This window comes from Doryrhamphus excisus, linkage group LG3 (genome assembly GCF_037039965.1).
Source record: "Doryrhamphus excisus strain RoL-2023G ecotype Guam linkage group LG3, RoL_Dexc_Guam_v1.1, whole genome shotgun sequence".
Taxonomy (NCBI): domain Eukaryota; kingdom Metazoa; phylum Chordata; class Actinopteri; order Syngnathiformes; family Syngnathidae; genus Doryrhamphus; species Doryrhamphus excisus.
In genome coordinates, this window is record NC_136359.1 from 7,521,261 (window position 1) to 7,653,333 (window position 132,073).

Consider the following 132,073-nt stretch of genomic DNA (forward strand, 5'->3'; position numbering starts at 1 on the left):
CGCCAGCAAGGGCCGTGGGCTCATCTTTATTTCTTTCAGGACACCCACGGAGCTCATTATGCCGGGGGAGCTATTTCATTCCTCCCAGCTTCTTGGACGACCAGAGAGAGACGGCAGATGCTGGGCTGGAGGAAAAAAGACATCCCACAAGAGGGATGTCCTGAAGCGTCCTACGGCAGCGTCGCTCGCACCTGTATGTGACTGACAACACAGCTGCTACGCTCGCAGGAAACAAAGCCGCACAGAGTCCTCCTCAGCCGCCCAAAATAAGACCTTACGTAATGACGAGGACGAGAGAGGAGGTGACCCTGGCTCGCCCTCCAGCGGGTCGTATGCCCGCCCATCTGGTCTGTTTATGTGCAACCGTCACCACCGATGCCGCATGCTGGCCGCCATCCACTCATGGAGATGGCTAACTATTGTCTCCTCGCTGTCAGGTCAGTGCAAAATGTCCAAATATCACAAAATGTTCATATATCCAGAAGTTTGGACAAAAAACAATGCAATGTTCCCCATCCGAATTACGGTCAATTCCTCCTTTATGGCTTCATTGGTTCCACAAAGTAGGTTACAGTATTTTATGTTTGTTTCTTAAATACATAAAACCTGTGGACCATCTTTTTAACATTGTTAGAGCCCTCTAGAGATGAAGTAACACCGCTATAGTCACCTTGATACTTCTATTACCCAATATAGTAGACATAATAAACGATAAGACACAGGAAACATGTTTACCACCTTCTAAATACTGTACTCTTTTTAATATTATTAGAGCCCTCTAGACATGAAATAACACTCCCATAGTCCCATTGACACTCCTATTACCCAATATAGTAGCCATAAGAGAAAATAAGACATACAAAGCATCGTAAATCTGCTTACCATCGTCTTTGTAACATTATTAGAACCCTTTAGACCTGATATAGCACCCCTACAGTCACCTTGATACTTCTATTACCTAACATAGTAGACATAATCAGAGAAGATAAAACACATACAGGACATAGAACAGCTGTTTTCCTCATCATATTTTATTTGTGGTTTTGTTGTGTACCATGAAATAATATGTTGTTGTCCAAAAATCCATAACCTTTATTTGTGGCTTGTGAAAGGCTGGAAATAAGAAAAGAAAAGATACTTGATTGTTGAAATGGATGGCAAATGCTGGCCGGCCGGGCCTGTGTGTTTGCATGACGTCCCCACCTCTCTCCCTCTGCCAACTTCCAGGCTCCAACCAAGGCGCCCACGGGGCAAGATCGTCCTCAGCATCTCTTCAAGCTCCACCTGTGAGCTCCATCACCTCCACAGATCCACGCTAGGTTTAACAACACGTACAGTTAAACCCAAACAGATTCATATCTTGGCCCAAATTCAAGTTAAATAGATTTGAATCTTTTTATGAAATGGATCACAAGTTCTAGAAGTAGAATTCAAAGAAACATTAGTATAGTAACATTTTTAGCCATTTACGATAGCAGACACTTGGAGTTGTCATACTAGGTTTAGCATGCCAACATTAGCATAGTAACATTTTTAGCTATTTACAATAGCAGACACTTGGAGTTGTCATGCTACGTTTAGCATGCTAACGTTAGCATAGTAGCATTTTTAGCCATTATCATTCATGTTAATATTGGCTGTGTTTGAATTCGGGGTCTGCATCCTAAAACAGCATTTGTAAGCTGCACAACGTCATCGTGCTACGCGAAGGCTGTCTGAATTAGAAAGTCCAGGAAGGCTCCTCCAAATGTGTCCTCCTCCTCCAATGAGAAAAAGTCTGCATTCCAACCAACCTTTGTGACTCATCATATCCCAACATTCTTTGCACGCTTCCGTCCAGCACTTAAAAAAAGTCAACATTGGCAGACATTTAGCTCTATCGTGCTAGGTTTTGCATGCTAACATTAGCATAGTGGCATTTTTAGCTTTAGCCCGCATTATCATTGAAAAAATGGCAATTAAATCTTTTTAAAAGACCATCATTATATGATACACATTCGCATGCTGGAGCTTATCCCAGCATGTAATAAATATACTGGTCAGGAAATCAGGCTATTAAAACTTGAAGACAATAGTTCATTTCATTTCATGAATGAAGAGCCACTTTAATCAGGGATGGCATATCTGAAGTGAAGTTCATGATGAATCCTGCCAGGCTGACACGCTTACGCTCTCTCACTCCAATGCCTGACAGAGCCTTTAGCGTGAGGCTCCGCCCACACCAGCTGGAAACACAGATGCCTTTTCTATGCCTGAAGCCACGCCCCCCTTCCCAATGACGTATGCAATCATCTTCAAATCAGGGATGTCCTGACCAGAAAGAAAGGGCTTCTTGGCGGCGAACAGTGAGTGACGTTCCTCTTCCCTCAGAGTCTTATCCGGTGTTCTGTGCTGGAATATTTTCCAACAAGTCGAGTGTTTTCCTGTCAGGCCCCATGCAGGCAGACTGTCGCCAGTGTTCCCAGACAATGACCTTCCAGACGCCAGAAAGCCTTTCATGACGTTTGGAGACGGGAAAATAAAAAAATAATCGCAAATATTAGGGGAATGAAGTCATCATAATCACAAGAAGAAAGTAGAAATATTCGGAACAATTGTAATATTCCCAAAATAAAGTAAGAATATTATTGTTATAAAGAATAACCTTTTTTGGAGGATCTTTGTTTTTCCTCTTTGCATTTTAAGCTTGTAAACAGCAAGGCGCTCCTGTCATATTGAGGATCTTTGACTTGCTTTTCAGTAAGAGATGCTTAAAAACAGCAATGCACTCATGTCATTTGGGGGATCTGTGACTTGGCTTTTGCAGCAGTTGCTTAAAAACATTGGCTCTTTGACGAGTACCTTTGCCATTTGTTGTGCTTCTGTTGTATAGAAGATTTTTGGCTGGCGTATTTCAAATTAATTGAGGCCTGCTCACTAACGACTCATCCGCCGTGCAGCCTGTATTTAAAGTATATACTTAAAAACAGCAGAGCCCCCCAGCCCTATAGAAGATGGGGGTTTTCAGTCGGTCCTTAAAAACAGCAGAGTGGCTTAGAACAAGTGCTCCCACCACATGAAGGATCTTTGACCAGTTTAGTTCCAATTTCATATGATAGCTCTGAAAGAGAGGAATGGCGTCACACCAGCATTGGTTATGTAAATGTGTGGTGGTGATGTGTGTGTGTGGGTGTGGGGGCTGGGGGGGGGGGTCATTTGATGGCAAAGCACTGAAGCCCACACAAGTCAGAACTTTGCTTGTAACGAGCTCCTGCTGCTCTTTGGACAACGCAGGCCTGCCCCAGTCCCCCCCCCAGTGAGCGTGCGCGGCGTGGGCAGGCCGAGCCCGTTCAGCAATTTCACTAGCGTTCCTCTTAACCTTCCTACATACACTCGGCTAATAAGGGCTGGCCGAGATCAAACACGGGGACGGAGCTTCAATAAAACAAACACACACAATAAAAGGCCTGAAGGACGGCAGCCTGCAGCATTAGCGGCTGCCGCAGCTCGCCTGATGGTCTCTCACTGTTTGCAGTCATTTGTGGGACGCCGGGCCTCAGTGACATATGCAGATGAGCTTATGTTGGATGCCAAAATGCTCATTTGCCTCCTTACAGCGGCTTGAGGTTCCACAGACAGGAAAGACAGGTTCCTCTCCAATTTCAAACTCCTCCATGAGAATATTAAGTATCCTTAAAGGCCAGTGTGGATTTTCGCCACAAAATGGCGTATTGTTGCTTATTATTTTTCATGCGTTTATTGTTATTAAAATATTTTAATAGTTACTGTACAACTATACAGAAAATTGATATTGGATATATTCCTCTCCAGCATGCATTCTGTCTTCTATCTTCCACCTATCTTTTTTTTCTCCCATTTTTTTGTTTTACCGTGCAAAATATAATAACTTCAAAGGCATTTGTTTTCTCGTCCACGTTTGGCAAACCAGCTGTTATATGTGTCATGCTGCCCGATGAAGGAGAAAAAAACTAAAGAAATTAAAAATACATACAGTGAAGAAAATAAGTATTTGAACACCCTGCTATTTTGCTATTTCTCCCACTTAGAAATCATGGAGGGGTCTGAAATTTTCATCGTAGGTGCATGTCCACTGTGAGAGAGATAAACTAAAAAGAAAAATCCAGAAATCACAATGCATGATTTTTTAACAATTTATTTGTGTGATACAGCTGCTAATAAGTATTTGAACACCTGAGAAAATGAATGTTAATATTTGGTACAGTAGCCTTTGTTTGCTATTACAGAGGTCAAACGTTTCCTGTAGTTTTTCACCAGGTTTGCACACACTGCAGGAGGGATCTTGGCCCACTCCTCCACACAGATCTTCTCTAGATCAGTCAGGTTTCTGGGCTGTCGCTGAGAAACACGGAGTTTGAGCTCCCTCCAAAGATTTTCGATTGGGTTCAGGTCTGGAGACTGGCTGGGCCATGCTAGAACCTTGATATGCTTCTTACGGAGCCACTCCTTGGTTTTCCTGGCTGTGTGCTTCGGGTCGTTGTCGTGTTGGAAGACCCAGCCACGACCCATCTTCAATGCTCTGACAGAGGGAAGGAGGTTGTTCCCCAAAATCTCACAATACACGGCCCCAGTCATCCTCTCTTTAATGCAGTGCACTCGTCCTGTCCCATGTGCAGAAAAACACCCCCAAAGCATGATGCTACCACCCCCATGCTTCACAGTAGGGATGGTGTTCTTCGGATTGTACTCTTCATTCTTCTTCCTCCAAACACGCTTATTGGAATTATGACCAAAAAGTTCTATTTTGGTCTCATCTGACCATAAAACTTTCTCCCATGACTCCTCTGTATCATCCAAATGGTCATATGCAAACTTAAGACGGGCCTTGACATGTGCTGGTTTAAGCAGGGGAACCTTTCGTGCCATGCATGATTTCACATCATGACGTCTTAGTGTATTACCTACAGTAACCTTGGAAACGGTGGTCCCAGCTCTTTTCAGGTCATTGACCAAGTCCTGTCGTGTAGTTCTGGGCTGATTCCTCACCTTTCTTAGAATCATTGAGACCCCACGAGGTGATATCTTGCATGGGGCTCCACTCCGATTGAGATTGACCGTCATGTTTAGCTTCTTCCATTTTCTAATGATAGCTCCAACAGTGGACCTTTTTTCACCAAGCTGCTTGGTAATTGCTCCGTAGCCCTTTCCAGCCTTGTGGAGGTGTACAATTTTGTCTCTGGTGTCTTTGGACAGCTCTTTGGTCTTCGCCATGTTACAAGTTAAAGTCTTACTGATTGTATGGGGTGGACAGGTGTCTTTATGCAGCTAACGACCTCAAACAGGTGCATCTGATTCAGGATGATACATGGAGTGCAGGTGGACTTCTAATGGGCAGACTAACAGGTCTTTCAGGGTCAGAATTCTAGATGATACACAGGTGTTCAAATACTTATTTGCAGCTGTATCACACAAATAAATTGTTAAAAAATCATGCATTGTGATTTCTGGATTTTTCTTTTTAGTTTATCTCTCTCACAGTGGACATGCACCTACGATGAAAATTTCAGACCCCTCCATGATTTCTAAATGGGAGAAATAGCAAAATAGCAGGGTGTTCAAATACTTATTTTCTTCACTGTAAATGATGCAGTATGCAGTTATTATTGTGCTTTTCATTCACTTTACATGGCAGGACGAGTTTAAGAGCAGTACGACATGTGGAGGCGCACAGGGTTTTTTTTCAAAATATTACTTTAAACTCAGTTTTCTTGACTGCGCGATCACTTAAAAGACGTATTGTACCAAATTAAATATTGTATTTATCTTATACATACACTGAGGCAACTTCTGTACATCGGCACCCCCCTTCAATGAGCATGGAATAGTTCGGTCCACTCCTAGCCGGTGTAACGATGCTGTACACTCAGCTAGCAAAGTAAGGTTGCAAATCTCAGATATTTGCTCCCCCCTAAAATGAGGCAATACTTCATAATACAATTAAATGAAGGGATAGATGGAAGGAAGACATTATGTCACAAATTTGTTGTCAAACGAAGGTGGGTGTCATATGAGCGAGCTAAGTTAGCATATTAGCATAATGTCCACCATAGTAAATGTAAATGATGAATGATGTGGAAACACCTCAGCAACAACCAGTTATCCCTTACTTTCTAACAGCAGGAGCAGGACTGGTACTGGTGCCACTGCATCTCCCCATGGACCTCCACCTGATGAACCATCTCCAGTAGAAGTTGAGCTACATTGTGATGAATGTCAGCATGCTTGCATCACAGCGTTTTCAAGTCATTTTTGGCTTAGGTCCTTAAAAACAGCAATGCCTGTCTGTCATTAACTGTTAGAAGATCTTAGACTGACTCTTTTACAGCAGGACCTTGCAAAACAATTCTTCTGTCAGTTGGAGGATCTTTTACCTGGCTCTTTGCAATCAGTCCTCAAAAACAGCAGTTTTGTTGTCCTTTGGAGGTTCACTGACACGCCTTTTTGCAGCATCTGTCCTTTATTAGATCTCCGACTAGCGCTTTCACAGTAGGTCCTTAAAAGGCGGATTTTTGGCTTGCCTTTTACCAGTAGGTCCTTCTCCTGTCATTTGGAGGATCCTTGACTTGCCTTTTTTTTGCAGTAGGTCCTGAAAAGCATCTAATAGAAGATCTCTGACTATTTGCAGTAGGGCCTTAAAAAGAGGGATGACTTTTTGTCATAGGTCCTTGAAAACAGGATCTTTGACTTGCCTTTTTGCGCTAGGTCCTTGAAAAGAGCAGTTCTTCTGTCATTTGAAGGATCTTTGACATGACCTCTTCGAAGTAGGTCATTCAAAAGAGCAGTTCTTCTGCCATTTGGAGGATCTTTGACCCCTGTTTTTTCAGTAGGTCTTTAAAAACAGCAGCTCTTCTGTCATTTAGAGGATATTTGACTTTACCTTTTGGAAGTAGTAGGTCCTTGAAAACAGCAGTTCAGCCATTTGGAGGATCTTTGACCTGTTTTTTTTCAGTAGGTCTTAAAAACCACAGCTCTTCTGTCATTTAGAGGATCTTTGACTTTACCTTTTGGAAGTAGGTCCTTGAAAACAGCGGTTCTTCTGTCATTTGGAGGATCTTTGACTTTAACTTTTGGAAGTAGGTCCTTGAAAACAGCAGTTCTTCTGCCATTCGTAGGCTCTTTGACTTGCCTTTTTGCACAGACTTTGGTTGAACAGCCGTGCTGTAAGGTAGTGTGAGGTCATACTGTGGATGCCTTATTGGCTCCTTGAGGTTTTTACGTCAATGACTTTGCAGAGGCCTTTAAAATTGCGCCAGACAGCAACACTGAAGAACTAATGGCGCTTTTGACCTTTCGGGCGGTGTAAAAAGGGACGTGGTTGTCGCGTGGATGGGCATCATTGCGAAGGAAGGGGGAGACGTGCATGTCACAAATACACGATTACAAACAAGGCAACCTTTAACGTGAGCCATCAACCACCAGGCTGCTCCGGCGGGCTGTAATGAAGAAGGAAGTGCCGGATAATGACATTAGCCGGTTGAGATCTCAGGAATTATTTGCATTGTTGTTGTTGTCATTCCCCACAGAGAACATATTTATAGAACATTATCAACACATCCACCATTAACGAGTATTGCCACATAAAACAGACTTTCTGCCGGCATGTAATGTTGCTAAACTACTTTTTTTGTAAAGAAATTGCAGCCATCAACGGCACGGTTGACTGTGACTTCCGAGTCCCTTGGAAGCCATTACCGGGGAATTTGGGAACGCAATTTCAGCATCTAATCTGCTTGACCCCCCCAGCAGCCTCCCAGGGCCAGTAGTGTACAGTATGGGGCAGTGTTTTACCTTCAAAGTCTCAGGATGATCAGGATGATCATTTCAAAGACCTTTAAAAGCTCCCCGGCCAACATTTCCAACTTGTCAGACTTTAAAATGAAAATATGCTCATCCACCCTGAATCTCACACACACAGCCGCACTAGCATGCGCTGCTAAACTAAGCGTCAGAGGAGTTTCCATCAACTTTTGCAGGTGTTTTAGGTCGCCATTTTGACCTGTGTAGTTCTGGAGGGGGTTTTCTCCGGGTACTCCAGTTTCCTCCCACATTCCAAAAACATGCTAGGTTAATTGGCGACTCCAAATTGTCCATGAATGTGAGTGTGAATGGTTGTTTGTCTATATGTGCCCTGTGATTGGCTGGCGACCAGTCCAGGGTGTACCCCGCCTCTCGCCCGAAGACAACTGGGATAGGCTCCAGCACCCCCCGCGACCCTTGTGAGGAAAAAGCGGTAGAAAATGAATGAATGAGTTTTGGAGGGGGTGGGTTATTCTGCCACACCCAGGAAATACTTCACCACACGAACGTTCCTTCTCGTCATGACAGCATATCATTACCTCATGTCAATTTCTGCGAATTTTCACCTTTCACAGTCAGTTTTGTTTTCCGCGATTCTGTTCAGGATCGCAGGCCTCTGGGCACAGATAGCACAGTTAGCATTGTCGCCGTAGTCATTTAGTCTGGTGGAGGGTCGCCGGTGAGGGTTTAAGAAGGAGAAGTGATTAAGAAGGACGCAGGAGTGGAGAAGTGGTATGCAGCCACCAACAACAACCACCTAGAAATGTGAAGAAGTGTGACCTGCCACTCTGAAGCAATAACGTAAGATTATTATGTAAGATATTTTCATGTTGCCACCTTCTTGGCCCGCTGGATTGCATTTATTTGAATTTTGTATTGACAAAGAAAATAGATCTTGTGTTGGCACTCGAGTTGCAGGATTTGAATATTGCAGAAAGAATACACCTTCCGCTTTTCATGGTGCTACATGATATACGTACATTATACGGTTTTTGACTGACTTCTCTTTTCAATAAAAATATTTGGAAATAACACATTTTGGAGTGAAACCATGCAATTGTTGCCCAAGGTTACCGGAGGGTTGGAATCTCATCCCGGCCCATGTCTACCTGGAACACCTCACCTGTGAGGCATCAGCACCCCATGCTTGTGTGGAAGTGGTATGTTTTTGCCTCCATTTGAAACACTTTCTTGTGTTTTGTCCCTGCGGTGATCCTGTAGTCTGTGCAATGTGATGGAAACATAGAATACCAGAGTGTTGAAAGCCATATTTAGAGAGTCATAAACTTGTCACAGTCAGGTCTAGAACCAATTAAACGTGATAAACGAGGAACAACTGCAAAGACACTTTAATTCCAGGTAGCAGAGAGTGAAGGAATCATAAGTGGGGGCTCTGGATCAGGGGCTCCCCATGTGACTTCCCTCATGCCACCCACTGTTTGTGTGGATCTCACACATCACATCCTTGAGATTCTTTTCAAACGGAGCAAAAACCCAAAGCTTGCCTCGGATTTTTCCCTGATTGCCGTGATTCTGCAGAACCAGAGCATCGGTTTGACCATTTCAGTGGTGCTCGGCCCCCCCGGCTTCCAGTGCCAACAAGAGTGGGCGTTTTCCTCCTACAAGTTGAAGATCCAGCATGAAATTCTCCTGCGGTCTCTCCGCCTCGCATCGGTCGTCAGGTCTTTACACATTTCCTCTTTCACCCTGGAGAAAGATCCACAGGAAGACTGATGGGATGGTTGAGATGACATGAAAAGGAATGCTCCCCGCACACTCCGACCTGTGGCAAACAGATGGAATTCTTCAAGCCTTATCGCCTCCTTCCCTGCGCTGCCCACCTCGGTTCCAGTCCAGCAAAGCGAGGGGCACATCACTGACATGAGAATCATCGCTCATGCCGCTGTTCATCACCGTGTGGAGTAAAGCCAAAGCATTTCCACAGCAAAAGTCGTCTCTCATCTTGTTTCAGCTTAGGAGATAAGACAACAAGAAGAAGACAAAGAAATGGGGGCCGCAATGTTAACAGCAACAATGTCGCTGTAGTTCACGTGACAGAAAGGGCCTTGACAACGGGAAGAGGTGAATCCCATTCCGTGCATTCTTAGCTGCCTCCTGCTGGCGCTTTTTTCTCGTCTTTCTGTCTCACTTAAGGATTGTGTATGCTTTAAGGAAGGAAGTGTCTGTTCATACATTCAATCTCTTCTTGAGTGGGTGGGCACGTAATTAAAGTGTTGCCATGGCAACACATGGCTTGAAATGAATGCGAAGGGCGGTTAATGAATGAATAAATGGTGACAGCAGAAGAGACACACCTGGTTGCCACACGAGGAATGGCTGTCATCTCCAATATGTACGTCATGGGGACGACGCCCACATGGAGCACAGGTGGACTTATTCTTCTTCATTCCTGAATCGCTGCCAACAAAATGTACTTTAGGGCGGGGTGGCCGCACGTAGAGCACCATGAAAGTCTTAATGCGGCGGGGGCTAAGCGGGGGCTTTGCGACAGTGATCCGCATGTGTTGTGTGGCTTTATGAGAGGGCAGATGGCAGCACTCAGGCAGGAAGTGATTGACATAATGACATGGCCCACCACGGAATGCATCAGCGCGTGTGTGTCTGCACATGCTAACCATACGTCGTCTCCGCGTCTTATCAGAGTTTGCATGCAAAATTGACTTCAAATCTACAATCGGCTACAGGAAAAGCTAATCCATTCAAGTGATCACTGAATGTTCTGAACTCCTGTTGTGATGCTGTTCGACTTGGTGTGGACAGCCATATCCACACTGGAAAGCTCCGGGGTTCTTCCTTTTTTTGCCACTTTGATAAAACATCAGGGCCCTGCGGTGTGGGATCAGTAAATAGTCACGTCCACAAGGAAAAACCATGTAATACACCAGGCACACCTAAGTGGCGCTGGAAACACACAGACAGACCAAAACTGAGGCAGCAGCTTTATCTGCCTCTGCATGCGCTCCAAAGTAGAGTTGCAGGTTTACAGCAGCAGGAGCACACAGAGCATAGACCGTACAAGGTCAAGGTCATAGAAATCAACAATTATACACACCGTACAATGTCAAGGTCATAGAAATCAAGACTGAAATGCACCATTCCCAGCTCTACACGGTGGTCATTGCTGTATACGGCATGGCTATTGGACAGAACCTTTGGAGCAGTTTCCATGCAGGAAGGAAAGATGGCGTACTCGTTAAACACTCCTAATTAGATTTTTACATTTTTGCAGTGTTGGAAGTTAAGGAGAGCGTGAAAGTGCAAAAAGAAGAAATGGAAGTGAGACAAACAAAAAGACGTGCCTGAAAGTGAAAGCGGGTGTTGATTGGCTGATCACTTTGTGCAGACGAAAACGCGCTCGTGCGAGATACCGTGATTACCCAACAAGAGGGGAAACGAGAGTCTCGCCATCGTACCCGAGTCGCGGGGCCCATGGCGGGCGGTCGCCGCTCGAGCTCACTGGAATGGAGACCTGCTGGCTGGTCCGTGACCTGAATGTCTGTGCGTCATCTGAATAAGACCAAAACACAAGCGGGGAGTTCTCTGACTATCTATTATGGTCCTTACGATAAATGAAGGCAATTATTCTCTTCTATTCCGGCCTTAACCTTAGCAAGTGTTGGTGGCGATGCCTCACTCAGCAACCTCACGCACGAGAAGTGGCGGTGTGATGGCGTCTTCTGTCATTGTGCGTATGAAGAGCGAGACCCTGTCGTCATGATACCTGTAATGGATATTTGGAACACGACATGATGCACTGTGAGCAGTTTGCCACATAGAACCTCTGCTTTTCTGTTAGGAGAAGAAAAGGATGAAGAATGTGAAGAGAAAGTGAAGGAATAAGTAGACACAGCTACAGGGTATGTGGTAAACACTACTCCAATAATACAAGTACAGGAGTAATTAATACTACATATTCATCTGGCCATGAGCTGCGGCTTTGTTTATTGCCAATTAACTTGGAAATGGAGTCAGCCTGTAAGGAAATGAAGCCTGTTAATGGGAATAGGCTATTTATGCCAATTAAACAAAGACATTTTGTACAAATGTATGGCCGCCCCCAAATGGAATAGTCCACACGTCCACAAGTTGTGTTGAGGTTGGTAGGACATGCTCCTTGACAGGATTGATCAGCTTTGCTGAACATGTGCCAGATTGTTGGGAATGATGTTCTGGACTTGGTTTCGTGGCACCAGCCATGACCAGTGAGCTCTCACCGTGCAGCCTCATCTCCAGAAGAGCCATGGTGGGAGTGCTATCGCTCCGGCAAGCAAAGAGGAGGAGAAACAGAGAAGGTGACTCAAGTTGGACGTAACGTGGAGATGAAGATTGTTGGCCTTCAGAGCACAGAATGCTCAGTGGAAGTGACTCTGGAGTTGCTTATCCTTCAATTGTTCTTTAAACTCAATGAGCGTAAAGCGGTGGCCGCCCCCACAGTCAGCATAATATGGCTGTTTGTATATCATGTAGTTAGCATTTCTGCTATCATGGAGTAGTCCTTAGAAGACTTACTTTTTGATGTCGTACTTCTTGTCCTTTTTCCTTTTCCTTGCATCCTTTTTCTAGCCGAATACTTCTTGTCAAGGTCTTGTTAAGAACAGAACTCCAGGCGGGCGTCACCTGTCTCTCCTCTGCGCTTGCCTCGTTCATTGTTGTTTTAAACCTTCCTCTTTTGGAAAAGAAAACAACTGGGATGCTTTGAACATCCAGCAGCAACACAACATTTTGCCATGACTACTATTTGGATGAAAAATATGAGTCCAGCATCTACCCGGAGAAGCTTTAGTTTGCTTTGCTTGAGCTGAGAGGGGTCACCCCATGACGTCACTTCTGGAAACGAGACTATCATCCTGGTTGGTGCCGCCGCCCGTAAATGTCATCTCTGCCAATTTACTGTTCCCTTTTCAAAATGGACCAGCATAGAAGATCGTTCCACACCATGTGGAAGATAAGTTGATAAGTCATGTCAGGAAGCCTTGCATGAGAGAAGTGCCACTGCCTACTGCAGCCCCCCCTCCCCCCACTCTTTCAAGTCCTTGTGCAGCACAAAGCACAGCAGCACTTCACCACAGAACATTTCTTAGAAGCAACCCACAAGCTAACCAGAAATGTTTACGTGTGCTCAGCGCGACAGTCGGGACGCCGGTTAAGTAAGAGCGAGCGCTTCCAAATAGCTTGGGGCGCCTGCCAGGTGAAGATGAGTTTCACCTGCCAAGACAATAGATGAAAGCACATATCCCAACCATCTGAAGAATGGCGTCACGAGGTGTGGAGCAGCCCAACCAGTTCCCAGACCTGCACGGACCAGGTGAGCTGAGGGCGCCTTCCAGCTGCCTCCAAACATCCTCCAGATGTTTGGAGTTCAAACGAGGTTCAGCAGCACTGGAGGGTGGAGACCCCGGGGGGGGGGGTGCTCGGAGGACAAGGAGCTCCAAGCTCCAAGCTGAGCGATGACGAAAGGCGATGGAGATCCCCCCCTCCCTCGTCCTGCCCCTCCCCCGTGTGAGTGACGCGCACCTCTCTCCCGCTCACTTAAAAGGCGGATCCGGGTGCGCGCCGAGCCACAAGCGTGCCTCCAGAGAGGCAAAGCGCGCCGCACTCCGACTTGGACAGCTTCTTTCTTTTTCTTTTTGACACTTTCCTGGGGAGGGATGACCGACCATCGCCGCTAAGGAGCGCAGGAGTTTGACCGCCAAGTTTTGTTGAGTTTTTTTGTGCATTGCGCGTTTGGGCACGTCCGTCCACCATCCAGGCGGTGTTGTTGTTCTCCGGGGTGAGTTCTTGCCTCTTTTTCTCATTTCTGCGCCACATCGGATGCGCATCGCGCACACCCGAGACGCGCAAGGCGCCAAATTGCAGTTGTGCCCCCCCACTGTCTTTATCTTTAGCAGCCAAAAAGTCCACGGAGAACTTGTTGCTGCCTGAAATCATCCATTTGACAGGAAGCCGCGATTTTCTTACGCACTGTAGCGGGGCTTCCGTCATAGTCAACATAGTCGAATTGAGAATCTTCATTTTTGGAGAAAAAATACGTGCTTTTGAATGTGTCTTTTTATAGCAGGTGCCCACGCCCCCCCTCCAAAAAAAAGTAGTAGTTAAAGCAAGCTGCTGTTCGCTAAATATACAAAATGCAGATATGGAAATTGGCTGTGATGTAGCTTTTATTTTGGTCTGCTTGATTACTCAGCTCTCCTTCATATGATATGTGAATGTTTGTAAGTGCACATCAGCTGTGACATGAAGCCAACATCTGAAGTCGGCAACAAGTCAGTGGAGCCAATGAGCCTCATACGCACTGTGTGTACTGTGTGTGCTGTGTGTACTGTGTGTACATACTGTTACATGCTGTGTCTATAGGCATGGACAAAGCACTATGCAGTCTATTTCCATGGCGATGCTGGCGCTTCTCAGTCTGGCACCAAAAGGCACCGTTCCCCATCAACATTCACATCATTTATTGGTCATCTTGCACCTCAGTGGGGTGCATGCATCGAGAGCGGGTGGATTAAAGTTATTCCTGCGCCTCGGGACACTGGAGTCGATCACTAAAGGGAGCCGCTCGCTCTTTCTCCCCAAAGCTACAAACTCAAGCACTTTAAAGGTTTTGGTTTGGATATGCAAAGCGAGGTGGGTTCCAGGTGGGTGGGTGGTTGGGCGTGTTATCTTTAATAAAGATGAGCCAAAGCATCAAGGTCGCCGTTTCTGACAGGAGGTAAGAGTTCATGGTGGCAGAGTGCTGTCCTTGGTGCTGAATGCCTACCCGTAGCCGCCTCAGCTGTGTCTATTTTGGAGTTCTTCTTATTTCAGACGTGCATACTATGTTACATTAATGTATCTCACATATACACTTATACAATATCTATATATATACTTACATATTTATACACATACACACACACATATATATGAAGCATACATACACATATACATACATATACATACATACATATACATACATATATATATATACACACATACATATACATATATATATATATATACGTATATACATATATATATATACACACATATACATACATGCACAACACCTCATTACTACACATGTCTGAAAAGGAGCAGGAAGAAGCAAAGCTTATTAAATCCTACCCCAGTTACCAATTCAATAAGTGTTTTTTTCCACACATATAATCACAGAATCTTACATAAGACAAAACATCAAAAGAAGAGTGGGAACATCGGACAACCCAGCAAAACCCCAGGCCATTGCCGAAGCACATCACCAACCCCGCCAGCCAACCCACCTGGCCCCTGAGTGCACCCACCTGGTGCCCAGCACCCCAGCAGTCCTCGCACACCCCGCTGCCCTCCAATAAGAAGCCATTTTGGCTGGACCCACAAGTATAAGTGATCCCTGGGCGGGCCTACATTTGGATGGATTCTTTGTTCTGTCGTTTAACAGACCTCTTCATCGTGCCACCGACATGTCGCTAGCATGTGTTCAACGTGACACCCGATGTCCAACCATCACTGTACTTCATTGTTGCGAGGCTCCACACGGAATGCTCCCTGAAGAAGCACCCACCAACCCCGGGCGCCGTTTTTGAGGCGCTATACGTTCCATGTGATGCTACTCACACGGCCAGATGGAGCCTGTCCAGCAGGCTCCACGTCAGAGAGGGCCTCACTGAGGATGCGCGTTCCTCCTTCCTCCTTCCTCCTTCCTCCTTCCTCCTTCCTCCTTCCTCCTTCCTCCTTCCTCCTTCCTCCTTCCTCCTTCCTCCTTCCTCCTTCCTCCTTCCTCCTTCCTCCTTCCTCCTTCCTCCTTCCTCGTCCAAGCCTTCTCCTTTGTGCTGAGAGGCTAGCAAAACAGAAAACTTTGTTTAAGAGAATAAGTCAGAGGAAGGTGAGTGTGTCACAGTACACATCATCAAGGTTCCGTAGCTAGCTTGGTTTTGGTTTGTTTTGTGTACAGTCGGGGAACAAAATAATTTTCTTTCACTGATCAAGGTCAGGTCAGGGGGGCAGTAGCCAAAGAAGGGAATCCCAAACTTCTCTCTGCCTGGCTTCTTTGTCTAGGTGTTCCAGGCCATGAGAGACATAGTCTCCACAACGTGTCCTGGGTCTTCCTCGAGGCCTCCTGCCCGTCGGACCTGCATCCTGATCAGATGGCCGAGCCAACTCATCCAGCAGTGGTTTTACCGATGGCAGTGCTTCTCACGTTACCTCTAAGGTAGCCTCCCCCTTTTGGCCATCATCTCGTCCGTTTGAGCACCACCCAAAGCTCAGGACCATCGGTGAGGGTAGGAACCTAGGTGCACAGGGACATTGAGAGCTTTGCCTTTGGGATCAGCTCCTTTCCTATAACAGACCGATGCAGAGTCCGCATCGCTACAGACGGCGCATTGATCCGCCTGTCCGTCTGGCTTTCCATCCTTCGCTCACTGGTGAACAAGACCCTGAGGTACTTAGTGCAGGATCTCATCACTCCAGCCTCTTGTGTACGAGAAAAACGCAGATTTTGGACAAACAGCTTGCTGTCTTACTGTCATGATGTGAAAAGGGGAAGCATCATGGTTGTGTTTCCAGTTTTTAGTTTTCCACTACATCACCTCATGTCCCAATTCAGCAAACCAGAATATTATTCATCGGTCGTTAGTAAGTAACCGCACACAGCCCCCCTGAATGTGATGAGCACGGATGTGATGGGAATAGGATGCTTCGGCCCTCAATCGCTCCACTCAACATCTAATCTAATTTGACACCAGAGCAACGTGATGGCCGAGCGGAGCTTTCTCGTCGCCACAGTGGAGGGAATAACATCGGTAACCCCCCCGTGTAGCTGCTTCTTACCTCTCTGGAGGTGTGACCTAACTTGTATCCAGGACAAATGTTATCATAGTTACAGCAAAGAAAACCTGTTTATGACTTTTCAAATACGCCTTTTCTTTTTAGAGCCCTGTAGACCTGAAATAACACCCCTACACTCACTCCTGTTCACCAATATAGTAGTTACCACCTGTAAAATACACCTTTTAACATGATTAGAGCCCTGTAGATCTGAAATAACACCCCTATAGTTACCTTTCCACCTTTATTGCCCAATATAGCAGAGGCAATAAGAGAAAGAAGACATAAGACATAGGAAACCTTTTTACCACCTTTTAAAATACACTTTTTAACAGGATTAGAGCGCTGTAGACATGAAACAACACCCCTACAATCACCTTGACATTCCTTTACCCAATATAGTAGACATCATAAGTAAGCCATCCTAGACATAAATGAATAGGGTCACCTGTAAGCATCAAGATCATACTTCCTGCTGGCTATTGTGTAATCAGTGTAATGTTCCTGACACGGTGTGGAGAACGGTGTAGAGTAATAGTCTACACCTGTTTATGGGTAAGGAGAGATTCACGATGCAGTTCAATGGCATAATAAATAAGCAGAGAACACACACAGCGAACATTCACACAGGAGCTACTATCGGCCACTCTCTACACTTCCACCCTGCTGCTAGCTCTCAGCTAACAGTCAGCCCCATGAGCTGACGTCACACGTCACTTCCCAGGCACCGCGTCATAATGGCACACACAAGTCACAGATACTTTGGCTAGTAAGCAAACAATCAAGATGGCGGGTACAAGCGGCTGAAATGAGTTTTCTCATAGGGGGGCTGGGCTCTCTCTGAGAGATGAGGTAGAGAGAAGCACTGTCGTCGGGGAGAAACTCATAGTAGCAGTGAGAGGAGCCTGATGCGGTGGCGCTGGCATTGGGCCTGGGAAAGCCTCGGATCCGCTGGGAAGAGCTGGACAAAGTGTGAGGGAAGCGTTCCTGTTTAGGCTGCTGTCCCCGCAACGCAACCTGGGATAACCGGAACAAGATGGAGGGACATTGTCAACTGGTGTTCGATATCAAACCAGGCAGCAGGGGGCGAAAACCCACCTCCAGGGGAACTCACCCAGGTTTTCACAGCCTGGTTGTGCAGAGGCGGTCCCACCACATCCAGACCACGCACTACAGATTTATGCTGTGCGTGATGCCAGACCCTCTAAGTGGTTAATTGATTCCATAAAGAACCTGGAACATTGACTTGTTAGCGATCAGAGTGACCTGCTTAAGGTTTTGGTTGTATCGGAACAACCAACACAGGGACAGGCTCATCGGTAGGGACAGGCGGTATCATGTCCATGAGGAATGAGGTCACGAAAAGCCACAACTTCAAGTGTGTTCAACTTTTTCATTTTGATATGAAATGTTGGTCACCTGCTTGTCTTGCTTTGCAGGAACTCCCTGGGGCCACACAAACACATTAAGTGTCTCTCACAGACACACACACACACAAAGCGGCACCATGCAGGAGTCCGAGGCAACCGTGTGTCAGCTGCAGCCCAACATCATCTCGGTGCGTCTTTTCAAGAGGAAGGTGGGCGGCCTGGGCTTCCTAGTGAAGCAGAGGGTGTCCAAGCCGCCCGTCATTGTGTCGGACTTGATCCGTGGCGGTGCCGCCGAGGAGTGCGGCCTGGTGCAGGTGGGCGACATCGTGCTGGCCGTCAACAACAAGCCGCTCGTGGACCTGTCCTACGAACGCGCCCTGGAGACTCTGAAGAACGTCTCGCCCGACAGCCACGCCGTGCTCATCCTCCGTGGGCCCGAGGGCTTCACCACCCACCTGGAGACCACCCTGTCAGGAGACGGGCGCCAGCGCACCACGCGGGTCACGCGGCCAGCCTTTCCAGCCTCCAAGTCCTACGAGCACTGCTTCAGCTCTGCGCAGCAACAGGTCAACAAGGAGCCCCAGCTGAGGGCCATCGAGAACCTCACCATGCAGAGGGGCAGTGTCCAAGCCCAGGACCCCACGAGGGACAGCAGCCGAGGAGCCCTCTTGTGTAACGGGACGGAGGAGAACAACGACCTTCTGCAGGAGATAGAGCCGGTGCTGCGGCTCATCAGGAGCACCAAAAAGGAGCTCAACGGTGAGGGCCAGAGGAACGCCGGACAGGATGCCGAGATCCAGGTGGCCTGGTGAGTCGAGGCATTGGCATTGCTATTCTTTCACTTCTGGATGACGAGTTTTATGATGAGGTTCAACCAAACAAACAGGTTCTGCTGTAGCATGGTGCGCTTTTCCACATGCCTGAGAAGGACTTGACTTGATTTCTAGACACCTGCCGACCTCATTGTCCCCACCCTGACTTTTTACCAGTTTAAAAAAACATTTTCTCTAGTATTTCAACCCTGCCAATAATGTTATTGTTCCTCGTAGAATTGGAATGACAAAATTTTCTTGTTGGGTTTAATCTTTATTCATGTGAAATGACCACTGATGTTTGGCACGATGGCGTTCGCATAACAAAGCAACAAGGAACCAAACGCTGGCAAAAAGGAGCATGAAGAAGCAGATCTCATTTGGTTGCACACCTTCCCCGTGAGTCAGCAATTATTGGTTGCCTGCGGCAGACGTGGTTACGCCTCACAGAGTCAAGGTGGTATTTTGATGTGAAGAAAGAGAACAGCAGCGTAATTGGCCGTGGGATGTTGCACCATTCCACAATCCCAAGAACTCTAAGACCTGGTATACTTCCTCATTTGTCCTGGTCAACTAGCTCTCTGGAATCTTCCAGGTTAGGGTCATCCTTAGGGTCATCCTTAGGATCACTCTTAGGGTCATCCTTAGGGTCACCCCCAGGGTCATCCTTAGGGTCACCCCAGGGTCATCCTTAGGGCCATCCTTTGGGTCATCCTTAGGGCCATCCTTTGGGTCATCCTTAGGGCCATCCTTTGGGCCATCCTCAGGGCCATCCTTTGGGTCATCCTTATGAGCCATGCAAATAAGCAGACAAGATGAGATGGAAAGTGCAAGGAAGTCCCGCCCGAAAGAAGATGATTTAAACCGGGCGTGTCCAGCAAGGGTCACATGGTGACAAATGAAAGCATGCCACTTTTCCACTTTGATATTTCGCAAGGGGGCACACGTACACGCCCTGCGCTAACTAACAAGTTCCATATGCCATGTCTCATCTTAGCCTTGTCATGGAGGTGAAGAAGCATATTGTTACCATCAGCCTCACGCTTTAGTCTTCCATTGCCTTTGGCCATTTTTCAAATCTATTTGAACGGTATTTCCAACTTCTTCTCCAAACTAATTTGACAACTTTATTCTGTTTCTTTCGAAACATCCCAACTAATTTCCAACCTGTGCACTAAAATGACGTGATTTTTTTCCTTCTCATATTACAAGCATATTTATAAAAATGGCATTGCTCACCATAATGTTTGGACTTTTCCAAATATTAAACAAAATGCAACCTGTACATTTTTATAATCTCGAAGATGTTATTTCCGAAGGAATGGGGCTTTTTCCCAGACGGCGGGCTGGGAGTGACGGTGGGCTGGGAGTGACGGTGGGCTGGGAGTGACGGTGGGCTGGGAGTGATGGTGGGCTGGGAGTGACGGCGGGCTGGGAGTGACGGCCAGCAAGTCGTTGCCGTTTTATTGCAGGCTGACGTCATCTTTTAGCCAGTTGATGGAGTCTGTGATTTGAGTTTGGTCGCTGTGGGAAGTCTTTCCGGGGTTGGTGTTGGACGTCTTGTGTTTATTGGCGTCTCGGTTGGCGTCCGTTGTACTCCCGCAACCGATTGAAATCAGATTGAGGATGCCATCTCTTGGAATCAATATCTCATTCTTGAACCGTCCATGCACGGCTGCTCTTCTTCCATAAATACCCTTACGATGATTTATTGCTTTCTGCTGGAAGTGCAGCCGAAAGCAGTTGAGAGGCAGTCAGGTCCTGCTTAGCTAGCCTGCCTAATGGGGCCTCCCATGTGCGTGCGGATGCAGTTTGAAACGCATTTGAATCCCTGGATGATCTGGGAAACATGCTGACATTTGCTGAGTGCGCTAATGAGAGTCGTCAATGACATCTACAATGACGTCTACAATGACATCGCTCTCCTTTACGTCTGGGTGACCTCCTGGTTCCCAAGCCATGGACGCATCATGACGGCTTCCAAGAGGATGGATGGAAGATCTGCACTCTTGTAGTGCTGCCTGGTTTCCTGGAGTCATGCCATGGGGGCGAGGAAACAAACGCTTCTCGCCTACCCTCACCATGGTCATGAGCTTTGGATGGATGGATGTGTGGAATGTAGCGGATGTTAGAGGATAAAAAATCTATATCTGAGGCTCTGGAGCAGAAATGGTCACTGAAGGTGGAAGATCACGTCAGCGACGCAAAACGACGCCTTTGGGTTTTGTGTTAAGAAATACAGGACATTGTTGATGTTTGATGTTTGAAAGTGTATTTAACCACACAACATGAATGTTGGCCTGGTGTGTTTACTGTCAAGGCTTGGCTGCACCCATGCAGGATGTGGTGCACTAAGGTCCCTGGGTGGTACCAGGACCCAAAAGTCTCAGTTGTTTGAGGTTGCCAATAAAGGATGGCCGTCTGATGGAACCTACACGCACAAAATAGAAATACTCAAAAATACACTTGCACTGTTTTCCTGCTTGTTTATCATCCAACCGATGCCTCCCACATTCAGGCGGAATTTTAACATGTGTAGCAAAGCCTGACCCTTTCATTATTTATTATCATTATGATAGTGAAGGTCACAGGTCGTATGACACGACTCAAGGTGCTGTTCTGTCTTTCAACTCTCCTGGCAAAAATACTTTCCTCAGAGGTGAGGGTTCTTGGAGGTCACCCAGAGGGGGCGGAGGGTGGAATGAACTAGTTAAAAGATAGTAGCCTGTTTTGGGTTTTTCATGACTCCACAAAGGCCAGAGCTCACCACTTCCAAAGGAAGCTTTTGAACACCTCTTCTCTCAGAAATGCTCACGGAGAGCCTTTGGCAACACAAGTCATGAAAAGCAACCTATTCCAGTCCTGAGAGACAGAAAGGTGCATGGTGGGATTCTAACACGTACAACCATGTGACTTCCAGGGACCTCACCGTGGGAAACGGCACCTCACCCCAGCTGGCTTCCGATAACAGCAGGAGGCGAGAGAACATGCCGGTGGTGCTGCACAACATCCAGACCGAGCAGGTAAAAAAACACTTTGTCCCCGCCTCAAGGGTCTCTCCGCTCTTTCAATGATGAATGCGCGTCCACGCTTGTCCCTCCCCCTCCACCCCCGGTCCTGCTTGCGGCGTAATCCTCCCTTGTGCTTTTAGGAAGTGAGCACGCATATTTGTGTTGCCTCGTGGCTCATCCTAATAAAGCCCCCGCTCGCCGTCCAGTCACCTCGGCATTCGATCCTTCCGGCGACAAGCTGCTGCGGCATTAAAGCCAGATTACGCCTCGTGCACTGGAGGCTCCGGTCACAGGTCTGAGTGTCTGCGGCCCGGATCGCGTTCTAATCCGCACATGCTCCGTGTTTATCCACCCACTTGTCCTTGCTACCCCCCACCCTCGCTCTCTGTCACATGAAACAACCCCACATCGCAACTGCAATAAAGGGTTAGGGGGTTCAGGGTTAGTGGGCTAGGGGGTTCAGGGTTAGGGTGTTAGGGGTTCATGGTTCGGGGTTCAGGGGGATAGGAGGTCAGGGGTTCCAGAGATTAGGGGGTTCAGGGTTAGGGGTTCTGGGTTAGGGTGTTAGGGGGTGAGGGGATGAGGGGATAGGGTGTTAGGGTGTTAGGGGTTCAGGGGTTCAGGGGTTCAGGGGGTTAGGTTTTATGATCCATATGATCCAGGAGCCATATGGTGTTCTTGGTGGTGTGTGACCATGTGCTTGTGTGTGTGTGTGGTGTGTGTGTGTGTGCGAAGGTGTGTGTGTGTGTGTGTGTGTGAAGGTGTGCGTGTGCGTGTCCAGTTTGCAGGAAGCCTGACTCACGCAGCAGGAAGTTCCGTCACTTAGTGTTTAATTTGATCAAGTCAGACACTTGGTTCAGGAAACGTTATCTTATTCCAGGCTGCAATCTAGTTTCTCACACTCTGCTGAAGGATTAACCACGCTTCCACCCCCTCCCCAACACACCCACGCGCTCCGGCCCCCACCCCGGGTAAGCCTGCTGCATAATGTATCGTGTATTTAATAAGGCTGTTGCAGAGGAAAAGTGGCAGGATGTTCCATCGGATTCCAGAGGCGAGTTGATTATCCATTAATATTCGTCCGTGCCGTATACCCACCACGTCTGAGTCATCACTGAATAAGGCAGCAGCTCTCCAGCTGCGCGCCTGACATGTCATGCAAATCGTAGCGATCCATACAAATATTTCATCATGTTTGCCAGCCTGTCGTTCTCGCTCGGCCTCATCCTTGCCCGTTTCCCGTCAAAAGTTCTGAAAAAAGTTTGGTTTGTGCGTCAAGATAGCCCACAGGACTTCGCTGATGATCAGTTTGACATCCATCATCTTCTTCTACGCAGCTTTGATGTTGCGTTTTATTGCAACAACTTTATTGCTTTATTTTCTGGATTTTTTCATTGCAACAGGAGCTCAGCATGTTTGGAATTACAGCAATCCCTCCTTGAGGTCGCTCAGTTGCTTTCAGACCCGACAGTTACATTGGTATTAATATCATAGACAGAATAAGAGCAAATAAGCCATGTAAGTCATGAGTGAAACTCCTGCTTGAGCACAGTGCCACCGTTAATGTGTTGCCTGGTGAACCTTAGGGAGGAGTCTAGTTAATACTGACACCGAGTGGCCAATGTAGGGTACTACATTCACCATTAGAATGCTTCTTCTTAGTTAGCTCACTGAGGCTTTGCTATGCTTGAATCACCTGACACTGATCATCTTACATATGCACATATGACTACTACTACTACTACTACTACCAATGTACATAATAATACATGGTACTAATTAAGGATCGACCGATACATTGGGCGGCTGATATATTTTTTCCTTGTATCGATATCGGCCGATACGCGCGTGGGTTAGCCGATGTATTTTTCCACCGCATGATTTACAGTCAGGCATCCGCCGGGGCAGCTTTGTGTTGCCCAAAAACATCACATACCAACGCAACAGACGAATAAAAGCACTCTCACTAGTTGAGCAGAATAAGAATGAACAACTATGCAACTTTAAATGCGTGTCGTCTTATGTGTGTGCGCTCTCTCCGCGCACGCACACGCACACACAGAAGGAATTGGAGCAGCCGTGTCTGCTTATGAGAGGTCTTTATCGTGCACAACACGAACTTTAATGATGAGAGAAATATTTTATATATCGTACTAAATTGTGTCAGTGTATGTGTGTGTGGAGGTGGGGGGGGGTGCGCGTCACGCTGCGGATGAGCAGTCATCACATCGATGCTAGATAAATTTTAACTACTATAGAAATGTTTTGCACATGGTTGAATATTTATTCTTTTTAAAGTTGATAATGCCGTTTAAATGTGTGTTTAAGAAAGCTGAATCCTACTGTGTTCAGTGTTCACATTTCAATAAATATTTGTTTAAACATGAGACCTGTAATATTTGTTCATGGTAATTTTTTTCATGTAAATGCTTTTGAGGGATCAAAAGCAGTATCGGCCACAAATATCGGCCCAAGCAAAATCGGCCATCGGCTGAGGGTGATGGAAAAAAATCGGTATCGGCATCGGCCCCAAAAAAACCATATCGGTCAATCCCTAGTACTAATAATAGGCTGTATCCATCCTCAAACTGTCATAATTTATTCATTCACTTTGGTGGTTTGGCCAGAGAGCAATAATTTGGAGGGATGATTGAACATGTTTGAAATGAAATCATAAACAGCAAGAATAAAAAATAGCTACAAATGATTATTATTACTCATGTATTTTTGTAATAAAATCATCAATAGAAAATGTATTGTCATCATAAATTAAATAGAAATTGACAGTATATTTTCCATTTTTAAAAACTTCCCGTCTATTTGAATGAATACAAAATATATTTTATTCCATATTATTAATCATAACAATATTGTATTATAATTATTTTTACAATATTCAAATATGTTATTTAATGCTATAATATTATATCTACTTGTATTAATAACTTGTATTATTATAACGGCGGTCGAGTGGTTAGCGCGCAGACCTCAGCTCGGAGACCCGAGTTCAATCCCACCCTCAGCCATCTCTGTTTCGAGTTTGCATGTTCTCCCCATGCATGCGTGGGTTTTCTCCGGGTACTCCGGTTTCCTTACATACTAGGTTAATTGGCAACTCCAAATTGTCCATAGGTATGAATGTGAGTGTGAATGGTTGTTTGTCTATATGTGCCCTGGGATTGGCTGGCCACCAGTCCAGGGTTACCCCGCCTCTCGCCCGAAGACAGCTGGGATAGGCTCCAGCAGCCCACGCGACCCTCGTGAGGATAAGCGGTAAAAAATGAATGAATTAATGTATTATTATAATATTTATTGATAATAATGAACAATAGTGGCCGAGTGGTTAGCGCACAGGCCACACAGCTAGAATGAATGAATGAATGAATATATGATTGAATGAATGAATGAATTAATTAATGAAAATCAAACTCCGCCCGCCACCGCCCCCCCAGCCTGAGGTCGTCCGCTTTTTGTGAAGACAGGAAATGACAGCGAGGCCCCAGCGAGGAGATCCATGATTGCATGGCTGTGACTAACAATGTCTGATGAGTGCTCAAGGTGTGCAATTGATTACTGTGATGTTTGTCAGGACTGCAGGGTTAAATTGCAAGCCCCCCATCAGTCAATGGCCGCTGGAAAGGTTAGAAGCTGATTACATTCATCATGGACTCCAAATTAAAAGCCCAAGTCGATGGGGAGAGATTTGAGCTGAGCTGCAAACTGATCACACAAACAAAAAGCCAATCAATTTCACCCAAGTGCCGACTTCTTCTTCGCTGTCCTCCCCGCAGAGCCCCGCCACAGGAAGGACCTCGCCCACCAAGTCGCTGCAAAACGGAAGCCCCTCCAAGTGCCCTCGCTTCATCAAGATCAAGAACTGGGAGACCGGAACCATCTACAACGACACCCTCCACCACGGCTCGGCAAAGGTGAGGCAAAGAATGCGAGAACGAATGGGGGGGGGGGTCCAATCGATGGGAGTCCTTCCGACACGGGGGTCTCCAGTTAACGTCCGCAATAAACAAGCCTGCTATGTGGCCAAGCTGTTGCTAAGGAGGACGGCCATGCATGTGAGCTGAGAATGAAGATTTCTCCAACGTTCTGCTGAGTGGTGTGGATGTTTTCTTTTCCGGCAAACCAATAAACTCCCATCCAATACGAGGTGTCAACCGTGGCCTCCAAACGGGGGAGGGATGTGTCCAACTATTGACTGAGAGCAGTTACCAGGCAACCAGAAAGATGTCCAGGAAGTTCCTGCGGGCTGTCGGCAATGCTGTTGGTTAAACCCGCCGGTGTTGTTGCCTCGCTTTTCTGAATCAGCCTCAACTCGTGTGCGAGTGCAAAGTCGTCTCTCAGTAACACCGGGGTGTTTTATGTAAGCCTGGGCTGGAGATGGCTGCCTGAAAGAGCGCTCGGCAGCAGGATGAAAAATCTTGGATGTTTCAGATCGTCAGACAAATGTAAACATGACTCAACACTTTTTCAATGAGGCTTTTATTATGAAGGGAGCTCCATGGCCCTGTGGGACAAAGTGGGACAAAGTGATCGGCCCTAAAGCTAATAAGTGGGTGGGCCACCCTTAGCAGCAACAACTGCAATCAAGCGTGATAACTTGAAGTGAGTCTCATCCAGCGCTGTGCAGGAATTGTTGTAATCAGCGGTGATTCCGTTCTAGAATCTAGAAGGTGAAGACGTCTAAGAAGCTCGCTTCCCCTAAAATGTCCCAAATATTTGGTGCTGGGTGAAAATGTGCTACAGTGGCTACATCTTTTGAGGAGAATCAGCTCCTTTTCACAGGTCGCTGGCACCACTTCCTCCTCATTCGCCCCCGCAGCGTCACAGAGCATTGACACGGGTGGATGCTGAGCACTGACTTTTAGGGGGAAGTGTAGAGTGCGTGGTTCCCTTGTACCAAGCTGGTCGCTCATTGAATGAATGCTGGGCTTTGTCCCGCCCCTCGGACGCTCAGCGTCTCTGGGGGTCAGCCCACTGTCCCGGACACTCAGCTTTTGGATGATGATTGGATGACCCGTCTGAGGCACAATCCCTTTTTGATTGACGGGGAAATGAGCCAATCAGAGATCTTGAAGCATAAACCTCCCTGGAGCATTTCCAAGTGTTTCATTCTTTGGTTCTGAATAGAGATTTTTGCTAAAAAGTAGCATCGTGTTTGGTGACTCTCTTAGGTCACTCTGTGGTTTCTTTCCCCGACCAGCAGCAGCAGCTGCGGAGCTTCTTCTCCCGTCACTCACACTCACAGCTGGTCACACAGTCACTCGCGCAGCAACTCCAGCTGCTAGCAAGCTGCAGATGCTAGACTTTACATATCGATACAAAACCCAATATACACACACCCTCCTTGAATGACCGCTTGTCATTCAGCCACATTGGAGGCTTCTCCAACATGAAGCCTTTCGAAGGTCGTGCCACAGGATCTCCGTAGGATCCAGGTCAGGACCTGGACCTGCAGCCCAAAAGTCTACATTTGGTTTTTCTTCAGCCATTCGGAGGTGGACCTGCTGCTGTGTTTTGGATCGTGGTCCTGCTGCACAACCCAAGTGGCTTTCAGCTTGAGGTCTCCAACAGATGGCCGGACATTCTCCTTCAGCAGAATTCATGCTTCCATTGATCACAGCACGTCCTGTTCCTTTTCTGCCAGATGTAATGGGACACACACCTTCCAAGAAGGTCTACGTTTGTCTGGTCAGATCTCAGAGTATTTTCCCAAGGGTCTTGGATATCATCAAGAAGTTTCCTGGCCGAATGGAGACCCGCCTTCATGTTCTTTTTGTCCAGCAGTGGTTTTGGTCTTGGAATTCTTCCATGCAGGCCCATTCAAAGCTGCTTTTTGTTGTACTTTCCTTCCAATGGATGTCAAAGTCCCGTCTCCTGCTCTGGGACACAATCTGGTGCAGAGTCGGGTATGTCATGACACTCCCGGTAGTTCTACTGTAGAAGAAATAGGGCATCACGTGGGGGTGAATTCACATGACTGCTACCTTGGGGTGCTTCCACAATGAGACGCGTTCATGGCGATACGCAAAACCAGCTGGTGATGCCAGCAGAGGTGATGACATAAATAAACGGACAAAGCGCCCCCCTTTCGGTCGCCATGAATAAAGCGCAGCATTGTAACTCGGGACAGGCTGGATTCATTGTGTCACACGTGCCATCACATTTGAGGCGCATCCATCTTCCTCCGAAAGGAGCCAGCTGGCTGCCATGAATGCCCCCATCCAGCACCACTGCCGATTTCTCACTTCCCACCGGAGATTCCTCTCCTCTCCTTCTCGCTAATCTTTCCTCAGCATCCCTGTTTGACTTACATCCAATGATGTCGGCCATGTTTCCTGGCTCCTTTCCTGGCCTCGTGTTTTGACTGGCCGCGACGGCGTCTCCTTCAAGTTAATTTTGGACCCTGTTGCCGATGTTCAGAGGCGGCAGTGTGGGTTGTCCGTGTGACGAGCCAAGTTTAGACGCAGCAGGGGGTCACTGTCAGACTACCTCGCTGTTATTCCTGTCATCCGGCGCTCCGACTCCCTCCGTCGACGGCGTGTGTAACGAGGCTAAGCGACAGCTGACGTTAAAGCCACTGAAGCGGCCACCGTGAGACATGTTCCCTTTGCGTCTGCTCTCTTCTGGTCCAGGCGTCGTCCCGTCGAAGCGAATGCGGCGCGAGATGTGACTCACCACCTCGCTTGTATGTTGGCGATCTCAAGAAAGAGAGTGTCTAATGGCCGTGGTCGCCGCCAGGCCTGCGACCTTTCCTCAGTTGATCATGAACATCACCACGATTGTATACAGTTGCGATGTGATTCAACTGCAGAGGGTATTTGGCATCCAGGAGGAGTGAGGCAAGCAGTGGGGCTGAGTTGTACTTGAGGAAATATGTTCTTATAATACTGTAATATGCTTATAATAAATAATTCATGTAAATATGCATGTATGTACACACACATATATAATCAAAATAACTAGATATGCCTCGGCCAAGCGCCGTGGTTCCTTCCATAATGTGAAATATTAGCCCTACATTTATTTGATCTGCCTACGTCCATTCTTTCACCATGGAAATGTACCATGGAAGGGTGCTTATTTGGGAAAATGCTTATAAGTATAATTATGCTATAATTATGCTGTAAGTATAATTATGCTAACACCTAGCATGACGGGGCTGAGCGTCTGCTTAAGTGCATAGTCATGAAAGTCACACAAAATGCTAGTATGCTCATGTTAGCATGCTAACACCTAGAATAATAGTGTCTACCACAAAGTGGTGCATACACACCGAGAGCATTGCAAGCTAGCGTAGTCAAAGTTAGGAGAGAAAAGATGATGGCAAAGCCGAATGCCACAGTCGAATGCTGGTGTGGGATGATTCCAGCTTCAGCCCAAATGAGCAAGGTGGGTCCATCAAATTTGCTTGAAAGTCTGACAACAAAAAGGCACCGCGATGAACCGACGCCACCCAGTTTTTCAGTAAATCCCAACAGAACGCCACTGACGGACTGAATGACTGACGACTTGACTAAAGAACATGGCTCTTTAATACACTTGAAAAGACAGCATTTGGAGAAATGCTGCAAACGTGTGACAGACAGTACACAGGTGTCACAAACAGTGGAAGATGACAGATTGAAGGAATGATTATCATATAGAGTATATGTATATGTATATGTATATGTATATGTATATGTATATGTATATGTATATGTATATGTATATGTATATGTATATGTATATGTATATGTATATGTATATGTATATGTATATGTATATGTATATGTATATGTATATGTATATGTATATGAACAGCTTGCAACCAAAAGGCGCTAAATCCAATTTTCACTAAGTTGCATGTTTTTCATGAGTTTAATAGACCTCTGTCATGTGTATCCAAATCACATATTTTGGTCTTGAAATCATTTTAAAAAATATGAAAAAAAGTGATATGAAATTTATGCTTTCAACCAAAAGGCGCTATTTCCATTTCAGATTTCAACCAAAAGGAGCTAAATCCCTTTCTTTATTCTTTATTCTGATTGGCCCAAGTTTCTCATCTATAGATAATCTGACCAATCAGAGAGAAGAATACAATTGGCCCTGCACAAACAGAAAGCCAGTATCAGTGCGCATCCCGTTTTGTTTGTGTACATTTTGATCGAATACGAAGTCGCAAAAATACTGCAGTTTATACAATCCTAGTGCAGTTTTACCATGAATGAGCTAGCTGATATAACAAATAACCCAAGGAAAAGACAGAAGAATGAAGGAGAATGGAAGAAAATAGCGGTGAAGGTGAGTTGAAATTTTGTGTTTGATTCAGTCCCATATGTGCCATTTGGTGTTAGGGAATTGATGTGCGTGTGGCTCTTTACAATGTAAAGAGTTTGTAATGAGATGATTTTTGTCACTGTCACCTTCATGGTGCAGTCAAATATGAGCACTGCTTTTAATAAAATTTTTATTATTGTCTGCAAATTGTTATTTTTCATGTGTCGCTCTACTGCAGCCTACAGGTTGAATGCACCTGCAATGTATGACATGTCTTGTACCATTGTCTTGTATAATTGGGTATGTTGAGTTGTGTTAAAGCTGATCATCATGGAATGTGGATGATGTTAATGTGTGCTATAATATCTTAACAACATTTTATCAGTAACAGTGTACTAGTGGTAGGTTATAACATTTTGTTTCTGTAATGTGTGCAGGTGAACGAGTGCATGTGTGTGTGTGGGGGGTATATTGTATGTTGAGAATGGCTTCTGTGTTGTAATTATTTTAGTAGCATAGCACATTAAAGCACCTTACATTCTTTTACAACAATGCCATTGAAGAAGTTAAAGGTGACTTCAAATTTATTTCAGCCAAAAGGCGCTACATTGTGTGTGCAGGATTTTTATAGCATGCATTTTTATTATCTATATTGATAGCTCTTTCATTTGCAATATAGACTTGATGACCAAATAGATTGATATGTGCGTAATTAAAAATCATTGATTTTCTCGAAATCAGTCAAAATGGATTTAGCGCCTTTTGGTTGCAAGCTCTTCATATGTATATGTATATGTATTAGGGATCAACCGATATGTTTTTATTGGTGCCGATGCCGATACCGATTTTTTTCCATCAGCTGATGGCCGATTTTTCTTGGCCCGATATTTGTGGCCGATACTGCTTTTGATCCCTCAATTTACATGAAAAAATGATCATGATAAAAAATATTACAGGTCTCATGTTTAAACAAATATTTATTGAAATGTAAACACTGAACACAGTAGGATTCAGCTTTCTTAAACACACATTTAAACGACATTATCAACTTTAAAAGGAATAAGAATTTAACCATGTGCAAAACATTTCTGTCGCAGTTAAAATTTATCTAGCATCAATGTGATGACTGCTCCTACCGATACAAGGAAAAAACCGCAAATATCAGCCGGCCGATGTATCGGTCGATCCTTAATATGTATACTGTATATCTCCTGTCTAATGATCATTAGACGTTTGTGCTGAGTAATTGAAGAAATGCTGAACATGAAGCCAACAAGCAACATGGCGGTGGCCACATTCTGTTCTGGGACGTTTCTGCGACCCCCTGGGATGTTAGCTAGATCCAACACACCTGTGTTTTGCGGAGAGGAAACGGGGACGCTGTTGGCGGACTTTGGCGCCATAATCTGCCCTTGCGTTGTGCCTTCCTTGTCTTGGCAGCTGCCAAGCTGCAACGAGAACGTGTGCCTCGGCTCCATGATGATGCCCAACCTGCAAGCTCGCAAGCCAGACGAGGTTCGGAGGAAAGAGGAGCTCCTTCCTCTGGCCACCGACTTCATCGACCAGTACTACACCTCCATCAAAAGGCAAGGCACAGAACAAGGCACAGAACAAAAGATGATATTTTGTTACTGTTCATGTTACCTGTTACCGCCTTGCATGGTTGCCATCACCAACTTCCTGATGCATCCATACAATGAAGCTCTGATCCTCAGGCTTCTGATTGGCTGGGATTGCTGTACAGTCTGGAGTTCTCGCGCCACCTGGTGCTGGGCGATGTGGACTAATATGTGTGTCTGTGAATGGCAGGTACGGCTCCAAGGCCCACACGGACCGGCTGGAGGAGGTGACAAAAGAGATCGAGGCGTCGGGGGCATACCAGCTAAAGGACACGGAGCTGATATATGGAGCCAAGCACGCCTGGAGGAACGCCGCCCGCTGCGTGGGTAGAATCCAGTGGTCCAAACTGCAGGTATAATATCACCATGGGGGGCCTGTGATCTGGTTCCCAGAAAAAGACCAGCGTATTGTAACCGCCAACGTGGTGATTGCAGGTTTTTGATGCCAGGGATTGCACAACGGCGCATGGAATGTACAACTACATCTGCAACCACATCAAGTACGCCACCAACAAGGGCAACCTGAGGTAAACGAGCCGTCATCTTCCACACGTCCGCCCTCGCCTCTACCCGGGCTTGACCCGCTGCCCTCATCTGTCAGCGCTCGCTCGCCGACCGCTTAGCGCCACCTCCCTCTCCGGCCGACAGTTCGTCAGCGCTCGCCGGGCGAGGAGGCGAGAAGAGCCGGCTTTCTGTCTGCAGACTGCTAATCGGATGTGACACTTCATCTTGTTGCAGACTTGTTAGCGAGCGCCTCCTGACCTTCAGCAGGTCGGCTCCTTTTGATAAGCAGCAGCTGGTCTTCTCCAAGCAACAATCAAACAGGCCTTCGTCACCACATGGTTCACCTTCAGACAATCAGCTCCCCTTCTCATAAGATGACCAACGTCTGCTCGCCTGGAACGCTAGCTACTGTCTTAGCGGTCTTATTCATTCCTTCTAATTAATACAAAATATCTTATATTCCATTTCATTTCATATAATCATAAATGATCACATAATACATTCAATACAATGAAATGATATACAATATATTAGCGTAGCTTATTGTCTGACTTGCGTGACAAATAGTTTCAACCTGAACAATGGCAGCCCTCTGGTTTACGAATTTACAAACCGGCCACATTCACGACGGAAGCTCTGATTTGTCCTTGGCGCCGTCGCCAGCTGTTTCTTTACGGAGTAGACGCGGAACTGCTATAAAATATGATTATGGATATGGCTCCACCCGCCGGTCAAAGGTCATGTCATGGAACCAGTCTGGCTCATCATGAAGAACAATTCCAAATCCAGTGGCAGGCATCCTGTATTAATGGGAATAGATGACCTCTAATTACCTCTACCGTCTGGTTTCCACGTTTTGCTTCTCAGGTCAGCCATTACTATATTCCCTCAGAGGACGGATGGCAAACACGACTTCCGAGTGTGGAACAGTCAGCTGATCCGTTACGCCGGCTACAAGCAGCCCGATGGACGCATCCTGGGGGATCCCGCCAACGTGGAAGTCACTGAGGTGGGAGTGGGGTGGGAGTGGAGAAGAGGAAGCGACGTGTGCCGGGCTGACTTGTGGTTTGGTCTCGCCAGATCTGCATCCAGCTGGGATGGAAGGCTCCCAAGGGTCGCTTTGACGTTCTGCCGCTCCTGCTGCAAGCCAACGGCAATGACCCTGAACTCTTTGAGATCCCAGAGGACCTAATCCTGGAGGTGCCCATCACGCACCCAAAGTGAGTCACCGCTCCTGGCATGTTCCTCCTTTCCAGCATGCGGATCAGTCCCATAAAGTAGCTGAAAGTCCAAAGGAGATGCACATGATCGCGGCACCACTGATGCGTCTCCCTAGCCGCTCCCTCTCTCGTTGGGGGAGGACAGGCTTTGCTACACATCTTAAAACCATCAGGCAGTCAGCTCCTCCCTCCCTCATTTTGTTTTAAGCTAATAGCTGCCCTAGCATAATTTAGCACTTAAGCAGCAATGGAAAGATAAGATGAGATAAGAAATGGCCTTCCATGAGCCACATGTTTATTGCACAGGTTTATTGCACGGTTATTGTACGGGATTCTTGCAGCATTTTATATTTGTCGGACAGAAAGCATTCCAAACAATACAGGGTGTAACAATTTAAACAGAGTTGATGAATTATGTCAGGGACCCTTTAACCACGCTGCGTGTGAGGCTGCATGACTGTCAGACCCCTCCCACCATTTTCTCCCGACCCAATCGGACTTGTCAGCTAGCAGTCGGCCCTGGCTCAACGCACCAGACAGAATGAAATACGTAACCGGTCCCCCGGTGGGGCGTGAAAAGGCTGCTCAGGACGTCAGAAGGGGCTTCTTTGTGCTAATGCTTGTTTTGGCTGCGCTCCGGTGGTGTGTTTGCTGTGCCCAGGTATGAGTGGTTCAAGGACCTGGACCTGAAGTGGTACGGTCTGCCCGCCGTCTCCAACATGCTGCTGGAGATCGGCGGCCTGGAGTTCACCGGCTGCCCCTTCAGCGGATGGTACATGGGCACAGAGATCGGTGTCAGGGACTTCTGCGACAGCTCCCGCTACAACATTCTGGAGGTGAGGTGGATCTCCACAGCTAAAAGTGGAACGGGGAAGGAAACGCCTCAGGACATTTTTTGCTGGATTATTCTGCCCAAAATGGAGCTTGCAAATTGACTGAGAGCATTTTATTCTCGAAGCTTAACTGGTAACATCCCCGCATGATGATGATAATGATGATGTAACACTGGCGCTACACAAATCCGGTTGTAGACTGAAGGCCGTGCGTCCTGTTGTTTGGGCTTTCATGGCCTCGCATGAGACTGAGGCGTCTCATTCTTTCATTCTGGTGGCAGACTTCCCGGATGGGAAATGAAAAGTGAGATTAAAAAATGCAACAATTCGTCATTTTGTTTATTCCTGCAGGATGTGGCCAACAAGATGGCTTTAGACACCAGGAAGACCTCCTCCCTCTGGAAAGACCAAGCCCTGGTGGAGATCAACATCGCTGTTCTCCACAGTTTCCAGGTGGCTGCCCTTTAAACTCTACGTCTTCCATACACACGTTTACATTTACACTGTTTCCACCAAAATGTCTGCATGATGCTAGAAGCTCTGCAACGCACGGCGGTGGACCGCCAGGCCAGCACGGCCTTCTCTGCAGGCCTGAACACTGTCACTGACCAACCATCATGGACATCAACTACTGCAGCGCTAGTACAATGGTGCCTTGGTTGGCAATTAATCTGCTCCAGAAGGTCCGACTCAAACCAAAGCACATTTTCCATAGAAAATCCCGTCGAACCGATCCATCCCTTCCAGACACCCAACCATGTGAACACAAACACCTTCTGTCAACAATTCTAGTTTGACATGCAGAAATGACAAATGAACGGACTACTCAACTTTTAATGGCGCCGGCCATGACGAGCTAGCTCTCCTCGTTCAGCCTTGTTTCCGGAAGTGATGGAGGAAGTGATCGGAGTGCTATATAGCTATCGCTATTATAGCCCACATTTCAGCCGTGTGTCAGTAGTTTCACAGGAGGAAAGAAGGGAGAAAGATTTGGAAATGAAATGGAGAGATTGCACAACATGGACTTTAGACATGGAGATGAAGATTTGTGGTCTTCAAAACACACAATGGTACGTGAAATGTACCTCTAATGCCACCACCCTCACCCCCACAGTAAACATCCATATGTCTGTGAAGAGCTGTTTACATTGTGGAATAGTGATTGGAAGACATTATGTCGTCTGTCTCTCCTTCTCCGCACTTGATTGTCCATTGTTGTCTTAAACCTTCTTTTTTTGGAGAAGAGAACAAACTTACGGAATGGCTGGGATACTGTGAACATCCAGCAGCAACACGACATTTTGCCACGACTACTATTTGGATGAAAAACCTACATGAACCACGTCCACCATCTTCCCAGAGAAGCCTTTACTTTGCTTTAGTCACTCCCATGATGTCACCGCTCTGAGCTAGCTCGTCATGGCTGACTCTATCAACCTCAACCTTTTTGCAAAAGGAACAACTTAGAAGCTAATTACAAACAATATATAACGTATTTAAGATCATCCAGATGATGTTGTATTGTAGAAGCAGACCCTCACACCACTTAGTGAACCTTTTAGCCCTAAAATTGCCAGAATGCTGAGCGCTTGTGTCGCCCTTCTTCCAGATGTGCAAAGTGACCATCGTGGACCATCACTCGGCCACCGAGTCCTTCATGAAGCACATGGAAAACGAGTACCGTGTGCGAGGGGGCTGTCCCGGTGACTGGGTGTGGATCGTGCCCCCCATGTCGGGAAGCATCACGCCCGTCTTTCACCAGGAGATGCTGAACTACCGCCTCACGCCCTCCTTCGAGTACCAGGTGAGTCGTCTGCTCTGATTTCTCCTTTCCCGCTGGAAGGAAAGCCCAGCCGTCTGCCTTCCCGTCTGCTGTAGGCCGATCCCTGGAACACTCACGTGTGGAAAGGAGTCAACGGGACGCCCACCAAGAAAAGAGCCATCGGATTCAAGAAGCTTGCCAAGTGAGTGAGCGCCCACGGTGAGCGTTTGTCCCGCTTTATGGAAAACCAGGGCTGCACAGCACGTGATCATCCGAGGCGGGGAACAATCACTTTTATCAAGATGTGTGTACTCGACTGTGAAGTATATTCAATCAGCGCTTCGGGGGGGTAATCACACCTTTGTTGGGGGGGGTGCGCTTGTGCGTACATGGAGTAATTGCCACCAGGATATGACAACCAAGTCATCCCAATTGTCATCCATCGGCTCGCTGGCTGCCTGCTGAAGCCCAGATCAATTTCTCTCATCCTGTGTGTTCATGCTAACTGAAGCTAACTGCGCCTGCAGCAGCGGCGGTGTCCAAACTCCGGTGCAGGGGCCAGTTATTTCACGGAGCTGGTTTTTGGTTCAGCCCGGGCACTTCAGTTTGACTCTTGATGAAAAACTACACAAAACTATACAATAGCAAAGGAAACAAGAAACAACATGAAACTAAAGCAGTCTGGCGTCACATTTTGAAAAATGATATTCGGCTTGTCCAAAAAGTACAAAATATATTGTCCTGTATATTTCCTGGATATTTCAATTGTAGTTGCATAACCAGGAAATGTATTCCTTCAAGTGTTACGCCCAATTCATTCATTCCTTCCTAGCATGTTTTTGAAATGGGGGAGGAAACCGGAGTACCCAAAAAAACCCAATATGCAAACTCAACACAGAGATGGCCAAAGGTGGAATCGAACTCGGGTCTCCTAGCTGTGTAGGCTGCACGCAAACCAACTCATCTGCCATGCAGGCCACGCCCAATTCAGTGGCCTGAATTAGGACAAAACAACACCAAGCTTCTCACTCATGCTCTTAGAGTCCCAAGACCAGAAGCGATGCGGCTAATGCTAGCTAGCAAGCTAGCGGCCGCCAGTAACAGGTAAGCAAAACGTGTAAACAAACATGCAAGAAAGGCCAAACGGCAGTCAGTTTGATAAGGGCGGAGCCTGTATCAAGCTATCAAGATGAAGCTGTTGAGGTTGGCACGGCAGGCATGGTGGCTTTGGGGTCACCTGTTTTTATGCAAATTGTCAGATGTTGATGATGTTGAATCAATTTTGTCGTTTTTTGTGCTTTTTTATGGAGCAGGTGAACTTTCCTAGCAGGCACGGATATGTAAACACGTTAGGACGAAAGAACATCTGCTTTGTTGGTCACGTTCATCAAAAGTCACATTTGTCAGTGTGGGCGGGAACTAGCGAGGCAGAAAGGAATTATGATAGCTAGTACCCCGTTGCTCATTGCATACAAAAGTCTTTGGTCTAGAGACAGTGCCACTGAAGAAAAGACAGGAAGCAGAGCTGGAGGTAGCAGAGATGAGGATGCTGAGGTTCTCATTGGGAGTGACCAGGATGGATAGGATCAGAGGGGCATTACATGTGATGAGATGGACAGACTGAGATGGTTGGGACATGTTCAGAGGAGAGATAGTCACTATATTGGTAGAAGGATGCTGCCAGGTAGGAGGCGTAGAGAGGCGTACCAAAGAGGAGGTTTATGGATGTAGTGAAGGAGGACATGAGGGTAGTTGGTGTAGAAGGCAGGGTTTGTTGGAGGAGATTGGTTTGCTGTGGCGACCCCTGGAGGGAAAAGCCCAAAGAGAAAGAAGAAGTAACCCGTTGCTCATGCCGATGCGTGTCTTTGCAGGGCGGTGAAGTTCTCGGCCAAGCTGATGGGTCAGGCCATGGCGAAGAGAGTCAAGGCCACCATCCTGTTCGCCACCGAGACGGGCAAGTCTCACGATTACGCCAAAACCCTGTGTGAAATCTTCAAGCACGCCTTCGACGCAAAGGTAGGCTTGCCTCGGCCTTGCATCATCTCGTGAGGAGCGTTTCAAAAGAGCTTGTTACCGTGTGCCCTCCCTCCCCCCTCCCTTCTCGGCGGGGTGGACAAAAGGCGAGTCGAAGCGCCGTCTGAGCGGCCGAGACCAAAAGTGTGTGCCTTTTCTCACATCCTTGTCTCCTGTCATGCGGCAGGCTAAGCGCCTAGGGTCAACGGCGAGATTTAAGCAGCCGAGCTTGTTTAAGATGGCAAAGCACCGCCGGCTGTGTAAATCTGCACAACAAAAATAAATACATGGGGAAAAAAAACGTGCGGCGCTCAATCACACATTGTGTGCTTTTCCCCTGCGGGCCATGTTGTCTTGTTTTGCCCGTGTGATCAATCATACAGGAAGACAATCATGCACGCATGCTAGCGCGCCGGCGGGAGCGGGCGTGTGGGTGTGCACGGCCCCGCAGCGGCTGCTGACGCTTCCTCTTCACGCCTCGGCTCGCGTGAAGCCAGGTGACTCGGTGGCACAGTGTCCTGTTGGTTAGCATGTTGGCCACATGGGAGTAATAAAGTACTATTAGTAGGACAAAGAAGGGTGTACTGCTACCAGAAAGAGCAATATTTTCATCAGATAATACCACAATCTGAGAGAGTGCAGTCATTGTATGAGAAAATACTGCAGTTGTACTTGAAAAAAGACCTCAGAATATGAATACAGAAAATTAGGGCGATTTTATAAGACAATGGTAACATGGGGAAAAGTTGCTTCCAATAAAGACAAATGTGGTAATATGATGTCGTAGTAATATCCCCCAAAAGGGTGTACTGCTACCACATGATATGAGATATAGGACACACGTATCATGATATGAGATATAGGACATACATATTGTGATATGAGATATAGGACATACATATCATGATAGAAAAGAAAGTCTACTTCTGTGAGAAAAAACAATAATTTTAGGAAAAATACTTAATATATATGTTATTAATTATTAATAATGATTTATTAATAATAATGAATTAATTATATTTATATTATATAAATATTCTGGAACATTTTCCGTGGTCGTCATTCTAGAAGCAGTACTACTTACTTCCACTACAATAAAGATGTAGTATTACGAAGCATGGTGTACTTTTCATTTGCGGTGGAAGAGTGAGACCACGCTGCTGTTCTGTGTGGGTGTTGGCAGGTCATGTCCATGGACGAGTACGACGTGGTGGACCTGGAGCATGAGACGCTGGTGTTGGTGGTGAGCAGCACCTTCGGCAACGGGGACCCGCCTGAAAACGGAGAGGTAGAGATCCTCCTTTCATTTTTGCCGGCTCGGAGAAGGGGTCGGCTGGCTGAAATCCCGCCCCCGCTTTGTTGTAGAAATTTGGAGCGGCATTGATGGAGATGCGGCACCCGACGTCAAACACCGAAGACAGAAAGTGGGTTTGGCTTTTTGTCTGTGGCGTTCCCCAATCTTTGCCCGGCGTCCCGCAGATCATTGCTGTGTTTTCCAGGAGTTACAAGATTCGTTTCAACAGCGTCTCCTCCCACTCGGACACAAGGAAGTCCTCCAGCGACGAGTCTGAAGCAAAGGTCAACTTCGAGAGCACCGGACCGCTCGCCAACGTCAGGTATGGCGACATGGAAAGAGTCTTCTTCTTTTTCTCCTTCTTCTTCTTCTTCTTCTCCTTCTTCTTCTACTTGAAGAAGAAGGCAGCCTTTCCCAAACTCATCCAATCGCATGCCAACGTTGCAGTGAAGATGTCATCACGTCTTTGTTGATGCGTACGCCTCATGTGGTTTGTCTAACATCAGCTGACTCTTTCCTCCACTCGCTCACATTTTAGCACTGACTGAATATTCATCCGACAACACACAACTTTTTCTCGCATAAATGTAGAGTTTATTTTTGTCAATGCAACACTTTTTATCTTGGCAGTTTACCACTCCGTTATTGTAATATTCTGACTTTTTTCCCCAGAAATGTATAAAAAAATCAACAGCTTTTTTTTCTCATCGTTTTTTATGTTATTGTAAATGTATGACTTTATTCTCCTAATATTACTGCTAGTTTTCCACTTTATTGTCATACATGTACGACTTTTCTTCATTCCTCATTCGTTTGACTGGCAGCCAGTCCAGCTTCTTGCCATCTGGGATCGGCTCCAGCATATCTCTGTGACCCGAGTGAGAATAAGCGGCGTAGGAAATGGATGTATGACTTTTTGTCTTGTAAATTAGCATGTTATTATTCATTGCCTTATAAAAATACATCATTGGTCTTCCATGTTTTCAACCAAAGTGAATCATTCCGATTTGATCCTCTTCCGGCACGTGTGTCGACTGAGGACCGAAGCACTGCAGCTTTTCTTTCCAAGTAGACGAGCTCCTTCCCCCAAATCAAAAGAGGGTTAAACCAGCTGCTTTAGTGTCCTGCTGGAAAGAAAACCTGGAGTGTCTCGGCCCCCCATGGGGAGTTTGACACCCCTGTCTTAAGGAGTAACCTCCCTTAACATCACCCTTCAGTGGTTCTGGATGCAGCCTTGGGTTGTCCTGTAAAACGATGTGGGTTTGGGTCCCAGGAGAGGAGTCATCTTCCCAATTTGCGTCTGGAGCTGCAAAAAAGTTTGGGAAACCACTGCTTTAAAAAGTGGGAAAGAGTTGGTGGGATGATGATGGATGGATGGATGGATGGATGGACTTATGGATGGATGATGAATGAGTGGGATGGTGCCTGGATGGATGGTGATGATAGATGGATGAGTGGGATGATGCCTGGATGAATGGATGGGTGATTGATGGATGATGCATGGATGGATGGATGAATGGATGCATGTAAGGGTGGATGGATGGTTGGATGGAACGATGGATGGTTGCATGGAAGGAAGGATGGATGAATGGAAGCAATGCATGGAGAGGAGGGAAAGCTGAATGCCTGAAAGCCTGCAGGTAGGCTAGGAAAGATGATTGTGATGGATGGCAGGAAGGACGGTAACCAAGAAGGATGACTGGTGATAGTTCTTAAAGGTCCCTGACATGATTTGTCAACGTTGTTGAAATATGTTACATATTGTTTGTGATTATCTTTAACGTTGTTCAGTTTTTGAAAGTAAAGAATCAATTCACAAAAATGACATCTATCATTGATGGCCCCAGCCATGACGGGCTGGTTCAAAGTGACGCCATGGGGGTGTTGTCACTCAGGTAAACAAAGATGGCGGTGTAGAAGGCAGAGGATGTTTATTGGCAGTGTAGCCACGATGTCAATAGTTTGGGGGGGAGGGAGAAACATTTGGAGATGATAGCAGAACATGGACGCAAGCCTTAAGACACGGGGGCCTTCAAAACACAGAATGCAAAGTGTGGAGTTGCTGATTCTTCAATGATTCGTAGAAATCGGCTTCTTGGTGAGCGTCAAGGCTCTTTATATCCTGATTTATTGTACATTTACACCCCCACAGGAAACGATTGTTTGTATGGGATGTATCATGGTGTACTGCTTGTAGGTATCGTGGAATAGTGCTTAGAAGACATTATGTAAGGCAGACACAACTTTGTATTTTCTCCTGTGTACTGACGCCATCGCAGAAGCCAAACGCTTTTTTTAAAGAACAGAACCGGAGGTGGGCGTCCATCTGTCTCTGGTTGTCTTAAAGCTTCCTCTTTTGTGTCGTTGGGTACTCTGAACATCCAGGAGCAATACGATGGTCTACTTGGATGGAAAACATACTGTAGCAAGTCCAGCAGAAGACTTTGTTTCCTCTGCTTTAGCTGAGAGGTGACACCCCCATGACGTTGCGTCTGGAATTGAGACTGAGCTGTGGGATTTATGGAACTAGAATGTCATCATTGGCACATTTACACATGGAAGTAGGGGATGTTGACAAGGAATAAGGAATAAGATATTTAAGCACAGTTGATGAATCATGTCGGGGGCCTTTGGGTATGGATGGGTTGAAAAAGGAATGATGATGAAGATGATGGTGGTGGAGGATTCTCTTTTTGGTACCATGGGCTCTATGGTTGGAGGGTCTCGGTGCGCTAAGCCTTGGGAAGAAGTGATTTGCTGTGGATGTGCCAAGAGTCAACATGTCCTTGTGAAAGCAGTGGCAGTGGCGCCGATGTCTCCAAGATCAGCGGTCCAGAAGGAAATTGCTCAAATGGGAAGACGACGGGCTCAGACTCCCAGCAGGGAAAGCAGCGGGAACGAAAACGGCTAAAGTATTGGCCAACATGTTGGGGGACGGTTACCTATACTTCTTTGTGGGCCGGGAGGGGGCTTTTGTACTGCCTTAACACTGTCGCCACCCGATCTGTGGTCCAGGTTCTCGGTGTTTGGCCTGGGGTCCAGGGCCTACCCGCACTTCTGCGCCTTTGCCCACGCCATAGACACGCTCTTTGAGGAGCTCGGGGGGGAGCGCATCCTCCGCATGGGGGAGGGAGATGAGCTGTGCGGCCAGGAGGAGTCCTTCAGAACCTGGGCCAAGAAGGTCTTTAAGGTTGGTTGATTGTCCTGTGATTGCTTAACAAAGTCCAAAGCCAAGGACAGACTTCATTACTATTCAGACTCCAAATGTTTGGTAGGTCGCTGCTTCAGTAATGGCCTCCTCTCCCTCTTTCTTTACACACCCAGGCTGCCTGCGACGTGTTCTGTGTGGGCGACGACGTCAACATCGAGAAGGCCAACAACTCTTTGATCAGCAACGACCGCAGCTGGAAGAAAAGCAAGTTCCGCCTGACGTACCACGCAGAGGCGCCTGCTCTCACTGACGGTAACCCGCGGGGGTCCCCCTTCATGCACGGGGCCCCTGTCCTCTGCTGGTCCCACCCCGTGTCCTCTGCTGGTCCCGCCCCATGTCCTCTGCTGGTCCCGCTCCTCACCGGACTAATTACACACATAAATTCAAGCTTTAGAATTGAAAAGGTTCATGGTGGCCAACAAGGTGCAATATGCCATCCGAATACGCTTAAGACAAAAGTTGGGATTCTACGAGGCTGGGCCGTCCATCATCAGGACTGAAAACATTCCACATCCTCCACCGCCGTCACTGAGGCGTTGTGTTTTCTGCTCCACAGCTCTGCACAGCATCCACAAGAAGAGAGTTTATGGGGCCAAAATGCTGGAATCTCAAAACCTCCAAAGTTCCAAATCCAAGTAAGTTATGAGGAGTAGGCTGGTGCCTTGCTACCACCCTTGCTGCCAGGAATCGGCGTGTTCCAAAATAATCATCAATTCATAAATGATGGATGCTTTTGTAGTTAGTAAAAAAAGACATTGAAAGATAGATTGATACCTTTTTCATCTCCATGATACTCTGCTCATTAAAATGGCTACAAATGCTACTGTTCACATTAGCATGTTAACAATGCTAACATACGGCACCTAGTGTGGTAGTGCTAAGTGTCTGTGTATATTAATACTTGAGAATAGCAATAGCAATAGCAATACTTGAGAATATTGCTAGCAATAATTTTGCACTACTTCTATTCATATAAACAGCTAAAATGTTACTATGCTGATGTTAACATTTTAGCAATGCCAACATTAACATGCAAAACCGAGCATGATAGCACTGTCTCTCAATGTTAACATTTCAGAAAATGACAAAAAATGGTACTATGCTAATGTTAGCACGTTAGCAATGCTAACATTAACATTTTAGCATAAAGTGTTTCTATGAGTTCTACTTATAAAAATAGCAAAAAATGTTAATATTAACAATTAGCACGTTAGCAATGTTAACATTATCATGCAAGACCTAGCATGATAGCATTAAGTGCCTGCCAACATTAATAATAATAATAATATGCTAATGCTAATATGCACATTAGCTATGCTAATATTGGCACATTAGGAGTGCTAACATTATGCAAAACCTAGCATGATAGCACTAAGTGTCTGCCAATGTTCATATTCATGAAAATGACAAAAAAATGCTACTGTGTTAATGTTAGCACATTAGCGAGTTCAACTTATAAAAAATAACAGAAAATACGACTCTGCTAATGTTTTTACATTAGCAATGCTCACTGCTAGCATGCTGACAAGTAGCGCGATAGCGCACCGTACATGTCCTGGTTGAGTTGGGCTTCTAGACGAGCCGCAGGGTTCAAAGTTGAAGAAAGAAGTAGCAGCTTTTCCAGTGGAAATGAGGGTAAATAGCAGTTTTCTGTTTTCTGAGGTTAAGCGGCAGGTACGTGCCAAAGCGTGAGCCCAGGCAAGTATGTTTGACGTATGTCAACAGTGATGGACTTCCTTGTGTTCAACAATAATGTACCGTTCATTTATCGCTCTCTCTCTCTCGTGCTCTTTTTTGTCCTTTTCCCAGTCGCTCCACCATATTTGTGCGCCTCGACACAAACAACCACGAAATGCTGAGCTACCACCCCGGCGACCATCTGGGCATCTTTGCCGGCAACCATGAGGACCTGGTGACCGCACTCATAGACAAACTGGAGGACGCGCCACCTGTCAATCAGATAGTCAAAGTGGAGTTCCTGGAGGAGAGGAACACGGCCCTCGGTGTGTGTGTGTGTGTGCAGTATGGGGGAGAGAGACGACTTAAGATGTAACAATGTTCACAACACCTACACTTTGTTGGGCTGGCATGGCTGGGTTGCCATGGCAACGGGCTGACAGCAGAGCGAAAAAGTGAGCGTGTTTTCTCCAGCTATTGGATAGCATGTTTTGCTTTGAGCCTTTTTGCATTTTCTCGGGTGAAACAAGCAAATGAATGTTTAGCTCATTAGCGAATGTTTATTTAGTGGTTGTGCCGTAGCATCGCTGAAACGTGTTGTCACAAATGAAACAGCTACTGCACAGTCAAGCCCCCCCAGGCGGCTTTTCAAGGCAGGGAGTGGCGTCGTGTCCCATTACGTCGTTTTAACACAAGGATCTATGGGTGTGGGTGTTACATTAGTGATCTCTGGAACGTGGCTTGACCCCCCCGTCCCTCTCCCCCTCAGGAGTCATCAGTAACTGGACCAACGAGACCCGTATTCCCCCTTGCACCATCTCTCAAGCCTTCCAGTACTTCCTGGACATCACCACGCCCCCCAGCCCCGTGCTTCTGCAGCAGTTTGCCGCCCTGGCCACCAACAACAAACACAAAAAGAGGCTGGAGGTGCTCAGTAAGGTAACCTCTTTCGCTACCTCTTCCAAGGAAAGTTGCCAAGTGTGCCTCCACAGCAGCCTCATGAGCACCGGACGTGGAAAACGACCATCTCGCTCACTTTTGAGAAAACACACCTTTCCTGACATCATGAACACCTACCAATTTGTATCAGGCTTCGCTACACATCTTAAAACCAAGCTCTACTTCCAACTTCCGTTGGGATGCGGGTGTCTGGCGTCCTCGTTTGGTTTGCACCGTCTCCCCTCCTTTTCTCCCCAGAGCGTACGGAAGCGGCAACTTGTGGGTATCTTTAGCCCGGCTGAGGCCAAGCCGTCAGTCTCACCAGCGTGATGAGTGTCGCCAGAGCCAGAGGTAAAGAAGGAAAGAAGGCTTCTCAATTCGGGAAGCTAAGCCGCTGCGCCGCATCCATTTTTATTTTTGTGTGAACTACATGTGAACTGAAGCTGTCTTTCCTCTTGAATCCTTTTGTGCGTGTGACACAGATTCTCCTTCGTCTGCAGGCACGACCGTCAAGCCGTGTTTGTTTCTGAGAAAAGGAATTGCTAGAGAATCAGCGCTCGGCTTACATCAGACTATATCAGTCCATGACTGGGAAGCAGATTGTGAACAAAGCAAATGTTTGCAAGGCTACAAAGTTTGGCAGGCTAAAATAAGCGCGTCCAAATGTCACTGATGACACACGCAAACTGTTGGCAGAAGCTGCGTGTGCGCTGGCGTCCTGCTCCCGAGTCACAAGTGTTTACACGTCTGAAGAAGTCTGGTGAACCCGCGTCTTCCATTTTGGTCCACTTCCAGTTTGTTCCTGGTTGGACTTTGGAGCATAAAATACTGAAAGGATCCCTGACATGATTTATCAACTTTGCATCAAATATCTTCTATATTCTTTGTATTTATTGTCTACATTCTTCCGTTTCTTTTGCAAAAATGACATTTTAAGTTCTATAAATGTTCAGTCTCATTTCCAGGCTTGGGGGGGGGGCATGGGGATGACACCTCTCAGCTGAAGCGGAGGAAACAAAGGTCGATGCTGGACTTGCTTCAGTATTCAGTATATTTTCCATCCAAATGGTGGTCATGACAATATGTTGCATTGCTGCACAGTATCCCAGCTATACGGTAAGTTAGTTTTCTTTTTCAAAAGAGGAAGCTTCAAGGCAAAAATGGATGATCAAGTGCAGAGAAGGAGAAAGATGGAGGCCCACCTCCAGTTCTGTTCTTCGCAGTTTTCATTTCACTGATTTCACTGACTGCTATGAATGGATGGGATAGTGGATAGGGCTCCATTTTAAGATGTGTAGTGAAGCCTGCTGATTTACAAACTCTGTGTTTGAAGTTCAGTTAGATTTGATTTACTAGTCCATGCTGTTTTCCGTGTTCCAGGGCCTGCAAGAGTACGAGGAGTGGAAGTGGTACAACAACCCCACGCTGGTGGAGGTGCTGGAGGAGTTCCCGTCCATCCAGGTGTCCTCCACCCTGCTGCTCACCCAGCTGCCCCTGCTGCAGCCTCGCTACTACTCCATCAGCTCCTCACCGGACGTGCACCCTGGCGAGATTCACCTCACTGTGGCGGTGGTTTCCTTCCAGGCCAAAAGTCAGTGTGCCGATTCCTTCATGATGTCCCTCTACCAAACACCTTAGGAGAAAACGTTAGCATGCAGGTCAATGACCAGATACGATTGCTGCCAAGCACGTCTCAGGTCAAGACCTGAGACGTGCTTGGCAGCAATCGTGTGCAAAGTACGCTGGGATGCGCTTTAGAGTAGTCACTGTGCAGCTCGTACAGCAGTGCACATTGAGCCTTAATCCTCTTGGGCGTGGAATTGACCAGAGCTGAATGCTATTTTCGTCCTCCATGGTGACATCGCGGGTGGAGCTTGTCCACCCCATGCCAGCCCAACAAATGTAGGTGTGGTGAACATTGTTACATCTTCAGCAAGGCCCTTGATCATCTTGAAGGTGCACCGCAGTCTTGCACACTTCCACTACCATGCTCGTTCACCTCTACCGCTCATGCGAGCTGCACACTGACCACTTGTCCCAGAAAGTATGTTTCCCTCTATAATTGTCTGTCCACAAGATATTCTGTCAAAAAAGCTTGCTGAAGCGTGTGGGCTGCACAGTCTTTTCTCAGACCCGTCATATCTTGCTGTAACATCAACTGATAAGTCGGCCCCACCAGCGAAGAAGGCATTTTGTTGTTGTTGTCTTGTTTCAAAGCCGCAAAGTCAAGTGAGTGAGTCAGCGTCTGTGAAAAGCCTCCACTGGCTGCGAGGAAAATAGCTTGGAATGTTCTCCATCTTTAGCCTCCTTCACACACGCACACACGCACACATACACACAACACCCCCCTCCACCTTCAGGTCACCGCGGCCCCCAGATTGCGAGTGGCGTACGGCATTCAGCTATTCAGGTTTCTGTCTTGGTGTTAATCGCAGTGTGCGGCTGTCACAGCGTGATGATGCTGACGACGGCGATGATGGCGCGCTCCTCTTCTGACCTTCGCAATTAGCACGCGCTCTCCCCGCTCGTCAATTGGCCGCCAAGCGAGGGCGGATGTCGTGCCCCCGCCCGGCCGCTCGCACGTGACACTGCCGTGTAGAATTGTGTCTCTTTTCCCAGGCGAGGGTCTCGGGCCTGGAAAGCGAGTACATGTCGGGGGCCACTCGTCCTTCCCCCACTTAGATCGAGTAGGAGGCGGAGAGGATGCTAAAGTGGCAGCTTGCTAATCATGCTTTTCAGATGGAGAGGGGCCCATCCATCACGGCGTGTGCTCCTCGTGGCTCAACAGGATTGAGAAGGGCGACATGGTGCCGTGTTTTGTCCGAGGGTAAATGCCGCCCAGTATTTGCAAAGCATGAAGAGCATCCTCACTCCCTCTCCTCTGCCACCTTTTAGGGCGCCTTCCTTCCAGCTTCCCAAAGACCACCACGCTCCTTGCATCCTGGTGGGACCGGGCACGGGCATCGCCCCCTTCAGGAGCTTCTGGCAGCAGAGGCTGTTTGACCTTGAGCACAAAGGTGAGGAGTCACATTTTATGGAAGCAAAGGTCGATGTCAAAAGAGGAGAAACCCATTGCTGCCGTTTGGCTGTGACTACACGAGTACAACTCGCCGTGTGTGCTTTTCTACTTTTGGGTGCATAAGTAGGCTGGAGTTTGCCTTTTGGATCGTTTTGACTTTTTATGTTTCTTTTAAAAGTGCAGCAAGATGTTAATGCATCACCTCTTTTTGCCTCTCACGCAAAAAGACGTCTAAATACGCTGCTGGAATCATCTAAGTGGGCCGTCAAGGAGACCTATACCTATGATGCTCATGTTTCCACCCTTTGGATTGAGTGGTGGTCTCCTACAGAGTGGCAAACACAATAACCCCAACCGGAAACCTTCTAGGTCCTCCAGAATCTGAACCTATTCCAGCTGGATTTCCTCGGATTTGTGCTTCTTGCCAAAAAAAACATATAAGGAAGTCACCCCTCTGTGATGTTACAAAGGAACAGTTTAACCATGCCTTTTCAAAGCAAGCGTTCAGGGCCATCCCAAACATCAGGGCTCACTTCCAAATGTTCAAACCTCATATTGGAAACGTTGGCATGGTTTAACACCAGGATCCAACATTCTAACTACATTTATAGCTCAGAAAGGTGGGAAGAGCATCTTAGGTCCCCTTTATGCTATGTCTCAATTCACACACTTACGGTAGGACGTCAGGACGAAACCACAATCAGCACATAAAGGTTGCCGCTCCCTGTGTGTGGCCGTGCTGTAGAAGCGCCCGCCGCAACTTTTTGCATGCGTGCAGTCACTCCATATAAATAATACACAATAGACACAATAGGCGTTTAAAATGACCAATCAGAACCAGAAAGGACTCTATTCAGTTCCTAGCCTTGGAGTGCCATGGCATGGCTCCGATGAATGTGCAAGGCATTATTGGAAGCGTACATCAAGTGCTGAACACACACCTTGCACTCCAACCTCCCTTGGTGTTCACAGCATCAGTGAGTGACATGTGGATGTTTTTCCCCTGGGAATTAAGCAGCTGCTTGCCACTTGTTGATGTCCAAGTGGAATCTGTAGGAATTCTACATTTACAATTCTACATCAACTTTACTTTTTGTCAAATCAACCCACGCAGATCTTTGGACTTGTCTGCACCCTTCATCACAGCCGCTTCTATTGACGCTCATTGCAGCTCTCAAGCACCGGCGATCACCGCTTCCACTTTATAACACTCCTCATACATAGCCGAGATTCATGTTGACAATACAGCAACATTGCTGCCATCTTTAGCCAGTAAGAGTGCAATGCAGGACTGAAAGGTGTAACCCCCCCCACAATGCAGACCAGCCTTGACCACCAGAGCCAAGAAGGTAGAGTTTGGACACAACCCCTTATCGTCTTGCTGCATCACGCCTTCCTGGTAAAATGCACTTGGGTGTCCAAAGTGTGGCGCATTGCAGAAATAAACCCAGCAGAAGTGGAAACATGAAATAACACCCTTTACAGTCCTATTACCCACTATAGTCGTCTAAATATGACATATCAGGCATAAACAACAGTTTACCACCTTCTAAATATGTTTAAACATTATTAGAGCCCTCTAAAATCGAAATAACATACCTATAGTTACTTTTACTGTCCTAGTACCCACTATAGTTGAGTAAATATTACATATTAGACATAAACAACAGTTTACCACCTTCTAAATATGTTTTTCAACATTATTAGAGCCATCTAAAATTTAAATCAAATCCCTTTTGTCACCTTTACAGTCCTATTACCCACTATTGTAGCCATATCAAGCATAAATAACAGTTTACCATCTTCTAAATATGATTTTAAACATTATTAGAGCCCTCTAAAATCAAAATAACATCCCTATAGTTACCTTTACTGTCCTATTACCCACTATAGTTGAGTAAATATGACATATTAGACATAAACAACAGTTTACCACCTTCTAAATATGTTTTTCAACATTATTAGAGCCATCTAAAATTTAAATCCAATCCCTTTTGTCACCTTTACAGTCCTATTACCCACTATTGTAGCCATATCAAGCATAAATAACAGTTTACCACCTTCTAAATATGTTTTTAAACATTATTAGAGCCCTCTAAAATCAAAATAACATCCCTATAGTTACCTTTACTGTCCTATTACCCACTATAGTTGAGTAAATATGACATATTAGACATAAACAACAGTTTACCACCTTCTAAATATGTTTTTCAACATTATTAGAGCCATCTAAAATTTAAATTAAATCCCTTTTGTCACCTTTACAGTCCTATTACCCACTATAGTAGCCTAAATATGACATATCAGGCATAAACAACCTTCTAAATATTTTTTAGCAACATTAGAGCCCTCTAAAATTGAAATAACACCCCTATAGTCCGATTATAGTCCTATTAGCCACTATAGTAGACATAATCATAGATAACAAGACATGGCTTGCCTGTGCTCTCCAGGGATCGAGGCGTGCCCCATGATCCTGGTGTTTGGCTGTCGGCAGTCAGAGATGGATCACATCTACAAGGAGGAGACCATCCAGGCTAAGAACAAGGAGGTGTTCAAGGAGCTCTATGCGGCCTATTCCAGAGAGCCCGGCAAACCAAAGGTAGCAGAGCTCATAAAAGAGAGCTGAAGTGTCCGTGGTGCTTCTGTATGCATTGGAAAGATTGTACACCTGATGTTGCGTGCAGAAATACGTGCAGGATGTTCTACGTGAGCAGCTGTCGGAGAGAGTGTACCAGTGCCTGAGGGAGGAGGGAGGACACATCTACGTGTGCGGAGATGTCACCATGGCGGGCGACGTTCTCAAGACGGTGCAGCAAATCATCAAGCAGGAGGGCAACATGAGCCTGGAGGACGCCGGCTTCTTCATCAGCAGGCTGCGGGTACGAGGCGCAATCGTTCAAGACAAAAACAAATACGTACGTGTCCACCTCCGACCTGTCTTCCCCGCCTGCCATTCACAGGATGAGAACCGCTACCATGAGGACATCTTCGGGGTCACCCTGCGCACTTACGAGGTCACCAACCGACTGCGGTCCGAGTCCATCGCCTACATCGAGGAGAGCAAGAAAGATTCTGATGAGTAAGTGGAGCTTTTCCACTCTGAGAATGCTTGTGGGGCATGAAAAGTGGCAAAGTGACCTCATTCTCCTTTAAGAACACAGCCAGTACAACACAGCAGCGACAGAACCAATGTTGTCATTTCTAGACGACCTCATGTAACCACACCCACAGCTAGTTTTAAAGTGCATGCAGAGGTAAATCAAGGCGGTGGAATCTTGCGGAGTTGGAGGTTGCCCACAGCCACATGTTAGTTTTGGTGGCCCTGGCTGTGGAATCACTATCATAACAGGTGCCAGTTAGTATCTCCTACATCTGCATTATTAGCTATCGTACAAGCGGGGGCTAAATAATGCAAAATAATATGTCCTCACCAGAGATGAGGATGAACCCCAGGGGTGTTTTGCTTTCGTGTGCCAATACTTTAGCCTGCAACCATTTTGTAATAGTAACAGTAGAACCCGCTGAAACTGGTTCAATGTGTTCTTCAGTCGACCTTGATAAACAAGGTGGAGCATTTTTGTCAACATAAACTTTGCTATTTCTATTAGAGACACGGGAATAGTCAAATATCCTGACATGACGACGAGCACTTGACTACTACCAGAAGAAGCAGAGGATGAGAGGCCAGCAAGGTGCACTGTATTCGGGCATACGCTCTGAGCAGTTGGCGTGACGCCGCAGAGGTCTCTGGCTAACGCTTCACGTGGAGTCTTCCTCAGAAAGCCAGTGTTTCTTTCCAAGCGAGCTCAGGGGTAGTTAAAAATGAAAGGAGCGCTTGATTTGTTCACCTGCACAGTACGGGTACGCTCACCTCATTGGAACGTTTTTTTTTTTTTTTCATGTTGCCCCATGTTGCGGAATTGTTTCTGTCTAGTTCTGCAGCATTAAAATGTAGCTTCCTGTTCAGCACAAAGTAAGCTTCAAAGTAAGAGCATTGCAGCCTTGGTTTGGATTCTACCGAAGCAACAAAGGAAATACTCCCATTCCATTTCTTTTTCGATTACTTGCCACCGGAAAAAGATTTGTTGTCGTGGAGACGAACGATGAAAGGACCCCAGCAGCCTTGTTAGTGTAAAATACTGTATGCAAACACAAGAATGTAAATACAAATATAGATGTAGAGGAAGTCAACATGTTGACATACATGGGTGGACTTTCACTGGAATACGAATGATGATGATAATAAACGTTGGCGGCACAGATTTATGACGACTCGTACATCCCGTTATGGACAGGAAATGTACACACATACACACGTGTACGCACGTGTGTACACACGTGTACACACAGGTACACATGTGTACACACGTGTGCAGGCTTCCAGATTGATGATACTGTAGCTTTCTTTGTGTTTCCTTCATGAATGCGTGGGCTTTTGTACCGCGCATTTCCACTCCTCAAGGCACTCTGTCTCCATCTTCCATCGAAGCGCTGGAAACGCACACTGACTGTAAACATGTCACCACGTCAACACGCATGCAAACAAGTGTGTAACCATGGCAACACGTGGGGAACGCGGCAAAGCTGGGGCCCGTGTGCTGGTGGTGTGCTACGTCTCTCTTTCTGTGTGCATCCCCGCAGGGTCTTCTGCTCCTAGGCCCGCCACGTGATGGCGATGATGACGGCGGCAGAAGGGGCGCCAGGATGCAGCAGCTCTGTTTCGACAATACTGTGCCAATTTTTCTACTGTAAAAAAAGAAAGGAAGTAAGAAGATATATATAGATATAGATATATATATATACTGTATGTTGATGTGTTTCTTTTTTATACTGTCTGTTCCGCTGAGGCTCGTTATGCTGATGGGTCGTCTTTACCTGTAACCACCTGCCTTCATTGTGAATGCATGACCTGAGACTCAAGAATATAATCCAAGTCTGTGTGTGTCCGTGCTGCACCGCAGGCTTCCTGTTCCGTTTGTGGGGCGTGTAACTGCCACAAAAAAGAAAAAAAGCTTCATCGGCTGGGGCGGGGGTGGGGGGGTTGCGCCGCAATGCATGATGGGATGTGTGAGTGTCCCTTGTTTGCGTGTGTTGTCCAGGGACGTAGACAGAGGCCATGCTATAATCCAGCAAATACACACAGCCCACGGAAGCGTGATAGTTCAGTGAAGGACATCATACCACTACACTACCTGGTTGTTCCTTTCACTGTCAAATGAAAACGCAGGAAAACGTGTATGGTATCCTCACCTCGCCACCACTCCCTCTTGCATTCGCTAGCATTCTCCTCTGTGGCCAGCAGGAGGCGATGTTTTGGCCAAAAGAAATGCACTTCCATTGATGGCCCACAGGGGCGATGTTCTCCAGTCGGAACTCTGACCGCAGCGTCCATCTTGTTCCACCTTTGAATCAGTCACTTGTTTGCTGTAAATGGAAGTGCCATTCTAGAACCTTCTAAGTCACATTTTATTTGCATTTGCACCTTGCACATTCGTTTGCCTCGTCGTTCGCGTTCTGAAATCCTTTGCTTCTACGGAAAATGGCCCCGCTCACATTTGCAGTTCATTCATTGTCCATGGTCAGCAGGGGCGGTGCTTTGTGTTTCAGAAAATGATGGACAGGAGATTGATGGACAGGAGATTGAAAATCTTGTTCAGATTTTCAATCATTATTAGCCAAATGGAATACATCTCTTCCATATGTTGGACTTTTAAAAGATTTGGAATCAATGAATATTCTCCCCCAAATCCTTTGAAGCTGTATTTCAAAACAAAAAACAGATTTGTCAGGATTTTGTTCAGATTTTGAGTCAGTGTTTGATTTTCCTGAAATCTTTTGCTATTTTCAAAGATCTACATATAAAGTCGTTTTTACAGCGCCTTATTTTTACCTATTTTGGGGCGTTCATTCATAAATGACTATTTTGGAATAGGTTTAAGTTCTATTTTATGAAAACGAGTTATACTGACGTGTCTTGTGTCATTTTCAGCAAAGAGATTTTGTTCAGATTTTGAATACATTTGGATTTCCCTAAAATGTTGCTCCATTTTAGAACATTTACTTCCAAGGTTTATGACGTCAACCTTATTTTCCAAAGTCTCATTTTGACTTGTTTGAAGTCCTTTCAAGCAGATTTTTTTTCAGATTTTGAATCCGAGATTTCTTTTTGCCCCATCAGAGGAGATTTCATGTGATATTTGAAGTCATATTTCAAAGACGGTAACAGACGTATTCAGTCGGCTTTGCGGTTTTGCGTTGTCAACTTCTGGATTCATGGTTGTTTGGCTTCCACGTCATTTTCTCCCAGAAATGTCGGCCAAATCCAGAGCTGTCGCTGGGAAAACAATTCAAGTTGTGGGATTCGGTGAGATGTAGATGTTAGGAAAGACAGCGGCCTCGGCTCGGTTCTCCTCAGCCCAGACTGACGTTCCTCTGCGGGGAACGTGGTCTTCAAGAGAACACTCCCACGGATGAAGGTCTCCTCTCCCGGATGAAGGACAGGTGCTTTGTTTGTTTGTATGGGAAGGGGCGTGGTTACGTTGGCGGTGTAAAGTGTGTAACGGCCTGACTCTTACATGCAGTACCTGTACTCATAAGACAGTATAGAGTACACAGTACAGTATATAGCCTCTATAGAAATATAAACCACTTGGGTCTTTTCCCAGAATGTATTTTGAATATGTCAAAGGGTAAAAGAAGATCAAGACAAATGCATGGTGATGTTCTCGTGCTCGTGTATGACCAGCACCGTGTCGGCCCGTCTGTGTCGTGACTTTCTTTGTCCGGTGGGCTTTTGGGCGGCTTCCTGTCCTTCCCGCCTTCTCTGCTTTCTTTTGTTCTTTCTTTAGGGCTCTAATTTTGTAGACCAGGCACAGGGCGTGCCAACGGGGTGAGGCCAGCGCACTTTGCAAATTTAGTGAGCAGTGCAGTCTGGCGCAGCGCAACCACGCCTCCACGCCTCCATCCCTCCCACAAAAAGGCAAAAATGTCCATGCTGGTTCAGCCGCTGACATTCAGTAGTGGTTGCTGTCATTGGTTTTTACGCTGAAATGTGTGACACTCTTCGCTGTGCCTGGGCTTCGCCTGCGCCCCAAATAGACCAGGTCTAGCGTACTGTTTTGTCACAAAACTGTCAAAATGTGGACTCCTCCCCCGGTGCGCTGCGTCCATCTCAGCGCAGTCCAGTCTACTGAATGACCAAATTGGCTGCGCACAGTGGCGCCCTGGACCACGTCACCACTGCCTGGGCTGCGCCACAAAATTAGAGCCCTCAGTGTCTTTGCATTTTTGGCTGCTGCTCTAAAGAACACATGTGATCCCGTTGATTTTGATGGCCTCCATTGCCAGGACATTCCTACATCGAATGTGTCCACTGCAAGGACTTGGCTTTGACCAATAAACCACAACATTTACCAAATACTCTCTCGCCTTCCTCTCTTTCTTCACGTGTACTCCTACACCAGCACACTGCTCCTCTCATATAGAGGATCTTTGACTCGCCTTTTTTGCAGCAGATTCCCAAAAACAGCAGAGCGCTCCTGCCCTACACCACATTGGTGTCTCGAAATAGGTTCTAAAAAAAACGGCACACCCCTCTGTCATTGAAAGGATGTTTGACTCGTGTTTTGCACTCTTCTTAAATGGAGCACAGTGCTACTACTAGCATAGGGGATCTTCGGCTAGTGTTTTTTCAATAAGTCACACAGAGGATCTTTGATGAGCACACCTGTCAAGTAGAAGATCTTTGATTAATTAGGTCCTTAACAGAGTCTGTTCAAAGCAGGATCTTTGTCTACGTAGGTCCTGAAATACTTCTGCCTATAGACCATCTTTGTAAGTAAGATTTCTTCATTAAAAAAAAAAAGCAGAGCGCTCTTGTTATGTTGAGGATCTTTGCGTGCAGCAGAGTGTGCGGTGAGGGATCAAGGGTCGATAGTGCAGGTGGGCGTGGATGGGAGGCGTCCCCACGGCAGCCAGTCAACAAAGCCGCCTCCGTGCAGTGCAGGGATTGAACAGGAGGAAGACAACATGACTTCTCAAGTTGCCTCGTTGTGCGTACGTGAAGAAGACGTCCATGGTGGACCTTCAAGGGAGACCTTTACCTTGCTGAGGAAACGCCAACCTTGATGGGAGGTGGCATGCGTGGGGTGACGAGCCACTGCGCCGCCCCGATGTGGATGTTTCAGACAGAGGTGAGGAAGACGCTGGATCTGAAGGTGCTGTAGACTGGACAAAAGAATTTGAACACAGATGCTGTCCTCTGTTGTCTCATCCCGATTGTCTCATATCTCATGTTTGGCATCTGTCTCATGCCTCGTGTCTTCTCTCACAGCTCGTCTCAAGTCTCATCTCTGATGCTTCTCAGCTCATCTCATGTCTCACACCTCATCCTCAAACCTCCTGTTTGAAATTAGTGTTATGGACTTTAAAAGCTAAGCAGGCTGAATGAGAATGAGAAGATTGACGTGAGCGTCGAGCATTGCGGCGGAAAGGACTCATTAATTCCAAGTCAGGTCCCCCCCAGGAGGACGGAGCGTGTTAAGTCCTCTCATTCCAGCAGCTCATGTACGTACATAACCTCACACGCTAACGCCACCCCACCATCTGCACGCTTCAAGTTGACACACGCTGACTCCTCCTCCTTCCCTCTTAACTTCCTGTGCAGCTTCGACGTGTCTCATATTTCGTACCTACATCACCTTTCTTGCCTTATGTCTCCAGACTGAGGTTCTCATGCCTCATGTCTTATCCCTCCTGTTTGAAACATGTCTTTTGTCTCATGCTTGTTGGCATTGATTCACGTCTCTTGTCTCATCCCCCATGTCTCATACTTGATGCCTTACTGTTCTTGTGTCACATCTCATACCTCATGACTCATATCTGTCCTATGTCTTGTCTCATATCCTTGGTCTCGTTTCTTATGTTTCTTGTTCCACGCCACAAACCTCATGTTTCACATCTGTCTCATATCTCATACCTAATGTCTATCTCATATCTTATGTCTCATGTTTCATGTCTCACATCTCATGTCTTACATCTGCCTTATGTTTTATATCTCATGCCCAATGTCTTACATCTGTCTTATGTCTCTTACCTCATGTCTTACATCTGTCCTATGTCTTATATGTCATGCCCGATGTCTTACATCTGTCCTATGTCTCATATGTCATGATTCAACTCTGTCTTGTCTATGTCTTGTCCAGGGCCCACTGGTGCATGTTGTCTCCGTGGAGACAACGCTGTGGTGTTATGAAACGTGTTATTGGACGTGTGCAGCTGCCAGTCATGCTGCTGTGTTGGAATAAAGGAAAAGTCCTCCTTGGTCTTTCTGTCAAATGTCTTTTTCCTTGGATCTTCCTCACCCGGCTGGCTGGGTGTTCTATTACAAGGATGATGATGATGATGATGATGTTTGTAGGGGAGCAAAGTGCTGGCGGTCACCGTGGCAACCAACACTTCAATCCTCAGCCTCAACCTGCCACATAATGGCCTGGGGAGGTCAGGCGGAGCTGCCGTGGCCCACGTGCTGACGGAGAATCGTCACATGACAGGTGCTTGTCTCACATGCACACACACACATGCACACTCTTTGTTGTGTTAAATGTCAGTTGGCACATCCTATACAGATGGTGTTCATAAGTATTTGGACAGTGACACACGGGGAGAACCACCATTTTGCAGTAGGTCCTTAAAAGCCGTAGAGTGCTCCTGTCCCATAGAGGATCTTTGCCCAGTGTACCTCGCATTGACGTTAAATCGGAAATAAGAACCCCCACCCTGGGAGGCCCTAACCCCATTTGTGTGAATGTGGCGGATGTGCTTGGCCAGCTGGCTGATGAAGAGCAGCAGCGTGCAGCGGGTCTACACATGGCAAGGCGAGGATTTGGGGAGATGGAAGAGCGAGACGAGCGTCTGGATGGGGGGGCCGCCGGCAGACTGTGGCATTCAAAGGAGGGTTGGCCCTCATTAAGCGGCCTTGGGGTTGTCACGCTTATGAACTCCGTGGCGACACCGCCATCGCGTCGTGTTCGTTGGGGGGGGCACGGCAGCGTGGAGCTGCTTCTTCGGTGCACGTTGGAAATGCCATTTCCTGCTCTTTTATACTGAAAGGACTCAGACGCTGGCCTCCAACTTTATTGGAAAGTTGGTCTCAACAAACTTCATCAGCTTCTTTTCGGGAAGTTTGCCTATTATTATTATTCATTCATTCATTTTATTAATCTTATTATTATTAGTCTTATTACAACTTCTTGCCAAAACCAATTTGACCAAAAATTTAATTTTATTTGGGTTTTTCATAATATTGCAATTACTTGATGTTATTATTCCTCCTGATATTACCACTTTCATATCGTAAAATTGGGACTTTTTTTCCATTCGATTATGATATTGGATTTTAATTTCCAAAAATAAACAGCATTTTTTTTCCATTTTTGCTGTTTTTTTCATTTAATCACTCTTTGAAAGTCATCTTTGTGCATTTGAAAAAATATTATGACTTTATTGCCATCATGTTCCCAAAAATGACAACGTGATCTCGTTTTGTTGGTTTTTCATAATCTGACTTCATATTTGAACGTTCATCTCAGAAAATTACAGCAGTTTTTTTCCATTTTTTCTGTTGTTGTACTGTTGTTTCATTTAAAGTACTTTTACAGTACTTTTGGGGACAGATGCAGAAGACAGGTATGGATGGAGGTTGGACGGGGGTTGGATGGAGATTAGACATGGGTTGGATGGACGTTGGTTGGAGGTTGGACGGGGGTTGGATGGAGATTAGACATGGGTTGGATGGAGGTTGGATGGGGGTTGGATGAAGGTTGGACAGGGGTTGGATGGGAGTTGGACAGGGGTTGGACAGAGGTTGGACGGGGGTTGGATGGAGATTAGACGTGGATTGGACAAAGGTTGGACGGGGGTTGGATGGAGATTAGACGTGGATTGGACAGAGGTTGGATGGAGGTTGGATGGGGGTTGGGTGGAGGTTGGATAGGGGTTGGACAGAGGTAAGACGGGAGTTGGACGGGGTTGGACAGAGGTTGGACAGAGGTTGGACGGGGTCTGGATGGGGGTTGGATGGGTGTTGGACAGAGGTTGAATGGGGGTTGGATGGAGGTTGGATAGTGGTTGGAGGGGGGTTGGATGGAGGTTGGATGGGAGTTGAAAGGGGGCTGGATGGAGCTTGAATGGAGGTTGGATGGGGCACTGTCTGAGTAGTTCCTCCTTCAGGGTGAGCCAGGAGTTGGAAAACCTGTAGGAGGCGTAAGGGCCAGTGAAGGTTCATTGTCCTTTCTAGCTTCGCCCCTTCCCTTCATACGTTCTACATGAGTTATGAAACATGTATTAATCCAGCGATGATCTAATTGGGTGTTACGTAATGTCAGTGGGTAGAATAATAGCCTCCTCATTGTGTCAACACAAGAGAAAACGGCCGCTGCCACAAAAAGGCTTGAAGTGGCATCAAATAGGGAGCACAACCGGATGCCACTCACCCACAGCTCCCCCATTTTCATGGGGGGGGGGGGGCAGCTATTCTGCTAGAAACTTCTCTGCAACCTCTTTTTACAAAAAGACACCACCTGTCATCTCACCAAAACCCTGCCATTGGCTGGCCCTGCCTCTCCCCCAAGACTGCTGGGGTAGGCTACAGCGTTCCCCCACCCTGGTGAGGACAAGTGGCCTCGAAGATGGATGGATCTTATTTCCCGAACAGGGCAACTTTTGTCTCCAATATTTCTTTTTGGTTTGTTCCATGGGCCAATCATCAAACAGCTGCGGGCCGTGAGCGGCCCCCGAGCCACTCTTTGGGGAAACCAAACGTTGCCACTCCCTCCCACATTTTTGGGGTGAAAAGAAAAGCAGAGTTGAGATGACGTTTCAGCTCTGGGATGCATATAAGACATGTAGCGAAGCCTGGCCTGTGTCCTGGGCGGAGCCAAGGGATGAATCGGCGTGTTGCCACCCGATGTGTTTACCTCGTAATGACGTGCCGATGGTCTGAAAGCGAGTGGCTAAAAATAGTCCCCAATTAAAGCCTCACTGACCTTCAAAGTTTGTCGCCTCCAAAAGCGGCGCTTTGGCGAGTTGAAAGAAGCGAGTGACTTTGACAGGACTCCAGAGTACCTGCCCGCTTCTCCTAATCCGCGCTAATCCAGCAGCAAAGGCTGTGATGTCGACTTTGACATTGAGGAGGTCTTCCTGAGGATTTCTTGGTTTGCCACTTTGGAAGAAAAGAAACCCCCCCCACTCAAACAAGACTGCCACGCATCCCACCCTTCCTGGAGACCGCAGGAGCCGCTGTGGCATCTGTAAAGCTGACCTTTATCCAGTTTGTTTCTCAGCAGGACCTTCTTACCTAATGCCCTTCATCAGCTGGTCCTCGTGTATTATTCTGGGAATAAGATGAGAAGCGGTCACAAGTGTATGTGCGGACTCAGGAAGGGAGATGTCGGGGAGCCAAACTGTGGCCTGGGGGCCATTTGCAGCCCGCTGATCTCACTGTTCTCGCTGTTCTAGGAATGTCAGGTAACGAGAAACCTTGAACCAAACTGGAAACATCTCCACAAGAACAAAGTCTAGTTATTCCTGGGAAAAATATTTAAGAATTTATTTATTATGACAGAAAAACAAGAAAAAAATGAAATTAAAATATGAAGTCTTATATGAGGGAAGAATATCTTCCACAGCACATGCTTGGAAAAGCACAGAAAAAGACCCCACCAATTCATAACATGGACCAGAAGAACATCTTTAACAATGGAAGAAATATGAATAATATCTCATAATTTCAGGCTGCATGGCGGTCGAGTGCTTCATTGACCCCCCCAATTGCCCAGAGGTATGAATGTGAGTGTGAATGGTTGTTTGTCTATATGTGCCCTGTGATTGGCTGGCGACCAATCCAGGGTGGACCCCGCCTCTCTCCCCAAGACAGCTGGAATAGGCTCCAGCATACCCTTGTGAGGATAAGCGGTAGAAAATGAATTAATCTCACCATATCATCATCATCATATCATCATCATATCATCATCATATCATCATGTCATCATCATATCATCATCATATCATGTCATCATCATCTCATCATCATGTCATCATCATCATCATATCATCATCATGTCATCATCATCATGTCATCATCATGTCATCATGTCATCACTCGCCTTTATGACAAATGTTGACTAGAAATCAGAAGGAGGCGGTTTTCTGAGCGTGCCATACAGTCACAGCAGATTCTCATCCAAACCGGACCATCTGTCACGGTACGGCATGTCTGTGTTGCGGTGCGACCCCAGGATGCAGAGAGCAGGACCAATAGCAGGTAAATAATATTTATTTTTGCTATAATAGCAGCAGCAGAAAAAGGCAACTCAGGTAGCAGTAGGACAAACTAACAATGATCCAACAAAAGGAGAAGCACACACCTGAACTAAATAGACCGCACAAATTAGGGACAGGTGTGGGTGGCTATGGCAACAAAGGCAGAGGCGGCAAAACAGGAAGTCCAATACAAAACCAGAGTGTTCAAAAGGGAAACCATAGCCCAGACAGGGAACATAGACAAACTGTCACGCACGAACCCACACAGGGCGTGACACCATCAGCTAGCGTCACACTGGAGGGAAAATGCGGCGATATTTGGCTTTCGGCCCTTTCCAGGTTTGACGACCACATGGATGATCCCGTCCACATCCGTCACCGAACATCCGCACGGTCTTTTAACACACACAGCACAGCAGCACGGTGAGGTTCTACCTTCTACAGGCACTTGCATCGCCTCGCTCTGCCTTTGGTGGAACTTTCTTTCACACCATTCCGATCACGGCACCAAGAGGATGCTGGGAAAGATGCCCGCTACAAAGAACCAAAGTGCTTTAGGAATGGAACGTCCTCCTCTCCTATAGGGTGGCTGCACGTGACCGCCTCTTTTAGGAATGGAAACCTTCAGCGCTCCAGCGAGTCGCTGGCGTGTGCTGCTCTTAAACATCCACTCTGGGATCAACACGGGCTCGAATGTGCTCGGAGAAATCCGTCACCGTCGGCAGCTTCGGTGTTTTTTTGTTGGCGTTGAGAACTGAGCCAATCACTCGCGTGCGAGTCTCAATCCGAGTGTGAAATTGCTTCGTTGAAGAAGAATTGGATTGTTTCCGCTGATGTTAGACGGTTGCTGATTCCTTTTTTGTTTGTTTGGTTCCAGAGATTGAAACCCGAGCTCCCGGAAGCCGACGAATTTCCTTTTTATTGTCTTTCAAACGTTCCGACTCCCCTGGGAGCTCATTGGCTGCTTTTTCCTTGTGGTGGGAGAACATTCACGGGATTCATTAAGCTGGAAATGGAAGTCATAGCCGTAATGAGTGCAAAGCATTTGCACCCTTTCCTCCTGCGGGGGGGGACCCAATTTTCCAAAAATGATAACTTCATTGTTGTTTCTTTCTCATATAGTTAAAAAAATAACTTTTAAATATTTTAACTACTAAAATGACTGAACTCACATGTAAATTATTCTTTATTCATGAAATTATTCTTACATTTCATATTTAATTTGGATCATTTTAAGAATATAATTTGTTTTTTTAAGACATGACCTGAGCACACAAAAGGAGAGTCTTTCCCGCGCAGAGCCACACTGACATCTGCTGGTTTGTCTGCGCAGTCGAGATGCGCGAGTCCTGAACGAGTCCTTCGAAACTCGCGAGTCTTTCATTGAATTGGGACTCACGGATACTCGTCACTCACCCCTGCTACCGCTAGCTTCAATTTGTGCGCATGCGCTCTGTGGTGAGTAATTGGAGTGAGTTGAGTATCCGATTCACATAGATTCCTCCCTCCACCCATCCCCCATCCATCCCTCCCTCCATCATCCGTCCATCCATCCATCTATCTCCTACAGCGTTTGTCCCCATTAGAGTGACAGGAGTATGCTGGAGCCTACAGGCAGGTTTCAATGCATTGGCTCTTCTTCTTTGCCTTCGCTCATCTTGAGCCGCCTTCCTTTGTCGCCGCCAGGTGGCAGCAGTGTGTCGTAATCGATGCTTCAACAGTCGTAAAAAAACCTCGAAGAGGAAAAAGGCGGAAGTTGGCAGAGACACGTCAAAGGGACCCCAACCTCAGACAAAGCGCAAAGACGGCCGTCGAGTTGGGGGGGGAAAGGTTCAAAATGTTGAGAGTGTTGGTCAGGGAGCGACTAATCGCCGCAGCTGATGAAATAATTGGCCTTTTTGAAAGCACGATGGCGTCGTACGAGGAGGAACTTTGTCGAACAAAAGAGGAGAACCAGCGGCAGCGACAACAACTGGAAGCTGTTTATACGTGCCGACTGCACGTCAAGGGTGTGTGTCCATCTTGGCTGGCCTTCTGCTTCTTTATTTTTCACTTTCGCTATGGATCGCCAATAGTCACTGTTGTCTGGACAAATGTCCTGTGGGGACAAATAAGGCTAAGGCTAGTAAAGCCGCTCCGACCAAGTAGCCCCAATTTCCTTTCGGGGGACTTCTGGTGGCCCATGGTTACGTTTCCGTTTCCGTTTGTTGATGTCATACTTTGTCGGGATGAGCAGATAATAACGTGTGTGTGCGTGCGCGTGTGCCTGTAGCTTGCTATGCTATGCTAGCAGCCGTCTTTTGTCCCTGCGGAGATCCCATTGCCGGATCCGGATGATGTGAATGTAAAAAAAGAACCATCATGTCCACAGTATTGTTGATTTATAACATATTTGTTAGCTTATCTATCTGCTTATGAAATATTCCTATTTGAGGACAATATCATATCTAACATGTCTTTCTGTGTCCCTCAGATGACCAGCAGCCGATTGGTCGTCCAGAGGGAAGTCCCCCTCCTCCGCAGAAAGGGAGCTTGGCTTGGGAGCGAGAGGATCCCCAGAAGGTGAAAGAGGAAGAGGGGGAACACTGGACCACTCAAGGGGGCGAGGGCCTCGTCGGGCCGCAGGGGGCCGATCTGACCGTCGTCGCCGTGAAGACGGAAGATGACGAGGAAGATGAACCGCGATGCGACCTCTTAGCTCCCCTGTCAGACAGCGACGACACAACATTGTGGTCCCCCGAGGCCGAAGGCGGGAAGGACGCCCGAGAACCCATGAGCGGCGAGGCAAACCATGCGGGTGAAGCGAGGACTTACGCCGGCTGCAAACCATCGGAATTATCGGACAAGAAGGCAACTCTGGGCAGCAGCAACCAAACACAAGCCAGATGTCGAATGGCTAAAAAAGGCTTCGGTCGCTCTGTTTGGGGGAAACGATTCCCTCAGCATCCCACTTTGGTGTTGCACACGGCGCCACACGCGGAAGGGAAGGCTTACATTTGCTCTGTTTGTGGCGACTCCTTTTCTCGTAAGAGCAATTTCACCCTCCACATGAGAACGCACACCGGGGAAAAACCTTTTACTTGCTCAGTTTGCGGTAAGAGGTTCTCTCAAAAGTCCAACATGGTGTCACACATGAGGATCCACACGGGGGAGAAACCTTTTACCTGCTCGCTTTGCGGCAAAGGCTTCTGTCAGAAGACAAACATGCTGTCACACATGAGAACCCACACAGGAGAGAGACCTTTTATTTGCTCCATTTGCGGCGAAACCTTCGTCCAGAAGGTTTCTTTGATTGCTCACGAAAGAACACACACAGGAGAGAAAGCCTTCGATTGTCCCGTCTGTGGTAAAAGCTATTCCTATAAGAAAACTTTAGCAGCGCACATGCGGACGCATACTGGAGGGTAAACGCTTTTTCTCGCCCGCGCCGGACTGGGAGACGCCAAATTCCTTTTGGCGTTGTGTTCAAACGTCCATGGGAAGCTCTTCCTGGCCCGTTTGTGCTACAAGGTTGTCCGATCGGAGAAGTACACCCCCACATTTGACGACCCCCCAACAAAGTAGTGTTGATGATAAAGATGTTTGCTGTAACCATGATTATTGCTAATAAAGCTTCTACCAATCCGAAGGCCTCCATTTCGATGTTTGAGCAACCATTTTACTTTCCTTCTCCGTCCCAACACCGGAAACCTCAGACTGGTGCTTTCTTCGATGCTGCCGCAGGATGGCAGCAGCGTCTCGCCATGGACGTTTGATAGCAGCACCGCCTCCGCCGAAGAAGAAAGGCGGAAGTTTGCAAGAGCAGACGACGACAAAGCGCCCGGTGACCGTCATTTCATCGTGGAGATAAAAGAGAAATGTCGTTTATCAAAGAGTTTGTCAGAGAGCGCCTGATGGCGGTCGCTGATGAAATATTCCAGATGTTCGAAACGACGATTACGTCGTACGAGGAGGAACTTTCGCGAACGAGAGAGGAGAACAAGCTACAACGACAGCAATTGGAAGCTGTCGGCAAGACATACAACGCGATGCCACGCAAAGGTAGGATTGTTCCGGTGTTTTCGTCATGCTTCAACGCGGCTTCTATAGCAGATAGGCGGGGCCGGGGGAGGGGAGTAACATAAAGAGGTATAATTCAAATCGTTCCCACACGGCACAGTCCAATCCATAATCCAAGATGGCGGCCATTGTAGCCTATTGACGGGAGAAACCTTCCTTCCCTCTCGCCCATCGTACTGCTGTGTGTTGCTATTCTTATACGGTGCTATTCTCACTAAATCGGTCATTCGTCAACTGTTTGGTGCTTGAAAAAAACGATAAGAGAGCGGTGGTGTCCAAACTCTGGCGCCAATTAAGCGCCACTTTTATGCGATCAAACGCATCTCAGCTTTCAGACTAGTTATTAGAATCAACTTTGATCATTGCTCCCTCTCCCCCATTTTTTGCTATTTTGTGTCTAAATATTTTCTTCTTATAATTGTAATATCATTCTTATTTTTCTTTATTTTCCTATTTTGCTTTGTTTTATTTTGAAGTGATCGCGTTCATGGAAACTGAATTTATCTGTCTATCCCAGGGGTCAGCAACCTGCGGCTCCAGAGCCGCATGTGGCTCTTCAGACTCTTTATTGTGGCTCCCTTTGCGATGCTTGAATATTTTTAACACCCGAGTGGGGAAAATGCACGTCTTTTGTAATGAGTTTTAAAAAATCCAACTTTGTCTGAGACCATGAATGCATCCTGAGTGAGTTCTGACTGCTATCCAGTTCAGTACATGAAGAAAAACAAGTAATACTTACCTACAAATCTAAAAAATAAATTCGAGATAATTTAAAAACAGCGGCATGGGAACTTGTTTTTACGTTTACAGTAGTTTACACATACATTTATGTAAGTTTATCTCCAAAACTAGCAAGAGTACTCCAACTCGTCTTTTCTTATCTGAACTACTTTGATACCCCCAAATTCCCTCCAATGTTGTTTTAAACATACTATATGTTTTGCGGCTCCAGGCTATTTTTCTTCAGTGGGCATTGGGTAAAATGGCTCTTTTCATAGTAAAGGTTGCCGACCCCTGGTCTATCCTTTTAGCTGTTTTTATCAATACAAACTTATATAAACACTTTTAATGCTATTGTGATGCTAACGCCAGCATTTCACCATTGCTAACATGAGCATAGTATCATTTTTTTGCCATTTTCATCGCTGTTAACATCGACAGACACCTACTGCTATCGTGCTAGGTTTAGCATGCTAATGTTGACATTAACTATCACACTATAACACTATCATGATCACGTAAGGTGTTAGCATGTTAGTGCTATCATGCTCGCATGCATAGTAGCTCTCCCATGCATGCTACATGTTAGCATTGTTATGCTGACATTAGCATAGTAGCATTTTAGCTGTTTTTGTGAATAGAGACTTGTGTAAACACGCGATGCTACCATGCTAGGTAGCATTCATTCGTCCATGCTGTGAAGCATTCACTGTCTTCAGACAGACGAGTTCGGGAAGCCTAGCTGGATCTCCTGAGTTCCTTCCGTCCACCAAAGGAATCAAAGGCGACAACGCTACGAATGTTTGACTTCAAGTGTTGTTTGTGTCATCCAGATGATCAGCGGCTGATGGGTCGTTATGAAAAACACTCCCTTCGGCCGCAAGGAGGGGGCTCCACCTTGGAGCAGGAGGCTGCCCAGCCCCCCCATGTTAAAGAGGAAGAGGAGGAGCTCTGGATCACGCAGGAAGGAGATTGCCTTCGAGGGCCGGAGGAGGCCGATCTCACCAAGTTGCCGCTGACCGTCGTCTCTGTGAAGGCCGAAGACGACGAAGAAGAGCCAGAAGCGGACAACCTCCTGGCGCCGCTGTCAGATAGCGAGGCCGAAGACCGGACCGACGACCCCTTGAGCAGCGACGCAGACTGCGAAGGCGATGTGCCGGCTCGCGCTGACATTGAAGACTCTGAATGCTCGAAAACGCTGACAGGAGAAAAACCCTTTTGTTGCTCAGTTTGTGGGAAAAGATTTTCTTTCAAGGTGAACATGGTAACACACATGCGGACGCACACTGGGGAGAAACCTTTCAGCTGTTCAGTTTGTGGTAAACGCTTCTCTCAAAAGGTCACGCTAGTGTCCCACATGAGGACCCACACGGGTGAAATGCCCTTCATGTGCTCGGTATGTGGCGAAAGCTTTTCGTACAAGCGCAATCTGAGTCGACACATGCGTGCGCACACGGGAGAGAAGCCTTTCAGTTGCTCAGTTTGCGGGAAAAGCTTTTCTCAAAAGGTCACAATGGTATTGCACCTGAGAACGCACACTGGAGAAAAACCTTTCAGTTGCTCGGTGTGCGGGGAAAGCTTTTCTTGCAAGAGCAACTTGAGCGGACACATGCAGACGCACACGGGGGAAAAACCCTTCAGGTGTTCCGTTTGTGATAAAAGATTCTCCCGCAAAACAAGCATGGTATTGCACATGAGGACGCACACGGGAGAAAAACCTTACAGCTGTTCAGTTTGCGACAAACGATTCCCTCAAAAGATAACACTGGTGACGCACATGAGGACGCACACCGGAGAAAAACCTTTTAGTTGTTCAGTTTGTGACGAAAGCTTCTCTCACAAGTACAGCCTGAATCTACACATGCACAAACACGCCGGGGACGAACACGTCACTTCCTCGGACTGTGAGGGAAAGGTCTCCCCGAGGTCGCGGTTTACAGCGGCAGCAGAGAAACCCTTCTCCTGCTCGGTTTGCGACGAGAGCTTTTCTCACGGAAGCGCTCTGACGCGACACATGCGGACGCACAGCGGAGAAAAACCCTTTGGTTGCTCGGATTGTGGGTTAACCTTCTTCCGGAAGTCCAGCATGGTCTTACACATGCGGACGCACACGGGGGAGAAGCCATTTAGCTGCTCGGTGTGCGGTGCCAGCTTCGCTCAGAGGTCCACTTTGAACACACACATGAGAAGACACACAGGAGAAAAACCTTTCAGCTGTTCGGTGTGCGGGGATAAGTTTGCTCAGAGGTCCACTTTGAACACGCACATGAAGAGACACACGGGTAAAAACCCTTTTAGCTGTCCGATTTGCGGGGAGGGCTTTGCCCGGAAGTCCTTTATGACGGCACACATGCAGACACACGAAGCAGAATAAGCTTTTCCGGTCTCTGCAAGCTTAGTCGTGGCCACAAAGTGACAGCGTCCTACCCCCCCCCCCCCCCTTGCGGGGTGAATAAATAAAGACCCCCGCTGTTTAAAATAGAACAGCATGAACGTTTGAGCCAATTGCAGTAAGGGGTGGGGCGGCCACGTGCAGCGAACTGCTGCCATCTTCGGTTGGGTCAGTGGAAGTACAAGGAATGTTGGAAGACTTGGAATGTTTTTGTAAGAATTAAACAAAAAGTAATGCTGTGAAATGTCTTTGTTTATTAGGAAAATTCCATATTCACAAATCCAGAGTCATGTCATGCAAGCCAAATATTCACCGGTTTTCTTCTGAACTGAAAATATTATATGAATCACTGAAACTGATATTCAAAAACAGAAAAGCACTGAAAACCTTTCATACATTGGAGAACGTTCTAAAAACAATTCATATGAAGAACAAGGTTAAGTGACATGTTTTCTATTTTTATTTTGTTGTTCTTATTTTCAAGCAATATCCCTCGCACATTCCTTTTATTTATTTTTTTATTTATGTTGATATTGTTCTGTAGAATTGCACTTTTATGTTCCTGTAATTCTGTTTATATTGTTACTGTTTTGTACAATTGAAGCTTGTAATAAAATATTTAAAAAATAAATTAATTAAATAATTAAAAAAAAGAATTAAACAAAAAGCCTCCTGGGGAGACATTCGTTGTGCTTTGCCTTTTTTAGTGAACTGTCAATCAACCTCGCTTTGCATTGCTTCAGGTGTGTGCGCCAATCCAACCGAACTTGATCTGCCAGAAGGACGTTTTGCGCATGCGTGCACCACCACCCCTTCCTGGAAAGGTATACGGAACACCGTTGGTGTCAAAATAGGATTTCTACATTTCGTCTACACAACGTCTGTCACTGCATTACAATTTATTATTGTTGTTTTTATTTTTTAATCACTTCGGAACTACGGAGAGCTTCCGCCGTTTTTTAACACAGTCAATCCTCGAAGCAAAGTTAGTCTTCGAGCTGTGAGGCCTGCGCTAACCACTCGGTGTTGATATTGTTGAGGAATACAAATGTTTTCTTCCAGCAGTTGTTGCAAAGGGGATATAATAGCCAGACACACAGGATGGCCTCCGAAGCCGGTAAGACGTTTTCAAAAGTTTTGATATTGATCAATATTGATTTCAGAGGCTATTCGGGTTTTTTTTACATTCCCAAAACCCGTGTATTGATATGTTTAGTAGATATAATTCTTCCGGTCATGTGGTTTTACAGGGGGAAAAAGTATTTTATGTATGTCTATATATGTGTGTGTGTGTATGTATATATATGTATATATATATATATATATATATATATATATTTATATGTGTGTGTAACCCTTTCCGCTCGTTGGCGTGGTTGCTGCACCTCCGTGGCTCTGCGTTGTGGTTTTTTTTATTAGGTGTGGCGAACGGAGATGACCACGAAGCAGGGAGCGATTGTGGTGCTGACAGTCTCTTTATTCCCACTTCACATACAGGAAACAAAACTTCCGTTAATAATCGAATAAACTACTCGACATTACAGACAAAAATTACTTTGCGAAAATATAATAAAAGGATAGCAAATAAACGATTTACACAAAACAATCATATGAGGCCTAAATAAAGCCATTACTCAAGAGAAAACCGCCATGCTGCCTACCTTCACATACAGGAAACAAAACTGAAGTTCAGACAGCAAACAAACGGGGGATACTCATTGAGAAAGGCAGCCAAGAGGGGCCAAAGGAACAAAACGTGTTGCAGACAAACCACAGCGGCCCCTGCTGGCGCAATTAAGCGACTGGCTACATCCACCCCTTCTTTAACGGATGGCACCCTTGCCATCATAGAGAGGAAAATACAAAAAGAGATATGTATAAAAAATTATATGTACAAAAACCTCACAACAGTCTATCACGGTTCTCGTCAATAAAGGAAAACCTGACATACGAAAAGTGCAACTAAGGTGAATGACCTCCCACTACTCCTCTTGCTATGGCTCTCTGCCACAGCCTTCTACCCCTCGCTAACCTTAGCTGGTCTTCATCTGACCTCACTACCTGAGATTCAAGACTCAGCCTTTTAGGTGGAACTCTTTTTCTTGGGGGATTCCTCCTTGTCTCCACCTGTTCCTCCCAATCAATAGTGTCATCTTCCACATCCACATCCAATTCCTCCTCATGTCCTTCTTCTACCTCCTCCACACTGTCTCCAGCTCCATTGGAATCCTCTCCTCCAGCCGTCACTCCACCTCCTTGGTCCACCGGGAGGAACATACACTGGGTAAGGAGATTGCTGTGGACCACTCTTGCTGTTTCCCCACTCTCGGACCGAACAACATAGACTGGCATATTGGGTTGCTTTTTCACCACCACATATGGCTGGGCCTGCCATCTGTCCCCGAGTTTCTGCCGACCCTCAACGTGGCACACCTTCACCAGAACTCTGTCACCTGGTTCAAACACGTGGGACTTAGCTTTCTTGTCATAATGTGCCTTTTGTTGATCCTTGGCATTACGGGAAGCCTGGCTGGCTTGAGCATAGGCCTGAGACAAGCAGTCATGCAATGTTTGGACATACTCATTATAGTTACCAGAGCCTTCTGTGGTTGGGAGCCCAAAGACCAAGTCAATTGGAAGTCTGGGGTGCCTTCCAAACATCAGGTAGTAGGGCGTGTATCCCGTCGAGTCGTGTTGTGTACAGTTGTACGCGTGAGTCATCGCATCCACATACTCGTGCCAGTGATGTTTCAGCCTAGGCTCCAATGTTCCCAGCATGTTCATGAGGGTCCGGTTGAACCTTTCAGTGGCGCCGTTCCCCTGAGGGTGATAGGGGGTCGTGTGAGTTTTGGCGATCCCCATGACCTTGCAAAGCTCCTTTACAACAGCACTCTCAAAGTTGCGACCTTGGTCTGCGTTCAACTTTGTTGGGAAGCCAAAGCGACAAAAGAAGTTTTTCCACAGCACTCTAGCCACAGTTGTCGCCTTTTGGTCTTTGGTTGGGTATGCTTGTGCGTAACGGGAGAAATGATCAGTTACAACGAGGACATTCTCGATACCACCTTTTGCTTTATCCAAGGTCAGAAAGTCCACACACACCAGCTCCATGGGTGCGCTGCTGTGGATACTGACCAAGGGGGCCCTTAGTCCAGCTGTTGGGGTCTTCCTGAGACAACATCTTTCACATTTTTCACACCATGTTTTGACCTCCTCGAACATTTCTGGCCAATAAAATCGTTCCCTGATCATCTGGAGTGTTCTGTCACATCCCAGATGTCCAGAGTCATCATGTAGAGCAGTCATGACTGACACTTGCAGGTTTTCTGGCAACACCAACTGCGCCACTATTCCCCTGCGACACTTTTTGATGGTGCGATACAGAATTCCATCTTTGACCACCAACCTCCCCCACTCCTTCAAAAGAAGGTCCCTCTTCTTGTCACCAAACAGCTGTTTGGTTTCCTATTCCGGCTTTTGAAGAACAGGACCGGGCCAACAACAGGATCTTCCTTCTGTCCTTGACTGAGTTCCTGCTTTGTCATTGGTGGCAATGCTTCAGTTCCCACGCCATAGTATGCCTCATCTGGCACGTCCAATTCAGGTTTTGACAAATAAGCTGCTGATTTGTCAGGCATGTTGGTTTCCTCATCCCCCGGACCACTCTGACCAGCACTAGCTTGTACAAGCTGAGGACAGGTTTGCAAGACCTGAGTTACCTCCTGATTGGACATCCGAGAAAAAGCATTAGCATTGGCATTGTTCTTTCCTCTTCGGTATTGGACGTCAAAGTCAAATGCCGCCAGTGCTGACACCCACCTCTGCCCGGTAGCATCCAGCTTTGCAGATGACATCACATACTTCAGGGGATTGTTATCAGTGAGGACAGAAAACTTGCGCCCATAGAGATGGTCATAGAACTTTACAGTCACAGCCCATTTGAGTGCCAAGAATTCGAGTTTATGAGCAGGGTACCTTGTCTCCGCTGGGTTCAAACTCCTGCTAGCATAGGCAATGGCCTTCTCTTCACCATTCTGAACTTGTGCCAAAACAGCACCAAGTCCTCCTCCTGAAGCATCCGTCTGGAGCACAAATGCCAGATTGTAGTCAGGGTAGCCAAGTACCGGGGCAGTGGTAAGACTGTCCTTTAAGGCTTGTAAAGCCTCCTCGCACTCGACCGTCCATAAAAATAGTGGCTCTGGCCCTGAGCTCTTCCGCTCACCCCGCTTCTTCTTCCTTGGATCACCTGTTGTAAGGCGGTACAACGGAGCGGCTAAGGCAGAGTACCCCTTCACATAGCGCCGGTAGTAGCCAGCAAATCCAAGGAATTGCAGCACTTCCTTACGGTTCATGGGCCTCTCCCAATGCTTGACCTTGGTGATCTTCTCTGGGTCAGTCCTGATTCCATTTGCTGACACCACATGACCCAAATACTGCACCTCTTTCCTAATGAGCTGGCATTTGGCCGGCTTAAGCTTGAGGCCATGTTCTTCTAGGCGACCAAACACCAGTTGCAACCTCTCCAAGTGCTCTTCAAATGTACTGGAAAACACTATCAAGTCATCCAGATATATTAGGAGGTGAGTGAAGTTCAAGTCACCGAAACAGCAAGTCATAAGTCTCTGAAATGTGGAGGGTGCATTTTGCAGACCAAATGGCATTCTATTGGCTTCAAACAGGCCCATGGGGGTACTGAATGCTGTTTTATGTTTGTCATGTTCCGCCACTTCTACTTGCCAGTACCCTGCTGTGAGGTTGAGTGTCGAAAAATACCTTGCTTGACCAAGAGCCTCCAGTGCTTCCTCTATACGAGGCAAAGGGAACGCATCCCTGGTGCTGCAGGAGTTAAGCTTGCTATAATCGATGCAGAGCCTTGGAGTGCCATCCTTCTTGGTCACTATCACCACAGGCGAAGCATATGGACTCTTACTCGGCCTAATAACTCCTGTCGACTCCATATCATTCAACAACTTCCATACATCCTGCCACTGAGAGGCGGAGATTTTGCGATATGGGAGCCGAAATGGCTTACAGTCCACCAAAGGGATCTCATGCTGCATTGTTTTTGTGTGGCCATAGTCCAGGGGGTGCTGGGAAAACACACTTTTATTTCTCTGAATCAGGTCTTTGAGAAGAGTGCGCTGGTGGTCACTTTCAACTGCAGCTTCACTTAGGTCCACCCCGCAAGCCGACACAACCTGCTCAAGGCTTATAGCTCCCCCCTTGACGGAGTCATCCTCCTGGCTGTCACTAAACTCCACCACCCTGCCCACCAGAACAGCATCTGCCAGATGAGTGTTTGGTTTTATCACAATGGCCTGCTGGGATAGGTTCATAACTCGGATGGGAGCGTAACCCCTGCTGACATTAGCAAGGACTTTAGCCACCAGAAGGTCTTGAGGGAGCTTTGGGACGGAAACTGTTTCCAGGAGGGCGGTATACGTTTTTCTTTTTGGGCCCCCTTTGATCTTGCACTTTAAATTTAGCTCATGTCCACCTGGAACGTGTATTCTTTGTCCAGCATACACAACAGCACACACTGATTTTGCTCAGGTTGAGTGTTCTCCACCTCCGACAAAACAGCGTACCATTCTGGGTGGCTTTCCTTTACCCACTGGAGGAATTGGCTGCCATCGGCTGCTTGAAGGTGGTCTCTGGACGCCCGAAGAACATTAGTTCCAATCAGCAGAGGGACAGAGGAACGGTATTGCGAGTCTGGAACAACAAAAGCTGGCACCTTATTAAACTCCTTTCCAAACATTTTAACTTTTATATTCAGGACACCATAGTGTGAAACCTTCTGACCTGCTGCACCCTCTGTGGGAACTTTAGAGGGTCTGAGTTTGGATTTTTTAAGGACAGGATGGGTACGCCAGTACTTGTGTGTAATGCTCGTGACCTGGGAGCCTGTGTCAAAGAGGGCCCTACACTCAACTCCATTGATCTCTACCTCTGCCTCATTTCTGGGTCCCACAAGGGGTGTGTCCACTACAACATTGTTGTCACTCTGTCGTGGGGGGTCTTGGTGTTCACCCATGGTTGCCCCAGCGACCATGGGGCCTAGGCGTTTAAAGACCGCACTGAGTGGGGAGTGTTCTCTTCTGAGCCCGTTGAGTGGATTTGAAGAGACACTGCTTGGTCTGTGTCAGGGAGAATTTCTCTACAAACCCTAGCTGTATGCCCTGACATCCCACACCTGTAGCAAACAACACCTGGGCTCGGTGTATTGTTCCTAGCAGGGGTCCGTGTCCTAACTGGGATCACAGGGGTCGAGGAGGCAAGTCTTGACTCAAGTTGAGACAACTTGGCCATCTGCTCTTCCTGGTTCAGAACTAATTTATTAACTGCTTCCATCAAATCTGATAATGCAGAGTTAGCCTTTATCTTGTCTTGCTTCGTCCCTCCTGCACCTTCAACTGCCACCTGCACCTGTGTGTGGGCTTTTCTCACACACAGTGGTGTGTGGAACGCCCGGTTTTCTTTAGCCAGGTTCCGCAACTCCGCTTGCAGTTCCCGGAAACTGAGAAGCCTGGGTTTCATTGGTGCGATCCTTGAGTACACCTCTGCATCTTGGAGCCCTCTCAGGAACTGGCGCACCAGTTTACTATCACGGTCAGGAAAAGGGTCACCACCTCTTTGACCTTCCTCCACTGTTCGCAACACTGCCTCTAAAGCAATTGCGAAGGAACAAGCGGTCTCGCCTGCCTTCTGGCTGCGCTCATAGAAGTTGGCCAGCGGGTCTAAAGGGCCTTGTGTGTCACCATACTCTGCTCTCAATTCCTCGAAGGCTTTCTCAGGGGTTTGTTCAAGGGCTGGGAGGTTGAGTACAAGCTTCCTGGCTTCGCCCCCTAAATGTCTGACAATCGTGGGAAAGCAAAGGTGCATCGGCAGCTCTAGGGCCTCAAAGAGATAATGCATGTCTCGGACCCAGTCCTCTATTAGCATTTTGCTTTCAGTGTTTCCTGTGAAGACTGGAACATTTTTCACCTGGTGAGTCTGCATAAAACCACCATAGGAAGTCAGTTGAGGTGTTGGGTTGGGCCTAGTATACCTCTCTGAGGGCAGGTGAGGTGGGCATGAATATGTGTATGCGTTGGAGGGCGGAGCAAATGTTGGGTGTCGTAGGGGAGCATCACGTATGTTGTGCACATGGTCCAAACTACTAATCAGTGTGGGACCTGGACCTGGGGTTGAGCTGTGGGGCACAGACGCAATGGTATAGAGTGGCCCTGAGGTGACGGGGTATGGCTGGCCAGGGGCTTCTGCATCCCTGATGTCTATAGGATAGTGAGTAAATGGTTGTGGCTGATGGAGGTGGTAAGCTGGTGCACTCTCTGAGTTTAATGGCAGCCGCATAACTGGTTCAGAATTATTCAAACTCCTCACTGTGTGTGGTGCTTGGACAACTTGTCTGTAGGTCTGCTCTGGGTTGATGGGGATGGTGATATGGTCCCTGTTTAAGTGCCCCATAGCAACAGCTTCTGGATGGATGGGGTACTGGTGACCTTGAGGTGAACTGGTTGTAGGTGTGTCTCCATCGGCCTGTCGCTGATACAGCCCTGTATCTTTTGTGGTTGGTGTGAATACCTGGTTGAGGTTCATCCTGGGCCTGCTGACCTGCACGGGTGCCCCCTCATCTATTGTGGGCCCGCGTGTGCGGTCAACTTGGTGACTTACTTGATAAGGTGACAGGGTTGGAGGTGGTGGGGTGGGTTGTGTCCATTGTCTTTGGTCGGCTGCTGGAGTGAAGGTCTGGTGTCTCTGCAGGTCATGCTGTGACCTGCTGCCAGCATAGGCGGGGGACATGGCGCTATTACCCTGACTGACTAATGGCCGGTTCACAGCGCTCGTGCTAGCTGCATCAGGATTCTGGCTCTGCTGCTCTAATGGTGCATGCGTGTGGGCAAACATGTTACTACTCTTCCTCCTGTATTTTTTTCTTCAACTTTGATCGTTTGTAAACAGCTGGTAAATGTAAACTTATGTTACAGTAATATCGAAAATTCAAAATTTGTACTTGAACAACTAGAAAAAGCAACTTTCAAATGGAACCAATACTCTCTACTGTTCACGGTTACACCATATAGTCACATATGATAATGAAACATTAATTGTGTTATTTCCACAATAAAAGGATATGTCACCAAATGTTCAAATTAATTGAAAGGGCAGTGAGGACTCCCTTGTCAACCGTCTTGGGACACCACAATCCGGGTCACGGCACCAAAGATGTAACCCTTTCCGCTCGTTGGCGTGGCTGCTGCACCTCCGTGGCTCTGCGTTGTGGTTTTTTTTTATTAGGTGTGGCGAACGGAGATGACCACGAAGCAGGAAGCGATTGTGGTGCTGACAGTCTCTTTATTCCCACTTCACATACAGGAAACAAAACTTCCGTTAATAATCGAATAAACTACTAAATATAATAAAAGGATAGCAAATAAACGATTTACACAAAACAATCATATGAGGCCTAAATAAAGCCATTACTCAAGAGAAAACCGCCATGCTGCCTACCTTCACATACAGGAAACAAAACTGAAGTTCAGACAGCAAACAAACGGGGGATACTCATTGAAAAAGGCAGCCAAGAGTGGCCAAAGGAACAAAACGTGTTGCAGACAAACCACAGCGGCCCCTGCTGGCGCAATTAAGCGACTGGCTACATGTGCATACAGTGAAGAAAATAAGTATTTGAACACCCTGCTATTTTGCTATTTCTCCCACTTAGAAATCATGGAGGGGTCTGAAATTTTCATCGTAGGTGCATGTCCACTGTGAGAGAGATAAACTAAAAAGAAAAATCCAGAAATCACAATGCATGATTTTTTAACAATTTATTTGTGTGATACAGCTGCAAATAAGTATTTGAACACCTGTGTATCATCTAGAATTCTGACCCTGAAAGACCTGTTAGTCTGCCCATTAGAAGTCCACCTGCACTCCATGTATCATCCTGAATCAGATGCACCTGTTTGAGGTCGTTAGCTGCATAAAGACACCTGTCCACCCCATACAATCAGTAAGACTTTAACTTGTAACATGGCGAAGACCAAAGAGCTGTCCAAAGACACCAGAGACAAAATTGTACACCTCCACAAGGCTGGAAAGGGCTACGGAGCAATTACCAAGCAGCTTGGTGAAAAAAGGTCCACTGTTGGAGCTATCATTAGAAAATGGAAGAAGCTAAACATGACGGTCAATCTCAATCGGAGTGGAGCCCCATGCAAGATATCACCTCGTGGGGTCTCAATGCTTCTAAGAAAGGTGAGGAATCAGCCCAGAACTACACGACAGGACTTGGTCAATGACCTGAAAAGAGCTGGGACCACCGTTTCCAAGGTTACTGTAGGTAATACACTAAGACGTCATGATGTGAAATCATGCATGGCACGAAAGGTTCCCCTGCTTAAACCAGCACATGTCAAGGCCCGTCTTAAGTTTGCATATGACCATTTGGATGATACAGAGGAGTCATGGGAGAAAGTTTTATGGTCAGATGAGACCAAAATAGAACTTTTTGGTCATAATTCCAATAAGCGTGTTTGGAGGAAGAAGAATGAAGAGTACAATCCGAAGAACACCATCCCTACTGTGAAGCATGGGGGTGGTAGCATCATGCTTTGGGGGTGTTTTTCTGCACATGGGACAGGACGAGTGCACTGCATTAAAGAGAGGATGACTGGGGCCGTGTATTGTGAGATTTTGGGGAACAACCTCCTTCCCTCTGTCAGAGCATTGAAGATGGGTCGTGGCTGGGTCTTCCAACACGACAACGACCCGAAGCACACAGCCAGGAAAACCAAGGAGTGGCTCCGTAAGAAGCATATCAAGGTTCTAGCATGGCCCAGCCAGTCTCCAGACCTGAACCCAATCGAAAATCTTTGGAGGGAGCTCAAACTCCGTGTTTCTCAGCGACAGCCCAGAAACCTGACTGATCTAGAGAAGATCTGTGTGGAGGAGTGGGCCAAGATCCCTCCTGCAGTGTGTGCAAACCTGGTGAAAAACTACAGGAAACGTTTGACCTCTGTAATAGCAAACAAAGGCTACTGTACCAAATATTAACATTCATTTTCTCAGGTGTTCAAATACTTATTTGCAGCTGTATCACACACATAAATTGTTAAAAAATCATGCATTGTGATTTCTGGATTTTTCTTTTTAGTTTATCTCTCTCACCGTGGACATGCACCTACGATGAAAATTTCAGACCCCTCCATGATTTCTAAGTGGGAGAAATAGCAAAATAGCTTAATATAGCAAATACTTATTTTCTTCACTGTATATATATGTGTATATATGTATATATTGTAGCCAAATCTAGTTTTTAAATAATTGTCTTTGAGCTAGGGTAGATGAGTATCAGGTCAAGCTATGACCTGTACCAGTAAAGGGTCAGTTAACAGATGGTCAGGGCACAATATTCTGTGTTGTGTTTCTTCCTCTTATCTTTGCAGAGCTCATTGGGGGAGAACCAAAAGGCCAGGAGGGTCTTAGGTATTTACGATCATTTACCCAGGAGGCAATAAAGATAACGGGGTGAAGGAGGAAGTATCTGGTCCGGGAACGGGATCCTGGTCCATTCCCCACACATCCCCCCAACTCCACCCCATCTAAGGAGATCTACAAAAAGCCCTGGGATGCAAGAATCGGGAGTGACTTTCCTTCTTATCGTCGGGAGGTTGCAGGCGGACATTGGAAGAGAAACTCAGCCCAGGATCCTGTGTTTTTGTGAAATTATTCTGTCTGACCAATTATACAATACATAGTGTTAACTTTTACTAGTGTGTGAGTTTTATTCCTTCTCATAAGTGGAGATTAACGAATATGCTTGGTTAGATGAAATTTACTTAAACAAGTGGTCTTGGAGGCCTCAATTAGGTTGCAGAGAATTTCTTCTACAACAATATATATGTGTGTGTACATACATATATATATATATATATATGTATGTACAAGGAGCTCGAAAGTATTTCGATTGAAAAAACGATCATTCTATTCATGATAAAATGTATATTATATAAAGTATATACGTACTTTAAATCAAAATCTAAAAGCAGTCCTTTCCGCCGCCAGTCGGCAGCAGTGTGTAGTCACGGATGCCGTATATCTCCGTCGAAGAAAAAGGCAGAAGTGAGCATCGCCGCTGCAACAACGCGAGGCGGACGTCATTAAACATTAAAATAGACATTAAAATGTTGAAAGAGTCGATCAGGGAGCGACTATTGGTGGCAGCCGATGAAATATTCGTACTGTTGGAAAGAACGATGGCGTCCTACGAGGAGGAACTTTCTCGAACGAGAGAGGAGAATGAGCGCCAACGGCGACAACTGGAAGCTGTTAACAAGACTCGGTTTGTGCTCCAGGTTGAAGGTATCGGTACACGCCCTACTTCTAGCGGTGTCTAGCAGTGTGGTACATTTACGGAGAGTACTTGAACCAGATTGAAGAGATTGTTTCCCCCAGAAAATCACAGTGTTGCAAATGTGCAATCCAAGATGGCGGCCAACGTACACTGAGCAAGGCGAACAAGATGGCGTCTGTGGTTTAACGAGTCATCCCACAGCAGGAAGGAATGCGGCGGACTAAGCAATACATAGAATGTCTGAGCTCCAGTGTGTTTGTGTCTTGCAGGCCCCCAGCGGGTGGTTGGTCATCAAGAAGAACGTCCCGCTTGGCCTCAGGGGAGCGCCACGTTGGAGCAGGAGGATCCCCAGCCCCCCCACGTTAAAGAGGAAGAGGAGGAGCTCCGACTCACTCGGGAGGGAGAGTGTCTTGTCAGGTCAGATCTGATGGTTATCTGTGTGAAGACGGAAGACAACGAAGAGGAAGCGGAAGCAGGCATTCTCTTGGCGCCGCTGTCAGATGGCGACGACACAACCGAGGATGAAGACAGGGACGACAGCAGCGATGCTGACTGTGAAGGCGATATGACGACTGACGATGCGCACACCGAGTGCTCAGAGAAGAAGATGGGTGAAGAACGTCTGACCTGCTCAGTTTGCGGCAAAAGGTTTTCCAAAATGGGCGATTTGACTCGACACACGAGGACGCACACGGGAGAAAAACCTTTTGGATGCTCGCTTTGCGGTGAAAGGTTTGCTCGAAAGGTGTCGTTGATGACGCACATGAAAACGCACACGGGGGAAAAACCTTTCAGTTGCTCCATCTGTGGCGATAAGTTTGTACAGAGTTCCACCTTGAGTACGCACATGAGGACGCACACGGGAGAAAAACCTTTTGGTTGCTTGGTTTGCGGCGACACGTTTGCTCAGAGGGCCAGCTTGAACGGACACATGAGGACGCACACAGGAGAAAAACCTTTCTGTTGTGTGTTTTGTGGGAAAGGCTTCTCTGGGAAGAGCAACATGAATGTGCACATGAGGACGCACACGGGAGAAAAACCCTTTTGTTGTCCCGTGTGTGGTAAAATTTATTCTCATAAGAAAAACCTGACGGCACACATGTTGACGCACAATGGAGAGTGAGCCTTTTCCTGTCCTGACAAGGTCAGTCTGGTAGGTTGAGGACAACGTGGATGGAAGCGTTTTTTTCATCTTTTATCTATCTTCTAAAGTCTTCTATTACATCACACCTGACTTGTTCTCCACCCGTTCCATCCTGCCTGCACACGCTTCTTCACCTCCTTTTCACCATCTCCATTCTTCTGGACTGTTGACCCCAGGCACTTCACATTCTCCACATTCTTTATCCACCCGGGTCCCTCTCCTTTCCAGGGCAAACCTCCACTCCTCTAGCATCTCCTCCACCTGTTCCCGACTCTCACTCCAAATCCCAATGTCATCTGCAAACATCATAGTCCATGGGGATTCTTGTCTCAGCTCATCTGTCAGCCTGTCCATCACCATAGCAAACAAGAAAGGCCTCAGAGCTGATCCCTGATGCAGTCCCACCTCCAGCACATCTTACCCCTGTCTTCCAGTCCTCATACATGCCCTGCACCACTTTAACATACTTCTCTATCACTCCAGACCTCCTCATACAATACCACAGTTCCTCTCTAGGCACCCTGTCCTAGGCTTTCTCCACATCTACAAAAACCTTCTCTGTACTTCTCTATGAACATTCTTAAAGCAAATACTGCACCTGGAGTACTCTTTGTTGGCATGAAACCATACTGCTGCTCCCAGATGCTGACTTCTGCCCTTAGTCTAGCTTCAACTACTCTTTCCATATCTTCATGGTATGGTTCATTAGCTTTATACCTCTGGAGTTGCCACAGCTCTGCACATCACCCTTGTTCTTCAAAATGGCCACCAACACACTTCTCCATTCCTGCGGCATCTTCTCACCACCAACATCCTATTGAACAACCCGGTCAGGAACTCTACTGCTACCTCTACCTCCATACCTCCACAGCTAGACCATCAGGACCAAGTGCCTTCCGCTCTTCACTCTCAGACGTAACAATAACTACAAGGACATACATAATAATAAACACCTGAAAACAATGATAAACATAAACAATGATTACAACGTTGTGTTCCTTCAATGCATTAAGCCAACAGTAAGAAGCCATAAATAACTGTACAGTTGTTGACTCATGTGGACAACATGGATGGGGGGGTCCTCACGTGGACATCACATAATTAGTTGCTATATTACTGCAATAAAATCAATTGCATGCATTTGAAATAAAGGCTCTGTAAAATGGGAGCCCTTGGTCTTCCTCAGCTTGAACAATCTGCAATTCCGCCACGAGGTAGCAGCATCGTGACGCTCAACAGCCGAAAATCTCAACCGAAGAAGAAAAAGGCGGACGTTAGCAACTCTGTTGCGAAACGCGAAGCGAAGAGAGGAGGACGACATAGAAAATGTTGAAAGAGTTGGTGAAGGAGCGACTCTTGGCGGCAGCCGATGAAATATTTGCGCTTTTTGAAAGAACCATAACGTCCTACGAGGATGAATTTTCTCGAACGAGAGAGGAGAACGAGCGACATCGACAACAACTGGAAGCTGTTAGCAAGACTCAAGTTGTGTCTAGAGATGAAGGTATGTTTGCACGTTGTATTTAACGGAAACGACACGAGCTACTTCTGTTTCTTAAATCACAGAAGTGTCAATATATCATCCAAGATGGCGGCCAGCGTACTATTGCAACTGAGCTAGGACGGTGAACAAGATGGCGGCCTGAGGGGCTGTGGCTTCCCTGTGTGGAAGATTTGCAATAACACAGATATAGCAATGTACACCTCAGAGATTTATTTTTGGAGTGTGTCTGCGTATGGATAGGTTAATTGGGAAAACAACCATGTCATCTTAGTAAGATCTTCTTGAAATATTCAGGAATAAAATTTTTAAAACATTAAAACATTTTTAAGGTCAATATGAGAAACAAACAACAAAAATGAGAGGGAGAGAGAGCAAGAGAGAGCCCAAAGAGGAGGAAGAAGAAGGCTGGGGTGGGTTACAATATTATGGAACTAAAATAGAAATATTTTGGGAAGAAAATGTCCAGAAATGATTGAAGAAGGAAATTGCAAGACTTTATATGTGGATATCTTTGAAAATAAAAAAGGCTACTATGCTAATGTTAACAAAAATGCCAGTTATGCTAGCAATGCTAACTTTAGCATGTTTACATGCAGCATAATAATGCTAGGTGCTCATATGTGGCTACGGAAAATGGCTAAAAATGCTATGCTAATGTTAGCATGGGGAAAGAATGAATTTTGGGGATTTTGAATCACCCCAAATCACTCCTTCCATATTCTGTTTCTGACAATTCCTTAAAATTTCATCCAAATCCAAGCAGAACCTTTCGAGTCATTTTGAAGACAAAAACACAACCGGAGGTAACAAACGAAAAGCGCCCGGACCGTCCAGCCATTGGTCGGCGTGTCGTGACGCTCCCAGCATTTCTCTGTATTGTTTGTGTCCCGCAGATGTCCAGCAGCCGATTGGTCGTCCCGCTCAGCCGCTGGGAGGGAGCTCCGCTTTGAAGCCCCCCCACATTAACACAGCAAATTCAGAAGTGTTAAATCAACTCCTAGGGAGTTAAATTCAACACTTTGAAAGTGTCTATATTGGTCCACACTAAATCGAGTTAAAATAACACTTTTGAAAGTGTTAAACAGTTAACACTGTGACAGAGTTGGATCAACACTCTCAATAGTTGAAATTTAACACCCATCAGTGTTGAATTTACCTAACACTAGTGTGTAGTGTCAAAAATTAACACTATCATTGTGTTGTTTTAACACTGAATAAAATTCAAATTATACTAACACTATGGATAGTGTTAAATATTATACTACTACTACTGCTCATAATAATAATAATATTGATGTTAATGTTAATATTAATATTAATGATAATAATAATGTTGTTATTATCATCATTATTGTTGTTAATAATAATAATAATAATGATAATAACAACAACAACAATAAAATTTACAAAGAAAACCACACAAGTTGCAGTTTGAATCACCTGTATTTCAAACAAGCACACCACATTAACAACAGCACTGGCTTTGCAATAACCACAACACAGGTCACACAATATGACAATGTGGCACTATGTATGTTTTTTCACACAATATGACAATGTGGCACTATGTATGTTTTTTCACACATCTCATTGGAAAACTGTTTGTCATAGGGCCTGTAATAAATCAACTCCTTAACTGGAAAAACAGAAAATGAATCTGCTCTCTCATTGATACAGTATGCACTGAAATGATCATCAAAATAAAGAGTGTCCACTCTGCAAGTCAAAATAAAAGCTTGCTCATCATGTATTATGATGTTGGTGACCTTTCTGAAAACAGGAACTTCCATATTTGTTCCAGTACAAACAAACATACCAGTCTGGTATTCTGTTCCATAGTTCTTCACCCAATTAGTGGTTGACACTTCACAGTATGCATTTTCATCAAAAACAGAACTTAAAACATCACCTCCTTCCAAGCTATCAATGGTTTCTTTCTTCACTGGACCAAACTCAAATCTCTGAAAATTAAAATTCTCCCAGTGGTAAGCTAGCTGTCTCTGGTGTTGTTTCACCAGTGCTTTTGTGATGTTTTTGAAATTTTTCACTGATCTTTTAAAAAAATTATGTTTTGCCTCGAACCTCATGCACCATACGTGAAGGAGTGGACCTATTTTTCTAATACAACGTGGATAATGTAGCATGAAATGATGCTTTGGAATCAATCTTTTCTGTGAAAACAAAGACTGAAATAGCTTGTGGTGGTCCTTAATCAAGTGCTTCAAATAGTATGTCATACCGTTAGTTACAATAGGTGAAAATACAATATTCACAATCTGAATCAAGAGGAGGAGCAGATTCCAGTAACAGTTATTTCTTTCCAATACATCACCAAAAATAAGAGGAGTATTTCTCACAAGACACCACGACTGAATTGCATTTAGACCAAGGTCCTTGCTAGCATCATCCATTTTCAACCCTCTTTCTCTTTGGACTATCCTGGTAGGGTGTGCTGGTGGAAGATCTCCGGGACTGAGCTGCAGTGTTGCGCTGAACCGTTTTTATCCTCCAGGCCAAGTACCCAGATCCACTCTGTGGGTCATAGAAGTGTTCCTGTAATATTAAAAACATTAAATTGTAGAGTAAGTTCAGACCACATTACTACTCCATAAATTGATATACAAGCTTTTCATTTATAAACTTACATATCCATTGTCTGAGTATGGATCTCTGAGGCTGGGAAACAGAGAGATGATGCCCAAAGCGTATTTACTTCGCACAGAGACAGGTGGGCTCCTCCTGAAAGATAAACATGACATTACTACTACAGTTCCTTCAGTGCTTACAAATGTTACTGTTGTTAGTGTCACTGAGTTTAAGTCTCTTTCAAATAGTTTTTTTTAATCAGTTTTTGTATCATGTTTTAGCCATTTAGTATTTATCTCTTTCATAGGAGAAAATAAATAATAAGTTGCTTTACTAATATGCAATGTTCTAAAATAAGTGTGCTGTTAAAAAAAAAATCTGTAAAGTATAAATATGAACAATGAAGTCTTACCCATGACTTTCAACCATGTCGGCCACAAGAAGGTTTACCAACTGTCTCCTTGTGCTATCCATCAATGTTTTCATTTTATCATATTCATCCAAAATAATCTGTCCACCCGGTTTGTCCTTCAGAGCATCTCTCACCATCTAAAACATAAAGAATCATAAAGCAAATTAGCAATTATATCCATCACGATCATCATTATGTCCAACAACAAAAAAAGTTTGACACAGTTCTACTGCACAATATATTTGTGTGTGATATTTGATAACTAAGACCTCTTTTGCCGATTTCCGTTCAGCATGGGTTCTCTTCCCTCCATTTGTCCGAACAATCACTGTTGCATCAGATGAATCAGAGGATACTGGCACGGAGTCTTCTGACACTGACACAGATGAGTTGTCTGACATGGGTGACTCCAACGAAGTATATGAAAGATCATGATGAAGCACAACTGTAAACAGTAAAAGAAAAATGTATACACAAAATGAAAAAATAATTAGTTCTCCACAATACTCTATTGACGATCCACTCCTGACCTCACAAGCCTGAGTCTCACCTGTTGACTTAGTTGCCACCCTAACAGTAAGGTTCCCTGCTTGCAAAAGCTCCTCAAACACATCTGCATCGACTTCTGTCCCTGATTCATCTGTCAAGTGCAGCTCAGTCTCAAGTGGAAGATCTAGCTTATGAATGACTGATAAAAAAATATTAAATTTAGAGCAATGGAAAAATTATGATAAACAGAAATTTTCTAAACTTCTTTTCCCCAACATTTTAGATCAAGGGCACACAGGGCATTACCATTAGCTATCATAAACATAACTCCATAATATGAGACATTTACATATCACATAAATTCAGTAGATATTATAGCAATGAGTCAATTTACACAAACATTCTGGGCTCTATTAAAAGTGATGCCAACCTTTCTGAAGAAATGTGTTGAAGTCATCATAGCCATCCTCAGTCTCAGCCACTTTGACATACTTCTGCGTTTCTCCAAATCTCACCTTCACCAACATGATGTACTATAGAAAAACATAGAAGAATAGACATCCACACTACATCATCATTTACAGTATGTTTACCGTGGATGTGGAGAAACATGAAGATTTGGCCTTGCCTGAGTTCGACCGTCTGAGTATTTGTTTTGATTTTTTAAGTGTTACTCACAAGTCATGCCAACTAGTCTCCACCCCGACAACGGGGTCCAGCACAATGACACTGTTACTAAAGCTCAGCCTGCCTGCTATCATGACGGCTAACCTGGTTCTCCTGCCAACAACACCGACACTTACCCATAAACACAAAGACACATGATCAACTCGTCTCTAATTAGTTTGGCAAAATAACGTCAACTGAAGGCACATGACAGCGACATTATTGTTCATATGCATAGATAGCTAAAACACTGTAACTTTAAAGTTAAAAACTCACCGGCATTTCAGACGTTTATTATTATGGCCGCAGCTGGGGGGTGGGGGGTGTGTGTGACTCCGGTAACTTTATTAGCTGCGGCTAACGTTAGATTGAGAAGCTAACGTTAAGAATAAGCTTTTGTTAAGTCCCAAAAGTTAAAAATAAATAAAATACAATAAAATAAAATAATTAAATAAACTACTCCTCCCTGTAAGAGCAGAGCTCTGTGTGGCTGGCGTGGTGGTCCGGTGCCTCAGGCCTAAGGCAGCAACATGCTACCCGGCTCACAGAGCTAGCCTGACTTTTAGCAATAGCAGCAGTCTCTGGGCAGGCGGGAGCTCAACCCCCCGGCCCAGCCCCGGCTCTCTAACCTTACTCCATCGCTTGATATTTTCATCGAAACTAGACCATAGCTAATTAATTGCCATAAGCGCACTTCGATGGCCTACAGATTTTCCGACAGAGAATATTCTGTTAATGTGATGCCTCATGCTCGTGCTACACCATTTTAGCTAGCTTTAACCTCTTACAAAAAATGTGCAGTTATATACCGTGTTATCCAAACGTGTAGCCTAAGCAAGCTGTGTATATTCATCAACACTGATGTGCAAAAGGAACATTAATGCACCCTTAAAAAATAGCATACAACAGCTAACCTTAACATTGGACTTAGCCTACCTTGTTAGAGCTATAGACAGGACTCCGCGACACTTATCGACACATATAAAATACTTACTGAAAAGATACTCCGTGAAGTCTGGAGGTAAAGTCGTCCTCTGCTGACCGTGCTCGAGTCTCCAAGTCGTCCCGCCCTTTAGACAAACACGTCACAGATCCGTTGGAATTCTGGGAGCAACACTGTTAAGTGTTGATTTTAAAATCAACACTTAACAGTGTTGCTTGGATTTAACTCCCTGGATTAACACCAACTCTTTTGAGGAATTAACTCTCACATAGTTGAATTAAACTAAGCAAGTGTTAAATTAACACTGTATTTTTAACATACAACACCAACACTGGAAATCTAACACTTTTGATTTTGCTGTGAAGGAGGAAGAAGAGGGCGAAGGTCTTGTCGGGTCGGAGGAGGCCTCTCTTACCAAGTTGCTGCTGACCGTGAAGACGGAAGACCACGGTGACGAACCGCAGTCAGACGGCAAGGATGACGACATGGACGACCCCCACCAGTCGCTGAGTAGCGGCACGGACGGTGAAGGCGATACGAGTGGCAAACGCTCGGAGCGCTCCAAAAGGCTGATGGTTAAAAAACGTTTTACCTGCTCGGTCTGTGACAGAAGCTTTTCTTTTAAGAGGGATTTGAACCGACACACGAGAACGCACACGGGAGAAAAACCCTTCAGTTGCTCGGTGTGTGAGGAGCGATTCGCTCGAAAGTCGTACATGGTGTCGCACGTGAGGACACACACGGGGGAAAAACCTTTCAGTTGCTCAATTTGCGGCGGCAAGTTTGTGCAGAGTTCCACGCTGTCGAGACACATGAGAGCGCACACGGGAGAGAAACCTTTCAGTTGCTTATTTTGTGGCAAAAGCTTCTCTTGCAAGAGTAACATGAACGTACACATGAGAATACACACCGTGGAAAAACCTTTTCGTTGTTCACTCAGCGCTAAGATGTATTCCCATGAGAAGACTTTGGCAGCACACTTGTTGACACACAGCGCAGAATAAGGCTGTCCTCGTCTTCATCGCGTCTTCCACTTTGGCGCTCTGATTGGTCGAGGACAACCTGGACTAAATGATCATGAATGACTCCAATAAAAACCATGAAATGAGCTCAGCTCTGGTGTGGAGTGGACTTTGTCACGCCAAAGGCGTGTGGTGATGCCAAGCCCTGCATCTGTCTGGAATAGTTGGTATATAATAGTATACGTATAGTATACGTATAGTTTACATATTTGGGGGACTAATTAGGAGAACATTTTTGTGTTGTCTCAGGCATTTATCTTATAGGAGTGGGATGACATCATATGTTGATTGAATTGATATTCCTGATCACAAAGTCTTGTCTCGTTACGATTTTGATTTGATTGGCTTGAATTCTGAGGCCTGCACTGCAATCAACACGAGACCTCATTTGTCTCTTGATCATTTTTGTCATTTTTTTCACTCTTTCTAAAAGCAAGCTTGTGGGATCCCGGTGGACATTAGCCTTCAGCATAAGAACACGGATTTTGATGACTTCCTCACATTAAGCTCAACTGATGACCTGAAAAATCTTTGCATGCACGCCGTACCCAAGTGATGCAGTGTGCAGTTGCAGAACTCTCATAAAGGAACATCCATGTTTGAAGGAACCAGGATCTTTCAATGGTCTCTATGATGGCAACATTACAGAGGCAGAGTTCTACAACTTAAGGTTAATTATCTAAAGCACAAGAGTCCTGAAGCTAATAAACCAGCTATGAATGTTAAAAAAGCCAGGAAGCTGAAGTTAACATTTGGTGACTTGGTGACTTTGTCCCTTTATGACAACGCACACGGGAGAAAAACCTTTTAGTTGCTCAATTTGTCACGAAAGATTTTCTCGGTGGTCAAAGCATGGCGTCGCACAGGAGAACGCACACAGATGTAAAACCTTTCAGTTGCTCCGTTTGTGGCGAACGATACTCCCAGAAGGCAAGCATGGCATTACACATGCAAACGCACACAGGGGAAAGACCTTTCAGTTGCTCCTTTTGTGGTTATAAATCTACGGAGAGCTCCACTTTGACCACACACGAGAGGAAAACGTTCCCCTTGCTCCGTCTTTTCTCCAACCAACCGTAATGTGAGCGTGTGTAACGAGAGCCAGCTGGCGCAGCTTCGTGGAAGTGCGACGGTCAATCCCACGGCTTGACACCGTAAGAGTCCCACTACGTAGATCGGAGTTGACATCTTATTTTTCACTTCAATGATCACGAAAAAGCCTTCGCGTTATGGCAGTTCCAGATGTTACTGCAAAAGAACGCCCGCACATAGTTTGAAAGACTATTGTCAATGGGCTAAGTGGTTAGCATGTAGGCCACACAGTCAGGAGATCGTGGGTTTTATTCTCTGTGTGGAGTTTGCATGTTCTCCCCGTGCATGCGTGGCTTTTCTCCTTCCTAAAATATGCTGGCCTCATTGGCAGGCGTGTCATTTGCATGGCGGTGCTATATACCCCCCAATATAATCACATCATTCTAATTGAATAAAAATAAACATTACATTATCTTGCATTACATATCTTGCATCTTGTTGACTTTATTTATTGATATCATTTGCCAGAAGTAGCATGTTTAATTATCCGGTAATGTAGCCCCCTCGCCCGCTGCATACTTGGTATTACCCCTTACTCCCCTAATGTTCGCTCTTCGGGGGGGGGGGGGGGGGGTGGCAGGGATGTACCGTGTAGGACCAATATCACTGTTGCTGACTTTGCTTCGACACTCTGTGTTGCCTCGCTCCCTTTTTTCTTCTATGGGTCCCATTTGCAGCTCGTCTTTAGTCCATCCCGTCACACGGTGGCAGTAGTGTGACGTCATGGATGCCAAGCAGCCGCAAGGCCCCATAGAAGAAAAAAAGCGGAAGTTGGAAACGCTGCTACCAAAACACTAAACAAAGGGGCATCCAGCAAAAAAGAAACATTTTAAGATTCCAGAATGTTAAAAGAGTTAGTGAGGGAGCGACTCATGGCGGCAGCTGATGAAATATTCGCGCTGTTTGAAAGAACGATATCTTCGTACGACGAGGAACTTTCTCGAACAAGAGAGAAGGAGCAATGCCGACGACAACTGGGAGCCGTTCGCAAGTTTGTGGTACACACGGAAGGTATGTTTACATGTTGGACTTCATCTGTCGCAAATGTACGGAGTCTACATCAGGAGTTGTTTTTAAATCACAGTCTACAATCAAAGATGGCGACCACCGTGTTTACCCACGCTAGTTTAGCTACTAATGCGAACAAGGTTGTTCCCAAAAGAAGTCACGAAGAGCCACAGTAGAGATGTGCAATTATGACCGAATCGTTCAAAGAGTTTACTGAATTGCTGGGTCACGTGACTTCACATCCGGTTGTTGTCACGGGCTCAAGGAGGTTAATCTTACAGCAGCAATTGGCCACTTGACTCTATTAGTGTTTTTCCAGCACATATTCATAAAGCTTGTTGTTTTGTGGTGAAATTGGCCTATTATTGGTAGAAAACTTGCATACTCGAGCAAATTTTTCTATTTCCTGCTGATATGAAGCATGTTTTAGCATAAAAATGTCCAAATGAACTAACATAGAAATGTAAGGCATTCAGAAGATGCCTTTAAAGACACTAGGATATGTAATATTCTACAGTGGCCAGTAGGGGTCAGTGATGTTACGGTAACATTGAGCTTCTGAGGCACAATGAGCCCCAACAGGGGCGCAACCCACACCAAGCTAAAGCTCAACTTCCTGTCCCCTGCAGATCAGCGGGACTTGGCTGAGTGAGAATCGATGTATTTATTCAAACGCTTCATCCCGCTGTCCTTGTCCTTGAATCCCAATAGACGAGGATGTGCAGAAGATGTGCCATAGAATATTTTACATTATTATAATATTTGACGTCTGAGTTGTGTTTGTGTCCTGCAGGCGTCCAGCAGCTGATTGGTCGTCAAGAAGAACGTGCCCGTCCGCTGCAGGGGGGGAGCTCTGCTTCGAAGCGGAAGGATCCCCAGCCCCCCCACAGTAAAGAGGAAGAAGAGGAACTCTGGGGGCCTAAGGAGTGTCTTCTCGGGTCAGAGGAGGCCGACCTCACCAAGTTGCCGCTGACTGTCGTCTGTGTGAAGACCGAAGTCCATGAAGAGAAACCACCAAGCAGCAGCCCACCACCACAGCACATGACAACAGAAGCCGACGGAGACCACAGCGGAGGCTCAGCAGCAGTTAGCCTCTTTGCTCCGCTGGCAGATTGTGAGGCTGAAGACGGGGACGACGTCCAAGAAGCTCTGAGCAGCGATACTGACTGTGAAGGCGTCACACGGAGTCACACGGACAACAAACACTCTGAATGCTCTCAAAAGAAGGCAGCGAAAAAACGTTTGACTTGCTCGGTTTGTGCGAAAAGCTTCTCTGATAAGTGTGACTTGACCCGACACATGAGGACGCACACGGGAGAAAAACCTTTTCCTTGTTCAGTTTGTGGTAAAAGATTCTCTGATAAGTCAAATATGGTGAAACACATGAGAACGCACACTGGAGAAAAACCCTTTAGTTGCTCAGTTTGTGGCGATAAGTTTGTGCAGAGCTCCACTTTGAACACCCACATGAGAAAGCACACGGGAGAAAAACCTTTCTGTTGCCCGTTTTGTGGGAAAACATTCTCCTGTAAGAGCAATATGAACGTGCACATGAGAACACACAAACTACAAAAATCTTTTAATTGCTCAGTTTGTGGTCAAATTAATTCTCGAGAGACAGCTTTGACAGCGCACATGTCGACGCACAGCGGCGAATAAATCACCTCAGGAATTCGTACAGAACTCGTACTCGTTAAGGCGTTTAGATTTCACATGTTCCGGTTCCGATTTTAAGATTTGTGAACAACGAAGAAATCATTTTTACTGTATACACAAGGTAATCGTGACAAATGTGTCTGTACCTTTAATGGGCGGGGCTTGGGAAGTGACGTATCGCACGTCACGCGCAGGAGTGTGAGAGTGGATGAAAACCGGCTTGGCGTGGGTTGTAGCCGACAGCGGTTCTCGCGTTTCTGCTGTTTCATGAAGCGGTTGAAGTGCATCGGCGAGTCTCTCCTTCACCTCAACCAGGGGCGTTACAGGATTACCCAAGATGGCGTCCAGGTCTACACTTTTGGTCGTTGAAAGAGGACGGAGAACAAGATGGCGGCTTGTTTGGAAGTCTCAAATGTTTATTTATTTGAATTAGTGCTGTCAAAATTATACATTAACAGCGGAAAGTGATGTATCGCATCAACAGAGAACAAAAATCATATTAGCTGTTTGATTATGTCATTTTAATCAATTATTCCATAATTAAAAGCAAAAGTAGAATAACACCACTATAATAAATCTAAACCGAGGAATGTACTAATGTAATAAAACTGCAAATTAAATAAGAACTGCATACATTATTTGAAATAAAAAGTATTTGTAATACGACCTCTCTGAGACTGCTTCTGTCGTCCTGAGCTGTTTCCAAATTCGCCATCAGGTGGCAGCGTTTAGCGTCATGGATGCTTAGCAGCCGCAAATCTGCGTCGAAGAAGAAAGGCAGCTATTAGCAAGGCAGCTGCAAAAACACTAGACAAAAGCGGGATATAATCGGGATTAAAATGTTGAAAGAGTCGATCAGGGAGCGACTAATGATGGCAGCTGATGAAATATTCGCGCTTTTTGAAAGATCGATTGCTTTGTACGAGGAGGAACTTTCTGGAATGAGAGAGGAGAACGAGCGGTTACGTCAACAACTAGAAGCTGTTAGCAGGACTCAAACTGTGCTCCACGTCGACGGTATGTCTCCATGTTGTATTTAACGATTTGACACATCATCTCTTGACGTGAATGTGTTTTATGTTGACATTTAAATCACATTGAAGTAAACGGCCAATCCAAGATGGCGGCCAACATAGCATTAGTAATACAGGACGGGACTGTAGTTTGGGTCAGGGGCGAGCAGGAGTTTTATTCCCGTTCCAATTGGGGTATTTACTCTCATTATCTCACCTCAATTGGGTAAGCTAGTGTCACGTCATTTATAGCCGCCATTACAATGCCGTGATGAGACAGTAATCATTGCAGGAAAACCAAAACAACACGGAAAAGTTATGCCTCCTTTATTCGGTGATAAGAGTGTCAGGGTGACTGTAAGGGTGGTAGTTCGTCCGTGACTGAGTCGGAGCCTATCCCAGCGGACGTCCGGTGTGGCGGGATGGACTGGTGCCGTGGCCAAAATTGCGTATGAAGGAAATATGGGAAAATATATATCTGGAAATGTAAATGGGACAGGGGGACAGGGGAGGGAGCGTCAAGTGTGTGCATGAGTGTGCGTGTGTGTGTCTTCACAGAGCTAACTTGGCTTTACTTGTTTGTGTCCTGCAGACGTCCGACAGTCAATTGGTCATGAGGAAGAATGCCCCCCACGGCCGCAGGGGGGGTGCTGCCGCCACCTTAAAGGGGAAGAGGCTCCCCAACCCCCCCACATTAAAGAGGAAGAGGAGGAACTCTGGATCAACCTGCCACTGACCATTCTCTGTGTGAAGACCGAAGACCATGACGACGACCCACCTGAGTTCTCATGGCTCCGTCACAGCCCGAGTGAGGAGATCGGAGTGGCGGAGCCTCCGAGCAACAGCAGCTCACCGCAGCACGTGACAACAGAAGCTGATGGAGGCCACTGGGAGGAATCCCAAGCGGACGAGCTGTTAGCGCCGCTGTCAGATAGTGAGGACATAACGCCACAGTCTGCTGAGGATGAAGACAGGGACGACAACCAGGAAGCTCTGGGCAGCGATACAGACCGTGACGCCGCAACAAGGGCTCACACTGACCACAAACACTCTGAGTGTTCTGAAAACGAGACAGGAGAAAAGGCTCTGGTCTGCTCGGTTTGTGATAAACGCTTTTCAAAAAAGCGCAATTTGACTCGACACGTGAGGACGCACACAGAAGAAAAACCTTTTAGTTGCTCAATTTGCGGCGACGCATTTGCTCAGCGGGCCTACCTGAACAGTCACATGAGGACGCACACAGGAGAGAAACCTTTTAGCTGCTCAGTTTGTGGAATTAAATTTGTGCAGCGCTACACTTTGAATAGACACATGAGAACGCACACAGGAGAGAAACCTTTTTCTTGCTCAATTTGCGGTGATAAATTTGTGCAGAGTTCCTCGCTGAATAGACACAAGATGACGCACACGGGAGAAAAAAATTTCATTTGCTCTGTTTGTGGTGACACGTTTGTGCAGCGCTACACTTTGAATAGACACATGAGAACGCACACGGGAGAGAAACCTTTTTCTTGCTCAATTTGTGGCAATACATTTTTGCGGAGTTCTTCCCTGAGTAGACACATGAGGACGCACACGGGAGAAAGACCTTTCAGTTGCTCAGTCTGTGGCGACACGTTTGCTCACAGGGTCAGTTTGAACACACACATGAGGACACACACAGGAGAGAAACCTTTTAGTTGCTCATTTTGTGGCAAACGTTTTTCTTGTAAGGGCAATATGAGCGTGCACATGACAACACACACAGGGGAGAAACCTTTTTGTTGCTCATTTTGTGGTAAAAGTTTTACTTGTAAGATTCACATGACTGTGCACATGAGGACGCACACGCAGGAAAAACCCTTTAGTTGTCCAGTGTGTGGTAAAAGGTACTCTCATAAAAAGAATGTGACAGCACACATGTTGACGCACGATGGAGAATGAACATTTTTCTCAGCACTTTTCATCATTTCATGTCCTGTGTGAAAAGTCACCTCGAAAGCGATGATGTCCTGTGTGTGTGGTGCTAAGAAGAACATCTCCACAACTTTGACAACAACAACTCTGAAGCAAACAGAAATGTTGACAGCCTGATTTGGACGATTAACTTTCTTCACCTAACTTTTTGATGATCATTAAAATGTGTTTGTGTCACAAAATGTAATAAAACTGAAACAAGAACCGCAGACAATGACAAGACAGGGTCAAATAATCAAGTAAAAAATATTCAAATGTTGACTAATGGTGCCATTTCTAAAGCTTTGGGACTCCAGCAAACCACAATGAGAGCCATTATCCACAAATGGTGAAAACACGGAAGAGTAGTGAACCTTCCCAGGATTGGCTGCCCAACCAAAATGACCCCAAGAACGCAGCGAGGACTGATCGGAGAGGTCACAAACGACGCCACAACAACATCCAAAGAAGTGCAGGCCTAAGGTGCCTTAAGGTCGGTGTTCGTGACTGGGCCATAAGAAATGCTGGGCAGAAACAGACTGCATGGTAGAGTTCCACGACCAAAAGCACAGCTGAAGAAAAAGAACGTTAAGGCTGGTCTCCATTTTGCCAGAAAACATCTTGATGATCCCCGAGACCTTTGGGGAAGTACTCTGGTCTGACTGCTTGGAAAGCCACATTGCGAAGTACGCCTTGCTGACCTTTTGACCCCTGTCCTATACAAGATGCCACAGGTTGTCAACAAGTCGTTTGTGTGTCTGCTCGGATGCTTGAAGAATTGTCAGGAACTTTGGCCATCACGTCCACTAGAGAGAGATAGAGAATAGGGTTTATGACAACATTTGATTGATGGCCCCACCCGCCTGAACCCAGTTGACCTTTTGACCCTGTCAAAATCTGATGGATGACCGTGGCAACCTTGCTGACCCTGTCAAAGTTTGATGGATGACCATGGTGACCATGGTGACCTTGTTGACCCGATCAAAGTTGGGTGTCTTTTTCACCCCGGTCAAATGTGATTTATGACCCCTCCAGGGGACCCCAGGGGCAGCATTGCATCCTTTGTTGTAGACATGATGACATCATCATGTGATTTACGACCCCCCAGGGGTGACATTGCATCCACGGTTGTAGATATGACGGCATCGTCTTGTGATTTACGACCCCCCAGGGGTAGCATCGCAGCTGCCGTTGTATCAGGCTATGACGTCATCACCTGGCAAAGGCCTAGAATCAAAAACGGTGGAGATCAAAGGATAATTCGGATTAAACATTGGGGTTGGATTAATGTAACTGAATATCTTCTAAATCACATAACACCATGTTTAGCCATTGTAGCGTGCCTGTGCATGTGTGGGCCTGCGGGCCTCTTGCCCCCTTCTACCCTCCCCCCGGCCCTCACCCCCCATCCGGGGGACTCTCTCTGTAGCCGTTTATATTAAACGAATGAATACCAAAATAAAAAAATACATTATTGAATTAGACCAGTCCAGGGTGTACCCCGCCTCTCGCCCGAAGACAGCTCAGATAGGCTCCAGCACCCCCTGCAACCCTCATGAGGAAAAAGCGGTAGAAAATGAATGAATTATTGAATTAAAGAAATAATTCCTACATTACCTTGGAGATCCTCCGGCAGTCTGTCCATCCGGCGTGGGGGTGGGGGGGTATAAAGTGTGATAGAATAACTATCGAACCCCCCTTAACCTAAGAGCCGCCCACCGACACGCCCCTTAGCTTCAGACCCTCCCACGTACACGTCCAAACAACACGGCCCCACCACAGCAAGCCCCTTAGTTTCAGACCCTCCCACAAACACACCTCTTAGCTTCACCCCCCCAGCTACACGCACACGCACCGACACGCCCCTCATCCACAGACCCCCCCCAGCTACACGTACCGACCAACAAGCCCCCACCACGTCACGCCTCTAAGTCTAACCTCAGACCATCCCACCATCATGCCCCCACCGATCAAGGGCCCAACACAGTTGTAGGAGGAGAGTACCATAGGACCCCCTGATATATGAATGACCGACATATGTTGAAAAACAACAACCGAAGGCATTAGCGGTTTGACCCCCACCCACCCCAGACTCAAAGAGTTGGGATCAAGATGATCCCGATCTCATAGGACTGTAAGATATACGACGGGGACCGGCACATGTTTTTTGTTTTAAAAACAGCGGTGAACTCGACATGAAGGGATCATGAGAAACTTACACATGTACGGACGTGCCCGAATTAAAAAACTATTGCAAAAAATAGAAAAAACTAATGCAACATCAGCATGACATATCGGGGCGTGGAACGTAATACTCAACAAATAAAACCTGGACCCAACCCTCCCATCATCAGAACCCTCCACGGTGCTCATGAAAAAATGCTTCACGTAAAACCATCATGTTTCTACAACGAGTCCAAAAACACCCAAATTACTCTCTGGAAGAGAGATGGAGTCTGGAGGAATATGGTTGAAGCGTTTTTTGGGGTTACAAGTTCCACTACGGTCTGGGTGAGCTGTCCTTCTTTCAAACTGAAGATGATCAAATATTGACTTGCCCTGACCTGCCAACTTTGAATTCCAACGACTGGGGTTTGCTCAATTGCATCATTCCACTGATCATACAACAACGGTCGGATTTCAATGCGGTTTGGATGTCTCGAACCTCTGCAAACGGACGCTGGTTGTCAAGAGTCAAGGTACACAATAAATAAAAAAAAGTTGGAGACGGGCAGTGAGGCGGGTGATGCAGAGTTCACGTTAGAAGCAAACAATTCAGATTGTGGTTTTTTTTCAACATTTTGAAATTAGCCTTGAGAGCCTGGTCCGACATAATTGCTGCTAGAATGGGGTTGTAGTCAAGAATTGATTTATGACCCCGAGGTGGGACCACTTGTCCTTTTGACCCCCGGTATCTTTTTCCCACCGGAAACCACTTGACCTTTTGACCCCTCGTATGTTTTTCCCACCCAGCACCACTTGACCTTTTGACCCTGGTATGTTTTTCCCACCCTGTCAAAATTTGATTTACGACCCCAGGTGCAAAATCATTTCCTTGGCGTAGATATGACGCCATTGTCTTGTGATTTACGACCCCCAAGGGTAGCATCGCACCCGCCGCCGTCGCAGCTGTATCAGGATATGACATCATCACCCGACAAAGGCCTAGAATCAAAAAACACCGGAAATCAAAGGATAATTCGGATTAAACATTGGAGTTGGCTTAATATATGCACGTATATGTGTGTGTGTGTGTGTGCGTGTGTGTGTGTGGGTCTCTTGCCCCCCCTCTACCCTCTTTTTTCTTAACCTCGTTTAAATTAAACAAAGGAATATCAAAATTAAAAATAGAAATAGAATGGGGCATCCCTCATTCCACAACACAACACACCCCTTAGCTTCAGACCGTCCTCCTCCCCTCAGCCTCCCCCCTAAGCAACAAGCACACACCAACAAGTACCACATCATGGGCCCCCTGATATATGAATATTATATGAATGTCCGCCACATGTTGAAAAAAAACAACTGTAGGCATTAGCAGTTTGACCCCCACCCACCACGGACTCAAGATGAGTCTCGTAGGAGTACAACGCAGTGTAAGGTGTTGTCATGGTGTTCATGGAAGCCTGTGAGTGAAAACTCTCGAAAAGCCAAGGACATGATCAACGAAATACCGGTCTCTATTTATCATCGCAGGGAGGATGACACCAAAAATGCTTCGCGTAAAACCATCATGTTTCTACAATGTGGTTTCATTTGATTTCAACATGCATCAACATACAAGGGAATACATCACATAATCAATTCACAGTTCCACATGTCCAAAAGGAGTAAGATACATACAGAAGTATAAGGTGATGTAACCATATAATAACATTATGGTAACCATAATAACCATCAAACTAGTGATATTTAATAACAAATAAACATAACATGACTGGTTCAAGACTCTTCATTTTTGTATTTAGCAAACATCAACTGCTTATTGTAATTCCCTCATCCTTGTAGTTGTAGTCAAATGTAGTTTTCCCCTGAGATCATATTTCTCCTCTATTGGTGAGAAGTATTGGATGACATTTTTAGGCAATAGGTTATTGTTAGCTTTATGCATTAGGTTGTGGGCTAGATCATGTAAACCTGCGTGTTTCTTGCGAGAACTACTTTTACCAAACAAACAATGCTATGTCCTTAATGGGGGGGAGCGGGGTCCCAATGATCTTCTCCGCTGTCCTCACCACTCTCTGCAGTAACATCCAGTCCGAGGCCTTGCAGCTCCCAGACCAGACGGAAAAGCAGCTGGTCAGCAGGCTCTCGATGGTCCCTCTGTAGAAAGTGTTTACTGTTTCCTAAATGGCTAATATTAGTGTATTTTTTCCTCCTTTTCCCACTTCTTTGTTCTCTTGGTTCCATACACATATTAGTGAATTTCACAAAGTAGGACTTCGTATTTCTCAATCAGATGTTTTGGTAGTTGGAGAATACACTGTTAAAACCCAGGCAGAGTATCTATTATAGTAAAAAATAAATAAATAAACAAATACAAAAAATATATATTAAATACACCCATATACTTCTAATATATGGATTTCAATTAAACTATGTTGAAAACTTTATCATTGCGAGTTGATGGCACTTTTTCGGATGAGTTGTGCATCTCAGAGATAGTCGAATAATTTCTTGTCTTTTGAATAAAAAAAGAAGGGTTTTGAGGTTGTGGACTATGTTGAATGACTGTTGAAACTATGAAAATAAACGGGACAAAAATTTGTAGCTATTGGCCTGTTTGTACTCCTTTTGGACATGTGGAACTGTGAATTGATTATGTGCTGTATTCCCTTGTATGTTGATGCATGTTGAAATCAAATGAAACCACATTGTAGAAACATGATGGTTTTACGCGAAGCATTTTTGGTGTCATCCTCCCCGCGATGATAAATAGAGACCGGTATTTTGTTGATCATGTCGTTGGCTTTTTGAGAGTTTTCACTCGCAGGCTTTCATGAACACCATGGCGGGTTGTGATGATGGGAGGGTTGGGTCGAGGTTTTATTTATTTGAGGTATTACATTCCACCCCCCCCCCCCCCGATACGTCATGCTGACGTTGCATTAGTTTTTCTATTTTTTTGTAATAGTTTTTGAATTAGGGCACGTCTGTACATGTCCAAGTGTTTTATGTAGCTTTTTGTATACTTTTTGCACAATTTTTTTTAATTCGGACATGTCCGTACATGTGTAAGTTTCTCATGATCCCTTCATGTCGAGTTCACCGCTGTTTTTAAAACAAAAAACATGTGCCGGTCCCCGTCGTATATCTTACAGTAACAACAACAATAACCCTTTGCCTAAAATGTCATCCGATACTTGTCACCAAGAGAGGAGAAATATGATCTCGGGGTAAACTACATTTGAACCACTTCTATGTGAGGACAAGGTAAAAAGCTACAGCATTTCAGTATTTCAGTTTCAGGAAGGGATTGGTTAAGGAAGTCAAACAATGTACAAGGATGAGGGAATTCAAGAAACAATACAAGCAGTTGATGTTTGGTAAATACAAGGATGAAGAGTCTTGATATGTTTATTTGTTGTTAAATATCACTCGTTTGATGGTTATTATAAGATAAGATATGCCTTTATTCATCCCTCAGTGGGGAAATTTGCATATTTATGGTTACCATAATGTCATTATGTGGTTACATCACCTTATACTTCTGTATGTGTAAAAAAAAATTATACCAGGAAGGCAGGAAGTTACCAAAAGTAACAGTTATGGACTGTAAAGTAAAAGATATAATAGAGGTAGGATTCAATGAGCTTTGCTTTTTCTTACTCCTTTTGGACATGTGGAACTGTGAATTGATTATGTGATGTATTCCCTTGTATGTTGATGCATGTTGAAATCAAATTAAACCACATTTTAGAAACATGATGGTAACAGGGCTACTGAGAAAAAACTACATTATATTTTTGAAATAAAATACATTAAACATTTTCCATCAAGGCCTGTCAACAGTGGAACCCAACAGAAATCAAATGAACCCAAAATCAAATGAATGATATGAAACGATTGATGAGAAAGGTTGAGTCTTAAAAGAAAAACAAAGTTGTACGTATTGTATTAGTCCTGATCATTGCTACTCACTTGAAACGGCCAAACTAAAGGTTATTTCCCACACAAGTTTCTCGTGAACCCTGCAAGTCGAGTTCACCACTGTTTTTAAAACAAAAAAACCCCACATGTCCCCGCTGTATGTATTGTATTTATTGCTTCGTTTATCTTTAGCTTAAACTCCTATGAAACTCATCTTGAGTCCGTGGTGGGTGGGGGTCATACTGCTAATGCCTACAGTTGTTTTTTTCAACATGTGTCGGATATTCATATAATATTCATATATCAGGGGGCCCATGACGTGGTACTTGTTGGTGTGTGCTTGTAGCTGAGGGGGGAGGCTGAGGGAAGGAGGACGGTCTGAAGCTAAGGGGTGTGTTTGTGGAATGGGGGATGCCACATTCTACAACTATGTTGTCATTACAACTATGTTGACAACTGCGTTGGCCGCTGGATGGTCGACTTGATAGTGGGGGTATTTTGCTGAGGGTTGATGTGCTTGTAGCTGAATCTCAGGGTCGTGTTTGCGGGGTTGGGGATGTCCCCATCCTTCAACTACATTGGTTGATTGGCTGATTTGAACCTAGGGGGCGTGTTCGTGGAAGCTAAGTCGTGTGTTGATTGGCTAATTTGAAGCTAAGAGGCGTGTCGGTGGGCGGCTCTTAGGCTAAGGTGGGGGTTCGATAGCGATTCTATCACACTTTATGCCCCGCACGCTGGATGGACGGACCGCCGGAGGATCTACAAGGTAATGTAGGAATTATTTCTTTAATTCAATAATGTATTTTTAAATTTTTATATTCATTTGTTTAATTTAAACGAGGTTCAGAAAAAAGATGGTGGGGGGGCAAGAAACCCACACACACACATGCACACACACGCACGCACGCACGCACGCACACATACACATGCATATATTAAGCCAACTCCAATGTTTAATCCGAATTATCCTTTGATTTCCGGTGTTTTTTGATTCTAGGCCTTTGCCGGGTGATGATGTCATATCCTGATACAGCTGCGGCGGCGGCGGGTGCGATGCTACCCTGGGGGGTCGTAAATCACAAGACGATGGTGTCATATCTACGCCAAGGAAACAATGTCGCAACTGGGGTCGTAAATCAAATTTTGACAGGGTGGGAAAAACATACCGGGGTCACAAGGTCAAGTGGTTTCCGGGTGGGAAAAACATACGAAGGTCAAATGGTCAAGTTGTTTCCGGTGGGAAAAACATACCGGGGGTCAAAAGGTCAAGTGGTCCAACCAGTCATAAATCAATTCTTGACTACAACCCCATTCTAATTCTCTCTGAGAGACTCTCCATGTTATATTTTAGGCCCGTCAATGGCACAATTTGGTTCCAGTTGTAAAAACTTTTTAGGGGTGGTTGTCATTTCACCCTATGAATCCCCCAACACGCAGACCCAGGACCCGGTTGTAAAAATCTTTAGGGAGTTGTCCCCCACATCACCCTGTGCGCTGCCAAACAGACATACTGGACCTAGTCGTAAAACTGTGCATCACATCACATCATGCTCGGCCCAACTCACACCCTTTTTTGAAGAAGACCACTCACAGCGAGAGCCACACTTCCAAATACAGAAACCTTTGGACCCCGGCACTGTGAGAGGCCTTGCAGAAGTCTTTCTGTCCCTGCTTCAGCTGGAGAAAAACTATTGCAGCCATCAACACAGCTGAGTATTACCAAGATCAATACATCCTAGAAGAGGTCTACAGATTTTATGGGGCCTAAATGATGGGGGCTTACTTTCCAAGGCTTTACAACCAGCTTGAAAGTCGGTACACATCACATCAATGGATGGACATTTTGGACAGAGCAACAAGATTGCTAGGAACACGTCGGACAGAGATGTCACCGTTGAAAAACTGAAAAAAAACCATGCAAAAAGTCAGATCTCTCGCCCTCTCAGAGCTACCGTGGGGCTCGATGGTCTCACAACTGGTTCACATGTCTGAAACAAGTCTGTCTGACACAATTCAAGATATACGTACTTATGCATTGGTGGAATGATTTTAATGTCGCTCATTTATTTACAATTTATACCTTGTTTGTGGATGCTGTCCGATATCGTATGCAAAACAAAGTGCCTTTAAACATTCATTCAGAACTGACATCATTACAATCTTTTCTTGACAGGAATGTCAAATGTTCCATTTTAATTCAAGCTTTAATGTTCATATGTTTCACGTTCATTGTTTACCCCCCTCTGGGTCGCCACAGAAGACAAATCTTCTTCCGAACCCCCGTCTTCTTCTACCGAGCCCTTTGCAAGGTCGCTTATTCCTGTAATTAGTGTTTAAATGATTGTCATTGTGATCGTCGTCGTTAACTTGATGTACACGATACATACAGTGCATCCGGAAAGTATTCACAGCGCTTCACTTTTTCTACATTTTGTCATGTTACAGCCTCATTCCAAATTGTATTAAATTAATCTCTTACCTCAAAATTCTACACAAAATACTCCATTATGACAATGTGAAAAAGTTTTTTTTTTACTTTTTTTTTAATGTATTAAAAATAGAAAACAAAAAAATCACATTTACATAAGTATTCACAGCCTTTGCCATGAAGCTCAAAATTGAGCTCAGGTGCATCTTTTTTCCACTGATCATCCTTGAGATCTTTCTACAGCTCAATTGGAGTCCACCTGCAGTAAATTGAGTTGATTGGACATGATTTGGAAATATAATAACTGTCTATATAAGGTCCCACAGTTGACTGTGCATGTCAGAGCACAAACACCAAGAAACAAAATTCTCTGGTCTGATGGCTTTCGTCTGGCCACTCTAGGAAGAGTCCTGGGGGTTCCAAACGTCTTCTATTTACGAATAATGGAGGCCACTGTGCTCATTGGGACCTTCAAAGCAGCAGAAATTTTTCTGTATCCTTCCCCAGATTTGTGCCTCAAGACAATCCTGTCTCGCAGGTCTACAGACAGTTCTTTTGACTTCATGCTTGGTGTTTGTGCTCTGACATGCACAGTCAACTGTGGGACCTTATATAGAGAGTTATTATATTTCCAAATCATGTCCAATCAACTGAATTTACTGCAGGTGGACTCCAATTGAGCTGTAGAAAGATCTCAAGGATGATAAGTGGAAAAAAGATGCACCTGAGCTCAATTTTGAGCTTCATGGCAAAGGCTGTGAATACTTATGTAAATGTGATTTTTTGTTTTCTATTTTTAATACATTCAAAAAAAGTCAAAAAAAAAACTTTTTCACATTGTCATAATGGAGTATTTTGTGTAGAATTTTGAGGTAAGAGATTAATTTAATACAATTTGGAATGAGGCTGTAACATGACAAAATGTAGAAAAAGTGAAGCGCTGTGAATACTTTACGGATGCACTGTACCTGTGTCGAGCTGTTGTGCTTCAACGCTCTTGTCATGAACGTGCGACTCCTTTTTCTGATGACCTTCACCCTTGTCTCCACAAAATTGCCCTTCCAAACCTTCATGTAACTCTGTAATTGATGTTTTAAAACCCGTTTTAATAGCTTCATTATTCAAACTTAATGAAAATCAATATTTACCAACTCTGGTGTCAACTCTTCATCAAAGACTGCTACAGTCATAAGAATATGATAATAATTAAGTAATTAAAACAATGTACATATTGGAAATGTAATTTTAATAGCACTCACGCTGATGAGTTTCTGGTTGTGGATGAACTTCTGCCGGTCACGTTGTGTATCTTACAGTGCATTGTATATCTTACATTTGACCGGGATGAAAAAGACACCAGACTTTGATCGGGTCAACAAGGTCACCATGGTCATCCATCAAACTTTGACAGTGTCAGCAAGGTTGCCACGGTCATCCATCAGCTTTTGACAGGGTCAAAAGGTCAACTGGGTTGAGGGGAGTGGGGCCATCAATCAAATGTTGTCATAAACCCTATTCTCTATCTCTCTCTCACTAGGGACACACTAACGTCCATTTAGATGGAGGACACGTTTCAACTCGCCTTATGTGTTTGTTCATCTCCAATTATTTGACTCGCAACCGAAAGGTGATAACGTTCCTTCAGCATCTTCTTCTGGAGAACATCTTTGGCCTTCCTCTCCATTGAGGGGATCCTCTTCTGTCTTCTCGTCAGCAATTGTTTTCTATTTCTGCTGTTGTTTTTTTAACTTTCTACATATCTCTCCTATTAATTATGACGTTATTCCCGTCATATTTTGACCTTATATCCGTTTCCACAACCTGATTTACTCATTCTTTTGTTTGTTTCTCATAATTATACCACTTTAAAAAAAAGTTTTCTGTCATATTTCATCTCTGTGCTACTAAAATTACATTTGTCCTTGTAATATTATTCTCATAAAATGCAACTTTTCTGTTGTATTACAACTTTCTTCTTTTAATATTTTCACTGTCTGTAACATTGTCATGTTTGTATTTTTTTAATTTTCCAAATATTTCAACTGTCTTGGAAACTTTCTTCTGGAATTTATGACTTTATTCCCGTAATATTTTGCCTTCATTCTGATAACATTATAAGCTTTTACACAATGTATATTTCCAAAAATCTCTGTGCTCCTGGATCATGCATAGAAATAATATATATAATAATATGTTATTCTCGTAATATTACACCCTTTTTGGATGAATTACCAATTTCTTCTACATTTTTTTTCTTTTGTTTTCACAATATTACCATTTGTTAAAACGTTTTTCTCTTTTAACATTTTGACTTCAAGTATGATTGATTACTTTTTTTTTATTTCTGTTTTTTTCTCAAATATTTCTTTCTTCTAATTGTTTCTCCTGACTACGACTTTAATACCGTCGTATGATAATAACAACAATTTTATTGTGTTAAGAAAGGTTTGAGGGGGTTAACCGTCTCCGGGGGGGGGGGGGGGCTCCCCCCAGTTGAGTGGAGACGTGTAACGCAGCTTCACACTTCCGATTGTCGTCTTGGCGCGGTGTTGTGCCGAGTTTTGCATGTCTGTCGGAATATGCATCCACCTCGCGGGAGCGCGCACGCTCAGTTAAAACCGAAAATATGTGACGCTGCGGGTTTTTTTCGCCGCAGGACTTCAGATTAACGAAGATATTATGCTTTTTGTCTGCTTTATCAGTTACTATGAGATACCTAAAGCACACAGTATATGAAAACTTCGATTTATTGGCTTGGTATTTGTTAGGTATGTCAAGCATTTGACGCATGCGTATCCAGGAATACGGTGAGTAGAGCGGGTTAGACATTTACAATGTTATTGTGGCGCTTTGTAACACATTTCTTCCGCCAATAATATATTTCTGCATAACTAATGACAAATATGAAATGTGGAAGTATTTACCAATTCATTTTGTGGCCAGGAGCTGACGTAATTTCTATGAGGCATGAATGAGGCATGATGCAACAGTCGATCTCACCCGTTTGACATACTTTGGACTGTAAAATGAAAAATAAAAGTGTTGAACTTGGGGGCTCCACTCATTCATTCATTATGTGGCAACACAATGGTTATTTGGTGAATTTTAAATTCCCCATCAGCAAATATGGGTGCATGCATTATATGGCAGGGCAGATTTTTGACCTGCCGAGATTTGCATCCACCCCTATTTGGACTGAGATAACTTCTACATGTCTATAGTTCACATTATTTACTTAAAAGACACCCTCCTCTCATATGGACTTCATCAGTGGACCAAAAATGTTCCCCTATAGGAAATATGTGGCGCATGCATTTTACAGCAGGGCGGATTTTTGACCTGCCGAGCGAGATTTGCATGCTTCCCCTACTTTGACTAAGTTAATTTCTATACATATATCTATAGTTCACATGATTTACTTTAAAGACACCCTCCTCTCATGTGGACTTTATCTTTGGACCAAAAAAGTTCCCATATAGGAAATATGGGGTGCATGCATTTTACGGCAGGGCAGAATTTTGACCTGCCGAGATTTGCATGCACCCCCTACTTGGACTAAGATAACTTCTACAGGTCTATAGTTCACATGATTTACTTTAAAGACACCCACCTCTTGCCTGCCAGAATTTGCACCCACCTTGCGGGTTATATAACACTTACTGTGTTATTTGCAGATGCACAATTGGAAGGATGCAGACGAAGCAAGACTTCGTGTTCATGGGTAGCAAACATGTCCCAGCTGTGCAGGCAGGAGAACTTTCCCTCGCGAGTTTGCCACGCACCAAATTTGTGAAAATACTGTAGTTTACTGTAATTTATAACAGTAGCATACTGTTGACAGCCCGTGCGCTGTTGCTTTACGTTGAACAACCCACAATGCATTGCAAACTACAGTAAAAAAAAACGTATTCCGTTAATACAGTATATTACTGTTGGAAATTGGCCGTAAATTAACAGTTATTTTTTAGAGTGTGTACCTTCTCCCTGAGTGCATTAATATGTATTCATTGAACAGAACGTGAGAACTGTCATTGAGGATGTTTTTTGCTTGGGTGATGGCGGCCTGATTGAACAGCTCCTGAGGGTTGAGGAGGGAGCCCATAATCTTACCTGCTACTCCGACCAGGTTGAGAATCTGGGATTTTGATTTGACGTTTAGATTCCCAAACCAGCTGGTGATCCCATACCGTAAAATTGTTTTTACTGACACTGAACAACTGTAGTCTCCGCAGGAAGTGAAGGCGCTGATGGATTCTTGCACAGACAGTGGCTACTTGTGTCTGCCAGCTCAGGTCACTGTCTATGTGAATGCCCAGGTACTTGTATGGTGTCACCTGTTTTATATTGTTACCATGTATGGTCACAGGGCTTTGATCACCAGTTGATTTGGGGTCAAACAGCATTTCCACAGTTTTACAGGTCTTAATGTGAAGTTTGTGGTCCTCACACTGGTGCACAAATCTATCCACACCCCCTTTGTGGATGGATGTGTTGGAATTCTTGGTGAGCAGACTAAGGATAGCAATGTCATCAGAAAACTTCACCACATATTGATTTGGCTTAGAACTAACAGTCATTGGTGTACAGAATAAACAAGAATGGTGAACTGACACACCCCTGGAGGGCGCCAGTGCTGCTTATTGCTGTATCTGACAGAGTAGAGTTAAATTTGACCTGCTGAGGCCTCTGAGTCAGGAAAGAGTGATACCATCTGATTTAAAAAGTGGTTTGCATTCAGCAAGTTTCCTGAGGAGAATGTGAGGTTGGATGGAGTTAAAAGCAGAGCTAAAATCAATAAGGAGCAATCTGGCATACCTGGAGTCTCAAGGTGTTTCAGTGCATTATGGTGGAAATAGCATCACTTGTGCTGTGCTTGTTTGTATAAGCAAACTGGTATTCATCCAACTTCGACTGAACCTCTGCCCGAAGAACATTTAGCATGAGCCTTTCCAAAGATTTAAAAACATTTGAGGTGAGTGCGACAGGCCTGTAATCATTGTTCTTTTGAGGACATGCCGTTTTAGGGACTGGGACTATAATGGACTTTTCCCAGATCTCCGGTACGACTTGTGTGTCGTTTCCACCGAGAGCCGCATATTGAAAATCAAAGGACGTGGAGGGAGCGTTTGCTTCCAATAAACATCCCATTTAGACAGGCAAAGACATTTTTAGATCAGTTTTACTCCTGACATGACACTTTTTTTTCAGATTTTTACATTTTTTTACAACCATTTTTTTTCCAAAATTGCAACAGATTAAGATCAATTCCGATTTATTTTTTAACACATATATTTGTATTTAATATTTACATTGATGATGTATTTGTAAAATAAGATTCAAAATAAGATTCAAGATTATATTAAGAGTTAAATTTCAAGTTAGCATTTTGACTATTTAGTTACATTTTTAATAACACCAATTTCATTTCCACCTCAAATGTGAAGAAATTTCACATTTTCCCCTATTTTCCCCTCTTGATATTTGGACTTTATTTACCTCATATTTAGGTAAAATAAAATATAAAAATAACACTAAAAGACATCTGCGACAGCCCTGGAGTAAACTACAGTACTGTACTTACTACAGTACTGTACTTACTAATACAGTAGTACTGTATCACTAATACTGTACGTTGGCGGGCATCTTGGATTGTCCATTTAAGGTCCTGTAATTTAAATGTAAACATAAAAGTCATTCACGTCGTCACCCAGGTTCCGCATGTTTGTGAGAGATGGTGTGTCAAAAAAAAAAAAAGTACAAGATGTAAACATACCCCCGACGTGTAGCTCAATTTGAGTCTTGCTAACAGCTTCCAATTGTTGACGTAGTCGCTGGTTCTCGTTTTTTTTTTTTTTATTGTTTCATGGTCACCTTTTTTATTGTGCAAATAAAGCTGGGTGACATCCATTTGTTGTCTTTTAGGCAGTCATTGCCAGTAGTGGCAATGTGTCTCTTCTGGGTCAACTTTTTGGATTTTTTTAAAAACATTTTATTCCAAACTTCAATTGTACAAAACAATATAAACAGAATTACAGGAATATAAAAGTGCAATTCTACAGAACAATATCAACATAAATAAGACAAAGTAAATAAAGAAAGGAATGTGCAAGGGACATTGCTTGAAAATAAGAACAAAATAAAAACAATACAAAACATGTCACTTATGCTTGTTCTACATATGAATTGTTTTTACAACGTTGCATGAAAGTTTTTCACTGCTTTTCTGTTTTTGATTATCAGTTTCAGTGATTCATATAATATTTTCAGTTCAGAAGAAAACTGTTGAATATTTGGCTTGCATAACATGACTGTGACTGCAGCTGTAACGCTGTTATTTTGAAATGTATACTTTTATTTTGAACTATAGCAAACAAACTTCATCACTTCCTAAAGTTAAGGACAGTTACGGCCGTTAGGTGGCGCTCGTGCATTTTGAGAAAGGTATAAGAAGGACAACTGCTCAAGAGATGTAAATGTCACTATAAAAGAACTCTAGACACTGTTAAGAGCAAAGTTTTGTAGAGTCGTGACTCTGCCATTGATCGAGGAGCAGCCTAAAGTGGTGAGTGCTATTTATATTTGTTACAAACTTTGACGCAACAGTGCTGCTGATGTTTAACTGCCGTGTGAATTTTCATGTTATTTTTTGTACATTAGTTCTACGATGTTCCATGACGAAAGGAAAAAAACATTTGTAAAAGGAACTGGAGTATATGGATCAATCGAGTGGCGGCAGAGTAGAACACTTCTGCATCGACGAAGACTCGAGTGGAAGACGGCAAGTTACAAGCCGCAACGGGAGCGAGAAGAGCTACATCGAGGTGTTGTGTGACTTCAACGGACAAGCTACAAGGCACAGAGAAGAAAGGTGTCTTGGAAGTAACGCAAGTATTTGCTAGCTGTCATTAAGTTTATCACTAAGACATTTAATTTGTCCTCTTTCTTTAATCAGCAGTGGGCATTTTCTCTGCAATTAGTCACTAAGAAACAAAGTGCTTTAATTTCTGAGTATCTTAAGTATTGCTCCTCCAAGTGAGTTGTTCATATTATTGCTCATTCAAGTATTTTATGATAATGTGTTATATGTACATTATGCAAAGGTCAAGTTAGGAGACAAGGAGATTTACATTAGCATAGATTAGAGAAGTGAATTCATTTTATTAATACTTCATCACATCATACACTGACACATTTAACATACAAAAAAGAAAAGACCCTTCTGCCAAATGAAGAGGACACACATGCAGACAAAGAAAGTGATGCAAAGCAGATGATCCTATCACAGCACATAGATGTGGGTGAGCTCAGTGAAGACACACAATCTCAGGTTGGTATGGATGATGCACAAATCCCTCCTGAAATTAAGAAAATTGGACACACGCGAAAGCTCACTGAAAAAGGACGTTCTCTGCTAGATGATAAAGTGACCAATCTGAACACAAAATTTGTGAAACTGTATACAAGATGGAAATATCACATCAATTGATTGAAAAAGTCCCTTAAGAGCAATGATGCTGAGGACCTGATTGATGAGATCATAAATGAAATCAACACCTTCCAAGTCGACATTGACAATATCTACCTTGAGATAAGATCAATTTCAAGTCCTGAATCTGACATCCGGAGAATGAATGACACATGCCAAGCACTCACCAAGATTGCGAATGTAAAGGCTCAACATTTTCACAATGGATATGATTCAGGAGACATACCGTGGCCTGATGATAAATCAGTGTTTGGAAGCACAGTAGCATCTAGTGTATTCTCAGCTCAAACCGCAAAGTCAGTGACTTCTTCCAAATCATCCCAACACTCTTCCATTCTGTCCCTCAATGCTAAACAAGCAGCAGCCGAAGCTTTGGCTACGCAAAAGGTGATAAAAATAGTAAATGTACAAAATCAACAAAGGGAAGAAATTCAAAGACTTGAGGTGGAAGAACAAGTCTTAAAAGCTGATAGAGAAACTAAAGAAAGGAAATTTGAAGCAGAAAGTGCTAAAAAAAGAGCGCAGTTTATAGCAGAAAGTGCTGAGAGAAAAAATAGGATGGAAAAGAAAAGAAGAGAAGTGGAACGACTAGAAGAACTTAAAAGGCATTTTGCAGCACAAGCAAGACTTTAATTTATTAAGTTTATTCAGAATCTCTCCATCCATCAGTTGCACTTAACCCTTTAAGTGAACCATTTTTCCATCACATCAAATACAAGATGGTGGCCGGGGTCAGTTTGTAGCAGAAAATTTAACGATTGCGTGGGTGTCTAAACATAAACATTTATTGTTTTCCAGAAAGCCACACAAAACCAAATATTAATAACCCTTTCTGGGATCTTCACGGAAAAAATAAGTCGGAAATAAATAATAATACTATTAATAAAATAAATAATACTATTTGTGAAATAAATAATAACCAAATACTCTCTCTGGGGACTTCAAAGAAAAAACAAAGTCAGGAAATATTTAACAACACAATTATGAAATAAATATCATACTATAAATAGCTATCATACCTGTCTTTGTGACGGGATTCATAGTGTCGGCGCAGATTGTATTCTTTAAATACGGCCACCGTCTCTTGACAGATGAGACCGCTTTTTCTTTGCATTGAACAAAAAAATTAGCGTTTGTCCACTGCAGGTTAAATACCCTGCATTCTGAATCAATTTTTCTCTTACCTAATCTTTTCGCCATTGTTCCGCTCTATTTGACGGGGTGAGTCAAGGATGTTTTTTCTGGGAGGGGTATTTATCTGGTGTTGCTCAGGGGGCCGGACCAAAGGTGGAGGCGGGCCGGATCCGGCCCGCGGGCCGTAGTTTGGGGACCCCTGCTCTACACTATCCCTCTGTGCGCACCTCATATTCTGTTGCACAACCAACCAAGGAAGTTCCAGCCACTAAAGCAGTCAACCTTTCGACCTCTGATGAAGCTTCCATTGACCTTGTGAAGACACTTGCTGAAGCAATCATAGCTAATCGAGTTCCAATACCAGAACCTGACATCTTCAAAGGAGATCCCCTCAAGTACAATGATTGGAAGCTGTCTTTCTGTGCTCTGATTGATCGTAAAAACCTACCAACTCAAGAAAAACTGTTCTTTCTTCACAAGTATGTTGGAGGAGCTGCTAAGAGAGCTATTGAAGGCCATTTCCTTGCAGGAACAGAAACGGCTTATGCTGCCTGGGGCATACTTGAAGACAGATTTGGTAATCCATTCATTGTTGCCAAAGCATATCGTGAGAAGATATATAAATGGCACAAAATTGGCCCCAAAAACAGTGAGAATCTTCGCAAGTTTGTTGATTTTCTAAACAGTGTGGAATCAGCTATGCCATATGTTCAAGGCCTACAAACACTCAACGACTGTGTAGAAAACCAAAGGATTATTGCCAAACTACCAGATTGGTTGAGCTCGCGTTGGAATAGAGAAGTTACAATTTATCAAGACTAACACAAAATGTTTACTGACTTCAGATATTTTGTGCAATTTCTCAACATGGAGGCTCGAATCGCATGCAATCCTATTACAACACTAAATGTAATGAAGCCAACTGACCAAGAAAGAACAAAGTCAACAGAACGAGAACAGTCTTACTACAAGTAAGAGGCATCGGCTCGGACACAAAAATAAAACTCCCAACAACCTACACCAGAAGTTACATACCAGCTAATAGATCTCATATACCTACATGTACTACATGTACGGCCTGGCCTCACTTGAACATTTAACAGATGAAATGTCTCCTGAGCTAATCGGCTACAACTGTCCCGAAGCCTTACTTCCCAGAGACGTCATCACAGGCAGTGAAACTCAGCCATATGCGCAACGGTCTGTGTTGGGTTGGAGCATTATCGGCTACAGCAGTAATGACATTGATTATGACCATGAGGATGAAATTGGTGTTAGCCATCGTATCATCATAAAGAAAGTTTTTCCAGCTATCAAGCCATCTTTGGAGATCAAGTCTGAGGTTCAGTTTGTTTGTAGAACTCAAGTTAAAGAAATTATCACTCCAGCAGAAATACTTAAAGTATTTGAGTCAGACGTTACTGAAAGCTTCAGTGAAGATGTTCTAATATCACAAGAAGATATTACGTTTTTGGCGACAATGAGAGAAGGCATCAAGCAAAAGCCAAATGGACAATGTGAAATGCCATTACCTTTCAAGGAAGAGAGGCCCAAGCTGCCAAACAACAAAGTATGTGCAGAACATCGACTCAGGTGTCTGGAAAAACGTTTTAGGAAAGATGACATATACCACAAGGATTATGTGGCCTTTATTGGAGGACATAATAGCAAAAGGCGACGCCGAAAAGGTTTCAGAGCCAGAAAGAAACGACTACACCACATGGTATATCCCTCACCATGGGGTTTACCACCCACACAAGCCAGGGAAGATTTGTGTTGTATTTGATTGCTCAGCTAAGTTTCAGAATACATCGCTGAATGAGCATCTACTTACTGGACCAGATCTTACCAATACCCTTGTAGGGGTCTTGTCTCGCTTCCGCAAAGGACAATTAGCCCTCATGTGTGATGTGGAGCGGGTGTTCCATCAATTTCATGTTGCACCAAGAGACCAAACTACCTCCGATTCCTGTGGTGGGAACAGGGAACTATAAAAGCTCCAGTGTCAGTGTTCCGCATGAAAGTTCACTTGTTTGGAGCTGCGTCATCACCTGGATGCACAAACTTTGGGCTCAAGCACCTGGCTGCAGAAGGAGCAGGAAACTTTAGTGAAGTCACAGTGCGGTTTATACAGCGTGACCTTTATGACGATGATGGATTGACAAGTTTGGACAGTAAAGCAGAAGCCATCCAGCTTGTCAGAGAGGCAAGAGAACTGTGCAGTGCTGGTAAGCTCCACTTGCAAAAATTCATCACCAACAATCGGAATTTGCTTGACACAATCCCAAAGCAAGAACAGGCAGAAGGTGCAGCTGATCTGGATCTGGCCCTGCGAGAACAAAGAATGGAACGGGTTCTTGGGGTCCAGTTGTGCATTAGCTCCGATATGTTCCAGTTTAGTGTGAGGATAAAGGATCATACCTTTACTAGAAGAGGAGTATTGTCGACAGTTGCCTCAATTTTTAATCCTCTTGGATTTGTGGCACCGGTCATCTTGAAAGGTAAGCAGATTCTACAACGGATGTGTCAAGACAAGGTAGGATGGGATGAGCCACTTCCTGATCACCTCAGACCGCACTGGGAAGCATGGCTCCAAGACCTCCTTAATCTGTCTGAGGTTGAGATTCCACGGCACTATATACCACTAACAACCAAGGAAGTTCAGTGCTATGAACTTCACCATTTTTTGGATGCCAGTGTTTCTGGCTATGGCTATTTCTGGCTAACCAAATCCAGCAAATAAGATTAAGCACACAACCAAGTCGGTGACTATGCTTCTCGTGGACTCTCCACTAAGGAGCTTGCAGAGTCGAACTGGTTCTCTGGACCTAGCTTCTTGTGGAAAAATGAACTTCCTAAAGAGGAAGGAATGAAGGTGGGAGAACTCAAAGATGACGATCCAGAGATCAAAAGAGCACTTGTTCATATAACAAAGACAAAAGAACAAAGGTCTCTCGCGGACAGACTTGATTTTCAGACTGGAAGAGTGCCGTGAGGGCCATAGCAAGGCTTAAACGTTTGGCAAAGGAAGTGAAAGGACTTAAAGCGAGTTGCAATGAAACGACACTTGAAGAAAGAACGAGTGCTGAACAATTCATCATCCATATAGTTCAATAAGATGCATTCAGAGATGAAATCAGGTCTCGAGTCCAAAAGAAAGGATTACAAAAGGTCAAAGGGTCAACTCAGCTGTACAGGTTAGACCAGGGGTGGGCAAACTTTTTGACTCGCGGGCTGCATTGATATGACAAAATTTACGGGGGCAGACTATATATTTTACACGTAACAGTCCACCTGGTATTATTGTATCTGTAAAATTGTCATGCAATCTGCTATTATGATTTTTTTATTTTATATTTAAATATTTTAAAAATAATAAAATATTATAATAATTACAATAAAATTAAAATAATAATTATTATATTATTATTATGTAAAATATGCAAATATAGCAATAATATTATATATAATTAATATAATAATTAGCATTAATATAATGATTATAATAATCATAATAGTTCTAATAATTATTATAATAAGATTGGGCGGGCCGTATTCAAACACTTGGCGGGCCGGATGTGGCCCCCAGGCCGTAGTTTGCCCACCCCTGGGTTAGACCCATTCATTGACAGCAAAGATATCCTGAGGGTGGGGGGAAGATTAACAAAAGCAACACTCCATCCCCACGTCAAACATCCAGCTATCCTCCCAAAAGGACATCACGTATGTCGATTGCTGATAAAGCACTACCATGAGAAGGTCAAACATCCAGCTATCCTCCCAAAAGGACATCACGTATGTCGATTGCTGATAAAGCACTACCATGAGAAGGTCAAACATCAGGGTCGTGGAATGACTATCAATGAACTGCGCTTCAATGGAATTTGGATCCTCGGTTGTAGTAGTGAAGTGTCAAAGTTCATTTTCAAATGCGTCAAATGCAGGAAATACAGAAAGTGTCATCAAGAACAAAGGATGGCTGACCTTCCAATGGAGAGAATGGAAGTTATTCCTCCATTTACATACAGTTGCATGGATTGCTTTGGACAATTCCACATTAAGGAGGGAAGACCTGAAGCGATACGGTCTCCTATTCACCTGCTTGTGTTTCACATTGAAGTATTGGACGACCTTTCTACTGATGCTTTCCTGAATGCATTGCGATGCTTTATTGCTATAAGGGGCAATGTAAGTCAACTTACATTGCCCCTTATAGCGACCAAGGCAGGAACTTTGTGGGAGCACGCAATGAATTTCAAGAACTAATGAAAGGAATGCAGAATGAGCATTTAAAAAGGCTAGGGTGCAATTTTGTCATGAACCCGCCTGCATCATGTCACATGGGCGGTGTCTGGGAGAGACAAATACGAACCGTGAGGAGCGTCCTCACATCCATCTTAGACCAGGCGAGTGGACGACTGGACTGCTCTTCATTAAGAACCTTTTTGTACGCAGTGATGGCTATAGTGAATAGTCGACCATTGACCACGGACCAGCTCAATGATCCTTTGGGACCAGAGCCCCTGACTCCAAATCATATATTGACTATGAAATCATCATTCATCGCGCCACCTGGAAAGTTTGTAAGGGAAGATCTCTATCTTCACAAAAGGTGGAAGCGAGTTCAGTTTCTGTCCAATGTATTTTGGACCAGGTGGAGGAAGGAGTATTTATTGAATTTGCAACAAAGACTCAAATGGAACAAGGCCAGGAGAAATGCCCAAGTGAATGACATTGTCCTGTTACAAGATAATGACACACCAAGAAATCAGTGGAAGCTGGCAAAGGTAGTTGACGTTTTCCAAGGAGCCAACAGAAGGGTCAGAAAAAAACATTCGACATTAAAGGCACTCGCACATGTAAGCCAGTTTATTTAGAAAAGGTCTATACACAAAACAGTACTATTGCTTGAGGCTGAGTAATTAATTTAGATTTCAATCAGTGTGTTCAATGTTTGAAGTCATACCTGTATGTTATTGATGTGTTGCAAGGCTCATTAAAGGGCCAATTTTCATTGTAAATCACACGTTGTGTGATGGTGGGAGTGTGACTGCAGCTGTAACGCTGTTAATTTGAAATGTATACTTTTATTTTGAACTATAGCAAACTAACTTCATCACTTCCTAAAGTTAAGGACAGTTACGGCCGTTAGGTGGCGCTCGTGGATTTTGAGAAAGGTATAAGAAGGACAACTGCTCAAGAGATGTAAATGTCACTATAAAAGGATTCTAGACACTGTTAAGAGCAGAGTTTTGTAGAGTTGTGACTCCGCCATTGATTGAGAAGCAGGCTAAAGTGGTGAGTGCTATTTATATTTGTTATTAACTTTGACGCGACAGTGCCGCTGATGTTTAACTGCCTGGTGAATTTTCACGTTATTTTTTGCACATTAGTTCTACGATGTTCCATGACGAAAGGAAATAAACATTTGTAAAAGGAACTGGAGTCTATGGATCAATCGAGTGGCGGCACAAAAAGAGTTGCTGCACAGCCACATATGTTCCTGTCTTGTCCACGGAGGTTTCCGGGCGTCCCAACACTTCAGCCAACTTAAGGCAGCAGAAACAACAACCGTCCACGTCTTCCCTGATTGGTGCGCTCCCCGGATGTAAATACGCACTTCTATTCAGGCCCCGCCTTTCAGCAAACACGATGGCAGTTCATTGGAGGATCTGGAAGAGCAGCTCCACTGGTTGGTCCTGGATGGCAGGTGATGCTTTCTTCAAGTCGTTACATTTCTAAACATCTACTGTCACAATAAGACCAGTCCCATTGTTGTGACGCAGCATGGAATGGTTAGCATGCTAGCCTGGAGATCTGGCTTCCGGCATTTCCCTTCCGGTGCTCGGTTTGTGGCAAAACCTTCACCCAAAATGCAAACATGCTGTCGCACATGAGAAAACACACGGGGGAAAAACCTTTTCGATGCTCGGTGTGCGGCAAGACCTTCCACACGGACTTGGCGTGTTTTCTCCGTGCTTGCGTGCGTTTTCTCGGGCACTCCGGCTTCCTCCCTCGTTCAAAAACAAACACGTTACACCAAACCAAACTGCCGTGATGCTTTCTGGTTGGACCCAAGTATTGAAAAGGGCTTTTTAACACATTGCTCTCTGGCGGCATCTGCTGGCCGAAAGTACGAACAGTAGCTTGAAAGAACCTGTTAGCGGCTTCTGTTTGATAATTCTGTTCCAATTTCCTTGGGCTCTTCTGTGGACGATGAAAGACAAGAAATATCTGTATGATAAGTCCTAATTGTGACATAAAAAGTCATTATTATGGGAAAAGTCAGAATTAGGAGAAACGAATGTCAAGATTGCAAGTCCTAATTCTGAGATATTTGTGCTTATGTAATCAAGCAGTTATTGATATGGATGTAATATTTAATTGTAACTCATATTCCCGATATATTTGTCTATTGTACACAGACACAAGGTGAGGATGGAAATGCTCTTTATTGTAAACAATGCAATATTAATAACACACAGCATAAACACTGTTCATTATCACTGACATATTCATAATCATCCATCCATCATCCATCCATCCTCCGCGGGCTGACTCGCGACGCTGACTCGGAGGTCATGTGCCCTCATCATGGCGTTCATGATTTCGGGAACCTTTCCTGAGCGTGGTGTGTTCGCACGTGAGCGGTCAGATTGTAGCGTCGGGTGAAGGTTTTGGCACAGAGTGAGCAGGAGTACGGCTTCTCTCCCGTGTGCGTTCGCATGTGTCGGTTCAAGCCCACCTTGAGGGAGCAACTCTTGCCGCACACAGGGCAAATGAAAGGTTTCTCTCCCGTGTGCGTGCTGGCGTGCGACAGCAGCGTGGCGTTCTGGGAGAAGCGCTTGCCGCACACGGAACAACTGAAAGGTTTCTCTCCCGTGTGGGTCCTCATGTGCGACTCCATGGTCACCTTCTGAGTGAAGGTCTTGCCGCACACCGAGCATCGAAAAGGTTTTTCCCCCGTGTGTTTTCTCATGTGCGACAGCATGTTTGCATTTTGGGTGAAGGTTTTGCCACAAACTGAGCACCGGAAGGGTTTTTCTCCTGTGTGCGTCCGCATGTGTCGGGTCAGGTGGCCCCTTCCCGCAAACCCTTGAGCACAAAACGAGCAGGTCAAACGTTTCTTAGCCGCTTTCTTTTTAGAGCATTCGGAGCGTTTGTGGTCGGCGTGCATCCTGATATCGCCGTCGCCGTCAGTGTCGCTGCTCACGCTTTGTTGGCCATGCTCCCTGTCTTCATCCTCGGCATCTGACAGCGGAGGCAAGAGGCTGCCCCCTCGCATCCCCCCACGGTGGTCTCCATCCCCGTCCTCCTCGCTCCAACTGTGACGAAGGTGTGAGGGCTCGGGGGGCTCGTCTTCGTCATCTTCCATCTTCACCGAGACGACCGTCAGCGGCACCTCCTCCGGCCCGAGAGGACACACCCCGTCCTGTGCGGCCGAGACTTCCTCCTCGCCTTCCTCTTTCACATGGGCAGACCTGAAAGTGGAGCCCCCCCGCTGTTCTTCTTGATGAGCATGCACCAGCTTCTGGTTGTCTGCGAGTCACAATAAAACCCAAACATGTTTTTTAAAGAATGAAATATGAAACAACAAAGAGTTTTGGAAAATTAGGCTGTGAAAAAGTGGCAATAACTTTACAAAAATAAAGTATAAATATTAGAAGAAAAAGAAATCTCGATCTGTAAAGCGCTTTCAGGCTCTTTTGTGATGAAGGCGTATGTACTTGATTTGACTAAGTCAATCCAACCTGTGATATTGTGAGGAAAGATGATGTCATATTTTGGCTGGTTATCAAAGAGGAGCCTTGATAGTCAGGTGGATTTGTACTTGTGTACTTTTGTGTCCATTTGTTGTTCCTGAAGCTAAACATTGACATTCTTGATGACTTCATGTTATTTCAAGAGAACATTTCTTCCATTTCCAAAGAGGCGGAAATGTTTAATCAAATCCTTCAATAGGTTGATGAAATGATGAATGGAATGTTCTAACAATCATTAGGCGCAGCCTACAAGACAATATTAAGAAAGAACAAAACGTGGCAGTCTAGAAAAACCGATGTAGTTATTAGCATCAATCATATTAAATATGAATATGGAAAATTAGCTTGATGGTAAAAATGGTGTAATCGTCAAAAAATATGATTAAAGTCTTAATATGACGAGAATAAAGTTGAACTATTGAAAAGTAAAAACGGGAACAAGAGTAAAGCTTTTTAATGCGAGATGAAATATATAACTTGTTATATAACATTTTTCAACCGTCGTGTGCTCATGTTGATGTTTACGGTTATTTTTATGGTGATGTTTATGTTATACGCCCTGCTCGATATTGTACGTTGTACTTTGGCCGCCATCTTGGATGGCATCCTTCCGGAAGTGTCGTCTAAAAACCGCATTCCGTATCGTATATAAATCAAGTCTTTTAAATGCTTCACCAGCAGGTTATCAAACATGCAAACATACCCTCAATGTGGAGCATAACGCGAGTCTTATAAACAGCGTCCAGTTTTCGCCGATACCGCTCCTTCTCCTCTCTCGTTCGAGAAAGTTCCTCCTCGTAGGACGCTACGGTTCTTTCAAACAGCGCCAATATTTCATCGGCCGCCGCCATTAGTCGCTCCTTCACCAACTCTCTGAGCATTTTGATGTTTCTTGTAGCGAGTATGGTGCTTCGCCGTCCCGCTTTGTCTCTCGTCCTCCTCGCGAGCGTTGCTGCTCACTTCCGTCTTCTCTTCATCTTCTTTTGGTTTAATGGCGGGTTGCAACCATGACTTTAAAAAAGGTGCATACCGCCACCTACTGCACCAGAGTATGTATCTATGGGCACTTTACTTATTATGTTAATACATATTCTAATATTCTATAATCTTGATAATGGTAATCATTATTTTAATAATCTATATTCTTTTATACAGTCCCGTGTCCTTTAAATACCTTATCACCGCCCTCTGTATATCTCTAACACCCTCACCAACTGCCCCTAATATACTGTCCATGCTCCACTCCTTTCCTACTTTAGTAATCCTTTCACTTAGCTTCATTCGCTCTTCCCTATATATCCTACAATGTAACAGTACATGTTTCCACATTCTCTATGGCCGTACATTCTATACATACTTCACATGTGCTTTTACCTACTAAAAGTTTAACCCAGTATGATCCAATCGTAGCCTTGTTAAGGTAGTTTCCTCTTTTTTGTTTCTCATCTTCACCCCGTGTGTTTTAATATCTTTTTGTACTTTGTCGTATTGCCTTCCCTTTTTATCAAATGTATCATCTGCTTTGCCATTTCCCATGATTTGCTTTTTGATAATTGCCTTTATTTCTCCTTTACCCATAGGTACATTGATCATGTCCATCATTCTAGTCCCTCTTTTACAGATGGCTCAAAAAAGGAAGAAGGGAAGGTTGGGATGGGAGTTTATATACCCTCAATGAATTATAGTATTGCAAAAAGAATACCAGATCAGCTCTCAGTTTATACAGCTGAAATGATGGCAATCATTATGGGATTGCAATGGATAGAGGAAGTTAAACCAGAGAAAGTGCTATGTTGCGTAGACTCTTTGTCAGCTATACAGCTATACAATGAACAATGCACCAACAAAAGGCAGACGCACCCGGCTGAACTAAATACAACAATCAAATTAGAAACAGGTGCGCGTACAAGAGGGTGTAAAAGTGACAGAACACAGGACAGCCCAACACAGGAAAAACTACAAAATAAGGGCATGGAAGCAGGAACTAAGGCAGACAACGTGAAACACAAAACTGTCACACAGGAAGCGATGCAGATTGTGACAGCGACCTGAGGCGGACCACAGTGGGCCTGAGCATCTTGTCCGGGTCTGTCTGCTTTTTGAAGGCCTCACCTGACGCATTTGGTTCGGGGTCATGTTGATGACCTTTGATGACCTTTGAGGATTGAAGGTCAAACTGAGACGCTGAGTCCATGGAGGAAGACAGCGTGGTGGGAGTGAGAGGAAGATCCCGCGGCGCGGTGAGGCTGACTCCTCAAGGAACGGAAAGGTCAAACCACGTGAAGTCTCCATGCGAGGGACATCTGCTGAGAGCAGGAAGAGTCAGAAGACGGCAGCACTCGTACGCACACTTAACGACCTGCAGCGGTAGGACAGCCCCTGCTGCTCGATAGCATTGACCGACCGTTCGGGTTCCATTTGTCTACCTTTGAAAGTGACGCGGTTGGCGCACCAGGGAGCTTCATTGCTGATGTTCCACCAGATGCTAAGATGATCTGATGGCAGCAGACTCTTTAGGACATGAGCGCTCAGCTCTGTACTCACCTCATCAAAACGGGACAGCTAGAGAAGATAGAGAAGACCGACATGGCCAGATGATTGAAAGCCCCCTTCCAAAAGAACTCGGACGGGGGAGGGGCCTGATGGTCATCATCGTCTCTTATGCATACGAATACAATAAAAAGAAGCTTGCTCTCATCATGCTGGGGGCTGAACAGCTTCTTCAAGTTAAAGGTAGCATGGATTCCAGTCAGTATCAGCAGATTGTTGCCAACAGTGTTCAAGAATCACTGACAAAGTTGAAGTTGGGTCGGGGCTAGATACCTCCACCAAGACAATGACCCTAACCACGGCTCCAATTCTACTAAGGCATCCATGCAGAGGAACCAGTCCAACGTTGTGGAACGGCCATCTCAGTCCCCAGAGGAACCAGTCCAACGGTGTGGAACGGCCATCTCAGTCCCCAGACCTAAATATAATTTGACAATCTGTGGTGGGATTTAAAGTGGGCTGTCCATGGTTTCCTTCAAAACCATCAAACCTGACTCAAGTGGAGATGTTCTGGAAAGAGGAATGGTCCAAAATACCTTCAACCAGAATCCAGACCCTCAATGGAAGCTATAGGAAGCTTCTGCTAAAGGAGGATTTACTAAATATTGAGGTCATTTTTCTGTTGGGGGCCCAAATGTATGCCCCTCCCTACTTTAGTTGACATAATGATTGCAGACTGTCTGTAAATCCTATTAAGTTCACTTGACTTCTCATCCATCCATGTGTTGGTCTGCTATAGGATATCTTTACCTGGAATGGCTGACCCCAACAACCAGTTGTTTACAAAGGAACATCTGGAACATGACCAGGGGTGCCCTAACTTTTTCATAGCACTGTACGTCCTGTGAAAACAAACCTGAGTGGGCCAGTGAGGGCCAGCCTGATGAAAAGACATAGCATGAAGTTGTGGGAAGCCTGCTTCATATGATGAGACTATAAACTATGAGAATACTCGCAGGAACCCAAAGTTGAAAGGTGTCTAGCATCCACGGATGTTGATATTGAAAGTGCGGACCAGGAAGTGATGTACGTTTCTGGAGCGATACTGACTGGCCAGCAGAGCAGAGTGACAGGAAGTGTCCAAGTGGATACAGAGACAGGGCCGTCACTTCCTGGACGCGGAGAGACGGCCATGTAGCTTTATCCACATGTAAGGCGGAGCACATGGCCTTGGCCTCGGCCATTTCCTCATGGAACGATCCTGCCTCTTGACTCTTGACTGCCGACACGGCGGCCGACGTGTTGACCAAACGTACCCCAACCCATCCAGACTTGGACTGGACACGTGTCTTTGTGTTTGTGTGAATGGGAAATACGAACCAGGTGGAACCAGGCGGAACCAGGTGGAGTTGATGTTCTACAAGTTCTGGTCTGAGAGCGCGGCACTCAGGTGGAGTGACTTGACCAGGAAATGGCTGGTGGCTTTGGTCAGAGCAGGAAGCCTGTCGGCGGGATGCCAAGTCCCGCTGCTTAAGCCCTTTACTATGGCAGCGTCAACAGGAGCAACCAAAGGGTTTTTCTCTAGCGTGTCCCTATAAATCTTTCAGTACAAGGTTTCTTTACCCATCCTCTTTTCAGCGGGAGTCCTCGCATCACCTTCAAGGTCTGCATCGCCGCTCCACGATTCTGTGGCGCCCCCACCATCCGACGGCGGAACTGAGGGCTTCTCCGCAGAGACACCAGTGAGTTGCAACTCTTCCCACCGAAAAAGATCCTCTGGCTGCCCAGTGATCCAGTTCCTCCTCTTCCTCTTTAACGTAGGGGGACCGGGGAGCCTCCTGCTTCAAAGTGCTACAAGTGTGCTTTAGCTACAGTCACATCTACTGTAAATGGAAAAAAGTTATCGGTATCTTATCGGTCTTGAGAAGCAGAAAGTTATTTGAGGTTTTGTGTAATACGCCGCCAAAAAGACAGTCGGGGCTAAGAACAGTTTACTGTTCATAAAGCAAGCAGCAACAAAGTATTTGCAGCACACAAGCTAACAGAGTACGCGGGTCGCCATCTTGGATGATACCTTCACGGTACTGTGATTTAAAAAAAGAAGTTCTGCTCTGCGTATTAGCGACATTAAGTGCTTGTTTTTATATGAAAAATTAGTGAACGTTTGAACACACCTTCAATGTGTGGCCCACTTGCAGTCTTTCCAATCGCTTCAAGTCGATGTCGCTCCGCCTCCTCCTTTCTTCCAGAATGTTCCTCTTCGTACGCCTTCCGTCCCTCCAACATGCCAAACATTTCATCAGCTGTCGCCATTAAGTCACCGACCTCTGGCGGCTTTGATGCAAGCTTGCAGCGGCTACCGAAAAGAAACGCGTGGGAAGCGTTGCTAGCTTTAGCATTCGTGACGTCACTCGAGCGCGGGCGTCTTCTTCCGGTGGGCGGATCCATCGAAATATCCATGGAAATGTTTGATTTAATTTAATTCAGTTCTGTTCTGTTCTGTTTTGTTTTATTTTACAATCATCAAGTAAAAGCAGAATTACAGGGACATAAAAGTGCAATTCTACAGAACAATATCAACATAAATAAAATAAATAAAATAACAAAGAAAGGAATGTGCGAGGGATATTGAAAATAAGAACAACAAAATAAAAATAATAGAAAACATGTCACTTAAGCTTGTTCTTCATATGAATTGTTTTTCGAACGTTCTCCAATGTATGAAAGGTTTTCAGTGTTTTTCTGTTTTTGAATATCAGCCTCAGTGATTCATATAACATTTTCAGTTCAGAAGAAAACTGGTGAATATTTGGCTTGCATAACATGACTCTGGATTTGTGAATATGGAATTTTCCAAATAAACAAAGACATTTCACAGCATTCTGCAGATCTTTACAAAGGTTGCATTGCAGAAATAAGACCATTTCCATTTTGATGTCAATCAGTGTATTAAAAGACATAAAAAGTAAAATAGAAACTTCGGTCCAAAATGTTTGAGAAATGGGACATTTGTAGAACAAGTGCCTTATTGATTCCTTTTCTATTTTGCAAAATGAGCATTGTGACAAGACCCCCTCCATGAATTTGGCTAAACGTGAATTGCAAGGGTAAAAATTGTGGATTGTTTTAATGTTTTAAATTTTTAAAGTTCTTTCACTTTGTTTGGAATAAAAAAACTGATTGTGTTCATTTAAAGGGGGATGTGAGGGAAGGAGTTTCTCCAAAATACAAAAGCCGTGGGAGGGAAACCTCTATCTAAACTAAGCGTGTTTCTTATGTGTTTGTTATCACGTTTACTGCCAAGAATGCTCCTTCCACCAATCATGAAACCTGGAGAAACTCCTTCCACCAGCCCACCTCGGAGAGATGATTTAAACAGCAGCAAAAGCTGGGCTGGGATTCCCTTAATCACTCGTTCATAATCAACAGGATCCATGTGGATATTATGTTTTTGAACAAACATGTTATAGATGTCTAGGGGTTAGCGCACAGACCTCACAGCTAGGAGACCAGGTTCAATCCCACCCTCGGGCATCTCTGTGTGGAGTTTGCATGTTCTCCCCGTGCATGCGTGGGTTTTCTCCGGGTACTCCGGTTTCCTCCCACATTCCAAAAACATGCTAGGTTAATTGGCGACTCCAAATTGTCCATAGGTATGAATGTGAGTGTGAATGGTTGTTTGTCTATATGTGCCTTGTGATTGGCTGGCGACCAGAGGGTGTACCCCGCCTTACGCCCGAAAACAGCTGGGATAGGCTCCAGCACCCCCCTGCGACCCTCGTGAGGAAAAGCGGTAGAAAATGAATGAATGAATGTTATAGATGTATGATGTTCCATTTCTGTCAAAGAAATCAGAGAAAAAAAATGATGTTTCTTTCCAGGCATTGTTTGTGGAACATGGACTTGTTTCTGTGCAAAATGTATTGGTTATTCCACATAATCCATTTGTGAGGAGAGAAGTTGTGTTTGAAGGCCAACTTCCATGAGTCCAGTGCTTGCTTGTGAAAAAGGGATAACTTAACAGGTAACTTAGAACAGTTAAAGTTACAAGTCAGCAGGAACTTGAGGCCACCACATTTTTCAAACAAAAGGTTGGGAAAAACAAACCAAGGACTTTTGTCACACATCAGACATTTTTTTTACCCATTTGATTTTGAACACATGGTTGAGAGTTTCAAAGTTAATGGCATTAAATCCTCCTTCAGAATAATTTCTAATCATTGTGTTCCTCTTAATATGCTCTGTTTTATTTCTCCATAAGAATTTAAATAATGTAGTCTTGATGGCGGAGGATGTTTTTCTGTCAACATATAGTGATAGGGCAGGATAAACCAAATCCATCAGCCTTGGAGAGCATTATCCTTCCTTGTAAGGTGAGGTCCCTCTGAAGCCAACAGTTAAATATAGATTTAGCCTTTTCCACTTTTGGAGAGAAGTTCTCAGTTAGCCGCTCACTTGGATTGCAACCCCAAGATGCCGAAGAGAGTTTTTAACAGTAATTCCACAGACTGATTGCTTGTCTGTCTCATGAATGAACAAAATTTCACATTTCTTTCTATTGATGACTAAACCAGAAGCCGTGGAAAAAGCCTCCAAACCCTCCAAGGCTGATGGGATCTGCTGATCATTTCTTAGAAATATGCACGTATCATCTGCTAGACTAATTAATAATGAGTGCTCTCCAATACTGATCCCTTGCACATGAATACAGTTCACAATGTGTAGGTTCAACATCTCAGCTGCAATTAAAAACAAATAAGGAGAAATTGTAGTCTTTTAGCATATAGGGACGTCAAAATGTTGTAGTTTGAATTCAGCAAAGTAATGGGTCTCCAATTTTCAATATAGAGAATATCCTTATTGGGTTTCAACAAAAGAGTGATGCCCTGTTTCATTGTTTCTGGTAATTGGCCTCTAGTTAGAGCTTCACTGAAGACACACAAAAGCAAATCTTTGATCTCATTCCAAAATGTTTTGTAGAATTCAAAAGGTAAACCATCAGGGCCAGGACTTTTATTTAGGGGTGCTTTGTTTACAATGTTATCCATTTCATTTATTGTTATGGGGCTGTCACATTTGGCAGAGTTATAAGAAGATATTTTTGGTATGAAGGGATGAATTGTTTGAAAAAATGATTTACATTCCTCACTATCAAAAGATGAGGAGTACAGCTTTTGATAAAAGTTTGACGCATATGTTTTAATTGCTTTGTTATCAGAAATAAGAACATTATTTATGTAAAGTTTATCAATTCTTTTAGTAGACCCACATTTCTTCTCCAAGCTATAAAAATAAATAGAATTTTTCTCCCCGTGTTCCAACCATTTGGCTCTTGATCTTATAAAAGCCCCCAAGCCTTTTCAATGTATTTTCACTTGTATTTTCACTTATTCCACTTTCCATTTCGATGACCTTCTGTATATAGCATGTATTGTTGTGTATCCCCGATCTTATTTATGGCCGCTAGTAGGGTCTGGTTGGAGACATCTTCGACGCTCTCCCTGAGAACAACTTTCTTCATTGGGCTGTTGGCTGGAGACCTGACCTTCCTGCAACATCCCAATGGGGCTTGGCATCGTCATGGGCTAGTTTGATATTTGTAATATCAATGTCCATTGAAGAGGACGTCTTTGAGGACTCTCTTGTGCTTTTTTGGTTCGCCTTCATCTTGTTTTGTGGCCGTCAGCATCACTCTCGTGTAAGCTAGCTAGAAGCTCTCAATGCTTAGTCGAATGCCGACGATAGTATTTACTTCCAAGACCCTACCTTCTTGATGCTGTTGTTGGTTCAGTTTTCACTAGTTCCTCTGTGGGGATGTCATAAAAAGTTTCTGCACCTTTTTTCTTCTTATTAAAAGCTGTGCACTTGGTTTTGCAAAGTAGTGCTGCTGCAGAGTGAAAAGTGCAACTTACACCAATATCCGTGACCAATATCCGTCAAAAATGAGTAGCTAGGGAGATCTTCCGGGAGATCCTGACTATACATGTACAAATACACAGCAGTGTATCTAGTCCATGTGCAGATGCCAACATGTCCAAATAAATACCAATTAATTAGGCCTACACGTGACTGACAACCGGATCACAAAATAAGAGCTGCTATTCAGACGTCAATGGTAATCGGCAGGCAGAAATAGGAGGAAAAGGTGAGGAGATAACCTGACATATTTTCTTCAAAACAAGAATTCATGGATGAACAAGAAGAAGACACTTTGTCATGATTACACAAGCACCCCTCTACAGTCTCAACACCGTCCGTGCCACTGGAAATCAACACTGCTTGGTTCGGAGTTGAATTAACGTTGAATGTGGTGCCTTATACGTGTGACGATACACTCCTACCACTGGACAATCCTTTAGCGCCAAAACTTCAACATGGCTTCTCTCCCGCGTCATCTACCCCAACCTCCCCAGAGCGGCTTCCAGCGCCGAGCGACTGAAAGGTTCAAGGGTCCCGTGTGTGTTCGCAGGTGCTTCGGTGAACACCAGAGCAAAGCAACCCCCGCACACCAAACACGTGAAAGGTTTTTCCCTCGTGTGGGTTCTCGGGTGTAAAACCATGTTTGACTTCTGACAGAATCCCCTCCCACAAACGGAGGAACTGAAGGTTTTACTCCGGTGTGCGTCCTCATGTGCGCGTCCATGTTTGACTTTTGAGGGAATCGGTCGCTACAAACTGCGCAACCGAAAGGTTTCTCTCCAGTATGGGTCCTCGTGCGCAGCGTCATGAAGGACTTTCGAGAGAATCAGTCCCCGCAAATTAAACAACTGAAGGGTTTTTTCCCCGTGTGTGTCCTCATGTGTGACGTCATACACGACTTCTGAGAGAAGCAGTCGCCGCAAACCGAGCAACTAAAAGGTTTTTTCTCCCGTGTGTGTCCTCATGCGCAATGCAACTTTGGACTTTTGGGAGAATCTTCTCCCGCAAATGGAGCAACTGAAGGTTTTCCTCCCGTGTGCGTCATCATGTGTGACGCCATGCATGACTTCCGAGAAAATCGGTTGCCACAAACCGAACAACTAAAAGGTTTCTGTTCCGTGTGTGTTGTGGTGTGTCTGGTCAAAGTGGGCTTCAGAGCAAATTTATGGCCACAAAGTGGACAACGAAAAGGTTTTTAATCAGATTGCCCTTTCCTGTAAAACGTTTAGCACAGACGGTGCAGGTGGAGTTCTTTTTAGTGCAGTGAGAGCTGCTCAGAGCTTCTTCATCCTCAGGAGAGGGTGACGTTGTGTGTTCGCAAGCTGATAGCGGAGCCAAGCGCTCGTCTGCTGGGGATCTTCCACGGTGGGCTCCTTCAGCTTCTGTTGTCCTGTGCGGTTGTGAGCCGCTGTTGCTTGGGGGCTCCGCCTCTCCGTTCTCCTCGCTCACACTGTGATGCTGTGAGGACTCAGCTGGTTCGTCTTCTTGGTCTTCGGTCTTCATAGAGACACCGGTCAGTGGCACCTTGGTGAGATCAGCCTCCTCCCGACCCAGAAGACACTCTCCCTCCTGGGTGATCCAGAGTTCCTCCTCTTCCTCTTTAACATGGGGGACCCGGGGGTCCTCCTGCTTCAAAAAGGAGCACCCCTGCTGCGGCTGAGGAAATTTTTTTTCTTGACGGCAAGTCAAGTCAAGCACACTAGACATGCGGTGGTGTGAAGAAGTGATTTAGTCACACTTAGTCCAAAGTTCAAAGTGCACTGTAGTTTTGCACTCTTTTCAAGAAACTTTAAACTGTCTTTAACCTTATTATATTGTACTATTAATCTTTCATTTTTTCTTTTTTATGGTTCAATCTCTTTTTTTCTCTTAATGTGCTAGGGATACGTGACATCTCTAAAAGGAAAGCATTGTTTTTGTTTTGTCAGTCTCAGAAGAAAGATGTCTACTTTCTTCAAGAAACACACTCGGGTAAAAAGGATGAAGCTTTTTGGAAACAACAGTGGGGTGGTAAAGTTCTTTTTAGCCATGGCTCTAATCACTCTGGTGGGGACGCCATTCTGTTTGACAGAAATTTTCAGGGAAACATTGTTGACACTCATTTTTGTTTGGAGGGCAGGTGGATCATAACAATAATACAACAGAATGACACATATTTTCTTCTTTGTAATGTCTATGGTTACAACATTTGCAAATGTGAAGCTCTGTGAAGACAATATAGCCCAAAAATGTTAACAAACAATTTATTACAGACTCATTTATTATTGGAGGAGACTTTAACGTAGCACCAAACTCCAAACTTGACCGCTTTCCACAAAGAAATGATAATACCATGAATCCAATAATCTACACCTTCTGTAATAACTTGTCTTTGCTAGACCCCTTTAGGATTCTTCATCCAGATACAGGTACTGCATTTACATGGTTCCAAAAGGATATGACAAGGAAATCAAGGATTGACCTTTGGCTGATTTCAGACTCCTTGCATGATGTCCTGCACTCATGTGGCATGGCAACAGCACCTCTGACTGATCATGCTGGGATTTACTTACTACTGTCACAATCCAAACAGATTAGATGTAATACTGGATACTGGAAACTAAACTGTACCTTATTAAACAATAAGTCGTACTGTCAGTCCATTCACAAAATAATTACCAGCCACAAGGAAATTGAGGGGGTTACCTTCACTCAGAAGTGGGAATTGTTGAAACATGAATGTTTTTTCTATTGGTTTTAGTAAAGATCTTGCTAAAAAGAAAGCTAAAGAATATGAAGAGATTCTGAGAGGGATAAACAGCAGTCTTGGGAAAAGCGTTCTAAGTGAGAAATGTATATTAAACGAACTCAGAGATAAACTAGATACGATATTCATTGAAAAGGCTAGAGGGGCTTTTAAGATCAAGAGCCAAATGGTTGGAACATGGGGAGAAAAATTCTATTTATTTTTATAGCTTGGAGAAGAAACGTGGGTCGACTAAAAGAATTGATAAACTTTACATAAATAATGTTCTTATTTCTGATAACAAAGCAATTAAAACATATGCGTCAAACTTTTATCAAAAGCTGTACTCCTCATCTTTTGATAGTGAGGAATGTAAATCATTTTTTCAAACAATTCATCCCTTCATACCAAAAATATCTTCTTATAACTCTAAGACGTAAGACGTACAGAGGGAACAGCGAGATGGAGGGACGCGGAAGATCTGAGGGAACGGGAAGGCTTAAGAATGTGGAGGAG

The 132,073-nt window shown here is 45.0% G+C and overlaps 6 protein-coding genes and 1 long non-coding RNA gene across 14 annotated transcripts; 5 read left to right on the forward strand and 2 right to left on the reverse strand.

The window, feature by feature from the left end:
* The first annotated feature begins 13,394 nt into the window (after positions 1-13,394).
* Positions 13,395-55,619, forward strand: nos1 (nitric oxide synthase 1 (neuronal)). Of its 6 annotated transcripts, XM_078789557.1 has the most exons (31): positions 13,395-13,606; positions 15,871-16,024; positions 18,081-18,819; positions 21,744-21,846; positions 25,626-25,763; positions 31,549-31,694; positions 31,918-32,080; positions 32,163-32,254; positions 33,099-33,240; positions 33,312-33,451; positions 34,113-34,287; positions 34,636-34,737; positions 35,894-36,088; positions 36,163-36,248; positions 37,918-38,062; positions 39,243-39,347; positions 39,425-39,483; positions 39,559-39,675; positions 42,149-42,265; positions 42,369-42,543; positions 42,678-42,816; positions 43,121-43,199; positions 44,374-44,567; positions 45,011-45,180; positions 46,561-46,771; positions 47,920-48,007; positions 48,076-48,197; positions 50,653-50,801; positions 50,887-51,081; positions 51,163-51,281; positions 51,811-52,822. In XM_078789557.1, exons 3-31 carry the CDS (start codon positions 18,149-18,151, stop codon positions 51,854-51,856), a joined length of 4,383 nt encoding a protein of 1,460 aa, XP_078645683.1. In that variant the 5' UTR covers positions 13,395-13,606; positions 15,871-16,024; positions 18,081-18,148; the 3' UTR covers positions 51,857-52,822. The 6 variants fall into 6 exon arrangements, with proteins under 6 accessions (XP_078645683.1, XP_078645685.1, XP_078645682.1 ...); XM_078789559.1 differs by lacking the exons at positions 15,871-16,024; positions 51,811-52,822 and adding an exon at positions 52,844-55,619; XM_078789556.1 differs by lacking the exon at positions 15,871-16,024.
* A 381-nt stretch (positions 55,620-56,000) lies between these two features.
* LOC144898268 (uncharacterized) lies at positions 56,001-57,515 on the forward strand. 2 transcript variants are annotated; one of them, XR_013627175.1, is made up of 4 exons: positions 56,001-56,035; positions 56,106-56,394; positions 56,535-56,767; positions 57,406-57,515. It is a non-coding gene; the product is annotated as an uncharacterized LOC144898268 (long non-coding RNA). The 2 variants fall into 2 exon arrangements; XR_013627174.1 differs by having other exon boundaries at positions 56,033-56,394.
* Positions 57,516-63,179: 5,664 nt separating this feature from the next.
* LOC131127605 (uncharacterized) lies at positions 63,180-69,206 on the forward strand. The gene is made up of 5 exons (XM_078789265.1): positions 63,180-63,531; positions 63,996-64,927; positions 65,246-65,313; positions 65,364-65,563; positions 67,135-69,206. Exons 1-5 carry the CDS (start codon positions 63,360-63,362, stop codon positions 68,673-68,675), a joined length of 2,913 nt encoding a protein of 970 aa, XP_078645391.1. The 5' UTR covers positions 63,180-63,359; the 3' UTR covers positions 68,676-69,206.
* Positions 69,207-69,529: 323 nt separating this feature from the next.
* LOC131127778 (uncharacterized) lies at positions 69,530-93,189 on the forward strand. The gene is made up of 7 exons (XM_078789266.1): positions 69,530-69,810; positions 80,322-81,171; positions 82,591-82,700; positions 85,991-86,115; positions 88,162-88,675; positions 90,745-90,921; positions 91,712-93,189. The coding sequence occupies exons 1-7, from the start codon at positions 69,795-69,797 to the stop codon at positions 92,575-92,577; spliced, it is 2,658 nt and encodes an 885-aa protein (XP_078645392.1). The 5' UTR covers positions 69,530-69,794; the 3' UTR covers positions 92,578-93,189.
* On the reverse strand, positions 84,260-87,965 carry LOC144898264 (uncharacterized). Of its 2 annotated transcripts, XM_078789581.1 has the most exons (7): positions 87,848-87,965; positions 86,618-86,720; positions 86,249-86,386; positions 85,968-86,143; positions 85,699-85,835; positions 85,346-85,439; positions 84,260-85,253 (listed from the first exon to the last, which is right to left on the reverse strand). In XM_078789581.1, exons 2-7 carry the CDS (start codon positions 86,712-86,714, stop codon positions 85,104-85,106), a joined length of 792 nt encoding a protein of 263 aa, XP_078645707.1. In that variant the 5' UTR covers positions 86,715-86,720; positions 87,848-87,965; the 3' UTR covers positions 84,260-85,103. The 2 variants fall into 2 exon arrangements, with proteins under 2 accessions (XP_078645707.1, XP_078645708.1); XM_078789582.1 differs by lacking the exon at positions 86,249-86,386 and having other exon boundaries at positions 87,848-87,964.
* Positions 93,190-93,308: 119 nt separating the features above from the next.
* On the forward strand, positions 93,309-97,004 carry LOC144898263 (uncharacterized). Its single transcript, XM_078789574.1, has 2 exons — positions 93,309-93,591; positions 94,180-97,004. Exons 1-2 carry the CDS (start codon positions 93,414-93,416, stop codon positions 95,508-95,510), a joined length of 1,509 nt encoding a protein of 502 aa, XP_078645700.1. The 5' UTR covers positions 93,309-93,413; the 3' UTR covers positions 95,511-97,004.
* A 22,077-nt stretch (positions 97,005-119,081) lies between these two features.
* Positions 119,082-121,499, reverse strand: LOC131127614 (uncharacterized). Its single transcript, XM_058069673.2, has 2 exons — positions 121,127-121,499; positions 119,082-120,199 (listed from the first exon to the last, which is right to left on the reverse strand). Exons 1-2 carry the CDS (start codon positions 121,302-121,304, stop codon positions 119,262-119,264), a joined length of 1,116 nt encoding a protein of 371 aa, XP_057925656.2. The 5' UTR covers positions 121,305-121,499; the 3' UTR covers positions 119,082-119,261.
* Between the last annotated feature and the right edge of the window lie 10,574 nt (positions 121,500-132,073).

Bases quoted from the DNA above. Each gene is read 5' to 3' on its own strand.
- LOC144898263 (XM_078789574.1), top strand. From the start codon at position 93,414: ATGTTGAAAGAGTCGATCAGGGAGCGACTAATGATGGCAGCTGATGAA. The intron at 93,592-94,179 runs GTATGTCTCCAT...TGTGTCCTGCAG, and splicing joins AACTGTGCTCCACGTCGACG to ACGTCCGACAGTCAATTGGT.
- LOC144898264 (XM_078789581.1), bottom strand. From the start codon at position 86,714: ATGTTGGTGAAGGTGAGATTTGGAGAAACGCAGAAGTATGTCAAAGTG. The intron at 86,387-86,617 runs GTTGGCATCACT...TTTTTTTATCAG, and splicing joins CAACACATTTCTTCAGAAAG to TCATTCATAAGCTAGATCTT. The intron at 86,144-86,248 runs GTGAGACTCAGG...TACTGTTTACAG, and splicing joins GGTGGCAACTAAGTCAACAG to TTGTGCTTCATCATGATCTT.
- LOC131127778 (XM_078789266.1), top strand. The intron at 86,116-88,161 runs GTATATGAAAGA...TTTGCTGTGAAG, and splicing joins ACATGGGTGACTCCAACGAA to GAGGAAGAAGAGGGCGAAGG. The intron at 88,676-90,744 runs GTAACATGAACG...AAACATTTTAAG, and splicing joins CAAAAGCTTCTCTTGCAAGA to ATTCCAGAATGTTAAAAGAG.
- nos1 (XM_078789557.1), top strand. From the start codon at position 18,149: ATGCAGGAGTCCGAGGCAACCGTGTGTCAGCTGCAGCCCAACATCATC. The intron at 18,820-21,743 runs GTGAGTCGAGGC...TGTGACTTCCAG, and splicing joins GCCGAGATCCAGGTGGCCTG to GGACCTCACCGTGGGAAACG. The intron at 45,181-46,560 runs GTAACCTCTTTC...TCCGTGTTCCAG, and splicing joins GGCTGGAGGTGCTCAGTAAG to GGCCTGCAAGAGTACGAGGA.
- LOC131127605 (XM_078789265.1), top strand. From the start codon at position 63,360: ATGTTGAGAGTGTTGGTCAGGGAGCGACTAATCGCCGCAGCTGATGAA. The intron at 63,532-63,995 runs GTGTGTGTCCAT...TGTGTCCCTCAG, and splicing joins GTGCCGACTGCACGTCAAGG to ATGACCAGCAGCCGATTGGT. The intron at 64,928-65,245 runs TAAACGCTTTTT...ATGCTGCCGCAG, and splicing joins TGCGGACGCATACTGGAGGG to GATGGCAGCAGCGTCTCGCC.
- LOC131127614 (XM_058069673.2), bottom strand. From the start codon at position 121,304: ATGCTCAGAGAGTTGGTGAAGGAGCGACTAATGGCGGCGGCCGATGAA. The intron at 120,200-121,126 runs GTATGTTTGCAT...TGTGACTCGCAG, and splicing joins CGTTATGCTCCACATTGAGG to ACAACCAGAAGCTGGTGCAT.